Source organism: Stegostoma tigrinum, chromosome X (genome assembly GCF_030684315.1).
Source record: "Stegostoma tigrinum isolate sSteTig4 chromosome X, sSteTig4.hap1, whole genome shotgun sequence".
In the NCBI taxonomy this organism is placed as follows: domain Eukaryota; kingdom Metazoa; phylum Chordata; class Chondrichthyes; order Orectolobiformes; family Stegostomatidae; genus Stegostoma; species Stegostoma tigrinum.
Window position 1 is genome coordinate 7,766,884 of NC_081404.1, and position 144,179 is coordinate 7,911,062.

The 144,179-nt window shown below is 42.4% G+C and overlaps 2 protein-coding genes across 6 annotated transcripts in view; both read right to left on the bottom strand.

The window, feature by feature from the left end:
- Positions 1–22,360: 22,360 nt before the first annotated feature.
- On the bottom strand, positions 22,361–90,319 carry LOC125448323 (zinc finger protein 148-like). Of its 3 annotated transcripts, XM_048523570.2 has the most exons (7): positions 90,201–90,319; positions 67,843–68,184; positions 64,629–64,826; positions 54,657–54,780; positions 39,288–39,371; positions 34,098–34,216; positions 22,361–25,544 (listed from the first exon to the last, which is right to left on the bottom strand). In XM_048523570.2, the coding sequence occupies exons 2-7, from the start codon at positions 68,170–68,172 to the stop codon at positions 23,940–23,942; spliced, it is 2,460 nt and encodes an 819-aa protein (XP_048379527.2). In that variant the 5' UTR covers positions 68,173–68,184; positions 90,201–90,319; the 3' UTR covers positions 22,361–23,939. The 3 variants fall into 3 exon arrangements, with proteins under 3 accessions (XP_048379527.2, XP_048379528.2, XP_059499312.1); XM_048523571.2 differs by lacking the exon at positions 39,288–39,371; XM_059643329.1 differs by lacking the exons at positions 34,098–34,216; positions 39,288–39,371; positions 54,657–54,780.
- A 7,378-nt stretch (positions 90,320–97,697) lies between these two features.
- The window catches only part of csad (cysteine sulfinic acid decarboxylase), a 48,614-nt gene continuing 2,132 nt past the window's right edge, over positions 97,698–144,179 (bottom strand). For 2 of the 3 annotated variants that reach the window (XM_059643336.1, XM_059643335.1), the window contains exons 2-15: positions 137,109–137,266; positions 134,296–134,422; positions 130,704–130,794; positions 127,881–127,987; positions 121,484–121,599; positions 118,332–118,411; positions 116,278–116,332; positions 115,444–115,560; positions 112,062–112,150; positions 108,130–108,211; positions 106,279–106,478; positions 100,297–100,348; positions 99,078–99,167; positions 97,698–98,408 (exon numbers count right to left, since the gene is read on the bottom strand). In XM_059643336.1, the coding sequence (XP_059499319.1) occupies positions 98,226–98,408; positions 99,078–99,167; positions 100,297–100,348; positions 106,279–106,478; positions 108,130–108,211; positions 112,062–112,150; positions 115,444–115,560; positions 116,278–116,332; positions 118,332–118,411; positions 121,484–121,599; positions 127,881–127,987; positions 130,704–130,794; positions 134,296–134,422; positions 137,109–137,266 (1,547 nt within the window). In that variant the 3' untranslated portion in view covers positions 97,698–98,225. The remainder of the gene's footprint in view (positions 98,409–99,077; positions 99,168–100,296; positions 100,349–106,278; positions 106,479–108,129; positions 108,212–112,061; positions 112,151–115,443; positions 115,561–116,277; positions 116,333–118,331; positions 118,412–121,483; positions 121,600–127,880; positions 127,988–130,703; positions 130,795–134,295; positions 134,423–137,108; positions 137,267–144,179) is intronic. The other variant, XM_059643337.1, reaches the window with a different exon arrangement.

Below are 144,179 nucleotides of genomic sequence, written 5' to 3' on the forward strand. Positions count from 1 at the left end.
ATAACCTTGTATTTCCCACAGCTAACCCACCTAGCCTGCAAATCCTGTTCACTATGGGTAATTTCCCACGGCCAATCCACCTTAACCTGCAAATCTTTGGACTGTGGGAGGAAACCGGAACGCCTGGAGGAGACCCACGCAGATATGGGGAGAATGTGCAAACACCACACAGACAGTCGCCCGAAGCTGGATTTGAACCTGGAGAATGGAGAATGACTGCAGAATTCTTAGGAATTGAGGTGCAAGAGTCACACAAAGGCTGGTACAACACAGAATCGGGAAAGCAAATGGATTCAAGCATTTATTACGAGAGGAATTTTCTGTCATACAAGGCATTGGTGAGATGACATCTCAAATATTGTGTGTATTTTAGTTCCCCTTATTTCCGAAAGGGTGCAAATACAGTGGGGGCAGTACAGAGCAGGTTTACTGGATTGATAGCTGAAATAACTGTGCTGTCCTATGAGAATAGGTTGGACAGATTGCACTTTGTTTCCACTGCAGTTTAGATAAGTAAGGGCTCACTTGATTGGAGTGTATAAGATCCTGAATAGTCTTAACAGGGTAGACATAGAAACAATGGTTCTTCTTGTGGGGCAGTCCAGAACAAGGAGGCACAGTTTTAATATTCGGGGTTACCCCTTCAGAGACAGAGATGAGGAGTACTTTTCTTGACTGCGCAGGCTCCAAGTTGAATGTGAAAGCCCACATCACGTTTCACATGCTGGTTTTATGAAGCTGCCTTTGCATGGTACAATAAATCGATAAAAAGCATTTGGAAGCACAAAGAGGGTGTAGAGACTACTTACAAACATAACAGCCGAAATGTGTTGGGTTACCAATCATGAAAGGATTAACAGGATGTACCTGTGTTCTCTCGGAACAGGTAGCTGAGATTCGACCTCATCGTGGGCTTGAAAACGATTAAACACAGTGATTTCAGAGAGAATCTCTCTCCTTGTGGGGAAATGAGAGCATTCAAGAATTCCAGTTGAGCCCTCACAGCCACCGTACCCCCACCCTGCTCATCCCAGGCAGTGATGAGAAAGTGGAATGAAATTGCACAGGGAGTGGTTGAAGTGCATTCAAAGAAAATCTCACTTAGTATGTCATGGAGAAGGGAAGGAATGGTTACAATGGGAGATTAAAATAAGGAAAGATAACAGGGCAGGGAAGTGGATCTTGAATACAAGCTGTTAAAGATAGTGGAATCAAGGGTCATGGGGATATGGCAGGAACGGGATACTGATTGAGTGCATATTCTTGTATGGGCAAAACAAGCTTCCAGAAAGATCCTAAATGGAAGATTTGTAGAGAGAAATTTCTCTCAGGTGAAACAATTTAATACATTATAAAGGTTGATAGATACAGCTTCCATTAAATAATGCTCCTGTTATTACAAAGCAGGTAAACATGGACCAAGATTGGAGTGCCAACACAGCGGTAGCAAGATGTCGGTACTAGCACTGGGGAAGTGCCCACACCTACCTCATGGAGCTGGGTTCAGAATATTATCAGATCTTTGTGGTCATTCCCAATGACTCTTTATGCTGACCTGAGTACATCAGGAGCCAACAAGAAGTGAATTTTCCTGATTGGGACACATTGAAAATCCAACGTTTACACATGTACAGACATGGAAATATGGCCTTTCTGAACATTGGAAGACAGCTCATCAAGATAGCACAACCGTGCAATGTGGATCTATGATCTAGGTTTTTCCCTCTTGAACCAGTCTGTCCACGTCTGACCACTGTATCACCGCTTCCAATCACACATCCTCTAGACTGACTTCCTGTCCTTACCTCAGCTTTCCCACAATCTTGCTTCACTGAGGCTGTAACCTGGTCAAACCCTCAGATTAAAAGCAATAGCATGGGTACTCGACAAGATCAATAAAAATTGACCAAATGAATGACCTAATTGAATATTTTTCACAAGTCAAGCAAATGCGGTTGATCTGTTTAAACACTCCATATCCTCCATCATTAATCTTTAGTCACCGTTCCCATCTCACTCCAGGGTTATCTCCTGGATTTAATCCCCTCATCGCTGTTTGTCCTTGGTCATTGCTGCTTGATTTCTCTTGTGGGCAGTCTCCTGAGACTTACAATCTCACTGACTTTCCCTTGCTCCCACCGTAATCCAAACCATGGTTTCTATTACCTCTCAGTTCTGTCACCTCGTGGGAAATAAATACAAGGAACAGACTATTCAGTATAAACAGTCCATGGTGACATTAAGGTCTATTTCCTGTTTCTATCCATGTTTCTTGATATGACTCTGTCATTGTAACCAGCTATTCCTGTCACCCTCACATTCTTCTAAGTCTCCCTTTAAATGCATCTAAACTGTTTTTTTGAGCCACTACTTGTGCTGGCAAGTCCCATTCTCACTGCACATTGGATGAAGATGTTTCTGTTCAATTTACCAATGGATTTCTTGGTGATCACCTCATCCTGATGGCCTTTAGTTATCACCCTGTATATGATAGCGCTTCTAGCAGTGTCTTTTCTCCAAGAGAAAACAGATCTGTCTGGTTGAAACTTTCATGATCAGTAAATGCAGTTCTGCTGCAATCTTTCTCAATTCCTGTGCCCTTCCAGGGCCTTTACAGGATAGTAGGATTGAAAGACTGTCACAGAGTATGAACGAGAGGGCTCATTAGCAAGGGTGAGCAATTCAGACGTTCCCCTGCGAAATGACTCTCCTCTAATCTGGCCACGCCTTCCAAATGCTGTTTGTATTCTCCCCACTCAAGAACTCTATTGCCCCTTCATCATCCTCCGCGGAGGCTTAAAGAGAGGTCTATGCCTGATCCTGTTCAATGTATTCACTACTTCCCAATTCACCTGAACGTAACCATCCATCAGTGAATACTGTTGTTGAGCTGATGCTCGTATTGTGAACCCGATCATGAAAATTTTATGTTTTGTCTTGCTCACAGTTAATACAGCAGCAATTGCAATCCTGTCTCGGAGAAAATGTGGTCTTTCTAAGTGCATCACATGTTACCTCGTATCCATGGCAGTGACAGATCTACTGGTCGTTATTGTCGATGTCATTTTTGATCAGATTGGTGATTCGTATTTCCCAGACAGTTTCCTGAATATTACTGCCATTTGTAGTCTTCGAGTGGTCCTGCGATATGCTGCTTCAGACAGCTCGGTGTGGTTAACAGACTCCTTCACCTTTGACCGTTTCAATACCATTTGTTGCCAGAAACTGAAAAGAAAACACTGCACTGAGAAAACTGCAGCGATTGTGATCAGCACAATTTGTGTGCTTAGTTGCGTGAAAAACATTCCCTGGTACTTTCAGTATGAACCATATGAAATAATTGACAATATTTCCTGGTATTGCTTCAGGAATAGCATAGAACATTATGTCTCCTCAATGTGGTCGACCTTTGAGTTGCTTCAATGCAGCGTAACCCCACTTATTCCATTTCTTCTTATCTTGACCCTCAACACTCTGACTGTCAGGCATATTTTAGCAGCCAATCGAATCCACAGGGCACTCCAAAACCAGAAGAGCAGTGAGGAGGAGGATGATCCTGAGATGGAGCATCGAAGGAAATCCATCATTTTGCTGTTCAGCATTTCAAGCAGTTTTATCCTGTTGTGGCTGACACATGCTTTACATTCTCTTCTACAGCGCATTTCAATCATGTCTCATTACAGGATTCATGTTGATTCATCAACAGCAGAACAGATTGGAGATGCACTCCGACTACTCAGTTGCTGCACAAACACGTGTATTTATGCTGTAACCCAGACTAAATTCAGAGAGGAGTTAAAGAATGCTTGGAAATATCCATTCAATCTGATTAGCTGCTCATTGATGAAACATGGGACATCCTAGAAGATTCAATTTGGTATCTGGTGCCAACAAGGTGTTGGTATAAGGCTATAAGAGATATCAGATTTCTGCATTCTGCATCAAAAAGAAACTTCAGTCTCAAATGCCAGAAATATTCATCCTTCATCACATCTCAAGCATACGGCAGAATTCACACCTGCTAAATAACTGCTCGATCACGATCCTTCTAATACTGAGATACTCTGTTACTCAGTCGCTATTTGTTCAGCTCCACATTGAATGATTGGGTTGAATAATCTTCATCATATGTAATGGGAAAAATACTTATTTTCAAATCTCAAGCCTCACTTGGAGCTTTCTTCTCTTCTTTAGCACTGGGTCTACATGTTCACTCATTGACTTGGATCATGTCTGGAGTAAGGCTTCTCTCCAAAAGGAAAATAAATTCAACTTTGCTAAACTCTCCTACTTCACCTTCGTTCTTGCTCCTTTGCTGTGATTCTATTTTGACTAACAGCTGCTGTGAAAAGTGGCATTTCACTGCCCATAATATTCTAAATCAGTTTCAGCATTGCAACACTGAGATTGGTCCATCGGAATGATCATGAAATTGCCTACCAGATGCACCTTTGTATCTCATCAGCTCCATCGATAAAAGCTTCAGCATTGATTTGAAAACATTTGGCCAATTAAAAGAAAATTCAGCTCATTTCCCTCCTCCAGTCTGCGAAATGTTCAATGTCCTTTCAACATCCAATCCTGTTTTCTTGTTTTGTTGTTTTATTGAGCATTTATCGATGTTCCAACATCTCTAAGGAAGAGAAAAGAAGGAAAGAAAGGACATTATAAAGAACAGACAGGAAAGCAGTACAGAGTAAACTTAGTGAGATTGTCTGTGACTGCTTTGAGTTTGACACACATTGCTGCAAAAAGTATGGTGAATATGTTTGGTGAAGCTACAAGGGCACACTGTTCCAGGGCTTTGCAATGGACCATCAAAAGAGAACGGCTTTGATTAGAGTAGGATTGGAAGTTGAATATTTCTTGTTCACAAAATAGTCAGGAAGAATCGAACAAAGTGGGAGGGTGGCAGTATCTAACATGGGATCCATTGCAGCTTTGGATCACAGGAATCGTACAAAAGCTAAGCCTTTTGGTTAGAACTGAAGGATAGACTATCACTACATTGGAGATGTCATAAACACCATTGGGAAACAGTTTGAAGAAAGGGTATGAAGGTAAAGTAGTGAAAATGATTAGCAACAACATTTTTGTTTAAAAAACATGTTTGTATAGTAATATAGAAGGCATTTTTTGAAACGTGTTCAGAAGTTAATTCAATGGGAGTTTTTTCTTAAAACAGAACTTGATATTTCAAAAAGGTTGTTTTTGAGTTAGGGAGAAGAAGGCGGGGCACAGGACCAATCAGGAGCTCTTTGAAAGATCTGACCACACCAGGCTGAATGAATCTAAAATTACAGCTCAGGAGAACAATGGTTTTAGAGAGGGATAAAGGTGTTACATGAGGAAAGGAGCTCCTTGCACAAGAAGATAAATGAAAACTTTTGGATATAGAATGAGGGAGCAACAAATCTAGGAATAACAAAACAGAACAAAACAAAAAGTTTAGAAACTGCAACAAACTAAACAGGAAATATAAGGATGGGCAGACAGGAAGCTTAAAGTTTATATACAGAGGCTAGGTTTACTTAAAACAAGGAGCTGGGCGGTGACTTTTATACATCAAGGCATTGACTACAAAAGCGAGGAGACCATGATGCAACAAAAGCCGAAATTGCTCCAGTTCTTTGTTCTATTTTAAAGTTTAACTCACTGCTACACCTCTTCCAACTATGCCCACATTGAAGACATATTGCTCCTCTCTCCGACAGGGATTTCTGTACAAATCTTTTTTCTTATTCACCGTCGTTACTTTGAGTGCTGCTCCTGAAGTTTGACCAAAACCCATTTCCAACAGCCACATCACATTCCTCAGTGACTGTCTCCAGCTCAGAAACACCCCACTTGGATTCCAACTCAAGTTTCACCGTTTGTGTTTTGAATCCACTCAGGATCACAGATATCTCTACCATGTACAACGCCCCTCTGACAATAGTTTTTATCACATCCTGAGATCCCCGGTCAGTGCTATGTGCTGCCACAGACACACTCTCCATCTCTCTCCAACAGCACCACTTCACGCTGGCTCAGAGCTGGCCTCACCCCCAGTTCCACTTCATGCTCCGGCTCATTTGAATTCTAGGAAGAAACGTTTCTTTCAGGCAATAAGGAACATAAGCTGCAACAGCTCACAGATTCCCACTCTGCTCTGTAACCTTCCTCCCCTCCCCTTCCCTCTGACTCCATCTCCTCTACCAACCCCACCTTCTGTTGCATATTTATTCTCCCATCTGACCTCCCTTCTCCCTCTCTAATGCTGAACGTTCTGACTGTGTCCAAAGCAGGATTTGGTGATTTGGTGATTTGGTGATTTGGTGATCTCTCCCCACTGCCTCTAAGCTCCTAGTCTTCTGTACAGCCTGCTTCTCCTTCCTTCCCAAAATCCACAGAGGACTGCCCAGGCACACTCATTGTTTCTGCCTGTTTCTGCCCTACTGAATATATTTCTTTCTAATTCGACTCATTTTTTTCTCTTCTTTTGTCAAATCCCTCCCTGTTGGAGCCCTTGTTGATTTTTCATGAGTTTTATTTTATCCTTTTATCAAGTTCCATTTGGAGATGTGAACTGGGAGCTATGGGCTAAAGATGAGGTTTGGACTGTGAGTAATAGCTCGTGTTAAATGGAAAACCGGCAAAACAAGCTTTTTTCTTATTTGTGAGACCAGGCCTGGAAGTTAATTGCAGGCTCATTCCTGATCAAAAGGCTCTGCTAATGCTTTGTCACTAGCTGACCACCCTGTTATAGGGAGGATAGTGTTATCTTGGTAGGGTTCAGAAGAGATTTACCGGAATGTTGCTGGGTGTGGATGGCTTGACTTATACAGAAAAGCCGGATAGGCCATGACTTTTTTCACTTGAGTACAGGAGGTTGTGAGGTGGCCTTATAAAGGTTTATAAAATCATGCGGGTTATAGACAGGGTTAATGGTGGGTGTCTTTTACTCAGAGGGGGGATTTCAAGACACAGGGGAAATATTTTCAAGGTGAGAGGAGAGAGATTTGAAAAAGACACAAGGAGCAAATTTTGTACACAGAGGGTGGTTCATATGCAGAATGAACCTCATGAGGAAATGGTGGATGTGGGCACAGTTACAATGTTTAAAAGATACTTAGATAAGTACATGAATAGCAAAGGTTTGCAGGCATATGGGCCAGGAGCAGGCAGTTGGAACTAGTTGAGTTTGGGATTATGTTTGGCATGGACTGGTTGGGCCAAAGGGCCTGTTTCAAAGCTGTGTGACTCTATGACGGTATGGTAGAACTTGGTAATTAATGAGGTCAGTGCCTGGGAATTGGTTCCAGCTCCTCTGGAAAAGACTATATAGTCAAGCAGATGGAAGATGTTGAATGGTAACTGGAAACTTATAGAGGAGATAGTCAGTCTGTCAGGGAGTAACCAGATCTGGAATTGGGTTTTGGACTATACTTTCTTGGAGAAGGAATCTGGCTGTTGATGTTACAGCATGAAGATTCGAAAGCTCCTTGACCAACCTCCCATTAGCAGCTTGAGGAAGCTCAGAGCATAGAAAACTAAGTCAGAAGGATTTCTGCCTTCATCTGAGCAAACTGTAAAGTTAAGCCTGATCAACATCCTCAGGCGATCAACCAAGAAACCATCATCTATCACAAGGCACCATGTAATCTGGTCATTTCATTATTTTTCTTTATCCCTTAACTGTGTTCATCTGTCTGTCTTTTGTGTGAATGGGAAAGAAAACTAATGTTTTTGGGGTTATAGAATTGACCAGTTAGATTACTTTGTCGCTTAATTTTGTTCTACTAAAGTTTCTGTATTGTTAATTAATTGCAAAGTCTTTTGTTTAAGATACAAACCAGTGTCTGAAACTGATTTCTCACAGACTCTGGGATTGGTCATTCAAAACGTCTATGTTGTAAATATAGAGATACAAAGCTGATTGCATTCGGCTGTCTGTCGCGTATGTTATCACTTCCCACGCACATCTGGGATGCTTCTGATGTTTTACATTCATTTCAAAGTTTCCAATTTGTAGGCTCCAGCCACCTCCTCTTCACCATGGATGTACACTCCCTTTACATGCCCAACCCCCCATCAGGATGAATCATAGAATTGATGGTCTCAGGGTTTTCCACTGCTTCCTGGAAAAAGGCATGAACTGTCCTCATTCACCACCAGCTTCCTCTGCTTGGCTGAGCGTGTCGTCATCCTCAACAAATTCTCTTTTAGCTCCTCTCATTTTCTTCAGACCAGAGGGGTGGCCATGGGTATCCACATTGGGCCCAGTTATGCCTGTCCCTTTTGTGGGGCACATAGAATATTCCTTGATCTTGTCCTATTCTAGTCCCCCCCCCCCCACACACACAATTCTTTCTCTGATATACCGATGATATCATCAGTGCTGCTTCCCTCTCTCGACTGGAATTGGAAAAGTTCATCAATTTCACTTCCAATTTCCGTCCCACACTCAGCTTTGCCTGGTCCATCTCTAATTCCTCCCTTCCCTTCCTCGGCATCTCTGTTTCTATTTCTGGGGATACAAGCTCACCTCCTCCCACAGTTACCTTGATTATACATTCTCACACTCTGCTTCCTGTAAAGGTTCCATTTCATTCTCACAATTCCTCCATCTTCAACACATCTGCTCTGACAATGCCAAGTTCGATAAGGGGACCTCCAAAATGTGAACCATCTTCCTGAACTAAGGATTCCTCACAACTGTGGTTGACAGGACCCTCAGCAGTGTCCAACCCACCTCCCACACTTCGGCCCTCACACCCCTCCCCTCCCACTATAGGGTCTCCCTTGTCCTCACCTACCATCCCACCAGCATCCACGTCCAGATGATCATTAGCCACCATTTCTACCACCAGCAGCTGGATGCCACCAACATATATTTTCATCCCTTCCCTTGTCAACCTTGATCAGGGACTGTTCCCTCTGGGACACCCTGGTGCACTCTTGCTTCACTCCCAACACTCACCCACAGCCGTACAAAACCTTACCTTGCAATTGCGAAAGGTGTAACACGTACCCATTGACCACCTCCTTCCTTAGTATCTACAGGCCCAAACACACCTTCCAGGTGAAGCAGCACTTCACCCGCACTTCACTCAATCTGGTCTACTGCATTCGCTGCTCACAATGAGGTCTCCTCTACATTGGGCAGATGAAACGCAGGCTGGGTGACCATTTGGCAGAACACCCACATTTTGTTTGTAGAAATGACTCTGTGTTTCCAGTTTTCTGGCACTTTAAAACACCACCCTGCTCCCTGGACAACATCTGTCTCAGGCCTGCTGCAGTGCTTCAGTTCGGCTCAATGCAAGCTGGAAGAACGGCATCTCACCTTCGACCATACCAGCCTTCAGGACTCAATTTTGAGTTTTAACCATTTCAAAACATGATCACCCTCTCCCACATCCCTAATCCTGTCCTATACAGGCTGCTCCCGGCACAGGCAACCCATTCTCAACCATTTACATTTCTTGATAACACCCCACATTGCTGTTCTGGCTCTCTGTCTGACTCAGAGCCCCTGAGTTCCTCCAGCAATTCCTGTTTTTGTTTCAGATTTCCAACATCCACAGTTCTTTGTTTTATTTTAAGTGGTTATCATGGATCTGTATATGACATTAGCGAGATCACATCTGGACCACTGGAGGGGGTGCTGAGGACATTCACCAGGATATTGCCAGGGCTGGAATGATTCAATGCTGAACAGAGACTGGACAGGCTCAAGTTGTTTTCCTTCGAGCAGAGGAGGGTTGGGGGGTGGGGGGTGGGGGTGGCGGTGGGAGGTACTGATTGCAGTGGGACTGCAGCTGACTTTCTTTCTTCAGCTCAGAGATATTCCAGGGGAGTGGAATGCCATTCCATTTTCCCAGCTGTGACAAACTTGAGGGAAATGTAACTTGTACATTTCCTTCAGGAATAATTTGCTTCTGTGACTGGTACATTCCAATGGAACACTTGGGAAACAGTCCAGAGATCAGAACAAGTGTAATTCAGGAATGCATGAAATCTAAATTAAATATACTGTACTATATTATGGTCACCTCCACCAAAGCAGAATGTATGGAAGCCAAAATTATTCCAAACAGCCCAGTGTAAAAAGTAATTAGGGCTCCAGATCCTAATGGCTGTCAATTACTCTTCATAAAAACCATATTGCCCATGAGTGTACAGTGTGCCTCTGCATATCTGTAATGTAGTGCATGTTTATGTACATACAAAAAACATGTGAATGTATTGTTTGTCTACATATATGTGAAAAATACAAGTGCGAATGCATTGTGTGTCTGAGAGGCTGCTGGTATCTTCAAGATGCTAAATGCACTCCAACTCAAGGCCTGCACCTTCACAAGAATAGTGTCTCTGGGAGGGAGAGGGGTGGGGGCAGGGGCAGAGATAAAACTGCTCTGCATGTTCTCTGCATCACGCATGAACAAGAATATAGTCCTGCTCCTCAGAGATGGCTTGAAGTCTCTATCACAGGGCAATGCTAGTCTGCACATATCTCGTGGAGAACAGCTGAATCTGAAACCTGAAATTTCAACCCTGCAATGCAGTGAATACAGCTGTTAACAAAAATCGCACTTTACTAGTCGCTTCACCTGTTTTTAATAGAATTCTTTTTACAATTTCAAAGAGAATATGCAGGGAATCTACACAATGTACAAGATGGGAACAGTGTACTGCAGCTTAAGGCAACAAACGGGATGATATCAACAACAGTGGAATAACATTCAGCCTAACAATGAAATCAAATTGAAAACCCCGGAAAATGGAAATGTATACTGTGTAAAAGAAAGTGAAATCTGAAACAGAAATCCCAGAATCTTTACATTTTGTTGCCAAAAGAAACTGGCCGATTGGAAAATATCACAGGTTCAACAGATACTGTGTGAACCACAGCTGTCATTTGACACACAACATACAGTGCACTAATGTGTGAAACACAGTGGGAAACAAGAGAAATTTGAACATTGTAGCTACCAAAACAGGTCTACATTGTAAATGCAGTTCTGCAATCAGGCTTGGGTTTTATCCCTGATTAAAGAAAGGCTAACTAATATGAAATGCTACACCTAACTGCATGATGCACAGATGAAATGGAAATCAGTATTTTCTGTAGAATACTTTTAAAATAAGAACCAACATTTGGGCATTGATGCTCATTCACATTCCCAACGTACAAGCCACAGTTATTTCATTTCCCTTTGTATGATGCTCACCTCCAACCCATTCATTTTTCAAAGCCAATACAACTATACTGAATTGAAGTTGTTTTGGTGATCTAAAAGCAAAAGATGGTGGCAGCTGGAAATCTAAAGCAGAGAAAGCTGGAATAACTCAGCAAGTTTGGCAGCATTTGTGAAGAGAGAAGCACAGTTAACGTTTCAAGTGCAGTTCTGACGCAGATGAAGCGCAGTGCAGGTCACTGGACCCGAAATATTAACTCAGTTTCTCTGTCCACAGACGCTGACAGACCTGTTGAGTTTCTCCAGTATTTGCTGTGCTGTTTTCAGTGTACTATCTGCTGCACCTTTGGACCGATGTATTACCTTACAGCAACAGAAGCACAACATGAAAGTACCTCAAAACTGGACATAGCTTAAATAGGATGCTCTCACTGTCTTTGAAATTGCCAAGTGCCTCCTTTGAGACTTGCCCCAGCCCTTCCCCTTATTGTTACAATTTCAGAAGACAGTCTGTGCATTCCTTTTCACCAAGTAGTTAAAAACAATTGAGCACAATTGTGCAAATGAGAGATTTTCTGTCCAGTACACATGCTTACAAAGGTGTTGTTATCTCTTTTTCAAATCAGTAAATCACAGAAATGTTGGTGGGCAAGGTGATCCGATGCTGACTCATTTGTTACTGGACAGTTGTTGGAATTCACTTACTCCAAGTGATGACTGAGCAATGTGTAACATGCAAACATACATTAATACAGTATCTGTCATCTCACATGGTATACATTCTTTCATATAAAAAAGTCAAATATTTCTCTCCAGTCAATAGGATAAAATGATGAGGCCCATACTCTCTTTGTGAGGACCGACAATGCTGTTCAGGATCTGGCACCCTCAGCAGTGAAGTAGTCAGTCAGTGGTCAACCTCACTCCTACTTGTGGCTTTGCATAAAACATTGGTGCTCAAAGAGGTTGCGAACATAGAACATGTAATCACTCACAAGTGAGTATGTTGAAGCAGAACAGGCTTGCAAACAATGTGATTAAGCAGAATCAGCATGGCTCATTGAAGATGAAATCATCCCTGACAAATTTATTAGAATTATTTGTGGAAGTAACAAGCAGGACAGATAAAGAGGAAGGTGTGGGTGTAATGTATTCAGATTTTCAGCAGGCCTTTGACAAGACCATGAATCATCTCATAATCCTCAATGCCAATTTCCTGCCATTTCCCCATAACTTTTGATTCCCCAACTGATTAAAAAAATGTCTATCTCAGCCTTGGATATCCCTCAGATTCCGTACTCTCAGAGGAAAGAAATCCCTCATAATCTCTGATGTAATTGGGTGACTCCTTACTCTAAGATTAGGCACTCTGGTCCTAGACTCTATCCCACAAGGGGAAACAACCTCTCCACATCTATCCTGACAAGTCCCCTAAGAACCTTGTATGTTTTAATAGGATCACCTCTCATTCTTCTGAACTCCAGGTACAGGCCATAAGACAGTCCCTGCATACTCGGGATCAGCCAAATGAACCTTCTCTGGACAGCCTCCAATGCCAGTCCATCTTTCCTTAGATAACAGGCTGCAAAAACTGCTCATAGTATTCCAGCTGTGGGCTGACCAGTGCCTTGTATAGTTTTTGAAAAACCTCCTGATTTTTATACTCCATTTCCTTTAGAATAAACACCAGCATTCCATTTTCCTTCCCCAATTCCGACTTGAATGCTAGCTTTTTGTGATCATGAGGACACCAAATCCTACTGGTCTGTAGATTTCTGCAGTCTTTCCCCATTTAAGAGAGTCTAGACCAGGGGTGTAATCTCAGAGTAAGGAATAGCTCATTAAAGACAGAGATGAGGAGGAATTTCTTCTCTGAGGGTACCGATTCTATGGAATTATTTACCACAGAGGACTGTAGAGACTGGGTCATTGATGTATATACAAGGCTGAGATTGATTTTTTAATTAGTTAGGGGATCCAGGGTTGTGGCAAAAAGAAAGGAAAATGGAATTGAGGACAATTTTATTGAATGGCAGAGCACTTGATGGGCTGAATGGCTTACTTCTGCTTTTACATCTTATGATCTTATTAACTAAATAGCTTGCATCTCTCTTTACTACAAAAGAAAGGCTTACCAAGTTCATGAGGAAACAGGGCAGAAATGAGTCATTTGATGACTTTCGCTTTGATGAGGAGGAGGTGCTAGATAGGTTAGTAGTGCTTGCAGCTGATAAGTCACCCGAACCAGACACGACGTATTCAAATACATTGATATACTAGTAGAGATTGTGCAGGCATAGGTTGTAATTTTCCAATCATCCCTAGATACAGAGCTGGTGCAATATCATTGGAGATCAAATGTTAAAAGCTTGTTCAAAGAAAGGATACAATGATAAGCTCAGTCAAGCTCAAAATATACAAGACAGGCTGGTGAATCCATCCCCAAAACACACTGAAAAATGTAATCACGTAGATGACAATCACAGGAATATTTCCCGCAGACTGTTCCAGTCAGAGGGTGGTAGTTGTACTTGTTGCTGATAGGTTCACAACTGGGCCAGCATCAGCAAATGCAGCATAGAAGCAATTGCAATTGGAGGAGCAGTAAGCAGTTGGGAAAAGAACTAGTGGCAATGAGGGAGTCACCAAGGCACCCTTTTGTTAGGAGTTCTGCCCCTTTGCTGGGAATCATGCCTTTTTCTGGGGGTGGGGGAGTGGAAAAAGGGCAGCTCTTAGGGGAGGGAGTACATGGCCATAAAAGGGATGGTGTGGAAGAAGAAGATTGCAAGAGTGAGATGGAGAGAAACAGGAGGCTGCAGAAGAATGGGGGAAGGAGGAAGCTGGGGGAGAGTTGAAGAGGAGAGAGAAACAGATTTAACTTCAGCCAGGGTAGGAATTGAACCTGTGCTAATGACATCACTCTGGATTGCTAACAAGCCCCTTGCACTTTCTTAAGACCCTTGTGGCTAATTACTGATCACTTAAGTGCTTCATTCCAACCACCCCAGCCCTCGCCACTATTTTACCTGCAGTAGAGGGTAGCCTAGGCAAAGTGTTTAGCTCAGCAGCTTTCACTGGCCAAACCGGCACTGGGCAGGGGGTGTGGGAAGGCATCTTTTGCCTTTGATGGACTGCATGCAATGTGGAGGTATCTACCTCCCAAGGTCATGCCCACTTTTCAACCTCCCTCACTGGCTTCTCAAACACAGGTGCCATATTGCTGCTCAAATTGCCAGTGCCCAACAGGCTGGCCCTGCTGAAATCCTGGACCTACCTCGAGTCCTGATTCCATAACATCCTGTTCAGGCTCTATTTGGTCTCCCAGAAGCAGCAACCCACTTGGAACTGCACTACTGAGATTAGAGAGTTGCTGGCTGATTAAAGTGGGATTTCTTCCCCTGCTGGGGGTGGGAATCTTGCCCTGAGTCAATGAACAGCCTGGTAAATGTAAAGCAACTATGAGGCAGCAGTCTTTCCCAAACTACATGAGGCTGAGGTTGGGGATGTTACCCTATAAAATTCAGCTCGACTTTCATGCAAGGGGCTCAATTTGTGGATGACTCGAAAGTCAGAAATAGTTTGATCCATGAGGGAGATAGCTGGTGGAACGTGCAGAGAACTGGCAGACAAAATTTAATGCAGACAATCATGAAGTGATTCATTCTGGTCAGAATAACAGGGAGAGGCAATATCAAAAAATGGCTACAATTCTAAAGTGGGTGTAAAAGTAGTATGATTGTGGAATATATGCACACAAATCACAGAAGGTGTCAGGACAGGCCGAGTGTGTAGTAAGAAACCAAATCGGGGCAAGGAAGTCACGTTAAACACATTTTTTAAAAAAAACTAGCTCAGCCTTAATCAACTAATTGGGTCAAGTTCTGGGTAACACATTTCAGGAAAGATGTGAAGGCATTGGAGAGAGTGCAGAAAATAACTCTCAAAAATAGTTTTGGGGTGAGGGACTTAAATAAATAAACTGGAGAAGCTGGAGCTGTTGTCCTTCAGTAAGGATGAGAGGAGACTTGATCAAGGGATTCAAAATCATGATGGCTATGCACAGAATGGATAAGGAGATGGCGGAAGAGTCAAAAGCCAAAGCACAAGGATTGGCAAAAGAAGCAATAGTGACATGAGGAAAGAATATTTTACATAGCGAGTGGTTAGAATCTGGAACGCGCACTGCCTGAGAGCGTGGGAGTAGCAGATTCAATTGCATCTTTCAAACAAGAGCTAGATCATTACCCAAAGAGGAAAGAATTTCAAGATTGTGTGGAATCGAAGGGATATCAATGCTGATAATGACTGGAGCTGGAACAATGGAAGAGTGAGGGTAATGAATGGAATGGCGTGAATACCAGTATCGGGGTAAGTAATGTATGGCATCAGTGTTGTTATCAGGGCAATCACTGGAGGGAAGTCAGTGTTAAAATTCAAGTTAGTAAGTATGAGAAAGTAGTATCAGGGCAATCACTAGGGGGATTTCTATGACAATATCAAGGTAAATTCATGGAGAAGATTTGAAGTGAGCATCAAAGCAATGTTAGATGGTGCATAAATGGCATGAAAATCAATGTCAATGTCTGGATTAATATCACAGGAGGCTCAATATCAACATTAGGGTTAATATCACAAGTGCATAAGTATCAATATAAGGGTCAATATGCCAATACAAAGAAAATCAAACAACAAGGTTATTATTGTAGGAGGATCAATGTTGATATCAGGGTTACTAACACAAGAGGATCAATGTGATAGTATATTGGCATGGATAGAGAACTGGCTAATGGGCAGGAAACAGCAAGTGGAGATAACTGGTTCTTTTTCAGGTGAGTGACCTGTTGCCAGTATTGTTCCAGAGATCAGTGCTGCAGCCATAAATGTTCGCAATATATATTAATGACTTGGAAAAAGGAAATGAATGTACTGTAGCCAAATTTGCAGATGACACAAAAATAGGTGTAAAGGCAGGTGGTGGGAGGGATACAAACAGTCTACAAAAGATATATTGACAAGTTAAGCAAGTGGGCAAAAAGTTGGCAAATGAAGTATAATGTAGGAAAACATGAAGTTGTTCATTTTGGAAGAAAGAACAAAAGAAGAGAGTATTATTTATTAGAGAAAAACTGCAGAAAGCTGAAACACAGAGGGACTTAGGGGGTACTCGTGTACATAACGTAGAAAGCAAACACGTGGATTTAGCAGGTAATCAGGAAGGGTCATGGAATGTTGGCCCTTATTTCAAGGGGATTGGAGTATAAGAGCAAGGAGGTCTTACTGCAACTGTAGAGACCAGATAAGAAGTACTGTGTGCAGTTTTGATCCCCTTATTGAACGGAAGGTATCATTTCATTGGTAGCAGCTCAGGGAAGATTTACGAGGATGATCCTGGTATGGTGGAATTGTCTTATGAGCAAAGGTTAAACAGATAGGCACTTTACTCAGTAGAGTTTAGAAGAATGAGAGGTGATCTCATTAAGAATCCGACATGTTTCAATGGACTTGATATGGTAAATGCGGAGAGGATATTTTCCCCTCAAAAGAGAGTCTAAGATCACAGGACATAGTCTCAGAAGAAAGACGCATGAACTTAAGACTGAGATGAGAAGGAATTTCTTCTTTCAGAGGGTTGTGAACCTTTGGAACTCTCTGCCACACAGATGTGGGGGCAGAGTCCTTGTGTTGATTTAAGGCTGTGATAGATAGATTCTTGATCAGTCAGGGAATCAAGGATTATGAAGAAGGGGCAGGAACGTGGATGTGAGGAAAAATGGGTCAACCATGACCCTATTCAATGATGGACCACGCTCGAGGGGCCAAACAGTCTACTCCTATTCCTGTTTTTGATGGTTTTATGCCGACATCAGGCTAATACTAAAGAAGGATCAATGGTGACTTCAGGATTACTGTTGCAGGAGGATCAATGCTGATAACAGGGTTACTAGCAGAGGAGGATCAATATCAACATCAGGATTAATAACATAAGATTGAAGTCGATATCAGCTTTAATATCACGAGGATCAATGCCAATAACAGGAGTGCTATCAGAAGATTATCAACACCAACATCACAGTTAATATTAGAGAATCAATGGTAATGTCAGGGTTATTTTCGGAGGAGTATCAATATCAGAATTAACATCACAGGAGAATAAAAGTCACCATTAGGAGTAACATCAGAAGATGATCAGTGTCAGTGTTAATTGCAGATTATCGTTATCAATGGCAGAGTTAATATCACAGAGGAATCAATGTCACCAACAAGGATTAATATCAGAGTAGGATCAATGCCAACGTCAGGATTAATATCAGGGGTCATATAGGAGGTGGATCAGCGTCAATATAAGGGTTAACATCAGAAGGTGATCAATGTCGACATCAGGGCTGATGACATTCGGGTTAATTCTGGAGAAGGATTAATGCCAATCTCAGGGTCAATATTATGGTTCAAATCACAAGAGGATCAATGCTGGTATCAGGGTTAATACTGAAAGGTCAATATCAATATCAGTGTTGAAATCACTACAGGATCAATATGATACCAGTGCTAATAATAACAAGAGGACCAATGTCGATACCAGGGCTAATATCACCAGGATCAAAGTCAATTCAAGGATTTGCATTGCAAAATGATGTTCTATGTCAATATTAGGGGTATGCCTATATCACATTTACCATTAGAAGTGGATTAACGTTGATCACAGAGTTAATATTAGGAGGACTGATATAAGAACATAAGATAGTGATTACAGAGTTAAGAACAGGGTAAATATCAGAAGATCAAAGTTGGTATCAGGTTTGATATTGCAGGAGGACCAATGTCAATGTCAAGGTTAATATTGGAGCATGATCAAGGTCGATATCAGGGTTAATAAAACTGTAAGACATAGGAGTGGAAGGCCAATCGGCCCATCGAGTCCACTTTGATGGGCATTTCAACTCCACTTCCCTGCACTCTCCCTGTAGCCCTCGATTCCTTGAGATCAAGAATTTATCAATCTCCGCCTTGAAGTATATCAGAAGAAAATCATCATCATCAGGGTTCATAATGCAGGAACATCAATGTCGAAAGCACAGAAAATTTCAGCACAGGATCAAGATCAACATCAGGCTTAATATCAGAGGAAGATTATGTCAATACAAGGGCTAATTCCAGAGGAGAAATAATGTCGATATCACAGTTCAAATCATGAGAGGATCAACGCTGGCATCAGGGTTAACATCAGAAGATGGTCAATATCAACATCTGGGTTAATATCAGAAGATCAATGTCAATATCAGGGCTCATATCAGACAAGATGATCAATGTTGATATCAGGGTTAATTTCACAGGATGATTACTGTCATCATCAGCATTAATTCTGAATTAGTATTAATGTCTATATCAGGGTTAATTTCAGAGGATTAATATGGATACTTAGGGTCAAATCACAAAAATATTCATGTCAATATTAGGATTAATATTGGAGGAGAATCAATGTCAATACCAGGATTAACATCTGAGAAGGATCAATACTGATATTTGATTTAGTATTTCAAGTGGTTAAATGTCAAAAATCACAATATCACAAGAGGATCAACATCAATACCTGGGTTAAGATCAGAATAACAATGTTAATAGCGGGGTTAACTTCAGAGGAGGAATTATTGTCAATATCAGGAATCGCAAATCACAAGAAGATTGATTTCAATGTCGGGGTAATATCGGAGGTGGATCAATGTTGAGATCAGGGTTACTATTGGATGTGAATCAATGCTAATATTAGTGTTAACTTCAGAAAATAAATGTCAATATCAGGGTTAATACTGGAGGAAGATCAATATCAATATCAAGGCTAATAAGGCTAAAGGATTTATGCTGACATCAGGATTACTATCACTAGAAACACTGATGTCAACATTGATAATATCAGAACAGTATCAATGTTGATATCAGGATTAACATCATAGAAGGATCAATATCAGCATCAAGGTTAATTTTAGAGGATTATCAAAGGTGATATCTGGGATAATATCAGAGCAGCATCAATGTCAATCACAGAATTACTATTGCAGGAGTATCAATGTTGATTTCAGAATTATTGTTGGCGTAGAACAATTATTCCTGATATTAACCCTGACATTGACATTAATCCTCCTGCAATATTAACCAAGATTGATTTTGACTGAGCACCATTAACAACAAAAGGTATTGAAATTGATTCTGCAACCAGTAATATCAGCTTTAATGATTAATACTATCAGTGGGTCAATATTGACATCAGGGCTATTCTTGGAGCTGCGTGAATAACAATTCCGAAGAGTTCTGAAGAAGGGTCACTGGACCCAAAATGTTATCTCTGCTTTCTCTCCACAGATGCTGCCAAACCTGCTGAGTTTCTCAAACCATTTCTGTTTGTGTCAATGGCAATTATAAGTATCAATGTCAATTTCAGGGTTATCATGGGTGAAGGATCAATGTCAATCACAGGGTTACTATCACAAGAGGATCATCGTGAATAGGTGGGTTAACAACGGAGGAGAATCAACATTGATATAAGGAATTATATCACAACAGCATTAATATGGGTATCAGGGTTAGTGTTAAGAAGACGCAGAGACTATATCTGGGTTTAAACTAGAATAGAATCAAAATCAATCTCAAGGTTAAAATTGCCGGTGGATTAATGTTGATACCAATTTCTTTTTCTCCTTGGAGGAGGATCAAAATCAATCTCAGGGTTAATACTCCTGCAGAATTAATACTTATATTAACGTTGTTATCATCGCAGCATGATCAATATCATTATCAGGGTTAAGATCAGAGGAGGATCAAAGCTGATATCAGGGTTAATATCAAAGGAGGATCAATATCGACATCAAAGGCACTGTCATGAGGATCAATGCTGACATCAGGTATAATATTGGAGGAGGATCAATGTCAATAACAGGGTTACAATTGGAGGAGGATCAACGTCAATAACAGGGTTACCATCAGAACAGTTTCAATATCAAAACTGGATCAATTTTGATATCAGCATTATTAACACAAGAGGATCATTGTGTTCAGGGTTAATATCAGAAGAAGATCAATATCAACATTAGGGCTAATTCCAGAGGAGGATGAATCTCAATATCAGAGTTCAATCACAAGAGAACCAATGTTGACATCAGGCTTAATATCTGGAGAATCAATGTCAATATCAGGGTTAATACTGAAGGAGGATCATTATTGATATCAGGGTTACTACCACAACAGTATCAATATCAATTACAGGATTAAATTTCAGAAGATGATCAATGTTGCCACTGAGGTAATATCATTGAGGATCATGGACGACATTGGGGTTAATTCCAGGGAGGTATTAATGCGGTTCAATCACAAGAGGATCAACATCAAAATCAGAGCTAATATTGAAGCAGAATCATTGTTAACCATGGAGTTAATACTGCAGGATTATCAATATCTATTTCAGGAGTTTTGTTGGTGAAGGATCAAAGTCAATCACAGGGATTGATATCAAAGGAGGATCACTGTCGACATCAGGGTTACTGTCAGAGGGGTCTTAATGTTTACATTTGGGTTATTGTTGCAGCAGTGTCAATATCAATTTCTGGTTTAAAATTGCAGCAGCATCAATGTGGAGATCGTGGTTAATATCAAAGGAGGATCAATGTGGATATCAGGATTAATATTGGAGAACAGTCAAACTGAATTTCAGGGTTAATACTGCAACAGAATTAATATCAATATCTCGGTTAATATCAGAGAAGGATCAATGTTGATATTTGGATTACTTCCGGACTAGGCTCAGTGACCATATTGGATTAAATGATGGAGAAGAGTCAAAATTAATTTCTGAGTTAATATTGCACCAGTATCAATTTTGACATAAAATTAAAGAAATGTAGTTGCTGGAAATCAGAAACATAAACAGAAATTGTTGGAAAAACTCAAGAGGTCTGGCATCTGTGGAGAGAAAGCAGAGTTAAACTCTCAGGTCCAGTGATCCTTCTCCAGAACACTACTTCAATTTTGCAGAAGGATCAATATTTATATGAGGGGTAATATCGGAGCTGTGTCAATATCAATCATAGGGTTAATATCACTGTAGGTGCTAACATCACAAGAACACCAACGTCAATATAAGGAGTAATATCAAAGGAGGATCAATGTTAGTACCAGGGTTATTATTGCGCAGGATCATTGTCAAAATTAGGGTTATTACTGCACCTATTTATGGGAACATTAGTATTATTTATGACAAAGAAATATAGTTAAGGAAGTAATGTAATTTTAAAAGATGGTGAAGGAATCAGGAAAGTGCAATGCTTGCATTCTGGAATACTCCTCACATCAGGAGGAATTGGCAGAGACTCTAACAATTTTCTGGTCATCTTAGGGTCTAAATCTAATGCCTAAGGACTCATTTTTTTAGGGATAAAAATGATTTGAAAGCGATCAGTTGGATAATATAGACCAAACATTTGTTATGGGTTTGCTGCTGGATTTCATAATACATGATAAAAATTAAGACTCACCTGGAAATATCCGGGATTATTTAGACTGTATGAATGTTTAAAAGACGTCATGTTGGAGAGTTCAAGACAGGGTGAAGGGAATTGATAAAGGGCATACAGTATCTGTTTGGTGCACTGATATCAAACACACAAACAATAAAATGTCACATGGGAAGCTTGTTGACTAAATTAAGAATACTGGGAGACGGGGTGGATTAAACCATAACATTGTAAATCAGACACTTATCACTGATCTGCGACGTCAGCACAGGGTAGCAAGTTGAAAATTACCTCAATGGTATAATTTGGGAGTGAGGCAGCATGGATTAAAAAAAAATTGGCTCAAGGACAGAAAACAGATTATTATTAAGAATATTTTACTGAACTGAAGGCATGCCTTGGTGTCCACTAGTGGTCAGTGTAGTATGGGTTCCTCTCAGTACACATATATGACTTGGATTTAGAGGGACACAATGATAAAGTGCATACACAACACAAAAACTGGCAGCATACAAATTAATTGTGAAGGTTGGCAGTTATTGACTCCACGAGGATGTACACTGGTTTGTAGATTTGATAAAATTTAGATGTCAGAAAATGAATATTTGCACATATTGGATAGAATAATACAGAAATAATTTATGCTAACTGGTAACATTTTAAGGGAGTCGAGACTGATTTCAAGTACATAAATGTAAAATTTTATAAATGGGCCATGGAGTACAAAGAGATCATTCTATATCTATACAGATCACTGATTAGGCCATGAGAATATGTAGTTTTGGAGATGCAATGTTCAGAAGGATGTCAAGTCCACAGGCACAGTGCAGAAGAAATTCATGAAGATGATAACGAGATTGAAAGCCTTTAGCCATTAGGACAGACTAAAAATTTAGGGCTGTTTTCACTGGAACAGATGAAACTACAAACAAGTTTGATAAAGGCAGTTGATAAGGTAAAGTAGAAAAAAAAACTATTTCAACTGGCAATTGCATTAGTTATGAGAGGGCAAAAAATTAAGCTACTCACCAAAACAGTAAGGGAGAGATCATGAAATTTAGAAGTACTGGCAGAGACCAGATGGGTTAATTGGCCTCCTACAATTTTACAATTTATTTTTCTATTTCTGGATGATATTAGTACCAGCATAAACATTGACTTTTTTTAAAAATCAATTTTCAAGACAGCTCATGGCCACCTTCTCCAGTGCACTTCAACAGATGCTGACCTGGTCAGTGACACCCACATCCCATGAACAAATAAAAATAAGAATTTCAGGATAATGGATAAATGTTCATATTACTAAAGAGGGTATAGTAGCATAAAGGTTATGTTACTGGAGAGCTTGATTGATTAAATAAAATCTGGAACAAAAGTCCAGTATCAGCAATGATGACTACACAACAATTGGATTGTTGCAAAAACCCACCTGGTTTATTAACATCTTTGGAAAAAGGAATCTGCTGTCTTTATCCAGTCCAGTCCATATGCAGCTCCAGGTCCACAGCTACGTGGTTGCCACTCAACTGCCCTCTGCAATGGCATCACAATCCATTCAGATGGATTCAGAAAGGAGTCTCATCATCACCATCGCATTAGCAAACAGTGACAGGCAATGAATGCTAGCTTTACCAGGATGCCTACACCTCATGAGTGAAGTAATAAAAGAGGGCAATTATTCCATCTACATCAATGCCAGTTCTTTACTGGAAATGCACAACATGAATTTCTGTGTAGTTAACATGTGATTAAAAATAGCATTGTCATAATTGTTAGATTTGCATTAATTCCAATGCCAGGGCATTATTTGAACTGTACACATACAGTACTGAGGTAATTATTGGATCTGTACTAGTGCCAGTATTGGAGTAACTATTTGATCAGCTGAAATGCAATTATCCAGGTATTTACTGCAACTGAATAAATGCCAGTTTTGTTATAATTACTGAACCTGTATCAATGCCAGTCTCAGAGTTATTTTCTATCAGCTCTGTTTACTGGCAGACAAATGTTTCTGATAAAGCAGAAATACAGAGGGCTTGGAGAAAGTCATACACAGACAAGATCAATATCCCCTTTCTGTGTTAGCAGTGAAGGGAAATACACAGCGGTACTGGACTTTAAAATGCCTTCCTGATAAAATCACTAATAGTTTTTCTCTCTAAAAATTAAAAAAAATTGATAAGTTTTTCTTTGTTGAGCAATTCAAAAACAGTAATGCATGTATTCTGATCCCAAGTTTTATGACCAAATCATTTCACCTAAAGGCTTGGCCCCCTGTGACATCCGATGAGGCACTCATTTGATCCCTGGCCTCTGGCACGTTTACCAAAGAAAACTCCGAGAAGTCTGAGCTGCCTTGTCGGATTCTTAAGTTCACCTGTCCACCAGTACTGTTGCTAAACGATGGAGTCATTTCTCCTCCAACAGCCGAGAACCTAGAGTCTTGACCAAATGTGTCCATTTGGTGATTGTGGTGTGCTGGCGGTTCCTCTCGCTTCTTCTGTGTATTAACCTGCTCTATGAAATCAGGAGGTGCAGAGATGCTGTTGCTGCTTGTTACAGTTGGTATGAAAGCAAAAGGATGCTGGGATTCACCAGTTAATAAACTGTACTGAGCCTTTTGTGATGGTATCCTCAAAGGGGCACCCACTTCAGGTCTGAAGCCATGCTGAGTAACCATGGTTGCAAAAACCTGTCGTTCTAGAGTAGAAAACAGAGGCTGCACTGGAAGGCTTCCAGTTAGGGGGTGAGTTTCAGTCTCATATGCAAGTCCTTGCTCAGCCGAGTAGCTATCATTGTGGCAAGTCCTTTCCAAAGCTTGTTGGAGGAACTTTGAATACTCATGGAGCATGTTACAGTTGTCTGTGACTGCTGGCTGGGAACTCTCATTGACTCGCTCAGATGGTGGCACATTAGTAATGTCCGTAGAGCTCACAGTTATATTTGAGGCGGCTTGGGCATCGACAGAAAACGCAACCTGCCCATTTGCCTTGTTGGTGTAGTGATCCAACAGCGTCTGCAAAACTTCGTCAGGAATCCCACTTTTGTCCTGACTGCTTTTTGGATCAGTGTTATTGGGTTGCACCAGCATAGGTGCGCTACCACTGGTGTCCCCAACAGGTGTGTTAGCTGCCTGTGTTGCAGCTGGCTGGATTGGGATCTGGCCTACAGTTAAGGCATACTCTCTACTGGTGCTGCTAGTCCCTTGCAAAAATCGCTTCTTCTTTACAAACTGCATTGCATCATCATAGTTGCTGTTGCCTCCTGGTTTGCGTGAAGCATCTTGGCCCTGATCAGCACCAGGCCCCTCCATTGTCAGAAGATCAGGGTTGTCTACCATAGCATAGGTATATTTGTTGACTTTTGTGGCATCAAAATTGCCAGAAACAGGCAAGGTCTGAGCCAATTCTTCCGTTGTCTTTTGATTTTTCTTCAGGCTTACCTTCTTCAGAATAAGCTTTGTTGGCAGCAGGTTCATTTGATTCTGATATGCTTCCCCAAGGTGATCATTATTCTGTGAAGAATGTGCAACCACAAGCGAGCACTGCTCCACTTTATATTCATCCTTCACTTTCAAGTTGCTGGTGTAATATTCTACACATTCACCCTTATCCATCTTACCCTCTGCTGGGTTACCAGTCTCCTCTTTATCAAGGGTTGCCAATGCTGACTTCTCTGCAGTTTTGACTTTTTTCCTTGGATTAATGATGTCCTTTACAGGTGACAGGAAACTATTTTCTGCATTGATTGCGAGTATAATTGGCTCGGTTTTCATAGCTGGGTTTTTGCCAGGAGCTTTCCCTTGATTTTCGTGGCACATTCTTCTGTGTTTAAGCAAACGATCAGTTCTAGAAAAATACTGCAAGGAAACGCATTAGAGAGAATTAATAAGTCATTATTGCTTACTAGTTTATGATTAAAGCAACAATGGACAAGAAGGTTTGTTTTGATTTTGGCTGGTTAGAACGCTAAAGACAGATTTGACATGAGGCAAAGTGAAAAACTGCAACATGTCCTATAATGTTTCACACTTTTAAACAATGATATTGATTGTGGTATGGGGCACTTTTGAATATATTGTCAACTGTTTATGATTCCACTTTATAGCGATGTGAAACAATGAAATTCTGAAATGAAATAAAACGATGGGCTGAATTGAATGTTCCTGAGTGGGAGAGGTGGCAGTAATGGATAGGATGCCTGTTTTACGCCCCACCCAGTTCTTTTAAAACTAGACAATTTTCTTCTTACAAATCAATCACTGTAACCTTTTGACTTTCAGCTTCCAGCACAGTCTCATCCATCATCAAACTTGAACACGTGTGGCAAAAAACAGCCAAATAATGGTAAATCAAATGCACCTGAAATTGACTTAATTTAGAAATTTCCTTTCTGATAACACAGTGTTGAAAAACCTTAACTAGTGTGAATCACATCATGCTAGAAAACTGGGGGTGGAATTTTATTCCTTACTGTGGTGAGTTTGGAAGTGGTAGGGGGGAGGCATTATATTAGATTGGAGGGAAGTGGGCGGGAGCGCTGCCATCTTTCCATTTTACACCTTGAATTTAGTCCAAACTAGCAAAGTCCATGGAGGGCTTTCCTGCCCCACTGCCAACCGAACACCTTAAGTGGGTAATTAGTGCCACTGGTTGTTGTGGGTATTCCCTCATTCAAAGGTTTTCAGTGCCTAATTGAAGGTCCCTGTATTAGGATGTTGTCAGGAACTTTTGAGCGAGCATTGTCTCATTGACAGGCACCCACCTCTATCAATGCTGCACAAGAGCCCTCCCACCATCACTCACCTATGTATCAGAGTCCAGCCGAGGTCTTGGATGAGTGTAGTACCAGCAACAGCCCACACTGGCACTGTTGTGCAAAACAGATGACCGCCTTTGACAAGTTATTGTGAGGGGCCTTGATTCCAGGACATACCATTGGCCTCTCAAGTGCTTGAGCAGGATTTAGTTTGGCAGATGTTCCCAAAAAAAAGGCTATGCAGGGCTCACATTGGCACTCAAGGTGGCAGGTAATACAACCAATGCCACACGTGTTGCTAAGAGGGTTTTGTAGGTAACTGCATCATATAGATCACAAGATTCTATGGTCTACTCTCAATTCTGTAATCAGTTACCTGGTTTGAGCTCTTGCACAGGCGATACAATGACTTGTGTTGACCTCAGTCCCACTTGATTGGGGTGGTAAGAGGAAAAAAAATGATTCTCAATTCTAATCTTGTTATGTCTCCAGTAACTGCTGCTGGAAACTACAGACGAATATCAATTTTATTTCACTGATTGACATCACCTTGGAATCAAAGCCCCATGCATCACAAATGTACCAGGTGCAAATCACATCCAAATAGCCCGACATACTTTCAAGTAAAATGTCTATTTTCAAGTCATGCAAATACAAAGTTGGCTATATCATGGTATTACACAGAACACTGTGTACAACACATATTGCATTGTGGCAGAGTATGGAGCATTAAACAGCCTCCAAAGGTTGTCCTTGTACAATGGGTTCCAATGTTATACATATGCTCTCTTTGCCTTAAGACCATACTTGAATATTGGGCTTTGTTTAAAATTAGACATGTACTGAAGAAAAGATATTCTTGTTATTTTTGAAATACATAACATTTAAGAAAAATCAAATTACTACAAAGGTCGGAAACAAACAGAAAACGGCAGAAAAACTCAGCAGGTCTGGCAGCATCTGTGGAGAGAGAAACAGAGTTGATGTTTCAAGTCCAGTATGTCTATTCTTTACAGCTCTTTCTTATTCACCCTGCCTGGAGCAAGAATCAGCAGTTGCTGCGGACCGGAGTGCATTCAAGTTTGGAAAATGAGAAAAACAATTCAGACTGTGACATTACAGGAATGCCAAGAGTTGATTGGCTGGTGATTACTGTAGCTTTGCTCTACCATCTCTAAAGTTAGGGAACTAGCCCAAAGAGCAGAGAAATTAAACGTTTCAATTTGTTTAAAATAAGGGTCAAATAAAATATTCAATTAACTTACCCATATTTAAAGTGACATCAATGGAATGGAACTGATAATCTGATGAGTGTTTCCTTCTTTAAAAGAAAGGTATGAAGACTTATTACCTAATAGAGTAACAGCAGGGTAACTCCAACCTCTCCAGTATACAATGTGCAATGTGGGAATTCCAAGAACGTTCCAGTGACCTGGATAGCCAGATGTGCAGGAAGTGTCATCAAATGGGTAGGTGGTGGTATAGTGATAATGCTACTGGGCTAGTAATCCAGAACATTAGGCTACCATTCTGTAGACATGGGTTTGAATCCCACCACTCCAGATGGTAGGATCTGAATTCTATAAAATCCAATGGTGACCATATATGAACTGCTGTAAAAACCCACCTGATTTATTGATGCTCTTTAGGGAGGAAAATCTGCCTGATCTGGCCTAGACATGACTGCTCACTACAGTAATAGAGTTAACTCTTAACAGTTAGGAATAGGCAATAAATGCTGGCCTTGCCAATGATGCCCACATCCAATGAACTATTATAAGATTTAGCAGTTTATGCATTAGTCAATGTCAGTTAAGCACATCCATAATGAGGAAAGCATCATGGCTAGCATGTTTATGGACGTGGTGACCCCACAGCTACAGGTAGTGCCTGAGGATTGAAGAAATACAAATGCTACACTTTTGTTCAAAAAAGGTTGTACGGATAAGCCCAGCAACTACATGTCAGTCAGTTTAACCTCTCAGTGGTAAAGTACTTAGAAACAATAATTTGGGACAAAAATTAACAGTCACTTGGGAAAATATGGGTTAATTAAGGAAGCCCGGCAGAGATTTAAGGGGACATCATAACCAACTAACTTGCTCGAGTTTTTTAATGAGGTGACAGAGAAGGTTGATCAGGGCAATCATGGTGTAATGGCGTATATGGACTTTCAGAAGGCCACACACAAACATGTAAGCAAAGTCAGTGCTCAAGGAATAGAAGAAGTGACAATAGTAACACGGATACAAAATTGATTGAGTGTAAGGAAACAGAAGATGATGGTAAGTGGTTGTTTTTCAGACTGTGGAAAGCTTTATAGCGGAGATCACCAAGGGTCATTGTAGGGTCCCTTAATCATCTTGATACATATGAATAACCCAGGTCTTAGTGTACAGGATACATTTAATAAATTATGGAAGTATTTTGAACCAAGAGGAGGTCACTATTGAAGTTCAAAGGGGCACTGGAAAGTTAGCAGAATAGGCAGACAAGTACCAAACAGAGCGAGGAAAGTACAAAGTGATTCACTTTGGTAGGAATAATGTAGTGACAATAGAAAACACACGTTACAATTCTAAAGGGGTACAGAAGCACTACAGACGGCGCAGAAAAGATTCATTGGAATGAGGAACTTCAGTTACACTGACAGACTGGGGAAGTTGGGGCTGTTCTCCTTGGAGAAGGCTGAGAGCAGATTTGATTTTGAAGTATTCAATGTCATGAGGGATCTGGACAGAGCGGATAGGAAGAAACTGTTCCAATTGGTAGAAGGATTGAGAGCCAAGCATGTACTATTAAGTTAATTGACAAAAAAAAAGATACGGAGACTTGAGGAAAAACTTTTTCTTCAGCAAGTGGGCAAGAGCTAGCTGCACTACCTGAGCATGTGTTGGATGCAAGTTTAACTGAAGCATTCAAGAGGAAATTCAAAATTTCAATGTGTGAAGAATGTGTAGGACTATGGGGAGGAGGCTGGGGAGTGGCTCTGGATGAATTACACAGAAACTATGGGCTGAACGGCCTCATTCTGTGCTGTAATCATTCCATAATTTAATCATTCTATAATTTGACACACCATCTCTCCAACACATGCTTACGGGTTCAAACAGTTCAGGTACATTACTGTTCGTATGTTCAATACAGCTAGGACATAATTATTCACCAAAAGCCTTTGGTTTGAGTGCCACATAACAGAACTACATTTAACAGTGCTCCCCAATTGCTATTTTGATCATAGCCATGCAGTAAGGAAGGCCAGTGGCAACCCTACCTGAGAAATGTGGGGCTAAACAGCGAAAGTAAAATGAATGGGGAAGCTCAATGAACCTGTTTGTATCCTTGAAAGTGACTGAAGTGATGAATAAGTCAATTATATTTAACACGGTCAACTTTCAGAGATAATACTTCATAAAATGCAAGCATTATCATCATTGTAATAGAATTCTGCAGGTTCATGTCACACTTCTCATGTTAAAGCAACTATAAGGTTGTATTCTTATTGTTAGTATAGTGAAATACCTGTGGGCAGCATTCATTTTGTTCCTGTAATACAGGAGATACAGGCACAGTCACAATGTATTTTAATACATTCTGCAGTTTTAGCAATACTCCTTTGATACAATAACTGTAGGAAAATTTACCATGATTCTGTGACACAGTACTGCAAAGACTGTTCAGACTACCTCTGCAATAAAGGGACTTGTAGGTAGTATTCACTCTGCTCCCATTTTCTGGTACTACAAGATTATTCACACAGCTCCAATAATAGAGGGCATACAGACAGCAGACACATTGCTTCTTTAATATAACACCAAGTGCATCATTCATTTTGTTGTGGAATATGTTATCCTTAGAAAATATTCTCAACGTAATTGAAATAAAGTGTTAATAGAGTATTTACATTGCTCCTTTAATGAAGGACGTAGAGGCATTATTCGCATTGCTGTTGTATGTTCGGAAGTGGTAGGGAGTATTTGTACAGTTTCTGTAATACAGGCCCTTTAGGTAATACTTGCAATGTGTCGATGATGTTGTAATGTCATGCAAAATAGAAAAAAAATTCAGATTGAACTGCAAAGGCAGTACTTGAATCTGCACTGTTGATCTATAGGACCTTTGGGCAATAGTTGCTATGCTGCTGTCAGTCATTTGATAAAACTTGCATTGCTGCTGTTACACAGAATTGTTCAGCAACGTAAGCATTACTGCTGTAATACTGTACCTTCAGGCAAGAGATGCTTTACTGCTGCAACACTGGAGATTAAGGCAAAATTTGCATTGCTGCTGTAGTTCTGCAGCTTTGGGTAACCCCGGACCTTTAAGGAACATTTACTTCACTGCTATACCGTAGGATATTTGGGCATTACTTGCACTGCTGTTGTAATGCTGCACCTCTGGACAATGTTTACATTGGTGTTTTAACACAGAAGCTTGTGGCAGTAATTATAATGCTGTTGCAAAGCAGTACCTCTGGACGGTATATTCACATTGCGGTGAAACTGTTCCTTGGAACAATATTTACATTTCTGCTGCAATACGGTAGCATTTAGCAATATTTGCAGTGCTGCCAAAAATCTATACCTTTGGTGATACTTGCATTACAACTGCAGTACAGAACCATGTTGCAATATTTTAGTTGCTGCTGCTGTACAGGAGCTTTGGACAATATTTAGATTGCTGCTATAATACTGTACCACATGGCAATACTGCCATTGCTGCTATACTACTGTCCCATTTGTCACAGTTTTCATTTCAGCTGTAATGCAGAACTAATTTGTAATATTTTCGTTGCTGCTGAATATAGGAGATTTGGATAATATTTGCATTGCTGCAGGAGGATTATACTTTTTGGTACTGTATGCATTGCTGATGTAACACCTTTTGCAATATTTGCATTACTGGTATAATAAAAGCCCTTTCAGTAATATATGCATTTTTACTGTAATGCAGAACTTTCTGGCAATATTTGCATTGCTGTTGGAATATAAAACCATTTGACAATATTTGCACTAATGCTACAAATCAATATTTTCATTGCTGCAGTTATATTGTACCTTTGAGTAATTTGCTTTGATGCGGTAATACAAGTTTGCACTGCTGCTGTAATATGAGAACTTATGGCAATAATTGCATTGATGTTGTGAGAAAGGACCTTGTTTTTGCATTGCTGCAGCATTATAGACCCATTCAGCAATATTTGCATTGTTGCTACTGTAAGGCACATGTGGGCAATATTTGCACGGCTGCTGTTAAACAGAACCATTTGTAAATATTTATTTTAGCAATATTTGCATTACTACTGTATTACTGGAAAATATTTGCATTGCTGCTATAATGTTATATTGTTAGATAATATTTGCATTGTTGCTCCAATACGGAACCTTTCTGCAATTTTTGTATTGCTGCTGTAAAACAGAATCTTTTAGCAATATTTGCATTTCTGTTCTGATGCATGATTTTTGGACAACAGTTACATTGCTGTCGTAAGACAGAACGCTTGGACATTTTTGCTGCTGTATTTCCTTCAGGAAATGTGTGCATTGCAGATGCAATACTGAACACTTTTCATTGTTGTTTTATTACAAGCTCCACAGGCAACATTTGCATTGTTACTGAAGTACAGATCCCAGAAGCTATATGTGCACTGCTCCTGTAATACAGACGCATTAGGCATCTTTCATACTGTTTCTGTTGTAGTTTATGAACATAGTGTGCATATGACATCTCTAATACAAGCTCCGTGGGTGCCATTTCATTGCTCATGATACAGGACCTGTTGGTGATGTTTATGTTGCTCTTGTAAAATAGGACCTGTGCATGCTATTTGCATTGCTCCTGCAGTGCAGGATCTGTGCATTCTATTTGCATTGCTCCTACAATGCAAGGCTCATTGGTGCTATCCAAAATGCATGTAATACTATATTTGAGTAGTTCTGATATTTTTGTCTTGCAATACAATTTGTTCAGGCAGCTTTCATCTCCCTCTTCTAATGCAACGTTGTTAGGCTGTACTCCGAGCTCCTGTAATACAACACTATAAGCTGCTCCTATATAATAGGAGCCATGTTAGTGTAACACATAAACCTTTTGCAACATGAAGACTGCACCATAGCCTAGTAGCTTCAGGCAGTACTCATACTGCTCACTGATTGTACACTAAATTGCTACTGCTCTTGTAATGAAGTATGTTTGTAAAGAAGTACACTGATCCTTAAAGGCAGTATTCACATTGCTGCAATAATGCGAGGCCGACAGGCATTATTTAGACCTATTAGTCATTGCCTAATGTATTGTTTACAACTTCTGCAACAGAACAGATGGCAGCAGTACTTTCTTTGCAGCTGCAGTTACGACAGGAACTCCATTCAGTTACCCATTTACCATCCCCTCAGGATAGCCCAAACACTCCAGAAATTAATACTGAGGTTCAATAACTGTTACGATGACAAAAAATGGAAGCTTATTATAGCACAGCAGGGCTGCATGGACAACAAATGAAATAACTGATTAATGAATCTGCTGTTGGTGGGGTTGATTGAGGGAGAAATACATACAATGGGAGAACCTCCACACACCCTTCATGAAGTACACCACTGAATTTTCTACTGTTCACCTGGGAAAGCAGGCATTTAGTGTTGCATCAGAAAGTACCACCAGTTGATAACGTAACAAAGCCTTAGTGCTACATTGAAGAGGCAGTCCAGGTTAAGAAACTGACTTCCTAGACTCTCAAATTTCTCACAAAAACAACAGCATTACTAACTAAATCCTGCTCACTATAGGGTTAGGCAGCATTAATGCTGCATCCTGCTCCTGCAATTTCCTCTGGTGACCCCATGATCTACAATCTATTCATGGCCCTCTCTTATTTTGCACCCACATGCTGCCCGAGTGAGGGCATCTGAAGGCACAGCATTAGTTTGCACATGCATGCTGACAACACCAAGCTCTAACTTACCATTATCACAACTCTTTACTGTTGCTCATTTATTAGACTGCTTATCAGACACTCAGTACTGCATGAGCAGAAATATCTTTCAATTAAATATTAGGAAGATTGAAGCCATTGTTTTCAGCCCTCACTCCAAACCCTGTTCCTGAGCTCCCAACTCCATCCCTCTTCTTAGCAATAGTCCGAGATTAAGCCAGTCTGTTCACAATCTTGGTGCCATATTTGGTCCCAACCTCCACTGCTGAGTTGGGAGTGACTTTGGGCCATATCCCCATCATGTTAGTTAATGCAAAAGCACCTTTCTTAAGTGTGACGTATAGGTTACCTGTTGATTAACATTTAATCTACATCAGTTTTAGTTTGTGTTATGACAAAAGCCTTAAAAGTTTAAGAAAAAAAGTCTCTCAGTTTATTTCCATTGGCTATGATGGGGAAATTCATCTAACAAAGGTACCGATCTCTATGATTCTATGGGGGCCTCAACAACGAACATGTCCCGATAGCAGAGTCCCTTGTAATCAGTATTAACACTTCCTGTAATACAGCAATTTGTACTCAGTATTAACACAGTTCCTGTAACACAAGCCTATAATCAATATTAGCACTGTTTTTGCAAATCTAATGGTTATGGTCTGTATTCAGGTTGCTCCTGAAATAGTTATTGCAGTTGGCAGTAATGCTGCTCCTGTAATACAGTACCTGTAGGCAGTATTCACACTGGTATGGTTTCTCCCCACTGTGTGTCCGTTTGTGTCGTTCCATGTGGTACTTCTGAATAAACCTCATGTCACACTCATCACAATGGAATGGCTTCTCACCTGTGAAATCAAAGAAAGAACCTTCTAATAAAATGCTTCTTTGTGATGTACAAGAGCTTGTGATCTAAAATATCTTCTGACATAAGCTAAGAATCTCTGTTCCAACTTTGCTTCTCTTCGATTGTTTTAACAATCACAAATGGCTGGGAACATGCCCAACTTTGCAGCACATCAAATGGTAAACTTCTCTGCCCCTTTCTGGACATGATCACTCTTGCAGGGGTGCAGTTGCCAAGGCAGTATGTGCCTTTCAATATTAGCAGCAATTCTGCATGGGTGAGCCTGGGCTGAGACTGCTAGCAAAACATTCATTTACGTGTGCCATTGCAACAGAGCCCAATGCATACATTGCATTAACCTCATCATGGCCAGGAGCTGTAGTTGATTGCCAATCTGAGAATTCAAAGCCAACTGCAGCTCTTAAATGTTGTGCCGGTCGAGATCATTTTTGAGGTAGAGATGGATAGGTTCCTGATAAGCAAGGGGCTGAAAGATTATAAGGGAAGGTGGAAGTAATCAGGTCAGTTATAATCTTATTGAATGGTGCAGCAGGCACACGAGATTGAGTGGCCAACTCTTGCTCTTTATGTATGTATCAGTTTGTTTAGAACAGACCAAAAATCAAACCTTGGACCTTCTTGATCTGTGTAGCTAGCCCAGTTATAGTTATTTTTAAATCAACATGTTCACGCACGTAATGACACACTTCTGGGGCTGGTGGGACTTGAGCCCAAGCCTTGTGGCCCAGAGTTAGGGACGCTATCACTGAACCACAAGAGGCCCCTCATAAGCTCAATTATATATCAATTTTACAGATTTGACTACTGAAAGCTCACAAAATAGACATTACAGAAAGGGTCAAAACTCCAGATTCTGGGTATATTACATTGTGCTATGCCAAGTCATTCACTGAGGCAACGTCATACTAAACAGTAAAGAAGTTACAATACCACAGTGAGTATTTGATCTATATTATATAGCAGAAGGGAGAGATCGACAGTGAGGGCACCAGTAATATCACATTAAGGCTGACACATTAGTAGGATCATAGTGATTCATGAGGAAGATGGTTGTCAAAGTAAGTGTCCCAGTATCACAGTACTTGGCTTGGTATGGTACAATGTAAAAGGGAGGTGTCAGTACATTACATTCAGTGGCCTGGTATACTGAACTATCACAGTGAGGAAATCGTGATATTAGCGAAGTAATGAGGAACAAATATATTTCCGTCTAAGAACTTGGTACACTACAGCAACACAATGCAATGTCTAGTTGATTAGCATCACCAAGGGGCTAATATGTTGTTACAATATCACAATAAGAATCCCTGGATATTGCAATGTCTGTTCCTTGTAAGAATCAATGCCACAGTATTTCATAGATGAACAGCAGGGAAATGGCATGCAAATTTGTCACAGAAAGGGCCCAGTGTATTAGCGTTGTAATAAAAATCTGGTACATTACAGTGGCCTACTGAAAGGATGACATACTGAGATTACCAATTTGTTCTCAGTGGAGTGAAGGTCCTTCTATACTGATGTGTAGGCAAGGAAATATAGCAAAACTTATATAAAACAGTGGCTAGGCTTCAGGTGAAGCACTGTGTCCAATTCTGGGCAGCACACTTTATGGCAAGATGTTGAAGAGGGCATAGTGATAACGATCTTCAGTTGTGTGGAGAAGCTGGGGTAGAACATAGAACATAGAACATAGAACATAGAACATAGAACAGTACAGCACAGAACAGGCCCTTCAGCCCACGATGTTGTGCCGACCATTGATCCTCATGCATGCACCCTCAAATTTCTGTGACCATATGCATGTCCAGCAGTCTCTTAAATGACCCCAATGACCTTGCTTCCACAACTGCTGCTGGCAACGCATTCCATGCTCTCACAACTCTCTGTGTAAAGAACCCGCCTCTGACATCCCCTCTATACTTTCCACCAACCAGCTTAAAACTATGACCCCTCGTGCTAGCCATTTCTGCCCTGGGAAATAGTCTCTGGCTATCAACTCTATCTATGCCTCTCATTATCTTGTATACCTCAATTAGGTCCCCTCTCCTCCTCCTTTTCTCCAATGAAAAGAGACCGAGCTCAGTCAACCTCTCTTCATAAGATAAGCCCTCCAGTCCAGGCAGCATCCTGGTAAACCTCCTCTGAACCCTCTCCAAAGCATCCACATCTTTCCTATGATAGGGCGACCAGAACTGGACGCTGTATTCCAAGTGCAGTCTAACCAAAGTTTTATAGAGTTGCAACAAGATCTCACGAATCTTAAACTCAATCCCCCTGTTAATGAAAGCCAAAACACCATATGCTTTCTTAACAACCCTGTCCACTTGGGTGGCCATTTTAAGTGTTCCAGGAAGACCATAAGATATAGGAGCAGAAGTAGGCCATTGAGCTCATCGAGTCTGAGTCTACCCTGGCATTCGATAAGATCATAACTAATCTGAAAATCTTCAATTCCACTTTCCTGGCCTTTCTCTATAGCCTTGATTCCCTTACAGATTAAAAAAAGTCTATCTCAGCCTTGAATATACTTAATGACCCAGCCTCTACATCACTCTGCGGTAAAGAATTCCAAAGGTTCCTCCTCATCACTGTTTTAAATGAACAATCTCTTATTCTGAGATTTTGCCCTCTGGTCCTGGACTCTTCCGCAAGGGGAAGTAACCTTTCTTCACCTACCCAAGAATCTTATATATTTCAATCAGGTCACCTCTCATTCTTCTAAACTCCAATGGTTACTGGCCCAATCTAAGCAACCTCTCCTTATAAGACAGTCCCTCCATAACTGGTACCAGCCTAGTGAACCATCTCTGGATTCAGAGATGGCCTCTGCTACTTTCAAAAGTGAGCATCACGCTGAGAGGCCCTGTGTATTAAAATCAACAAGTGGACATTGCATTTTACACAGACATTTGATGAAAGATTGTTTGTCACAACTTGCATTTATATAACATTTTTAACATAGAAAAATGTCTCAAAGCATTTACAGTGACATAATCAGACAAAAAATAGACACCAAAACACTGGAGAACTTCTTGAGAAGGGTGACAAAATGCAACCTTTTACACCAACGTTTTCAACTACATTCTTAAAAATATAAGGGGGATAGGAAAAGGTGGAGAGACTGAGGGAGAAAATTCCAGAGCGGAAGTCAAGATGGAGCAAAGTGGCTAGAATGCACTGGAGGAGGATAAATACAAAATTTAGGTAGTGGTAGCTTGTGGGGATGGAGGGAAGAGCAGGGATTATAGCAATAGGGAGGAATATGGTCACACAGATATTTCAACATGATAGTGTGTATTTTAAATTGGTTGAGTTAGCCAGTTTAGGTTAATGGGTGAATGGAACTTACTATAAGTCAGGATAATGGATAGCTGAATTTTGAATGAGTTGAAGTTTATGAAGGTCAGAGGCAAGGAGGCTGGTCAGGAGACAATTAGAACAGTTCAAAGTCTACAGGTGACAAATGAATGGATGATGGTTTTAGCAGTAGGCTTGGACAAGGCAATATTTCATGTGTGAAAGTAGATGTCCTTTGTAATATCGAGGATATGGGATTGAAAATGAGTGTTGTGAACAGTCAGATTGAACCGGAGATAATTCCCAGGGCAAGGAATGGAAGTGGTGCCTAGGGAATGGGGTCATGATCATTTGATTGACTAGCAGAGGAAATTCAAGGGGCATAATGATCTTTTCCTGTTCAAAAATAACTAGAAACAAGATACACTAATTTATTCCACAAACTTGCAAGTGTTCTTTGAAACTGAGAACTTAGTAATGGTGAATAGGGAAATGCTGTGGATGGGAAGTATGTGGAATTTCAGAAAACTTTAACAAAATACTGCTCTACAAACTACTGGAGAAGGTTAGGAGGCATAGAATTAGGGGAGGAATTAAAAACAGGTGGAAAGGAAGAAAAATGGTGAGCAAGACTAAGAGCAATTTCTCACAGGAATTGTAAAAGCACAGTGGCACCCCACAGGGACTGGGTCCACATTGGCTTACTGCGTATTTCCATTGTATGGAAGAGAGAAAGCCATGTTCCTAAAATAGGAGGCAAAGTAAGTAACTGAGGCCAAGCTGCGAGGATATCCGAGTACACAATGGAAAGGGCAGAGCTGACAAATGGATTTTGATGTCATTATGTGTAGGATAGTATTCCAGTGAACACAGTAAATATCCATGATGCAGTACGGCACAGCGACCGCCTATGGGAGATACTGCACTGTGTCCTGGGAATTATTACAATATCACAATGAGTGTCCCCAGGGAGTATAACAGGGTTATAATATATCATAAGTAACAGATACTCTTTAAATTCAACAGTCTTCATTTTAATACGTCATGGAATACAGCAATAGAACAATTTGTGGCTAGAGGTGAAAACTAAAGAGACAGTATCCCTCTTTCTTCGCTTACCTAGGCTGCAGGATAAAACTCTGAAATGGTATCTCTTCAGTGATCCCATTTAGTAAGCTGCATGCTATTTTTGGTAAAAATAAACTTTGACAGAAAATCCAGAAATATGCATGATGGCTGTGACAGAATAATGTAATTTATCAAACCTTTTAATGATTACCAGAGGAATTCTGCAGCAAGACCAAAATTAGTTTTTTTTTGATATGTTCAATGAATAATGTCAAGATTTTTAGTTCTGTACAGTTCTCCAAATCCATTCCATAATACACCTGTGCAGAAAATAAACTTTGTGCACCTTGTGAGACAGAAAAGAGGCACGTGTTTGAAGCTGAATGCGCCTTCATTACTCAAAAGAATTTCAAATGACCCGATATTTTGCAAGAACTGAGATCTGAACAGAGAACAACCAAAACCTTATTTAAGAATTCACCCTACTGCAGATTGGCCAACCGAGATGCACTACTTTGCCTTGCACCTTGTATTCATGAACAAGGAGCAGATAACACAAATACTGCGTTCAGTTTTGAATGCTTTTGTCGCTTTTAGGTCAACAAAAGGGATAATGTCTCTTTAAGGAGTTTCACAGACTGCTTTTATCTCGTGTCACCAACACAAACTCCTGGTATTTCACTTACCAGTGTGTATCTTCTCATGTCTCTGTAGTAGGTACTTCTGGATAAATCGCATGCTACATTGGCTGCACTGAAATGGCTTTTCACCTAAAAGCAAAACAAAATCCAAATTTCTCCTCAGCTCACTCAGGATGCAAATGCCTAAAATTATTCTTCTCGACCTAGCGTTCTAAGATACTTGACTAAGAATTGCAAATGTTGGATTTGTTTCAGAGGTGCCCTGCAAGCGACCCGAGATACTTTCTTACCATGAAGCTCCTGAGCTGAACTTAGCTCAACTGTCTTCTTTTAAAAAATATAAACAAATAGAGAGACAATATCCCTTTTTGTTGCTCTGATAAAACTGGTCTTTAAAATCATTACTAGCAATACGAACAGCATTCACAAACATCTCCTCCCAGCTGTGAAAGATGTTGATGGAAAGGCTGTTCAAATTATTCTAAAATAGGTCAGATATAAACAACGGATGGCACCAAAAACAGGGATTAATCACTGATATTTACTGGTCTAAAATTCTCTCTTATCAGTTGGCTCTCTATCATTGGTAACTCAAGTCAAATGACTGCGTTAAAGTTCCAGACACTCCTGCTTATATCAGAAGCCAGAGACATAATAAAGGTGCTGGTGCCTATAGATGGCTTGATTGCAAGTGCTTTGGGTTGATAATGCCATACATTTAGCTTTGAAAGTTATTGACAATGAGGCAGTATTTAAGCATGCAGGGATAACGTCTTTTAATCTCTTTGAACTTTTAACATTGGATTGAAATGAGAAAAGAACTGTTTTAAAACCAAGGACTGCTGCAAGTTTTGAAAGCAAATAACCAGAGATTCATTGTAAACACTGTTCACATAGCTGCTTGTTCCAGCAGTAGCTGAAGTGCACTTTGAAGACGAGCTGGAGCCAATGGATTGTGTACAAACGGACCCTTGGTTGACATCAATTAACTGGTGGTCTGTGAACCAGTGACCAGTTATCAATGATGAAAGCCTTCAGCTTACTAACAACTACTTTAAGCCTAAAGAAAAACAGTTTCTTCTTCCTCCAGCACTTGTTGTAAACTGTAACTTTTCATTAATGTCTGTAACCTTTCAAGTAGGGAAAGGAGCTTATATAATTATTCACTCACAGGATGAGGGCATCGCTGGCTGGCATTTATTGCTCATCCCTAATTGCCCAGAGGGCAGTTAAGAGTCAACACATTGTCGTGTCTTATGTAGGCCAGACCAGGTAAGGATGACAGTTTCCTTCCCTAAAGAACATTAGTGAACCAGATGGGTTTTTCTGACAATCGACAATAGATTCATGGTCATCATTAGATTCTTAATTCCAGATTTTTGAAGTGAATTCAAGTTCTGCTGCGGCAGGATTCGAACTCGGGTCTCCAGAACATTACACGAGGTCTCTGAATTAACATTCGAGTGATAATACCACTGTGCCATCGCCTCCCCTTATAGATGGACTAGAGTTTTAACTGGTAGAGTTACATAGAACATTACAGCGCAGCACAGGCCCTTCGGCCCTCGATGTTGCGTCAACCTGTGAAACCAATCTGAAGCCCATCTAACCTACACTTTGCAGGCAGGCCAATGTTTCATAATAGCTTGCCTGCAGTTAGAGTCTAATCATTTGTAATAAGTCATCATTCTTAAGTAAAAGACAGGTAAATTAGGGAACTGTGCATATTTCTACAGAATCTTTAACTTTTGTTACCACTCTGGGGAATAGCAGGGCTTGATTTCCAGTGCACTATCTCAGTAAGGCATGACAAGCCATACCATCAGTGTAGGCAGTGTTAAAACAAATTTTCAGAAATGAATTAAGAGTTAGTGCTTGATGCACCACCACATGTAGAACTGAGCTACTCAACCAAAGAGACCAAAATCCCTAGTTTATGTTGAGTTCAGTTGATCACACCCACAGTAATAGCTGCAGTGCTGAAACAGACTCCACTGTTATTCCATAATAGAAACAGGGAGAGAAAGAATTGGAATAATCAGCCAGGAATCCCATTCATAATCACAGCTCAAGGAAATGCGAATAGGTGAATGCAGGATCAAGTTCAACTGTGATACTTTCCAGGGTTAAATACCCAGTCAATATTCAACGTTGAGACTCACACAAGAGGGACCATTGGAAAAGGTAATGGAGGGCACACCTTGCTGAAGGCTGGATTCCAAGCAAAAGGTAGCAATCCTTGGGAAATGTGGAGAGGAAATTGAACAACAAAACTGAGGTCTTTAACAAGTGCCAATTACCCAGGAGATTCTGGCTATGCCGATGCAGTCTGGATGAATCTGCAAAACCTAAAGTTAAAGTCTTTTCATTTCATTCTTCCAGTTGTAGCCTTGGAGGTTTTGATTACAAAGAAAAACAGGCACCACGTGTCAGCTGTGCCCACCTCATCGGCATTCTCTCATTTAAACCTGGTCACAGTGCTCAATTCACTTAGGAACAAAGGCAAAATTTAAGCAAGACAAAAAAATACAAGTGGATTATAGCAGATTATGAACTGACTGAGATTGAAAATACTGTTCCATGGCTCAGGAGAGGGGCAGCGGGCAAGGTGACAAATGGGATGCACAGACTGTGTGGAAGACATAAGCAGAGAATAGGAAGACTGGGGATGGAGGCAGCACGTGGGAAGGACAGCAGATGAAAGAAGCGCACATACAGCAAGTGCACTCAAGTGACGCTTCTATTTAAGTTTTAGCAAATTTCCCTAATTTACAAACTGTGCAAAATTGAGCTTTACATAGGGGATTACCTCTACTTGTAATTACAATCAGTGAACAATCAAATCTGGAAAATAAAGTTATAATTAAATAACAAAAGGATGGTATGGTAACACTAAAGTGTCCTGAGTTTTTCAGTAAATTAAAATCCAAAGTTTTCAGATACTGAGTTAAGGAAAAATAAACAACTAATTTCAGTATAAAGTAACAACACAGGCAGTACAGAAAGCAGTTGATTGGTGAGCTGCTGTTGAGCCTTTATCTAATTAGTAAATTTTATTGTTTAACATGCTGGGCTTCACTTCTATGTCGGAGATAAAAGGGATAAAAATTTCAAGTTGGTTTTTAAAAATCTGATAAAGAAAATGGTTTTCAAAATAACCAGCTGAGATATTTACCCTTAGAAATACGGACTGAACACTCTACAGGTGTCATTCAAAAACTCAATTAATGACCACCTTTCACCCAATTAGTTTAACTTACAATTTTAATCCCACAAATATGAAACAACCTCTAATTTAAAAAATGACTATACTCAAAAATATTATTTGACAGAAAATATTTTTCCACAGCAAATTTGACTTTCATTTCCTTTATTTTGCTTGGCTTGACTCATTTAATTAGACTTCAAATTTTTACTATAATGATTTCACTAATCATTTTCTACATCCTCCGTGTCACTCTCAAAATCATCAGGATCAAAACCTACAAATACGTGTTTCCTCAATTTGATTCTCTGAATATTTCACCGTCAGCATCAAACAGTAACAGCTGTAGTATCACTCTACGTTTTAAGTGTCACTACTTGCATTTTCAACATTTGTTGAAAATTTCACAACAACCACATTTGAAGGCTGTTTGATTACAAATAAAAACAGGCATTACATATCAGCTGTGCCCACTTTTCCAGTATTCTCTCATTTAAACCAGGTCACAGTGCTCAATCCACCTAAGAACAAAGACAAAATTTTAGTTTGTCAGAAAGGAAAGTGGATTAATGAACTGGCTGAGACTGAGAGAACTGGTCAGTGGTTCAGGAGAGGGGTGACGAGCAAGGCGACAAATGGGATGTACCTTCCTTCTCCAGCCAAAAAAGATCATTTTTTTGGCAATCCAACTCAACTGTTATATTTTCTGTGAGGCTGGATGAACACAGCAGGCCAAGCAGCATCTCAGGAGCACAAAAGCTGACGTTTCGGGCCTAGACCCTTCATCAGAGAGGGGGATGGGGGGAGGGAACTGGAATAAATAGGGAGAGAGGGGGAGGCGGACCGAAGATGGAGAGTAAAGAAGATAGGTGGAGAGGGTGTAGGTGGGGAGGTAGGGAGGGGATAGGTCAGTCCAGGGAAGACGGACAGGTCAAGGAGGTGGGATGAGGTTAGTAGGTAGCTGGGGGTGCGGCTTGGGGTGGGAGGAAGGGATGGGTGAGAGGAAGAACCGGTTAGGGAGGCAGAGACAGGTTGGACTGGTTTTGGGATGCAGTGGGTGGGGGGGAAGAGCTGGGCTGGTTGTGTGGTGCAGTGGGGGGAGGGGATGAACTGGGCTGGTTTAGGGATGCAGTGGGGGAAGGGGAGATTTTGAAACTGGTGAAGTCCACATTGATACCATATGGCTGCAGGGTTCCCAGGCGGAATATGAGTTGCTGTTCCTGCAACCTTCGGGTGGCATCATTGTGGCAGTGCAGGAGGCCCATGATGGACATGTCATCAAGAGAATGGGAGGGGGAGTGGAAATGGTTTGCGACTGGGAGGTGCAGTTGTTTGTTGCGAACTGAGCGGAGGTGTTCTGCAAAGCGGTCCCCAAGCCTCCGCTTGGTTTCCCCAATGTAGAGAAAGCCGCACCGGGTACAGCGGATGCAGTATACCACATTGGCAGATGTGCAGGTGAACCTCTGCTTAATGTGGAATGTCATCTTGGGGCCTGGGATGGGGGTGAGGGAGGAGGTGTGGGGACAAGTGTAGCATTTCCTGCGGTTGCAGGGGAAGGTGCCGGGTGTGGTGGGGTTGGAGGGCAGTGTGGAGCGAACAAGGGAGTCACGGAGAGAGTGGTCTCTCCGGAAAGCAGACAGGGGTGGGGATGGAAAAATGTCTTGGGTGGTGGGGTCGGATTGTAAATGGCGGAAGTGTCGGAGGATAATGCGTTGTATCCGGAGGTTGGTAGGGTGGTGTGTGAGAACGAGGGGGATCCTCTTGGGGCGGTTGTGGCGGGGGCGGGGTGTGAGGGATGTGTCGCGGGAAATGCGGGAGACGCGGTCAAGGGCGTTCTCAATCACCGTGGGGGGGAAGTTGCGGTCCTTAAAGAACTTGGACATCTGGGATGTGCGGGAGTGGAATGTCTTATCGTGGGAGCAGATGCGGCGGAGGCGGAGGAATTGGGAATAGGGGATGGAATTTTTGCAGGAGGGTGGGTGGGAGGAGGTGTATTCTAGGTAGCTGTGGGAGTCGGTGGGCTTGAAATGGACATCAGTTACAAGCTGGTTGCCTGAGATGGAGACTGAGAGGTCCAGGAAGGTGAGGGATGTGCTGGAGATGGCCCAGGTGAACTGAAGGTTGGGGTGGAAGGTGTTGGTGAAGTGGATGAACTGTTCGAGCTCCTCTGGGGAGCAAGAGGCGGCGCCGATACAGTCATCAATGTACCGGAGGAAGAGGTGGGGTTTGGGGCCTGTGTAGGTGCGGAAGATGGACTGTTCCATGGACCAGCCCAGCTCTTCCCCCCCACCCACTGCATCCCAAAACCAGTCCAACCTGTCTCTGCCTCCCTAACCGGTTCTTCCTCTCACCCATCCCTTCCTCCCACCCCAAGCCGCACCCCCAGCTACCTACTAACCTCATCCCACCTCCTTGACCTGTCCGTCTTCCCTGGACTGACCTATCCCCTCCCTACCTCCCCACCTACACCCTCTCCACCTATCTTCTTTACTCTCCATCTTCGGTCCGCCTCCCCCTCTCTCCCTATTTATTCCAGTTCCCTCCCCCCATCCCCCTCTCTGATGAAGGGTCTAGGCCCGAAACGTCAGCTTTTGTGCTCCTGAGATGCTGCTGGGCCTGCTGTGTTCATCCAGCCTCACATTTTATTATCTTGGAATCTCCAGCATCTGCAGTTCCCATTATCTCTGTTATATTTTCTGACTTTTTTCAACAAGTGACAATGTTGATGTGACTCTTCCTTCCACTCTTTGTCCATAATATTCAGATACCTCTGGTCTACCACCAATATCATATTCTGGGTCTCACTCGTAACTATGCAAGTTATAGGTGCATACTTCCTCAAGAGTCTTGCTCTCCTACTTGCAGCACTTGCTCTTCTTGCTGCCTGTTGCTTTCTGTCAACTTTTTGCTTTAATGTCTTTGTATGCTATCTGTTCCTTGCTAAGTAACAACATGTAGTATCTCAAAACATAACTTCCATTGTACAAATAAAATTAGAAAAATAATAAAATATGAACAGGTTAGAGATTGAATACATTTTTTCCTGGAATGTACCATCAAGGTCAGTTAAAGCATGTCTTGGTTACAATGTCAGTGGGAACACCCACTGCTAAGAGGCTAAAACCCACTCTCTGCCACCCGGGGAACGTACTTAAATGTTAACTCTCCCATAACCTTCCCCTTAGTCCGAGATATTATCCCACCAAGTTTGGCTGAGGTTGGCCAAACAACATAGACAAATGTTTTGCTTTTGTTCATATTCAGATACGGATAAAAGAGAGCTATCGCAGACCTGCTCAGTGTGCATCCTGTGCCACATGGGAACTTAATCCACATGTGCAGGAAGGGCAGTCAACTGCAGCAGCTGGTACTCTGACTTTCAGCTTCAGCAGCAACTATCATTACTGCAGCACATCTGTGAAGTGGAGTGATACATGGCTAGCATGTTTATAATGTCAGCACCTTGCAGCTTAAGAGCAAGTAGGAAGATAAGTAACGAGCACCACCAAGCGGTCCAGAATAGGCACTGTAGGAGTCACCTCAGTTATCTCATATTCCAACCAGTATTCAGTTCGGATACTGAAGGCAGTGGTTCACCTGGGGTACGTAGCCCGAGCCAAGTCCATGGTAACATGGATACCGTAAAATACATTTTGCATGGCCAGTGGCGGAGGATATTTGAAAGCAAAAGTGATAAGGGACTTGGTAAGTGAACATACAGACACTTTTGACAGCAGATATAAATCCAGATGGTTTGTTGTCTTCCATATGCTAGTGTAAAGGATAAGACCATAAGCTGTATGAGCAGAAGTAAGCCAATCAGTCCATCAAATCTGCTCTGCCATTCAATGACATTATGGCTGATCTGATAATCCTCACCCCCACTTTCCTGTCTTTTCCCTTGATTCCCTTACTGCTAGACATTTAATCAATTAACTCGGGTGGGGGGGGGGGGGGGGGGGGGGGGAGAGAAACAGCTAGCTGTCATGATTCACATCAGTGCCACCAATATAGTTAGCAGAAGTGAGATGGTCCAAGAGTCAGTTCAGCGAACTAGGAAACTAGTAAGCAATACCTCAAGGTTAAATTCTACAGATTACTCCTGGTACCAACCACAGTGCAGTATAGAAATGGGAGACAAGAGCAGATTAATCCTGGCTGAGTAACAGTGCAACACAGATAGTTTTAGATTCCTGGAAAATTGGGAGCAATTCTGGGAGAAACTGAACCTATATAGGATACAGTGGTTGTACCGAAATACAGCCAGGACTGATGTTCTCTTCAACAATTAGCTGACACTTTTTAAAAATGTTCAAATGATATTGGCAGGGGTATGTGAGCCAGAGGACAACGTTGGAGGGAAACACATAGGTGCACAGAGAATTAAATGGGGCCTTCAGCAATAAACTAGAAATAGTAAAGCATAAGGCAGGGTCAGAGAATGAGGGAATGTAATGAAATTTAAATTAGGGTTATTATGCACGTACATAAATTCACAGAGAGTGATAAAGAAAAACCAGTGAGCTTCAGGTACATATTATCATCATATGTGCTCTGCCCAAAGACAGGTCCTTCCGTTACAGTTTTCTCCAGACAGTCACAGAGAAATATAAAGTTGTAGGGGCAACAGCAGCCTGCTTCAAAAGGAGGCCAGGACTGTGTACCAAATATTCCTGGATAAAAGGGCTTCAGGCAAGATTGGGGAATGAATGAAAAGAGAAGGGATAAGTAGTATCAATTAAGTAAAACAGCACAGTGCTGGAGGCAAAGGATGTTCCAGTTGGGTTATCCATTTAGAATCTATTTAGCTGGAGGTTAAAAAAAACAAAGCACAATTGTATTGCTTGCTGTATTATGTAGTTTATCAGCTGGTGGAAAGATGTACAGGACCAGATTTTCAAGGAAGTGCAAAATTATTCAATAGTTATAATTATATGATATTGCTGCTGATAAATTGATAGCAACAAGCAACAGGATGTCCAACTAGGCAACAGCTTGCTAGGATATTATGAACTAGAAGCAGAATGCACAACTTTCAAATTTCAATTAATTGGCAAATAAGGTTGGTGGAGAGTTATTTAATTCCCTACGTGTCATTATCTTAATTCCTTCGCAGACTAAAAAGAAACTGTCTCAACTGAAGCTTATGAAAGAGTATTAACATTTCTTGACTTCAGAAGTTACGGAAAAATCAGCAGCTTCGTCTATAGTCTCTGTTCCAAATTTACCCTGCTAACTACAAAAAAAAATCAGAATCAAGTCCATAATGGTATCTCAGGGGCTAACCTACACATACTATATTTACTGGTTGGGTTCCCGCGACTGCCTACTGCACAACGCCAATACATTCCACTCAAACGGAGTCGGGACATATCTCCACAATCCAAATATTCAGACCAAAAACAAAATTGCTGGAAAAGCTCAGCAGTCTGGCAGCATCTGTGCAGGAAAAAACAGAGTTAACATTTCTGGTCCAGACCCTTCCTCAGAACTTCTGAGGGTGGGTCACTGGGCCCGAAATGTTAACTCGGTTTCTTTTTCCAGATGTCGCCAGGCCTGCTAGCTTTACCAGCAACTTTGCTTCTTTTTCCCCCCGATTTACCGCATCCACAGTTCTTTTGGTTTTTACTGCATATTCAGACATTTGTCCCCTTGAATGAAGCAAGAGACAATCATCCTTTATACAAAACCTCCTTTCTTCTTCTCCTTTAAACATTGCATGAATACAGAACCCAATTACCTAGGTCAGCTTCATCCGGTATTAAGCCTGAGCAAGATGGCACAAGGATTTGTTTTTTTTTAATTTGTTCACAGGATGTGGGAGTCACTGGTGATGCCAGCATTTACTGCCCATTCTAAATGCAAAGGGAAGGTAGTGATGAGTCACTGCAGTCCATGTAATGTAGGCAGACCTCATGCTGTTAGGCAAGATGCACTAGGATGCAACAGGGAAGGATATCACCAACTGCATGTTCGTTATGTGTCAGCTGGTCTTGTTCGAGGTGGCAGTAGATGTCACAGGTTTGGAACATACAGTCAAAAGGAGCTTTAGCAAATTTTGAGTGTATTCTACAGATAGTACGGGCTGCTGCTACTGTGTATTGGTGATGGAGGGGGTGAATGTTTTGGGTTGCAGATAGAGAGATTGACAATAGATGGTGTTTGTCTCCTGCAGCTCAGAAGCCTGTCAGCTTGGCACTCGTGTGGCATGAAAATTGCCCAACCTTTATCAGCCCAAGCCTGGGCATTGTTCAGGTATTACTTCATTGGGCATAAGCTATTTCAGTATCCGAGTTGAGAATGGATCCAAACATTGCAATAATTAGAGAGCATTCCATTTTTGCCTTAATGATGGTGGGAAGGTCATTGATGAAGCAGTTTAAGATGGCTAGACTGAGGCCACTGTCCAAAGGAAATCCAGCAAAGAAGTCCTGATGCAGACAAACATCATCTTCTGTGCTAGGTATAACTCCAGCCATTGGAGTTTTCTGATTCCCACTGACTTCAATTTTGCAATGGCTCCTTGATCTTTCCCCAAGTGCTATATTATCACCATTACATCTTTATGAGGTGATGCAGTCATGTAGTAATATTGCCTCGAAGTCTGTTTTGATTTTTTTTAAAGGCTTTCTTCTTTAAAGATAGCACAAATATCAAACGCTGTGTACATATTTTGTTAAATATTTAAACCTGTATTATGAAGATAATTCTATTTTTGAGGACTCGTGCCTAAACAATTAGGGACAGTGGTTCCTTTGGAATGCTGAGAAGATAGCTTCCATTAATAAAAAAGGGACATTTCTTTAACTTGAAAACATTGAAAGAAGGGTAGGGTGCCTTTTTATACCCCCTAAGCTACAGTTGACAGCTGCTGGATTTATTGAAAGTCACCTATGTCCGTGTCTGGGGAGATCAAGAGATTTTGACATTGCTTGGATTTCAGGTGGGGTAGAGGTGTGTGTGTGTGTGTGTGTGTGTGTGTGTGTGTGTGTGTGTGTGTGTGTGTGTGTGTGTGTGTGTGTGTGTGGGGGGGGGGGGAGTACAGTCTGACAACTGAAACACTGATTCAGCCACTCTCCTGAAAAGCCTCAAAAGACCTCTTCTCGACGCAGTTTATTCAAGAAGCATCGGCAAAGGACCCAGTGACAACCGCTTGTATTTAATGGAAGATATCTACATGTGCCAGGATGCTGCCTAAAAGCCACCTTTCATACCTTATCCTCTTTTCCTCCAATGACTAATTATTAAATAGTTCTGATGAGTCAGGCTGGATTTGACTTATTAAGTGATTTCTCTCCACAGATGCTGTTAGGCCTACTGAGTTTCTGAAGCACTTTCTATGTTAGTTTTTAATTATCAACTGGTGTGTTTCCCCCCAACAACCCACAAGTTAATCACTGCTTAGAAAGATTTTTTTTCTTATAATTGATGCTTATGAATGTATGTTAGGTTATCTAGAACAGTACATTTTTATATATTTATTAATTATTGTTAATTTAATTGCAAATCAATTTCCCAAAATTTATCTTTCCATGCATTCACCAAAGTAATAATTAAATGCGTACCTTATGTAAAAATGTTGCAACATTAATACCATTTTCCAGGAACTATTTGTAGTGTGCAAAAATGCAATATATAAACAGCTTCCTGAAAACCCTCATAAAAATTGAGTGCAAGGTGTTGATCCTTAAGTAGGTATACAACTTGTAGATTATCGACAGCTGTAGCTCTATAGATTAAAAAAAATTAAGACCTCAACTACCCTAATTGTCTCACCTTTACATAAAGTGCTCCAGTTTGCCATTCAATACCATGAGTGGCTGTAAGCTCCAATAAACTTGCTTAGTAATGCATAAAGCCACATGATGTACAAAGTTTGTGTACCTGCCCAATCCTTAGTGGATCAATCAAACTAGGCCTGACGTTCAGCTGACACTCAGGCTCTCCGTTCTCCCCAGTCCAGCTGAAATTCAGGCTCTAATCCCTCACCAACCTTAGCCCATACTTGGATTTTGCTCCTCCTACCAAACCTACCTGAACACTCTGGTCCAGATACATTATTACTCACCTCTCTGAACAGCCTACTGCCCCTCTGCTCTTTGGTGACCAGCTAGAGTAAGTCCTCCAGGTCATTTAATTGCAAGATCCCCCCATTTTGAAACACCCTTCCCCCCTACAAACCTTTGCTGTTCCTCAACTCAGAGATTCTGTCTATAGAGGAGCACCAAGAGTTTAGTTATGGAGTAAGAGAAGGAAAATAAAGAAACTGGAGCAGGAACATTAAAAAAAAAGAGATAGAATCTGTGATTGGGGGAGCAGCTGCTCCAAGATTCTGTCTCCCCCACAGAATTTAGACCAGATATATTCACCCCTGCATCCCAGGAAACAATCTAGTGAACCTTTGCTGTATTGCCTCCAAAACAAGTATATTCAAAGCAAGAGACCAATATGGCACATTGTATTCCAGGCACTGTCTCACTGAAGCCTTTTACAATTGTAGTAAAACCTCCTCATTCTTGCAATCCAAGTCCTTGAAAAGAAAGATCAACAAACCATTTTGCTTTTGCATTCACACTACCATAGGTGAATAACCTCATATTTCCTCCACCATACTAAATATGCAAAAACGTGACAGACTCTTTTAACCTGCCTATATCTTTCTGCATCATAGAACATAGAATAGTACAGTACAGGCCCTTCGACCCACGATATTGCACCAACCTACTATCCTAAGATCAATCTACACTGCATACCCTACATTTTACTATCCTCCATGTGCTTATCCAAGAGTCACTTAAATGTGTCTGACATATCTGACTCCACTGCCGGCAGCACATTCCACACGCCCATCACTCTCTGTGTAAAGAACCTACCTCTGACATCTCCCCTACACCTTCCTCCAGTCACCTTAAAATTATGCCCACTCGTAATAATCATTTCTGCACTGGGAAAAGTCTCTGGCTATCTACTCTAACTATGCCTCTCATCATCTTGTACACCTCTATCAAGTCACTTCTCATCCTTCTTCGCTCCACTGAAAAAAACCCTAGCTCCCTTAGCCTTTCCTCATAAGACCTGCCCTCCAGGCCAGGCAGCATCGTGGTAGATCTCCTCTGTACCCTCTCTAAAGCTTCCACATCTTTCCTGTAACGAGGTGACCAGAACTGAACACAATATTCCAAGTGTGGTCTAACCAGAGTTTCATTGAGCTGCAGCACAACCTCACGGCTCTTAAATTCAATTCCCCTGCCAATGAAAGCCAACACACTATACACCTTCTTTACAACCCTATCAACTTGGGTCGCAACTTTGAGGGATCTATGGATGTGGACCCCAAGATCCCGCTGTTCCTCCACACTGCTGAGAATCCTGTCATTAACCCTGCATTCTGCATTCAAATTCGACCTTCCAAAATGAATCACTTCACACTTTTAAAGTTCTACTTAAAAGAACGAATGTGAATGCCTGCCTCCTAGAAACAAAATGTCCAGGCAATCCCTGTCCCAAAACATTTGCAGCTCAGACCTCAGCTCAACCAAAATTCCTCAAGCTACAGACACTTTCTATAGATAGGTTAGATAAGAGATCACAACAGTCTTGACATATTTCCTTATGTTTGGTTACAGCAAACCATCTGTTCTGCCATGTCTGTTGAAACTTATTTATTTTGTTAGTTAAGTTGTTACTAATTTAATAATAATAGAAAGTAACAGCAATTTACAGTTCCCTCCCTTAAAGATAAAAGAACACTCACCAGCTACCGCTGGGAAATGAAAAATAAAATGCAGCATCTGCTTCCCTCTCTTCACACTTGCATCAAAAGCCCAACCTCAGGCTCTCCTCTACGAAGCACTTAGTTGTGATCATGGTAGATTCTTATGCCCTCAATGCAAGTAAAAATGTGCATTAAAATGCTGCATTACTCACAACCAGTGAACAAATCAAAAAGGTCACCAATACTTAAATTGGTAAATATCACACGATGGCCACATTTCAGAAAGGAACAAATTAAATGGCACTTTATAAAAGTAAGTTGATGGTAAAGCGCTTCTGAAGATGGTACCTCATAAGAATCATCTTTTGCCCTTTGCAACACTGCTCAACTCTTCAACATAATTAACGTCTGGTTTTCCATTTCTGCCCAAGGCTTAATGGTATCTTATTTTTATGAATTCTCATATACTGTGTTATATTTGGTAGGAATGCACATTAGATCAGTGTTATTGAAAAATTACACATATTTTATGATAAAATGCAAGCTGTTGGATGTTCACTAAAATTAACTATTTGTTGTTCCTTTTTGGTTTGCCATGCTGCATAAACCTAGCATTTCCATCTTCTTTAAAAGGCAATTGGCACACTTGTAAATCAGCAGAATACACCTCAGTACAAGGAATTAATCACGGACTACTTTGCTTTTACAAAGCTAAAAGGCAAGGTTACTGGAAAGAAATAAAGGCCTGATTTGAATCCAACTTAGTCAAACCTTGTTACAACAGAACCAGTCAGTACAAAACTACTTGGTGCACTGAACTTGGCCTGTTCATAACTGCATTTAATTTGAGGTTTGTTTTTGACAGGTTGCAGGACAAGAAAAACAATGAGCTCTAGTTTATCATGTGCTGTTTAGGTATGTAGCAAGGAGTGAATCAGATATGAGTAGATAAAATTGCGATGGCAAAAGCTGTTGCGGAAAACTTTTGATAATCTTATGCTCCAAATCTGAAGCAAAAGGCAGGTTACACTTTGCATCACTGTGTTCAGCATTTAGTTTTTTGAAGTTGAACATAGCATTCAAAGGGACTTATTGATTCAGGGTCTAGTTGAATAAGTAGGGTCAATTCCATAAATTGATCAGAGAAACAGAAACAGGAAGAGGCCATTCAGCCCCTCCGGCATAATCAACTGGCAATTTTGCTGTTCAACACACCAAAGCCAAACAGGTAAGGAAAGACCAGGTTCAAAGTTTCATATCTGTGCCAAGTCAGCTGATCTTAGTTGGAGCGACTACAAGAGCTGTAGCTAGGTTTGGGGGAGGGAAAAAGGGAACTGCCACAGGTCCCTCTCCTCATCACAGCACATTAACATATACTGAAGACAATGGGCTTCAAATGAGGGCAATATCAGGCTGAGCTGTGAGATTCCACATCCCCCTCCCCTATAACCTGACCCCACCCTCAGCACCCAAAATAAACAGTCCACTGGCATAGACTGTCTACACGTACACCAGAGGACTGAAGGGCGGTTGACATCTGCCGACCTGAACTTCTAACAAGAGGCAGCATGTTCAGAGGGAAGAAAGAAAGGCATGGTCGTCTGTTTACTTCCTGCATTTGAAAGTGCTTTTGAAGTTTGAATACAGAACACCAACACTTATGGAAATCAGAAAGGAACCAAACAGTTTACGGAACGGGACTGTAAAAGTCAGTGTACTGGGTGCAGCAATCACAAACAACTGTAATGCAAACAAACCATATATATTCATCGTACATGTGTAAGAGTGAGCCCAGATTCCCAGCTCACAGAAATCTGTACCTAGGCACAACATACACAAGGGATGGACTTCATGTAACGTGTAGCCACTCCCAAGAAAATCAGTTCAAAAATGTTAGAACATTTACAATAAGAGACACTCGCTGATGTTTTTTATAAATCTTCCACTGATGGCTCCACTGCTAAGTACACCACGTAGATTTGGCTCCTATGTTACGTTTACTGATCTCCGCTAGGGTAGCAGTTGGAGTACTACTACTCCTTCTAGTGTCCCTGGGTAAAGGCATCATTGGCCAGGTTTCTCAATTTTAATCATGACCAAAAGACCCCTGCGAGAAATTATGTATACGTTGTAATGTACACTAAAGACAGGATCAGGCTTAGCCATGCTAAAATTATTTAAGGATAATGACTGGTTCACACAAGACCAATGGCCACTTGGATGGGGGAACTCAAGGAACTACAACGCTTTCTTGTGAGAAAGTGAGCAGAAAATAGGAGACAGGAAAGTTTAAATGTACTCATTGCAGGATCAAAAGAAAATAATTTTATGACTTCTCAAATTTTAAAAGAGCTCTTATTAAATAGGACAAGGTGTTAATAGCCTTCTGGCACCTGTAACAGGAGTTTAGCTGCAGTGGCATTTTCTTCTGAAAGCGTACACATTCTTTAGCTTACTGAGAGCTCTGTACACACCCATGGTTCTTGCATTCTACCTGTGTGGATGAGGATGTGCCTCTGCAGATGGTAGTTAGTCCGGAAGGCAGCACTGCACTGCTCGCAGATGTGAGTCTTGGGAGACTTAACCAGGAAGGAGCCATCTTCACCGACTACCAGAATCTGAAAGGCAGAATATTCACACACAATGCTCGACATGCTTACTGCCAAGACATCGGACAAGCCTTCAGATGTCCATGCTAGGAAACTCAAAAAACAATGAAAATATGTGACCACTTTGTATAAACATCCATATTCTGATAATCACAAATGATTTCAACTGTACTCCCAGCTAAAGTAGTTGTTGCAGGAAATATCTAGAAAGAACAAACTTTCATCATATATATTTCAGAGCAAAAAAAACAGAATTAATCATCCATAACATTATGATTATCTATTTAGGTATATTTTCTCTCTTCTCTTCTTTTGATCCTTTTTTTTACATCTTCTACTCCCCTCAATGCATCATTTTAAAGCTTTCCATGAGTTCCTGATTGAAATGTGGACAAGCATGAGTTCTTAGGCTGTTGCTAATGCTGTCGTTGAGGCAGCACTCAGCAACAGGCTGATATGCTCTTTGGTCATTACTTCCTGTGTTGCACTAAGCATTTGTCCTATAAGACATGGGCAGTGGAGGAAACCAAGCTCATCCAGCTGGCATATCATGAGCAATACAGCAATCGAGCCACACTGAGGAACAACAAATAAAAAAAATTAAATTCATTTACACTGAACAAGAAAGAAAATACAAATCCATGGAGGTGAGGAACAAGATTTAAGTCTCAAAGTAATTCAATGGCCAAAGAAAACATATGCCTTCTGCCCCAATCAATATTTCAGATCAGGATCAGAGGCATCAAAAAGCAGAAACCACACTTCAGCAAGTAATTTGTCATAAGACCAGAAAGCAAGAGAACATAAAAGAGTAAAATCAAAAGCAGCAAACAGTAAGGAAGCAGAATGGGGACAGATATTAACATTCAATTCACCAAATTCAGACTGAGTCCAGAAGGCTGTAAAGTGGCTAATTGAAAATAAGATGTTGTTCCTCAAGCTTGTGTTAAGCATCGCTGGAATACTGCAGATACAGTGATCAGTCAGATGATGGTGGGAGCAAGGTAAAGAACAAAAAATGATGGCTAACTGCAACTTCAGGGTCACACTTGCGGACTAAACAAACATTCTACAGAACAGTCACCCAGCTTGTGTTTGGTCTCCCATGTTGAGGAGACCACATTGTGAGTAGTGAATATAGTGTACAAAATTGAAGGAAGTACAAATTCATATAGGAAGATTATAGATATGGGGAGATTAGACAGCCATGGTTAGAACCAGGAAACCTGAAACAAAGTAATGGAGAGCATCAGAAGAGTCATGGGATGTAGGAGTAACTTGCTATGGGTTAACTCCTACATTACAAAATGGCACTACCTTAACCATTCACACAGTTCACTCCCCTGCATAGAATTCCATCAGGCAAAGCCATTCATTCCCTTTTTACAAAACTCCAGTGTAGCAAACTACTTCTCATTAACTTGCACTATTAAAAAAAAGTCCAATCATTTCTCACTAATTCCCAACATCAAGAATTTGAAAAAAAACAAATCTGTCATCGTTTCTCAACATTTAGATGGTATTCTTAAACAAATAAACCATCTACAAATGGTTGACACAGACACGGTAAACAGAACTGATACTGAGCTAATAAGGTGGACATGGAGAAAAAGATTGTTTCAGAGGATGAATTTCAACAAGTTTTATTTTGAAACAAAAGGTGCAGGAGGAGACAGACAGAGGGACCTAAATGACAGGCAGGGAGGGAGGATGCAGAGTTGGGGGACAGGAGCTTTCTGAAAGGGCACTAAGCCCATAAACATGGCAAAACACAGAAGACAACACATCCATCCTAAGACAAGCCAAACAGAGTTCCAACCGGAACTCCATCAACAAACACATTGATTTGGAGCCCATCTACCACCCTCTGAGAAAAAGAACAGGAAATGACATCACCAACACAGGGCATGACATCACCAACCCAAGAAAACCTAAACAGATAAATGGAAAGTGGGACATAACACCAGCGCTTCATCGGAGGCTCACTGATGATGTTACCTAGAATGATGACGAAACGTCTGAAAACTAACCTTCCAGCTCAGCGAGCAAACTCACATCCAGAACCTCAACCTGAGCTACAAATCTTCTCAAAACTCACAAACACAGAAGAAGCAAGGAAAGAATTTCATTACAAAGACAGATATGAAACTAGTTACGTGGGGATAAGGCAATGTTAGCAACCTAAGTTGCTGGGGATCAACATGAATCTTTGGCAGAGATAATGGGAACTGCAGATGCTGGAGATTCCAAGATAATAAAATGTGAGGCTGGATGAACACAGCAGGCCAAGCAGCATCTCAGGAGCTCCTGAGATGCTGCTTGGCCTGCTGTGTTCATCCAGCCTCACATTTTATTACCATGAATCTTTGGCAGTCCCTTTCGATCAAGGAATGATTTGCTGAAACTCTATCTGATTGGCACCGAGATGACTGATAAACTCAATCTACAAATTCTGCCACATAATCTCAGAGACCCTCCTAGCATTACAGCAGGGACTGAACTGTAAAAATGAACAGGATTTTTTCATGTCATAGCCTCAGGGCCTCCTGGACAAAGCCCTCAGGGAGGAACTGTTTTGTAAAAAAGCCTTTAAAAATTGTGAGAGTGTGGGTGGTGTGCATGCTTCGGGTACATGAGTGTGAGTGTACGTGGGGCCCCGAGTACTTTGATGCCTAGGATTCAGGTACAGAGTTCTTTGAAGTAGACAGGGTGGTGAAAGCAGCATCTGACATGCCTGCCTTCATTGCTCAGACCACTGAGTATATGAGTTGGGACATTGCATTGAGGTTGTACAGGGCATTGGTGAGGCCATTTTTACCATACTGTGTCCAGTTCTGGTCACACTGTTAATAGGAAGGACACTACTAAACTGGAAAACAAAGAGTTCAGAAAATATTTACCAGCATGTTGCCCAAGACTGCAGGGTTTGAGTTATAAAAATAGGCTGGGAGTTTTTTCACTAGAGCATAGGACGTTGAGGGGTGACCTTATAGATGTTTATAAAATCATGAGGGGCTTAGATGAGGTGAATAGCAATGGTATTTTCCCTATTTTTTTTTGGCAGTGGGGGGAGAAAGAGAGTTCAAAACTAGGCACCATATTTTTAAAGGCAAGAGGAGAAAGATTTCAAAGGGACCTGAGGAGCAACTTTGGAGGGTGGCTTGTAAGTGGAATAAACTGCCAGAGGAAGTGATAGATGCAGGAACACAGGCAAATTGGACTGGTATAGTTTGGGATTATGGTTAGCATGGGCGAGTTGGGCCAAAGGGTCTGTTTCTGTGCTGAATGACTGTGTGTGGCTGGTGGTGCTTTAAGTTGAGTAGTGGGTTGTTGGAAGGTCTTTCAGATACCTTGATTTCATCTGTGCTCTTAAAAAAGTCTCGCAATGTACTCAGTAGCTTTCAGCATCAGGTGGAAGTCAGTGCTAGCTAGTGCCAAAGGAAACTATGTGCCAGTGAACGTCAGTGCAGGGGAAATTCTATCCTAGTGAGACAGCGCACAGAAATTGGACACCAATGAGGGACAAAGCCACAGCTGTATGTTCCTTCAAGTCAACTCCATTGGAGCCATACATTCCCGCAAGTCAGCAGCAGAGGAACTGCACTCCAATGAGTCAGTGCCGGGTGAAGTGCAACCAAAACAACAAACAGGTGTCAAGCAACTGCACCTAGAAACCATGGGTGCCTGAAGAACTCAAACACCATTTGTCAAGAAATAGTAGCCCACTAAGAGTCAAGCAGTTAGGGGAAGAGGGAAGAAAACAGAAAGGAAAATGCATGGTCATGCCAATTCCAGTGACTGATGAGAATTTTGCAGCATGCAGTCACATCTGCTCCCCTTTAGTGTGAAAGGGTAAAAATATGCACTATAAAGGGAAGTAACAGGAATGCAAGACAATGATTAATTTTCTGGGAGGAAGGGAGAAGGGAGCAAAGGGGCCAGGCCAGTGGAGGGGGGATAGAAACAAGAAAGTTAGGAGTTTGAGAATGTGACTGCATTCGTAGAGAAGCTCTAGAAGATTTTATTCCGTAGACTGCTGGGGATGGTAATGGGATTGGAGATAGCAGGAAAATCTGAATAGAAAGAGAGTCATGGAAGTAATGACGTAAATGATAAAAGGCAATCCAGACTTCAGACAGAAAGACTGCAACAGCTGGGGTGATGGGAAGGGTCATCTATATAAAATGTACAGGTGACGAAGGGCACTAGGGCAGTAAAGTCACTGAGGTGGTGGGCACTGAGGATAAAGCAGTTTCTTGGTGCAGAGATAGGAACGAGAAGATCTTAAGAAGGAAATGGGTAGAGTTTCCACCACAGTGAATTCTAATGAACTCAACCACTCTCTCCAGAACTCCAATGCATGAAAATCATTCTCATTACAGGAATGTTTTTGATACTTCATTTCAATTCCCAAAAGATACTTTAAGCTCTACACACAAATGATCTTGTTGTGTAATCCAGTGGTTATTACATGCACTGGACAGAATTCTAAACAGACCCATCCGTTTCTGTTTATTTGCTACATAATATCAACAAAGCCAATTATTTCCCATTCACTCTCATCGTAGTGAAATGTAATGAATCAAATCGACCAAGCTTCCCACTCTGGATTGTTATACAGTGGCTTTGCTAGGAAGGGAGTTTGTGTCAACGTTGCTAAGATACATGCTTCAGTCCAATAAGCTTGCCGAGTGCTCACTCTATAAATTTATACAGTCATTAGTCACATTAGCAAAATACCAAAAGGACTGCTGGCAACTCTAGAACAGTAATCCTTGAGACTCAGTGCCTCCAAGACAGAAAAGGCTGATTTGGTGCTAATAGGGGGCACATTCAGCTCATGCGGTCAGAGTGCCTGTGACATCACTATAAGCAGTGCTGCAAGATGTATGCAATAGCTTCATATTTAAAGTTTATTTCATGCAGTAGCCTGGCACCCCTGAAATGAATTACTAAATGGTTGACTCAAAAATTCAGAGCCGCCTCCCTCCAGGCAGTAAGGGAGGCAGCCAGCAACAAGGGCAAGGTCAGCAAGCAACAGAGTAGCAAAGAATACAGCTGACAGCGAGGAGGGTAGCCAGTGGGACAAGGGACAGACAGCAACAATGGATACAATGCTTCTGCTTCCAGGGAGGTGTGGGCACATAACAGTGACATCAATAGCACAGACTTCCTGTTCAAGTGTCTTGATGAAAGATATATCAAGAAAACTGGGGTCAGGGTATGAGATTTCCCCAGAAGTGCACATCCTTTCCTTCCCTCAGAAATAACCCACAATACAGAATTCAATATATAACAGAATTAACAGAGGCCTCGTGCGATTTGTCATGAATTTAGATAACAGCACAATGCAAATTTCCAATATGAAGGTTTCATCTGCTGACAATTTGTTTGGGGCATCGTCTCCCAATGAGACGGTAAGCCTGCAGAAAACCAAGCATGTGCAACTACTCAGTAATGTGGTGCAGCAGTCAAAACGCCAAGTGTGGTAGAAAACAGCAAAAGTGGCTATTTAATGCTTGACAGGATGCTGTAAAGATGTTGAAAATAGAAACTCAATCTTGCTTACTGCAATGACTCTCCAAACTTCGAGTCATGATGCTGCACCCTTGTAATAGATTAAAACAGAGACTTAAGAGGTTTAGAAAATGTTTGCAAACCAGTAGTTCCTACTTCAATTTGGAGGAATTTGTGTTGATATAAATGATACATAGGACTCAGTTAAAAATCAAGTTTACAAGAAAAAACAATCATATAATTGCTGATTGCTACTGAGTGTGTCTGCTGGTGGGTTTGACACACGCAGTACTGAATGAGTGGAAATTTGCACGAACTAAGTCAAGTCATTCGCATCACTTTGTGCTGCAAACATTAGTCCCACCCTGTCCACTCTATCCCTATGTATCTATGAACTGAGGTTAATCCACACTCCTCCTCGCAACCTGAGCATCATATCAGACTCTAAACTGAAACTGCTACTCCACATCTTTTCCGGCAACAGGCTGCCTAGTTGCACTTTCAGAATGTTGTCCAACAGAGAAATGTAAAACTAATAGGATAACGACAGTCGGGGATTTTCACTTCCCAACGTTAATTGGACCAGTCATAATGTGAAAGTGATGTGGAGGTGCCAGTGTTGGACAGGGAGGGACAAGGTCAAAAGACACATGACACCAGCTTATAGTCCAACAGGTTTATTTGAAAATGCTGGTTTTCAGAGTGTTGCTCCTTCATCAGGTGTATTGAGAGAGGCATCAAGACACAGAATTTATAAGTTTAAAAAAAAGGAGGTGCAGTGACATGGAAGAAATTCTGGGATTTGCATTTTAATCAGTCGATGCCTGCATCTCCTTTCTAACTGATTAAAGATTTAACAGGAGGGAGTCAGCCAGACATTTTAGGTTTATCCAATACATTCACATCAGTTGTATGATCTTTTACTTATAAATTCTGTGTCTGGATGCCTCTCAATACACTTGATGAAGGAGCAACGCTGGATATCGCACTTGGGACTAAAGGGATCAAAGGATAGACAGAAAAAGCAGGACAGGCTATTGGGTCATCAGTCATAATCATAATGAATAGTGGAGCAGGCTTGAAGGAAGGAATGGCCTACTCCTGCTCCTATTTCCTATGCTTTTATGTTAATATGGCTTCAGACCCAGTTGGTTCCATAATATAACGTTCCAGGAAACTGGTACAAGAGCATTCTACATTCATCTCCCAGGCGATCTTTGCCAATTTGATTTGTCCAGTCTACAAGAATAACGAAGGTCCCCACAATTATTTTATCATTTTTGTTATAAATTCCAATTATTTCTTGCTTAACACCCTGTCCAACAATATAACTTAATAAGGTTTATAAACTACTTTCACCAACATTTTCTGGCTTTTGCATTCCTAATCTCTTCTTCCTGAGCCTGAACCAAGATCCTTTCTCACTGATGTTCATATGTTACCCTTTACTACTATTACGAATACAGAACTGGATATTTTACAAAAGGATATGTATTAAATGCCTTTTTGTAGCTTCAGGTAAAACAAATATTCTACAGAGACAGAGGTAGTGGTCAGGCTAAACTTCCATGCAGAGACAGGTCCAACTGATCTACGTGTCATAGGAACTGGGACTGAAAACAGTGGCTCAGTCTTCCCAATATTTAATTTTACTGGATATCGAATAAGTAGTGTCACAATTTTTGCAACAGTTTAGTCAAGAGAGATGGTGGTGAGCTGGAACACACCCAATACTATCAGCGTAACTTTATCAGAATGCAACAGAAACTCCAATCAGAAACATGTATGAGGAAATTCCCAACATCCAGTTCCTGACATACAGAAATAGTCTGGTCTGCAGTCACAATACTAGATAATTAGCAAATGACAAAAGGTGTGCATAAACTCAGAAGATGCAGCCATGATTTTACGAAGAGAACTTGACGGGCTTTGAACTCGAGATGCTCAACTGCAAATGCAGTTCAATGTAAAAGGCATGGATATCCCATGCACAGTATAGAAGTTATCAAGGGGAAGGTTAAAAGCCATCTAGAGGGGTTATTGGGCTCACTCTTCACCTTTCCAAACATTAAGCTGGGCACGAGGAAAAGACGAAATAGAAACAATTGAGATTTACACGACTGGAGGCTGTTCAGTACTTCATGTTTGCAGTAGCTCCTTTGATACAGCAATCCAAGATGAATTCCAGTGCACCATTCTCATCTTGTTGTCCTGTTCGTTTCCTGACTAACATTTTTTTTCACTTTTCCCTGATGCTGGTTTACACTGTTAAAACAAAACTATGTTTAACTCCCCAGAACAACAGAGTAATACCGCATTTGTTGTCACTGTGACATTATGGAACCATCCAGGCCTTTGTGTGGTATCTACTTTATGTAGTACGTTAACATGTAGACACTAAGTGCCCACCAAACTATTAGAAAAACCCTTCAAAACAGTGATTTGTATTATCAATTAAATAGTTCTCATGTGAACAAACATACGTTCCCACTTTGAGCACAAAAAATCAAATTTCAGGCCTGGAGTTCCCATCAGGATAACAGCACAATCTTGGTCAAACAATGCAAAATAACAGGGGATTTTAAATAGAGTTGTACTGATAATGGATACTTGGATGTGAATGTATTTTGGGCTGAAGCAAGGTTTGTAATGCAGTTGCACGGGGTCAGAATTGGAACTCCTGCTTTTCCTGATGTACATTAATGACCTGGATCTTGGTGTGCAGGAGACCATTTCCAAGTTTGCAGATGACACTAAACATGGAAGAATTGTTAACTGTGAGAAGGATGGTGCAGAACTCCAGCTGGACATCAACAGGTTGGTAGAGTGATTAGACAGATGGCATATGAAGTTCAATGCAGAGAACTACGAGGTAATGCAGTTTGGAAGAACAGTGAAAGACAATATAAAGTAGGGGTACAATTCTAAAGGGGGTGCGGAAGCAGAGAGATCTCAGTGTATATGTGTGCATAGATCACGGAAGGTAACAGGACAGGTGAAGAGTGAAATAAATAAAGTATAGAGTGTGCTCCTAAGATGCTACTTGGCCTGCTGTATTCATCCAGCTCCACACTTTGTTATCTCAAAGTATAGAGTGTCCTTGGCTTTATTAATAGGGACACAGAGTACAAGAACAAGGAGGTGATGTTGAATTTATACAAGACACTTTTTAGACCTCAGCTGAAAGACTAAGTACAGTTATAGGCCCCCACCAAAAGAAAGATGCGAATGCAGTGGAGAGAGTGCAAAAGTGACTTACAAGAATAGTTCCACATATGAGAAACTATAAGGATGAGGATAGATTGAAGAAATGGACTGATCTTCGCGGACAGAAGACAGCCAAGATGAGTTTGATTGAGATTTTTAAACACATGAGTGGAGTGAACAGAGTAGATAGGGTGAAACTGTTTCTCCTCGTAAAAGAAACAAGATCAGGAAGCATAAATTTAAAGTCATTGGAAAAAGAAGGATGATATGAAAAGAAACATTTTCGCACAGCAAGTTGTTAGGATATGGAATGCACTGCCCGGAAACATGGCGGAGGCAGGTTCAATTGAGGCATTCAAAAAGGCATTGGATGGCTTTTTGGATAGTAATGATGTGCAGGGATATGGGAGAAAAGGCAGAAGACTGGCACTAGATGATGGAGCTAGAATAGTTAATAGGGCCATTGCAGCCACAAATGAGATAAATGAGATGCACCTTAAAAATTCAGCAAAGGCCACTTAATGCCATCATTTCCATGGCCTTTGACTCAGTCTCAAAAGTCTGCAAAACTGGCCAGGCCCCCCAATCAGCACAGCAGGTTTCCTCCAACTGTGCCTGTCCCAGGATGGCTCATCACACTGCACCTAGAATCATAGGCACAAGGGCCGCGGACCTCACAAACTGTTGCTACTGGCTTGATCTGCACTCTCCAGCAATCAACACTAACTTCACTCATGTCAGTTTCTCATCATGCTGTTGCCACTATAACACGATTAAATTAATCTGAATTCAAATTCAGTCTACTGATTAGCCCTTGGAACCCAAGATCTGTGACCAACAGCGAGTGAAATTCTTGACTGGCCTAGCTGTAGTGATGCTTTGGCCAACTTTTCTCATTAAAGTGAGCTGAATTCAGTAATATTGAGGCTACAACAATTATGCTCAATATTGCTGCTGGATTGTGCTAGTTCATGTAGTGAGAGTTTACATTTGGTCCTATGCAAGCGAGCCTTATGCAAAAAGGACCTACATGCAGTTTCTCCTCCCCAAGACCATTTCAGTGCATTGTCTAGATTACACCCCTAACAGAAACTCCAGACCACAACTTTTACAAAAAAGCATTGAAAACTTACTTTGGAAGGAGTACGAATTTTTTTACTCTTTTGTTTCTTCATCAATTCTTCATGCTGTCTGAACTTCAGCAATTCTTCATTCTCTCCGAGCTTCAAAAGATTTTCATTTCCTCTCAATTTTACTAGGTCTTCTTGTTCGCTCTGCTTCTTTCCATCAAACTGTTCAACTCCTTCAAGCACCCTGCTTTTACCCAGTACCTTTCATGAGAAGAAATAACGCATAAGGAAGGCTTCACATAAAACAACAGATTGGCCATTCTGTGGCTCTCTATTACTGAGACCGCTATGTCCTTGGTGTAGAATGCCAGCCATGGCTCACTGATAGCACCAAGCGAAAAGGTTATGAATCCAAGCTCCACTCCAGCAACTTAGTAACCTATGCAACACCAGCGTCACACTGAAGGAGTGTTGCATTCTCATGGTAGACAACTTTCAGATGAGATGTTAAACTGAAGTCCCAACTTCCCTCTCAGGCAGAAGTAAAACATCCAATGGAATTATTTAAACAGCAAGGAAGTTCCCCTAGCGAAATAACCAATGATGATGTTGTGCCTAACATCTTGTCAAATTAAACTAATCCTTTCTGCCTGTCCATGGTTTATATCCCTCCAATCCTTGCTTATTCATATGCCTATCTACCTCCTCCACTACTCCCGGTATGTGTTCCAAGCACCTGCTACTTCCAGACACCTACCAAAAAACCTTGCGCCTCACATCTCCTGTGAACTTCTTTTCCACCCCGCATCCCCGCTCACCAACGCCACCCGCCCCCCCCCACCAAGTGTGGCCTACCAAAGTTTATAAAGCTGCAACATCACTTTCCAACTCTTGTACTCAATGCCCCAACCAATAAATGCAGACCAATGAGGTTTGCTTTGTTCATCTAGTTTAAGGCTCTAGTTTGAAAACTTAACTGATTAGGCATTTTGCATGATGACAAATATATTACTTTAAGATTATTACCTCAATTATATTGCCCCAAAGCCATCATTCCCTTCTGTATGGTAATAAAAATCTTGCCTACCTACAGACTTTACTTCCTAAGCTCCATGACTTTGAGCCATGCTACATTTAATGTTTAAAATGTGCCTATGTAAACATTTGTACAGTAGAGTCTGCCAGCCCTAAAATTGGAACATGTTGCCCTTTGTGATAAGCAAACTGCAAAGTGACATTCACAATTTTATCATTTATGCAACCAATCAAATCACTTAAAATGTTTTACAGAAAAAGAAAATCAACTGGCAGTTGGCTAACTAAGTTTAAATTAAAATCTTTTGAGATTTACCGGCATAGTTTGAAAGTGGGATATTTCAGTTACACAGTTAGATTAGAAAGGGGAGGGCTATTCTCCTTAGCGAACGAGGGCACATTTGATAAATGGATAAAGTGCAGGCCTCCTAAGCCAGGGATTGTGGGCTCGTGTCCCATCTGGAGTGAAAGTATGTTCGGGGCAGCACAGTAGCTAGCACTGCTGTCTCAGAGCACCAGGGACCCAGGTTCGATTTCGCCCCTCGGGTGGCTGTCTGTGTGGAGTTTTCACATTCTCCCCACGTCTGCGTGGGTTTCCTCCGGGTGCTCCGGTTTCTCTCCACAGTCCGAAGATGTGCAGGCTAGGTGGATTGGCCATGCTGAATTGCCCATAGTGTTCAGGGATGTGTAGATTGGGGGTGGGGGAGGGGGTGTATCTGGGTGGGTTCCTCTGTGGATCGGTGTGGACTTGTTGGGCTGAAGGGCCTGTTTCCACACTGTAGGGATTCGCTGATCTTCTACAAAATATGTACAAGATCATGGCATGCTAAGGTAAGGTAGGAAAAATCTTTCCTATTAGCTGATGGTGCTGTGACCTGAGCAACACAGATTTAAGATCATTATTACAGAGACCAATGTTTTTAACTCCAGAACTATAAATTAATTGAATTTAACATTCTCCTTACTACTATGGAGAGATCTGAACTCATCCCCAGAGCATCAGCCTAGCTGCCTGGATTACTAGTCCAGTAACATTACTTCTAATGCTACCATCTATCCAATCAGTAAAAGTCTGAATGCCTTCCAGGTGTCGTGGGCACAGACTGCATCAGAACGAGGAACCAGAAATGGAACTACACATTACGCAGGCATCAATAACATCCCCACTACTGACCTATCAATTTAGGGAAGATGATCATGAATGTAAGAGGAAGAGACTGGACAATGAAAGGGGGTAAAATAAGGTCAAGGTAGGAAGAAAAAGTTCAGCGAGGCAGGAACAAGCTAAAGCAATGGGTCTGCCAGGGCAGTCCCGTTTGTGGATTTTGAGAAGGACGAGACGCAGGCTCGGCAGGGTTGGTGGACTGAGAGACAGAAAGCTGTGCAGGTAGGATCGCCATTAGGGACGAGGTCCACGGCAGTCCTGGAAACAACAGCTTGGTGTTCAGTGATGGGGTCATGACCCAGGAGGAAGTATCCGAGAGTTGGCACTCAGCCTCTGCCAGGTAGAGGTCTGCACGCCAAAAGACGATCGCATCCTCCCTTATCAGCAGTTTCATAGCAAGATAGGGGTTGGACCTGAGAGAACAGAGTGCAGCAAGCTCATAGGGAGACAGGTTCAAGTGAGAGAGGTTGGGGGGGGGGGGGGGGGGGGGGCGCAGAGAAACTAAGGCAGCCAACGTCACACCAGCAGTTCTTAAAGAAGAGATAAAATGCCAGGAAACAGCCAGAGAGGGGGGGTCAGGTGGAGCAGGAGTACTGAGACAGGTGAAAGGCTCTATGTGGTGGGGGGGAATAGGATTCTTGTCCGAAGAAACAAGCATGGAAGCAACGATAATGGAAGAGAAGGTTGTGACAGTATCTAACTTATAGAATCTTTTAACATTTTAACATTTCAATATTCTATACTCAAGAGAATACAATCCAGGTTTATGAAATCTGTCCTCACAATTTAACTCTGTTAAATCTAGTACCATTTTGGTAAATGTGTGCTACAACCGCTCTAAGGCCAATAGATCCATCCTGAAGGGTGCTGAACGGAACCTAGTATTCCAGACGGGGTCTCATCAAGACACTATATAACTCAAGCATAACTTCCTCCTTTTTGTATTCTTGCATTCAAGATAAAGGTCAGCACTCCATTGGCCTTTTTGACGGGCTCACAAACCAATCGACTAGCTTTTCGTGTTTGCATACTTGGGATGCCCAAGGCTCTTTAGAGCTTTTGAGAATAGGTACTTACTTGGGTTGCACAGGGTAAACTCTGTGTCACAGTAACAGCAGCATGGCTGTCTGGTCCATCTGCATTTCTCAAGGTGGTCTGAGTCAATGCGTCATTGCCAGTTATCATTCCTTGATGGCTAATTGCTCCACTCTGCAGGAGGCGGTGAGAACCCACCATCTCGTGACTTACAGAGCTATCCTGCAAGATTCCAACTTCATTGGTGTTGTCTTGTAACATGGCATTGTCAACAAGAGATGCCTGTTGAGGAGTTCTCCCATACTCGAGGAGGGGCTGTTGTCCTTCTACTGGGACACTGGGAAGATCAGAAATTCCATCCACCCTGCTCATCTGGCCAAAATACTGCAAAAGAAGTACAATTGTTAGAGATCACTTTGGGAAGAAACTAAAACGAGCATAGAGAGTGTTAAATAGTCAAGTGAAGGACCAGTTCAACCGACAGCAAGATGAATGCAGAGAAATACAGCAAAATGTAAAGCACTTACTGTCTGTTCCTCACATCTGGTGCTGAAACAGCACATGGACTGCGGCAGTTTAAGGCAGCAGTCAACCACCTTCTCGAGGGCGACTGGAGATGGGTAACAAATGCTGGCCTAGCCAGCAATGCCCACATCCTATGATTTTTATTAAAACCGTACACAGCTCTCTTTGATTTTTTTTACTGTAAGAGATGGAGGCATGCTCAGATATGGTTTTATAGTTGACAGCATCCTTGCTTCCTCAAAGTCATATTGTGTTCTTTGGCTATGGCATCGCAGGCAAGGTGTGGCTGTGTCTGTTGGTCTTTGTGTGCCTGCATGTGTGTTAGTGCTGGTGAGAGAGCAAAAGCAGGGAGAGCCAAGAATCCTCCAGTGAGCAACTCACCTCTTGACACCTGAAGGTTTGTCCAGCAATCAAGACAGAACTCAAGGAGAAAGAATGCCACAGACCCAGAATTAAAAGGCAGGGAGTCAGTCAAGACCGACAGCAAGCCTGAGGGAGTCAGCAGGAGACAGAAAAAGCACTGAAAATTAAGAAGACTGATGAGAGAGCACTGCAAGAACATGAAGGCAGAGGGGCAATGGGTGACTACTACGCCATGCGGGAATCCCCCAAGTGCACCTCATTCTCCAATCAGTATGCAGCTCGAAATGACACTGCAGAACGGTTTGTGGTGCTGCTTGGAGGTAGATATGAACATAAGTCACAAAAAAAATGTGTTCACTGCCTCCACTTTGTAAGCACTTTAAATTAATAACAATGCAAATTTGGAAACCACATCACAAAAATCAACATTCCTGTCTTGAAAAGTGTGAGAAAATATGACAGAAGCATACAGAAATCACACAAAAATCTACAGTGTTGATATAACTGATTGCAAATTTTATTACCAAACACAACTGATGCATTTGGCAGTTTTGCAAAAGTTAGGCAATAATATCTGTACTACAAAACAATCTGAAAACAAACTATTGCTGTTGCTGGAAATCTGAAATAAAAGCAGAAAATGCTGGAAACAAGCAGCATCTGTAAAGACAGAAAGAGAGGTAACGTCCGAGGTCCAGCCTTTTCTGTTCCTATTGCTCCTGAGAAATGGCTTGTTGCAAGTATGTTGTCATCGATGCCAAAGGATCAATTCCGTTCTCAGATTGTAGCTGGACAACATTCTCACCAGTGTTCAATAATTTCACTGGAACAAGAGAAGTAAAGGCTGAAAAGGCAAATGAAAGTTTAGATTTGGTGCTGATTATTGCACCAAATTTGCAGTCATCCAAAATGTGATTGAATATGGCCTGCATTGCTACATTGCTACAAAAATGCCAAAAGTGACATAGCCAAAAAGCTAGAAAGAAAAGAAATTCAGAACTGTGAAGGCAAGACATGTAATTTTATAATATTTCATCAGGAATTATTTTAATATATGCATGGTTATATTAATATTCCTCTCACCATCTGACTTAGCCATACTGTGGGCCTGCTTTAATCCCACGTGCTTATGTCACTCACTCCAAACACTCAGCAGTTGGGATTTCTCAAGCTTATACTGGTCAAGTTAATCAAAAAATTAAAAATGATATTTTGGGCGCATCATTAATAACATCTATCACATTCATTTTACATTTTCTTTCTGATGCTTTAACTCCTCATGCACTTCATTTCTTGACTTTTTAAGAACTTAACTTTTCATTTTTGTTTGGCTGAAGCAGAACCAGAGCAGACAGGAGTGAAGTCATCACTAAGGTTCAACAGCTTTGCTCAAACATGACCAAAACCAAGGGAAAACCCGCAAGGCATTCTTGGCAAGAAAGACAAGAATATTGTGGAGATACACAACTGGATGAGACAAAAAGACAGAACGTGAGATGCTGATACAATGTGAGACCACAATGGCAGGTATGCTGCTCCTCACAGGGGCAGCACAGTGACTCAGTGGTTAGCACTGCTGCCTCACAGTACCAGGGACGCAGGTTCGATTCCAGCCTCCGGTGACTGTCTGCGTGGAGTATGCACATTCTCCCCGTGTCTGCATGGGTTTCCTCCCACAGTCCGAAGATGTGTAGGTTAGGTGGATTGGCCATGCTAAATTGCCCATAGTGCTCAGGGAGTGTAGATTTGGTGAGTTATAGGGGGATGGGTCTGGGTGGGATGCTCTAAGGCTTGGTGTGGACTTGTTGGGCCGAAGGGCCTGTTTCCACACTGTAGGGATTCTATCACAGTATTGAGATGCAATCTTGTTACTCATCTGTGGACAAGATCTTGGCACTTCTGAACAGATATCATCTCAGCCATTGTCTGAGATACACAAATGTTTACTATCAAAAAAAAACCAAGACCATACTGCAAAAAGCAACCTCCACCAGACAGGATATCTGCACTTGTGATGTGGTTATCGAGGGAAAAATTGTAAAGAACTGGAGGCTCTTAGAATGACAAAACCAAACAATTTGTTTTAAAAATGCATCTTTCAGAAAAAGAGGGTATCAAAGCTTCCTTGTACAAAACCTAAAATCTCAAACAAAGAGTAGCATAATAAGCCCAGTTTGGAGAATAATGGACAAGCTAGCTATTTGTTATGATCTGACTTCATAGTCCATAATCTTTTAAAAAATAGAATGTGTAGAAGAACCAAAGGTAAGACAATAAAGTGACAGGGTTCCCAAGGGTGAATTGAAACACCAAAAAGATATCATCTTTATTGTATAAAACAAACAACAGCAGTAATAACTAACCTGGTATACCAAACAGGTAAGATAATGATTCTAAACCACAAACTATATATAAAACTTAGATATTCATGATTAACAAGGTAAACGAGTTAACAGACAAACTGTGGTCAAAGATCCCACAGGCTACACTTTAAATGATTGAGGCAGTCAGGGCAGAAATCACCAGATGTTAGTGACAACATAGTTCACCAAATCCCATGAAAGCTCTAGCACCTTTGCAAGGGATTCTAATTCTTCACTTCTGAAGATCTAGCTTTGGAACTCCTTCAAAGCCTCCCAGACAGTGACTTCCTCAATGACCGCTCATGTTTTAGTAGTTCAATCTCTTCACCCGAGATAAAATTCTCCAGAGCTTTTGACTGCTCCTAAGTATTTAATCACTGACACAATTTCAGTTTTTAAATCAAACAGTTAACTTTACCAAGCTGCCACTGAATTTCTCCAAGCTCTTTTTCTCAACTGTATCAAGCAAACACTGTCTGTGGGCAGACATTGAAAGTTGTACCCTTTCCTGACAACTCAAATAGCATAATAATTCAAAGGGATGAGTCAGCCAGAGTAAAGCAACGAAAAGTACCCAAGAAAATTATATGAAGTAAATTCATACAACCACTCGACATCACTGCGAATATTGATTTGTATAGTGGAGAATAAACAACAAGTGCACAGGTTCTGAGAAGACAGTACAGATAGGGCTTAATAATCTTATGTATGTCCAAGATGATGAACACAGCTTATTTCCTCAGTTTTCATAAATGAATACAATGCTTTGCCTGAATAAACTGGCATCAATACCCTGCTTCACAGAACTTCAATCCCACAGAAACTAAACACCGGATACCTCCCAGTCCGACTGAGCTCAATAACACTGAACACAACCTTGCAGCAAAGATCTGATATTGCAAACAAATGTAGGCTGGTTGAGAGTACTGTAGTAACGTGCTAAGCAAACTACGCAAAGGCTCACGGTATTTCATTACAACAATGTCCTCTGCTTGTAAGGAACTAATCTTCAGATGGGGAATGTTTCACACTGCAATGGTATTTATACCTGTATTAGGAAAAGAGTTTGCAGATGCCAGTCTACAGGCCATCATCAAATTCTGATAATATCATTTTTTGAAACAAATGAGAGGAATGCAACAAACTGAAAACAATCAATGCTGGCGATCACAGCAGGTCAGACAGCATCCATGGAGAGACAGCACGTTAACATTTCTAGTCTCGATAATCTTCAGAGGAATGCCACAGTCATCATTCAAAATATGGTTAATTCTGAGAAAAAAACTGCACCAAGTTGGTGACGGCGAGCACGAGGGGGCATAGCTTTAAATTGAGGGGTGAAAGATATAGGACAGATGTCAGAGGTAGTTTCTTTACTCAGTAGTGAGGGAATGGAACGCTTTGCCTGCAACGGTAGTAGATTCGCCAACTTTAGGTACATTTAAGTCGTCATTGGATAAGCATATGGACGTACATGGAACACTGTAGGTTAGATGGGCTTGAGATCGGTATGACAGGTCGGCACAACATCGAGGGCTGAAGGGCCTGTACTGTGCTGTAATGTTCTATGTTCTATGTTAAGTTGCATTAGCATTAAAGTCAGGGATCTTAAGATGGTCAAGAAAAAGGGAAAGAAGGTATTCATGACATTTTGTCAGAAGTAACAACAACACTAAGAGTATCAGCTCTCAGGATCCTGTCAAGATGATGAAACTGAAGACTTTCAAGGACACAGGAAAATGTACAGTAACTGAAGGGCAGGGAAATTGCACTAAAAACTGATCATAACTTATTTTCTCAACTATTAGTTGTTGAAGCAGTGAGGAAATTGGATAATAAGATGTTGGTACATATATTGGGATTGTAACCCTTACCTCTAACCCATCATGATGGATTAATCCCTCATCAATTCAAACAAAGAAAAGCGTTCACATTTTCTTCAGGAGGTCAGTTGTCCCCTCAAGTGATTCAATATAAGTATGGGTTGCTATAGTATTGATTGAAGTTACTAAACCAGAATTAACATTTCAACAGTCTAATAACCAAATGCTAAGAGTTCTTATCAGACAACCCAAAATGGACAAGTCAAGAGTGGTCCACTGTGTCCCAGACAAATGCAAACAAGATCAACAGCATCAGGAATGTCGAAAGGATTAAATGTCAGCTGGAGGAATGCATGTCTTAAACGTTTTGGCTCCTGACCATAAAATCTCAAAACTGAAGATAAAAATTTCTTTCAGTTTTCTAGAAGGACAAGCTACTTAAGTTACTTTATCAAAGATGATGCATGGCTGCATGCCTGCAAAAGAGAGATCATCAAAGTCATAAACTTTCTTTGTTGGACACAGAAGTGAGTGTCATGCTTTTCATCAGAATGTTAGTAACACTGCTGTGCAGGTAGTACCAATCCCAGCATTGTTCTCCAACTAGAAGCAGCCAAGCCAACATACATCTACTGCTTTACAGTACATTTGCAGGATTTCTCATGAGCATGTCATCATAAACAGTCCTGACACTGATTCCTTTTACGGTACGTTTGGCATTTTGCAAGAACATTGATACCCAAACCTTAATTTTATTCAGGAAGACGGATCAGCATGCACGCAATTAATGTTCATCACATCTCTGATCATAAGTAGAGTGCGCGTGCTGCTCTCATTGGGTTACCATTTGTCAGGATGTGATTCAGTTTGCGCACTGTAAGGAATGGGAAAGGTCCTGATCACAAGCAAAAAGCACTGTGCAACAATAAAGTAGGGATATAATTTTTTGTTTTGCAATCTCTCTGTGAAATAGAGGCAACACCCACATTCCAGGGAAGATTAAAAATAGTCAAAGTGACAAATACCCATACTGTAATGGTAAGAGAGATGATGAGAGGGTGGAAGGCAGAACAGGAGAGGGGGTTAACTCAACACGCAGGTTAGATGACAAGATCTAAACCAAGCCAGATGTCAAACAGACAGAGCTGGAAGTTGTGCAGAGAAGCACTTGCCAAAGATTTGTTGCACAAATGCACACAGTCTGCCAAATCTCACGCTGCAAGGCACAAACAATGCTTTCAGAATATGCCAGAAATCTTATCTTCAAAAGACAATGCATGGAAATTAGAAAATGTAGAAGTTGACATAGTCTGGGTGACACTTCCTCCAACATCAGCAACTGAAATAGAGCTAGCACGTTGTTCATTTGAAAAGACACAGCATACACGACAACACTGCTTATTTTCTCAAAGTACCTTACACCAACTTCTGCTCCAGTGGAAATTGTAAGAATATAACCTATTTGCCTGACACTGCTAAAGGTTTAAACTAACGAAATGGGGTTGGAAACCAGGGTGCAGTTTAAGGAAAGATATTCAAGGTACACCAGAATTGAGGCATAAATAGCTTGGGAATGAAATGTGCTAATGTACAACAGATTACAATAAGGTCTCAATTAGATCTCCTGTGGATAGACTTGAACCCAGAGATCATAGCAAAGGCGAGCAGTGAGATTCAGCCACAACACGGTAGCTCAGTGGTTAGCACTGTTGCCTCACAGTGCCAGGGACGCGGGTTCAATTCCACCCTCGGGCGACTGTCTGTGTGGAGTTTGCACGCTCTCTGTGTCCGTGTGGGTTTCCTCCGGGTGCTCCAGTTTCCTCCCACAGTCCAAAGATGTGCAGGTTAGGTGGACTGGCCATGCTAAATCGCCGCTTGGCGTCCAGGGATATTTAGGTTAGGTGGGTTAGACGTGGAAAATGTAGGGGTAGGGGAACTGATCTGGGTGGGATGCACTTTGGAGGGGTGGTGTGGACTTGTTGGGCCAAATGGCCTTTTCCACACTGTGGGGACTGTATGGCAAAATGGGCATGTGAATGGAGAACTGGCTCAACAAAGGGCAGCACTGGATACTAAATATTCCTTTATACAAAAAGTGCTTGGGAAAAACATCAGGAAAAAGGCAACATGAAGTTGGTTTAAAGATAGGAATTGAATATGGTGAAATGATTGTTTTTCAGCCTGAAGGTAGGTTATATAATATAGGATTCCCAAAAGCTAGGTCCCCGGAACTCAGTTCCTTTGACATCTATTAATGACTTGAATGTGGTGTGCAGTCTATCATGCAAAACAGTTTCTTACAAATAGCCAGCAGGCACACAACTAAATGGCCTCCTGTGCTGTAACCCTTTCTGTAACTATCTATTGATACACAAATTAGGACTGTGGTGGCATACAGCTTGACTGACCAGATTGGTGCAGTCCCAACAACATACAAGAAGTTCAACAGGATCCAGGACAAAGCAGCCTACTTGATTAGCACCTTATCCATCACCTTCAATATTAACTCTCTCCACTACCAACGCACACAGTGGCAAGTGTTTTTTTTTTCTATTCATGTTTTGTGGGACACAGGCGCGACTGGCTGACCAGCATTTCTTGTCCATCCCTAGTTGTCCTTGAGAAGGTGGTGGTGAGCTGTTTTCTTGAACTGCTGCGGTCCTCCGGCTGTGGGTTGATCCACAATGCTATTAGGGAGGGGATTCCAGGATTTTGACCCAGTGATAATGAAGGAACGGCGATATACTTCCAAGTCAGGATGGTGAGTGACTTGGAGGGGAACCTGGAGGTAGTGGTGTTCCCATGTATCTGCTGCTCTTGTCCTTTAGATGAAAGTGGTTGTAGGTTTGGAAGGTGCTGTCTGAGGATCTTTGGTGAATTCCTGCAGTGCATCCTGTAGATAGTACACACTGCTGCTGCGCGTCAGTGGTGGAGGGAGTGGATGTCATGCCAATCAAGCTGCTGCTTTGTCCTGAATGGCGTGAAGCTTCGAGTGTTGTTGGTGCTGCACTCATCCAGGCAAGTGGGGAGTACTCCATCACACTCCTGACTTGTGCCTTGTAGAGGACGGACAGTCTTTGAGGAGTCAGGAGGTGAATTACTCGCCAATGTATTCCTAGGTTCTGGCCTGCTCTTGTAGCCACTGTGCGAATGTGGTGCATCCAGTCGAGTCTCTGGTCAATGGTAAACCCCCAGGATCTTGATAGTGGGGGATTCCGTGATGGTAACACCACCGAATGTCGAGGCACAGTGGTTAGATTGTCTCTTATTGGTGATGGTCATAGCCTGGCATTTGTGTGGCACGAATGTCACTTGACAGCCCAATCCTGGATATTGTCCAGATATTGTTACATGTGAACACAGACTGATTCAGTACCTGAGGATACTGAGGATGAGCAGTGTGCAAAATCTACAAGATGCACTGCAGCAAATTGCCAAAACTCCTAAAATTGCAACTTCTAAACCCACTGCCAAGGCCACCTAGTAGGACAGGGCAGCAGATACATGGAACCATGTTTCCCTCCAAACCACCTCTCCACTTAGATTTAGAAACATATCACCATTCCTTCAATGTCACTAGGTCAAAACCCTGGAACTCCCTCCTTAATGGCTTTGTCACTCTGCCTATACCACACAATTACCGCAGTTCAAGAATGTGGTTTACCACCTTCTCTCGGGCAATTGGGGTTGGTGAATAAAGGTGGTTTTGACTGCAATGCTCACATCCCAGGAAAGAATAAAAATATTCAAAGTAACAAATGCTCATACTGTAATGGTAAGAGAGATGATGAGGGGCTGAAGGGCATAACAGGAGAGGGGGTTTACATGGGGAAGTCAACCAGTAAGGCAAGTCAGATGTTCAAACACAGGATGAACAGCAATGAATGCCAGCCGAGGAAAGTTCCAACATTCCATGCTGATGGAAACATAGCTGGATAAAGCACGAGGATATGGCAGCATTAGGCGGCAGATGCTTGGATAACCAGAGTGGGGTAGGAAGGGACAACAGCAAATAAGGTCACAATGGGAAAAATGGTCAAAAGACAAAATTAGTGGCTCCCTATTTAAATGCACATATTTGGAATAACAAATGAATTAACAGCACAACAGATCAAAGCTGGGAACTACAGTTTCAGGCTTGTGGCTTTTTGAAAGGACAGGCAGGAAAGAGAGGGTGGTGGGGTAACATTATTGGTACAGAATGGAATAAGATTGATAGCAAGATTGGAAGCTATAGAATCACTATGGGTGAAGTTAAGAAATAAAAAGGGAAAGACAACACCAGTAGGAGTAGCCCATAGGCCCCACCCCAACAATAGCTTATATGATGGAATTGAGAATAAACGAGGTCACAAGGGCATGTAACAAAGGCAGATTATGGGTGATTTTAATCCTCATGTAGATTCAGACAGTCAGATGGGCAGAGGTAGCCACAAGGAAGAATTCACTAAATGTATTTGGGACAGCTTCCTCAAACAATATGTAGTGGATCCAACCAGGGATCAGGCTATTTTAGATCTGGTGATGTTTAACGAGGCAAGCTCAAATGGCAGAGTAAAAAAAGATGCGTAGGAAACAGTGACCATAGCATGATAAAATTTAGAATTCCAGAACAAAAGCAGCCCACTTGGTTGAGGAACCAATGTTCAGCAACAGCAATGCGTACGATCCCCAAGAGGCACTGCAGAAATTCACCAATGCTCCTGAGACAGAAACTTCCAAACCCACAAATAGTACCAGCTAGAAGGACAAGGGTAGCAGATACATGGGAACACCACCCGCCTGCAAGTTCCCCTCCAAGTCACTCACCATCCTGACTTGGAAACATACTGCCATTCCTGGATCAAAATCCTGGAATTCACTCCCTAATGGCACTGTGGGTCAACCTACAGCACTTGGACTTCAGTGGTTCAAGAAAGCAGCCCACCACCTTCTCAAGGGCAAGTAGGGATGGGTAATAAATGCTGAGGGATGAACATGGGTGGGAAACAACTGCGCTAAGCTTAAATAAGGGTAATCACAAAGGAATAGACAATAGACAATAAGTGCAGGAATAGGCCATTCAGCCCTTCGAGCCAGCACCACCATTCATTATGATCATGGGTGATCATCCACAATCAGTATCCTGTTCCTGCCTTATCCCCATAACCCTTGATTCCACTATCTTTAAGAGCTCTATCCATCCCTTTCTTGAAAGTATCCAGAGAGTTGGCCTCCACTGCCTTCTGGGGCAGAGTATTCCATATATCCACCACTCTCGGGGTGAAGAAATTTTTCCTCAACTCTGTTCTAAATGGCCTACCCCTTATTTTTAAACTGTGTCCTCTAGTTCTGGACTCACCCATCAGCAGAAACATGCTTCCTGCCTCCAGAGTGTCCAATCCCTTGATAATCTTATACGTCTCAATCACATCCCCTCTCATCCTTCTAAACTCAAGTGTATACAAGCCCAGTCGCTCCAATCTTTCAACATATGATAGTTCCACTGTTCCAGGAATTGACCTCGTGAACCTACGCTGCACTCCCTCAATAGCAAGAATGTCCTTCCTCAAATTTGGAGACCAAAACTGCACACAATACTCCAGGTGCGGTCTCACCAGGGCCCTGTACAGCTGCAGAAGGACCTCTTTGCTCTTATACTCAATTCCTCTTGTGATGAAGGCCAGCATGCCATTAGCTTTCTTCACTGCCTGCTGTACCTGCATGCTTGTTTTCATTGACTGATGTACAAGAACACCTAGATCTCGCTGTACTTCCCCTTTACCTAACTTGACGCCATTTAGATAGTAATCTGCCTTCCTGTTCTTGCCACCAAAGGGGAGAACCACATATTTATCCACATTAAAGTGCATCTGCCATGCATCTGTCCACTCTCCTAGCCTGTCCAAGTCACCCTGTATTCTCATAACATCCTCCTCACATTTCACACTGCCACCCAGCTTGTGTCATCAGCAAATTTGCTAATATTACTTTTAATGCCTTCATCTATATCATTAATGTATATTGTAAATAGCTGCGGTCCCAGCACCGAACCTTGTGGAACGCCACTGGTCACTGCCTGCCATTCCGAAAGGGACCCGTTTATCACTACTCTTTGCTTCCTGTCAGACAGCCAATTTTCAATCCAAGTCAGTATTTTGCTCCCAATACCAGTGCCTAATTTTGCTCACCAATCTCCTATGTGTGATTTTATCAAAGGCTTTCTGCAAGTCCAGGTACACTACATCCACTGGTTCTCCCTTGTCCATCTTCACGGTTACATTCTCAAAAAATTCCAGAAGATTAGTCAAGTACGGTTTCCCCTTCACAAATCCATGGAGACTCTGGCCTATCTTATTACTGCTATCCAAATGAGTCGTGATTTCATCTTTTATAATTGACTCTAGCATCTCTCCCACCACTGACGTCAGGCTAACTGGTCTATAATTCCCTGTTTTCTCTCTCCCTCCTTTCTTGAAAAGTCAGACAACATTAGCCACCGTCCAATCTGCAGGAACTGATCCTGAATCTATAGAACATTGGAAAATGATTACCAATGCGTCCACGATTTCTAGAGCCACCTCCTTAAGTACCCTGGGATGCAGACCATCAGGTTCCAGGGACTTATCAGCCTTCAGACCTAACAGTCTATCCAACACCATTTCCTGCCTAATATAAATTCCCTTCAGTTCATTCATTACCCTAAGTCCTTCAGCCACTATTGCATCTGGGAGATTGCTTGTGTCTTCCCTAGTGAAGACAGATCCAAAGTACCTTTTCAACTCTTCTGCCATTTCCTTGTTCCCCATAATAAATTAACCCATTTCTGTCTTCAAGGGCCCAATTTTAGTCTAAACCATTTTTTTTTCTTTCCACATACCTAAAAAAGCTTTTACTATCCTCCTTTATATTTTTGGCCAGTTTTCCTTCGTACCTCAATTTTTCTCTGCATATTGACTTTTTAGTTATCTTCTGTTGCTCTTTAAAAGCTTCCCAGTCCTCCAGCTTCCCGCTCATCTTTGCGATGTTATACTTCTCTTTTACCTTTATACAGTCCTTAACTGCCCTCGTCAGCCACGGCCGCCCCTGCCTCCCCTTAGGATCTTTCTTCCTCTTTGGAATGAACTGATCCTGCACCTTTTGCATTATATCCAGAAATACCTGCCATTGTTGTTCCACTGCCATCCCTGATAGGGTACTGAACCACTGAACTCTGGCCAGCTCCTCCCTCATAGCTCCATAGTTCCCTTTGTTCAGCTGCAATACTGACACTTCCGATTCTCCCTTCCCCCTCTCAAATTGCTGATTAAAACTTATCATATTATGGTCACTACCTCCTAATGGCTCCTTTACTTCGAGGTGCCTGATCAAATCCGGTTCGTTGCACAACACCAGGTCCAGAAGTGCCTCCTCCCTGGTAGGGTCCAGTACAAGCTGTTCTAAGAATCCATCTCGGAGGCACTCCACAAACTCCCTTTCTTGGGATCCAGTACCATCCTGAATCTCCCAATCTACCAGCATGTTGAAATCCCCCATAACAACTGTGGTAATACCTTTGCGACAGGCCAATTTCAACTGATTCAATTTACACCCTACATCCTGACTAATGTTTGGGGGCCTGTGGATAACTCCTATTAGGGTCCTTCTACCCTTAGAATTTCTCAGCTCTATCCATACTGACTCTACATCTCCTGATTCTATGTTCCCCGCTTGCAAGGGACTGAATATCATTCCTCGCCAACAGGGCCACCCCACCCCCTCTGCCCATCTGTCTGTCCTTTCGATAGCACGTACAGCCTTGAATATTCATTTCCAAGGCCCTGTCCACTTGAAGCCACATCTCAGTTATCCCCACAACATCATACTTGCCCATTTCCAACTGAGCCTCAAGCTCATCCACCTTATTTCTTATGCTTCGTGCATTCATTTATAATATTTTAAATTTGTTACTCCCCTCGCCCTTCCTATCAATCCCTATTTCACTTGGCCATACTGTATGATCCCTTCTCGAGTTTTCTGCTCCGTTGATTCTGCTGTCTTTCTTAACTTCTCTTATTCTCACTTTCCCTTTAACGTCACTTAAATTTCCAGTTTGTCCCCTCGCCCCTACTACTTAGTTTAAACACACCTGTATTGCAGTGGCAAACCTGCCTGCCAGAATGCTGCAGAATGCACGGAACGAGGGCAGAGCTGGCTGAAGCGGACTGGAAAAGGAGTTTAGCAGCAAAGATAGTTGAGGAACAATGGTAGACATTTTAAGAAATTAGCTCACAGCACACAGTAAAAATATTTCCCAGTGAGAAAAAAGGATTCTAGCAAGAGGATAAATCAATCATGGTAAACCAGGTCAGAAATCACATGTCCAACAGGTTTATTTGAAAACACAAGCTTTCGGAGCCTCATGCCTTCTTCGGGCGTTAGTGAGAGAGGTAGTATCAGACACCGAATTTGTAAATAAAAGATCAAAGGATCACACCATTGGTGAGGATGTACTAAACAAACCTGAGATGCTGTTAAATCTTTAATCAGTTAGAAGGTTTTAATTGATTTAACATGTATTTGTAAATCCCCAAATTCCTTTCAGGTCACTGCCCTAAGAAAGCTAAAGGTTTTATCAGTGTAAAGAAGAGGTGACATTTTAGGGCAGATGATGCATGTTAAGTGTGAGGTCTTGTTTGAAATCTGTTTGTGTTTTAGCTTGGAGTCAGACTGGTTTTATTTCTAAGGTAGGAATGTATAAAACGCCACATTGACTGACTGTCTGTAAAATTGTGTGTTTTTTTAACAAAATAAGATTTATCTGTAAAAACAAAGTGTATGTGAGGGCAAGATCACTGAAACAACTACATAGTGATATCAGCAGGATTCATCCCACCAGACTTAGCATGGACTATTCTTTAGAATCAGTCTTGTTCTTGGACACATGTATCTCCATCAAAATGGACACCTCAGTACATCACTCTATCACAGGCCTACCGATAACCTCAAGGTGCTGAACCTCTCTTGCTTCCAAAGCATGCCAAAACAGCCAACCCCTACAGACAAGCCCTCGGCATACACAGAATCTGTTCTGGTTAGGAGGAATGAGACGGACACACTGAAGGTGTTGTAGAACACCTTCATAAGAACAGGATATGATGGTCAACTCATCAGTTGCCAGTTCCAACATTATAACACACACACACACACACACACACACACACACACACACACACACACACACACAGTAGATTCATATCTGCAGATACATCTTATTTTGTTCAAAAAGCACACAATTTTTAGACAGTCAATGTGGCATCTTACAAATTCCTACTTTAGAAATAAAACCAGTCTGAGTCCAAGCTAAAACACAAATAGATTCTAAATGTCATCTCGTCTTTATCCTGATGAAATCCTTAGTTCTCTCAGGACTGTGACTTGAAAGGAATTCAGGGATTTACACATACATACTAATCAATTAAAACAATCTAACTGATTAAAGATTTAACAGCATCTCAGGTTTGGTTACTACATCCTCAAAGGTGTGTGCCTTTGATCATTTCCTTACAAGTTCTGAGTCTGATGCCTCTCTCACTAAAACCTGGAGGAGGAATGAGGCTCCAAAAGCTGGTGTTTTCAAATAAACCTGTTGGACGTGTCATGTGATTTCTGACCTGGTTAACACCAGCACCTCCACATCACAGTTAACCAAGCAAGTTAAGGACAGCATCAAACTGAAAGAAAACACAATCTTGGTAAAGATTAGCAGTAAACCAGAGGTTTGGGCAAGTTTTAAAAACAAACTAAAAATGACTTTGAAAAAGAACGAGGAAGATAAATTGTAAGGGTAAACTTACAAGTCATATCAAGACGGACAGAGAGAGCCTCTTTAAGGAGGAAGAGAAAGGGCAAAATGTACATAGACCCTTTCGAGGCCGGGGAACTGTTAATGGGGAAACAGGAACTAGCGGAGGAGTCAAATAAATACTTTGCATCAGTCTTCACAGTCGAAGGCACTAACAGCATCCCAAAAAATACTAAATAATCAAAGAGGCAAAAGGAGGTAAGAAAACAAATTCTATCATTAGAGAGAAAAAGTACAAGGGAAACTCACAGAGCTGAAGACTGACAAGTTTCTGGGCTACAGGATATTAAAGCTAGCAGCTATCAAGGATCCTTAGACTCCGGAAAAGTCACAGATGGTTAGAAACCTGTCAGCATAACAAATTTACTTAAAAAGGGAAGATGAAGAAAAACACATGTAACTACGGGCCAATTAAGCATCTGTTCTTAGGAAAATGAGATCATCTATTATAAAGGATGTAACAGCAGGCCATTTAGAACAGAACATGTGGCATACCACTCATGACTTAAGAACAACTGAATTTGTAGGCAAGAGTGGGCAATTCAGCCATTTGCTCATGTTGCACCACTTAATACGATCCAGAATGATGTCAGCTCAGCCTCAACTCCACTTTTCTGCATCCATACATAACCCTTTAACCTATTACTAATTAAAAACCTGTCTCCTCAAATTTATCCAGTGTCCTGGTGTCCACCACACTCTGACAGTGAATTCCACAGGTTCACAACTCAGAACATTGGGGGATATAGGCTAAACACAGGCAAGTGGGGCTATTTTGGTTCGGGAACATGGTCAGTGTGGACTAGTTGGACCAAAGGATCGGTTTCTATGCTGTATGACTTCATAGCTAATTCCTCCTCATCATGGTTTTAAATCTGCAGCCTCTTCGCCTCAAATTATGACCTTTCATTCTAGATTTCCCCTTGTAGGGCAACAACCACTCAATTACACTCCTTTGTCAACCCCCTTTAGTGTCTTACGTACTTCAGTTAGCTTATCTCATCATTCTAAACTTGACTGAGTACAGGCCTAAACTGCTAATCTCCTTTCATCAAGCAAGCCTTTCATCGCTGTAATTAATGCAGTGGGCCTTCTCTTAAGTGCCTCCAATATACAGAAACATACAAAATGGGAGGAGTCAATCACTCAGCTCTTCAAGCTTGCTCCACCAACTCAGTACTCAACTCCCACTTTCTTCCCATGCCCTTTTGTAATGATTGGAACCAGGGTCAAGTAGATCTCATTGACTATGAGATCCTTGATTGAGGCTGTTAACCCGGTACAATCAGGGAGCTCTGGCCAATAGATATTCACTGGAGATTTAGAAGGTCTCCTCAGTCTAGGGACTGGCTCTGAGCTGGCTGGTCACAACCCATCTAAGCAAAAGGGTGGCTCTGTGACAGGATACCAGCCTCTGTGCAGTTATTTCACCTTTGATCCCTTTCATCCAAATAGCTATATCTACACCTCTCTTGAAAGTCTTCTACGTTTTCGCCTCAACAGTTTCCTGTAGCAGAGAATTCCACAGACTCACCACTTTGATTGGAGAAATTTCCCCTTTCAGTCCTAAATTACTTACCCTGCATCTTTAGACTGTTAAGCTTGGCTCTGGAACCCCTGGTCATCAGGAACATCCTTCCTTGGGCATGGAGACCAAAACTGCACACAATACTCCACGTTTGATCTCACCAAGGTCCTGTACAAGACATCCTTGCTTTTGTAGTTAATTCCTCTCACTATGAAGACCAACATACCATTTGCCTTCTTCACCTCCTGCTGCACAAGCATGCCTGTTTTCAGTAACTGGTCTACAAGGTCTCCCAGGGCTTATTACATCTCCCCCTTTCCCAATCTATCACTATTCAGATAATAATCTGCCTTCCTGTTTTTGGTACCAAAAAGTGGATAAACCCATATTTATCCACATTACACTGGCACTCACTCAACTTGTCCACATCATACTGAAGTATCCCTGCATTCTCCTCACAGCGTACCAGCCCTCCAAGCTTTGTTTTGTACACAAACTTGTATTATTATTCATGTTGCATTTAATTCCCTCATTGAAATGAGGGCAGGGCAGTTGATGTAGTTGACATGGATTTCAGCAAGGCCATTAACAAGGTCCCAAATGGGAAACTGATAAAGAAGGTAAAAGCTCATGGGATCCAGTGTAACTTGGCAAGATGGATCCAAAATTGGCTTAGTGATAAGCAACAGAGGGTGGTAGCTGAAGGCTGTTTGTGTGACTGGAGCCTGGTGCTGACCCACAGTGCTAGGTCCTATTACTGTTTGTGATATTCAGAAGTGGTCTAGGTGAGAATGCAGGAGGGATGATAAGTAGGTTTGCAGATGATTGTCAACCACCTGGCCAATGTCTACGAGGGAGGTGCTAGGTTAGAGGAAGATATAAAAGGAGTGGTCAGTTGGGCAGATAGTATTTAACCTTGATAAATGTGGGGTGATGCATTTTGGAAGAAGGAGCAAAACAAGGGAGAACTCAATGAAATGGCAACGTGCTAGGAAGCTAAGAGGAACAGAGCGATCTTGAGGTGCGTGCCCACAGATCTCCACAAGGTGTCAGGACAGGCAAGTAAGGTAGTTAAGAAGGCATATGGGGCACCTACCTTTGTCATGGAATAGATTATAAGAGCCAGGGAGTTATGTTGGAGCTGTACAGAACTTTAGTTAGGCCACAGCTGGAGTACTATGTGCAGCTCTGGTCACTGCAATATAGGAATGATGTGATTACACTGGACAGGATGCAGAGGAGATTCACCAGGATATTGTTTGGGCTGCAGTATTTCAGTTAGAGACTGGATAAGCTCGGATTGTTGTCTTTGGAGAAGAGAAGATTGAGGGACGACTTCAATGATGTATAGATGTATATAAGATCATGAGGGATGCTGTTAGGATGAATTGAAAACAACTGTTCCCTTTGGTTGAGAGTCAACAACAAGGGGGCATAATTTTAAAGTGAAAGACAGAAGGTTTAAAAGGGGATTTTAGGTAAAATATTTTCATCAGCGGGGGGAGGTGGGGGGAAGAGGAGTCTGGAATGCACTGCCTAAAAGGATAGTTGGGGGGTTGGGGGGGGAAGCCTCACAACCTTTAGATACTTGGTTGAGCACTTGAAATGTCATCATATTTAAGGCCATGGGACTAGTGCAGGAAAGTGGGACTCGTTATAGGTAGTCATACATTTTTGGCAGTACGGACTTGATGGGCCAGAGGGCCCTCTCTGTACTGTACAATTCTATAAATCATTAATATATCGTGAATAGCTGGGTCCAAGTTACTGCCTGCCACTCAGAAAACCAGTGTATTCCTACTCTTTCCTGTGTCCCAAACAGTTCTGGCAGTACACTACTCCCAATCCCCCGCACTCTAATTTTACACATTATTCTCATATGTGGAACCTCATGAAACGCCTTTAAAGTTCAAGTAAACCACATCCACCAGTTCTTCCTAATCAACTCTACTAATTACATCAAAAAAATTCCACTAGATTTGTCAAGTACAATTTCCTTTTCATAAATCCATGCTGAGTTTGTCTGATCCCATCACTATTTTCCAAGTGCATTTTCCCCACTAGCAATGTCAGGCTGACTGGTCGATAATTTCCTGTTTTTTTTTCAAGAAAGAATAGTGGGGTTGCATTAGCTACCCTCAATCCACAGGAACTGCTTCAGAGTCTATAGAATATTGAAAAGATGACCACCAATGCATCCATCACTTCTAGGGTCCCCTCCTTAAATACTCAGGGATGTAGATTTTCTGGTCCTGGGAATTTAATCGGTCTTTAATTCAACCAATCCTCCAACATTTTTGGAATGCATCCTCCTTTGTGAAGACAAACCAAAATATGTATTTAATTTGTCTGCCATCTCTTTGTTCACTACTATAATTCCCCTGTTTCTTACTATAAGGGACCTACATTTGTCTTCACTTCCTTTTCTTGTCACATACCTATAGAAGCTCTTACAATCAGTTTGTACATCCCTCACAAGCTTACTCTCATACTTTGATTTACCTCCTCTTAAAAGTCAAACCTTTTGCCCTCCTTGGCTGAAATCTAAACTGCTCCCAATCTGTTACTTTATTTGTCCAATTTGTATGCCCCTTCTTTGGATCAAACCCTATCCCCAAATGTCCCTCATGAGCCATGGGCAGGCCATCTTTCCTATTTTGTTTTATGCCAGACAGGAATAAACAATTGTTTCAGTTCTTCCATGCACTTTTTAAAATGCTTGCCATCACCTATCAATCATCACCCTTTTAATAACCATTCCCCAATTTATCACAGCCATCCTGCCAGCCTGTAGAAGGCCCATTTATTCCTACTGTCTGCTTCCTGTTAACCAACCGATCTTCTATCCATACCAATATATTACCCCCAACACCAGGAGCTTTCATTTTCCTCAATAACCTTTGATGTGACACTTTATAAAATGCCTTCTAGAAGTCTCAATACAATACATCCACTGGTTCCCCTTTATCCACAGCACAAGTAATTTCTTTAAAGAACTTCAACAAATGAGTTAAACCTTTAATAAGCTAAGCTAACTGGGTTATAGTTTCCTGCTTTTGGTCTCTCTCCCCTTTTGAATGAATGAGTTACATTACCTATTTACAACCTAAAAGGAACCTCCTTGAAACTACTGGGTTTTAGAAAATTAAAACCAACACATCAACTATCTCACTGGCTACTTCATTTAAGACTCTGGAAATCCGTCAGGACCTGGGGACTTGTCAACTCGCAGCAGTACTTAAAACTAATTCCCTGGCAATTGTAATTTTCTTGAGCTCTTCTCTTCCTTTCAATTCCTGACTTGCATCTATTTCTAGGATGCTACTTGTATCCTATCTATTGAAGGCTAACAAAATGTCTGTTCAATTTGTCTGCCATCTCTTGATCCTCCACTATGAACTCCGCACACCCATTTTCTGAAGGGCCAACAGTTACATTAACCTTTTTTTAAAATATCTAAAGAAACCTTTCCAATCTGCTTTGATAATTTTAGCTAACTTTCTCTCAAACTCTAATTTCTCCTTCATTCATCCTTTAGTTTTTTTTTATTTTTTGTAAATATGCTGTTCAATCTTCTAACCTGCCACCTGTCCTTACACAATTATAATGTCTTTTCTTGGAGTTTGATACTATCTTTGACTTTTTTTTAAAAAAAAAGTTAACCATGAATGCAGTCCCTTAGAATTTTTCTTATTTGTTGGAATGGGTCTGTTCTGTGCTTTCTAGAATATCTCCTTAAATGTTTGCCACTGCATTTGTATTGACCAATAACCTTAACCTAAATTGCTATTTCATAGTCACTAACTCTTATTTCATGCCCTCACAATTCAAAATAGGGAGTCTGGACCCACACTTCTCTGCCTTAACCTGTACGCAACATTCAGTCGTATTATAATCAATGCTATCCAGGGCACTTTGACTATTAGTTTAGGAAGTAAGTCTATCACGTTGGTAAAAACCAAGTCTAGTTCAGGTAGCTCTCTGGTTGGTGCTATAACTTGCTGATCTAAAAAAAAGTTGCAAAAATATTCAATAAATTCCTCAACTAGACTATTTTCACCCTATCTGATTTTTCCAGTTGAAATATACCTTGATAATTAACGTACCCTTTCGATAAGCAGCCATTATTTCTTCCTTGATACCTGGTCCCACCGTGCTTGCTAGGTTTACAGGGACTGTCTTCTAGAGGATGGGTCAAGTAGGGTAGGCCTGTACTCACTGATTGAAGCTTAGAAAAATGAGAAGGGACCTTAACTAAATTTACACTATTCTCGGGGGAATTATTTACCACAAAAAGGTGTCAAGGCTGCATCGTTACATATATTTAAGACTGAGATAGACATTTTATATCAATCAAGGATTATGGGGTAAAGGCAGAAAAGTGCGTTTGAGGATTATGGGCCACGATCTCATTGAATGGTGGAGCGGTCATAATAGGCTGAGTGACCAACTTATACTCCTGTTTTATGGAGAGGTGTTGGAATGGTGTAGTAAGCAGCTTTGACATAGTGAAAGGTCAAAAAGGATAAGGAGGAACATTTACCTTTGTTACAGGCACAGAGGATGTCCTGTGACTTTGATAGAAGCTGTTTCTGGACTATGGCAAGGCTCTTTAATATCAGAGGAATTCAAAATATGGAATTCTAGGAAAGATGGAGGTGACAACACATTCATGGACTTAAGAAAGGGAGGTTGGAGATAGGGCAGTAGCTTGCAATTGGCAACTGATTAAACATTGTTAGGAGATAGGTGATGATTGGATGCCTTTGTCAGATGCTTTTGAATGATTCTACGCATATACTGATGGTATTTTAATCGCTGAAGAAAGAAAAAATGCAGAACAGCCTCCAGTTTCATACATCAATGGCCACAGAACCAGTTCAGCTGTAGATGATGACCCAAAGCAAATTGGCACCAAAATGTCAGTGAAGATCTCCAAATGATCAACAGTGATGCAATATTGTGGACAGAAGGCTGGGGTGTTTAGGCTGCTTCAGTATATCTCACATCTGGAAATGTGCAGGTATCAGCAAGTCTGAGGCGATGACAAGAGATTTAAAGGAGAGATAACACCTGAAGAGGCAGTAAACCAAAATCTTAGAAGTTCTGATGAGAAGTTCGTGACCTGAAACGTTAGCTTTGTTCTTCATTCCACAGATGCTACCTGACCTGCCGAGTATCTCCAGCCTTTTCTGTTTCTATACCGAAAGGGGCGGGGGTCCACAACATCAGCTAACACGGGATGTAGGTAGGGAAGATAAAGTGTGGGGCTAGATGAACACAGCAGGCCAAGCAGCATCTTAGGTAGGGAAACTGGGTGATCCAATGTGAAATGCAGATTTGACGTTTATTTTGTTTTTTTTTAAACTCTGTAGATTGCCGTAAATAAAGGGGAACATCACGGAGCACAGGCAAAGTGTTAAGTAACGCACAGTGCCTATTACCCGGGAATAGTTCTGAGAAGTAGGTACATTTTTTAAGAACAGAAATCACAAGGCTGCCGAGACTGCATGAAGGCGAACACTAGCACTTATATTGGTGGAGTGAGGGGAAACGAGGAGGCGTGGTTATGTGTGGAATGATTAAATAAAATGCGACCCTGTCATCAAAACTTCAGGTCTTAGAACAGATCCGCAAGAAAGAAATACCTTAGGCCTATAGAAAGCGTTAAAAAGGCCCGAGCACCATCTCCGCTTCAGACACAACACAGAAGCGGTTAAGCCAAAGTCCAACTTGGATTTTCTACTTAATATAAACCAGGAGTACTAGCTCGACTGTTACTTTTAAATGGGATTTTCTCCCCTGTTCCCCGCGCTTGAGAGCTTATTCTTGAACAAAGTCGCCCTAGAACCCAGACTGGGGCCTGGCCGAGTTACACGGCCTAAAAACCCAGGCCACCCTCCCGATTCCATACAACCCGAGCTCCCAGCACCTGCTTCCCCAGCTCGGGTGAGCGGTTGCATCGAGTGACTCACCGGGAGACACGCTCCTCACAGCATCCGCTCTACATCAGCCTCAGGCGGCAAATTTACAAAACAAAACCCCGACCGCAGCGCAAATGAGGGGGAGGAAAAAAAACCCTGCCGAGTCCACCAACAGCACGCCGGGAAATACCGCATCTGTCCCACAGCGGGATCTGAAGCCAGTGCCGCCATGACCCTTGTTGGCAACTAGCGTCCGCACTAAGTGCTCACGGCTGCCATCTTAATTATTGGCAAGTTCCAAACAACGTATCCTCTACAAAACCTGTCCCGTCTCACTCATTTCCCTCTTTAAAAAGTCTGGAAATATTAAACCTATTTTGTATTTTAGAAAATACTTGTTAACGCTCCCCTCCTCCTTATTCTCTGCGTCACTAGAGACCCTACTTTCCTGCTAACTCTGGAAGTTGCGCTCAAAATATCCCCACAGATTCGAAACTTCCAATTCAAACAACGCCTGAATTTCGCCCTACGAACTAGAACTCGACAGAACTGTCAATGGGATGCTGTATTTTTAATTTAGTAATCTGCAAGCCTGCCTGTGATGTGTTGACGAATGCCATAGCAGGTACAGTGGAAGATGTTCCTGCAAGCACTAATGCCAGGATGAACTGATACTGCTGTTCATACCTATACTAATCTTAGATCAGAATCTTCACCCAGGAAAAGGACTGCAGAAGATGAAAACAATTTACAGCTTGGATATAAATTACTTCTTGTATAAGGAAGGAGGTAGGAGCACTTCAGAAAAGGTTGACAGCTGTAATCATTCCAGCTTTCCTGCTCCTGAGCCTGCTGTGTTCATCCAGCCTCACATTTTATTATCTTGGTATGGCAGTTTGTTTTATGAGGAAAGGTCAGGTAGGCTAGGTGGGTGTCCTGTGGAGCAAAGAGTAAGAAGCAACTCGATTACAATATAAAAGATCCTGAGAAGGCCTAGAAGGGTAGGTATGGAAAAGAAATTTCCTATGAGGAGACGAATCTAGAAACAGGAGTCATGATTTAAAACTAAAAGAAGCAGCGTTCATTTAAAGCAGACCAGGTTTTAAAAAAAATCTGCATAGGGCATAAAGCCTTTGGAATTCTGCTTCTACACTATTTTCAGGAAGTGTGTCTTGGCTTTTTTTTGAAAAGTGGCATAATTAGATTTTAGGTCAGCAAATGAAAAGTTAGATAGATTAGAGGTGACAATTAGATCAACCATGGCACAACAGACATAAGGGCCTATTCCTGTAACTGGTATGTACCATAGGTGTTGTTTATGATTTAATCTTGTGTAAATTACCACAAGCTACCTTTAAATCAGCTACTTATGCAAAATTGTATAAATACTGAATATAATTATTGGAATTCTATTACATGTACCAACCACATAAGCAAGTTGAGCCTCACTGTCCAACTTCGCTATTGTGACCAGCTTAAATGATGGAATTTTGCTACAATTTTGACAAACAGCAGCTGGCACTGGCAGTGTCCCAGCTTTGATTTTTGTGCTGTTCTTCAAAGTTCTCCCACTGAGGAGTCCAGGAATTGAATTTTTTTTAATCCAGTTTATTTTGTCCTTCTAAATTATGGTGTAACATTATTGATGATCCTTTAGATGTTTTCATCTACAATAGTGCAAGTCTGCAGCTTGCCTTTTTATCACATTTGTCCTTTGTTACATTTAGCATTGACCATCTGTTTAAAGACAGCCTTCCTATGATTATTTCCTTAAATTCTACTGCAAGCCCATCATTTGTTCTTGTGACATAAGGCAGCTTGTTATCAAGCAATGTTAAAAACAGTTTTATACATGTAACTTTGACCCCTTTTTCCTAGCATGGCTAATTGTTGTACAGGAATGGAAAGCAATTTATCCTTGCTCCTTAATGGTTTATTCCAGATTCTTTCAGTCTGCAGTGATTTACGTAGTCAACATTATCACAGGTTAAAAGTTATTGCTTTGCAGAGCACCTCTGTTCAGTCCATAAGCATGAACCCCAAGCTTCCTGGTGCTGGTCATTTCAATCCTCCATCTTACTTACATGGTGAACTTTCTGTCCTCAGTCTGCTACATTGTTCCTATGAAGCCCAGCAGAAGTTTGAGAAAGAGCACCTCACCTTTCATCTCAGCCCAAATTTAGATCATAATCCCATTTCCATTTTGTTTCCAGATATAACAATGATGTAGAGCTGGATGAACACAGCAGGCCAAGCAGCATCAGGAGCAGGCAAGCTGACATTTCAGGTCTGGACCCTTCTTCAGAAATGGGGGCTTTCCTGCTCGGCCTGCTATGTTCATCCAGCTCTACACCTTGTTGTCTCATTCTCCAGCATCAGTAGTTCCTACTATCTCTTAATCCATTTTGTTTCCTGTTGCTTTTGTTGGTTCACTTTTTTTCATTTCTTCCTCAATTCTTTTACCTTGTATTCGGACAGTTGCTAGCCACTTTACGAAGGCGGTGGAATCTCTGGTCAAGGGGAAGAAGGCAGCTTATGTTAGGATGAGATGTGAAGGCTCAGTTAGGGCGCTTGAGGGCTACGAGGTAGTCAGGAAAGACCTAAAAAGAGAGAGCTCAGAAGAGCCAGGAGGAGACATGAGAAGTTCTTGGCAGATAAGATCAGGGTAAACCCTAAGGCTTTCTATAGGTATTTAAAGGAATAAAAGAATGACAAAAGTAAGATTAGGGCCAATCAAGAATAGTAGTGGGAAATTGTGTGTGGAGTCAGAGGATATAAGGGAGGCACTAAATGAATATTTTTCCAACAGTATTCACTCTAGAAAATGACAATGTTGTCAAGGAGAATACAGAGATACAGGCTACGAGACTAGGTGGGATCGAGGTTCACAAGGAAGAGGTATTAGCTATCTTCGCCCTCTGTCGGATTTCTAAGTCCCCTGGGCCGGCTGGGATTGATCCGAGGATCCTCTGGGAAGCCAGGGAGGAGATTGCCGAGCCTTTGGCATTGATCTTTAACTCGTCATTGTCTACAGGAATAGTGCCAGATGACTGGGGGATAGCAAATGTGGTTCCCCTGTCCAAGAAGGGGAGTAGAGACAACCCTGGTAATTATAGACCAGTGAGCTTTACCTCAGTTGTTGGTAAAGTGTTGGAAAAGGTTATAAAGGGATAAGATTTATAATCATCTAGAAGAGAATAAATTGATTAGGGATAGTCAGCACGGTTTTGTGAGGAGAAGATCGTGCCTCTCAAACTTTGAGTTCTTTGAGAAGGTGACCAAACAGGTAGAGGAGTGTAAACCGGTTGATGTGGTGTATGTGGATTTCACCAAGGCGTTAGATAAAGGTTCCCCACAGTAGGCTATTGTACAAAATGCAGAGGAATGGAATTGTGGGAGATGGAGCAGTTTGGATCGGAAATTGGCTTGCTGAAAGAAGACAGAGGATGGTAGTTGATGGGAAATGTTTATCCTGGAGACTAGTTACTATTGGTGTGTTGCAAGGGTCAATGTTGGGTCCACTGCTGTTTGTCATTTTTATAAATGACCTGGATGAGGGCAAAGAAGGATGGGTTAGTAAATTTGCAGACGACACTAAGGTCAGTGGAGTTGTGGATAGTGACAAAGGATGCTGTAGGTTGCACAGAGACACAGATAAGCTGCAGAGCTGGGCTGAGAGGTGGCAAATGGAGTTTAATGCAGACAAGCGTGAGGTGGTACACTTTGGTAGGAGGAACCGGAAGGCAGAGTACTGGGCTAACGGTAAGATTCTTAGTAGTGTAGATGAGCAGAGAGATCTGTGTCCATGTACACAGATCCTTGAAAGTTGCCACCCAGGTTGACAGGGCTGTTAAGGCAGCACAGTGTTTTAGCTTTTATTAACAGAGGGATTGAGTTCTGGAACCAAGAGGTTACGCTACAGCTGTACAAAAAACTCTAGTGTGGCCACACTTGGAGTATTGCGTGCAGTTCTAGTCACCGCATTATAAAAGGAGGATGTGGAAGCTTTGGAAAGGATGCAGAGGAGATTTACTAGGATGGTGCCTCGTCTGGAGGGAAGGTCTTACGAGAAAGGTTTTCATTAGAGAAGGTGGTTGAGAGGTGACTTAATTGAAACATAAAATAATCAGACGGTTAGATAGGGAGAGCCTTTTTCCTAGGATGGTGACAGCGAGCATGAAGGGGCATAGCTTTAAATTGAGGGGTGAAAGATATTAGGACAGATGTCAGAGGTAGTTTCTTTACTCAGTAGTGAGGGAATGGAATGCTTTGCCTGCAACGGTAATAGATTTGCCAACTTTAGGTACATTTAAGTCATCATTGGATAAGCATATGGACGTACATGGAATAGTGTAGGTTAGATAGGCTTCAGAGTGGTATGACAGGTTGGCACAGAAGGCCCAAGGGCCTGTACTGTTATGTTCTATGTTCACTTATTCACCCTACTTCTGGTCACGTCATTTCTTTCCTGGGTTTAAAAGTGAAAGGCATGGAGTAGGAGAAGTAAAGTTTGTTGTTTTGTTTCACCTTTTCCTCCAGCCCTATGATAGGACTTCCCTTCTGTTCTGCCTCCATCCCCCACCTTCCCTTTCACAGGACTGATTCAAATTTCAATGTTTCATCTTTCTTCTCATGAAGAGTTAATTTTACTTTTAATTTATTAATGCATAGGACATAGGCATCATGGGCAGGATCAATGTCTGTTGCTAATCCAGAGTCAGCCTCAAGGTGGCATTGGTAAGCCACTTTCTTTAACCACACTGACTGTTGTGGTTAAAGTACTTTGACAGTGCTGTGATGACACTATTGGAGCAACAACACATTTCCAAGTCAGGGTGGTGACTGGCTTAGGAGGAGAACTTGCCATTGGTGGAGTTCCCACATATCTGGTACCCTCAACCCACGTTCTGCTTGGGCCATTCAGCTCCCGAGTGCATTACAGCCTTGGTCCAAACATGGCCAAAAACCTCTAGAGGGGAGGTGAGAGTGACAGCATTTAAAACAGTGCTCCATAGAGGAGTCCTAGCAAAACTGGAATAATTGGAAATTGGGGAAAATACTATGTTGGTTGAAGTCATACCTGGCCCAGAAAGACAAGGGTTATGGTTGTTGGGAGGTCAGTCATCTCAGCTTCAGGACATCTCTGCAGAAATTCCTAAGGGTAGTGTTCCAAACCTAACCATCTTCAGCTGCTTTATGAAAGACTTTCTCTCCATCATAAAAGGTCAGAAACATATTCAGAACCATTCTTGACTTCTGAAACTGAAGCAGTGTGTTGAAATGTAGCAAAACCTGGACTGATAAGTGGCAAGTAACATTCACAGTACAGAAAATCACTAAACAATGATCACCCCCAACAAGATAGAATCTAACTATTCATCTTGATGTTCAATGACATTTACCATCACAGAATTCCCCCCTTTGATCAGAAACTGAACTGGTCTAACTTTAAATATAAAGAGAGGGGGAAAGCTCCTGGGGTGCAATAGTGTCCCTATCTCTGAGTCCGAAGACCTGGGCTCAAGTCCCAACTACTCTAGGTGATGCGTATTATCATCTGAACAGTGACTGGGAAACATCTATGAACACTGGTTACCAGGGCCAGCCAAACTTTGGGAACATTTACTCACCATTTCCTCATGTAATGCCTTGTAAATGGTAGGCAGATGTTAGGAAACTGATGGAATACTCTCAACTGCCCAGACATCTGCTCCAAGAACATTCAAGAGGCCAGGCAGACCATTTGATCAGCACTCCATCCACTACTTATTCCCTACACGACTGACAGTAGTACTGAATTGCTTCTTGAGCTGCTTCATTTCACTCAAGTACACTTAGTGGTCGGGTTTCAGCATTTCAACTAAACAAAAAGAATTAGATTCCACACTGGCACGGATTTGTTTTCCCTGTCAGAGGTTGTTCAGCAGTAAATTTAACTATTTTCAAGTCTGAATAGTATACCTACACTATTAATGACAAGACGCAGCTTGTCACAGCAAGGTTTTGTTCAAATCTACCAAACATGCCCTCACACCATTTGATATTTTCAAATGCCAAGGCCAAAAAAAAGGATAATGTCATTTTTGAAGGTTACAGTTCACGTGGAGAGGCTTCACATCATGACTGTTTTATATCTGAAAGCAGAGACTGAATCCTCTTTCCCAGAAAGAAAGAGACTATACATTTCCAGCATTTTCTGGTTATTACTTAGACACCTCACAAAAATGAAAGAGGGGTTTAACTTGGCATCAAGTTGAAGGGAGAGTCAAGTCACTTTAATGATTTCCAGTAATTTCAAAATCAGTGACTGGCACAAAACTATAGAAGTGATGTTGACTGGCACAATAAAGACTAAAAGACAAAATCTTTTTGCTAAACTAATTACATGGTTTGACCCAATACCTGTAATAGGAAACTGCCAAAGGTCTTTGTACTAAATATGGTATGTTGTAATAGCTAACCGAAGCTCATTTTAAAAAGGATTTTCCTTTTTTAACCAAAAGGGGACAGCACTTCATCAGTAACCAATCCCAGATTTGAACACCCACAACCATTATACAGATGGCATGAGAAAATATACATTGTTAACAGGCTCTCAGTTTTAACAGTTATAAAAGAATTTGTTCACAAGTTCAGATATGTAAAATGTAACTGAACTGAACACATCTCTGGCATATCACATTGAAGTTACATGGCCCACGTGGAAAGCTGCATTCAGTCCCAAAGTCCAACATTGATCCCTGTGAAGTTACAAATTGAGAGCCAACTACATTAAAAACAGCAGGCATCCAACCGGTTCTCTCCCCCCCACCAGTTCTACACAAGATGATAAAAGGAAGTTAATACCAGTGCATCAGATAAAATTAATGTAGTGTGTTGGGCTCGTGCATCAACCACAGTGACAGCATCTGAGCAAGATGGCATTGACTACTGAAGGAAGTTGAAAGTGTCACAGATTAGGATCAAATACTCTTCTGAAAATACCATGAAAAGCCATTAAATGGCACAAAGTAGTTACAGCTCTCTATTAGATGCAAGCTAGGCCAGACTGCATGATGGTCTACAGTCCCAAGGCAAAGAATCAGCTTCCATGCTTCTGCATCATCCATATGGAAGTTAGGGGGTATTTACTGAAAAAGAACACCAAGCATCATGGGGCATGACCAGAGGAACCATGGCAATTGCTTTATTGAACAAGTTACTTTGTTGAGGAATCCTGCAATCACTGGTAGCAAATCATTTCATTGCCCTGAGGTTGCAGGCAGCAAGAGAGAGATTTTGAGTTCTGAGTTCTTGGAGAGAACAAAGCAATCAGGAGATAAATCTCTGCATGGATTGTATGCTGAGGGGTGGAGGCCGAGAAAGGAGGGTTAGAAAATCACGTTTACTCTCTTCAAACAAATCATCCCTTTAATAGTCACTCCTGCCAACACCACCACCACCCCCGCCCCCCCACCCCACCATTAACAAGATATATCCTTGTTTGCAAATAGTCATCATTCAGGTACACACAAACATTTCCAAGATGCCCCCACCAGCTCAAGTGTCAGATTTTTACCAAACAATTTATTTTTCATTCGATATGAGCATTACATCATTAAAACATGTTTGTCCCATCAAACACTCAAGTCAGGTACATAGTGTTAGATACTGAGTAAAGCAGCCTCTACACCATCCCCAAACACTCCCAGGACAGGGACAGCCAAGGGATTAAATACAAGTCAGTCAATGTTGCTTCTGAATTGTTCAGAGTACATCAGCTGACACTCCAGATGGGTTTCCTGCACCGTAACAAGCCAATGTCATCTAAATGGGACAAGCCAGGTAAGGGACAGATTGCATCTGGGTTCACGGTCTCCAGAAACTGGCAAAATATCTAAATGTGGGACACAGTCAGCCAGCAGAAAGGTCTGAAAAGACAGTTTTAATCAAAATCTTGAAATTGTTATGCTCCCATCAACTGAAAATTGTTCAAGCAAGAATTTCCTGAAGAAACAGAGGAGAACAAGATCGTTTAAACTGAGCTCAATTTAAAACTTGAAGACTGGATCACCAATGGACTATAGAGAACTGATATTACTCCAGCTGGAAATCACTTCCCAGATGTTCAATTTCATCCAGAACAAAGTCCACATCCTCCTGGCTGACCTGTGGACTAATCAGGACCTGTCGGAAGAAGTTTACTTTGGTTCCATGGTGCTGATAACCCACCATCATGCTGCCTCGCTTCATCATTCGCTCCTTGATAAATGGAGCAACCTGAAAAACACATTGATCAAAAGGTGAATGAGAAACAGGCACAGCCACCTTTTAAGAAATCTTTCCTTTTACCCAACGCTATGTTTGCATCTTTGGGTGGTAAGTTCCAGGGAGGTCATGCTTCCAAGTAGTCACCATCCAACTGTAAGTGGTTTGGCACAGGGAGTCTTCAACAGTGGTCTTTTGCCACTGTGTCTTATACTACAGCAGTCACTAGAGAATAGGAGGTGCAATGTCAAGTTAAATTTTGCTTTTAAGCGAAGAGATAAATTGACTGTGCACAGGGTTGGTCAGGTCTCTTACTTCAGCTGAAACTAGGCCAAATGCCCATTCTAACTTTTGTCAATTTGTTCATGGGGACTGCAAGACAGATTAGCCATCTGCATCCTGGATTTGTGACTCAACTGTGTTGTCAAAGTGATGACCAATTATAGTGGCTGAGTATTGTGGGAATGATAGCAATTCCAGGGGTAGGATTATGGTGAGTGAGTGTGTCAGGGCTGTGGTGGGTTGTGCTCCTGATTTTTTTCTCCCCCCCCCCCCGCCCTCTTCAGAAAAGCCACTCTTTTTAACTCTCCTCCAATGGCTATACCAAAACAATCCCATCACTCATTGATCAGGATGGCTAGATTACAATTAGCTGCAAAAGACAATCCAGTACATCCTTACCTTTCCTAGGTTCTGCCAAAAGTTAGAACTCTGTTCTTTCCCTCGCAAGCTGGGTGGGATGTACCAGAAGCAAACATTGACATACTGAGGCTGCAAGAAAAGAGAAAAAAGTTATTACTATTAAAAGACTCCAACTTTCCCACCCTTAAAGCTGATCTTTTAAAATCAGATACTTCAAGATCAGCCACAAAAAAAAGCCAACAGACCCATTGTCCATGCAAAAATAGGAACAAAAAGTCTGAATACAAGCCTATGACATGGATAAACAAGCTGCTACACTGAAAGCACTGGGAAAGCAGTCTGACATGGAAGCTGTAGGGAAATTAGAGGGGAATGCTCCCACTGAGCCCAGAAAATCAGAGGTAAAAGGCAGGCATGAGTAATGCCAGGGGTTGGAGAGACCATTTGGGGTGATGGAATATGGGCCAAATAAGGCACGACGGTAGTAAACAGCACAGTGACTAGGGAAAGGCAAGGGAGAAGAATCTCTGATGTAGCTAGGGCCACCAATAAATAAAACCTCTGGTCATTTTGAAAATAAGCCCGAAGAAATAACAGTTCATTGGATGAGTAGTCTGACAGCAGAATGTTGGGAATCACACTGGACAGACATTACAGGTGACCTAAACATAAGCAGCACCTAGGTTTTGGAACAAAGTCAGACTTAGCATATCCAAGTTGGACTGTAAATATACTGCCTCCACAATCCCAACACGCTAAAGAATGGAGCATTTTCTGAAGGGTCTAGGCCCGAAACGTCAGCCTTCCTGCTCGGCCTGCTGTATTCATCCAGCTCTACAGCTGGTTATCTCAGATTCTCCAGCATCTGCAGTTCCTACTAACACTAAAAGAATGCTTTATTTCTGCTATCCTCAGCATCACACCATGTGACTACTTCCTATCATGATGTCAGAGGTCATTCCATCCCCACTACTAAACACAGAAATCCTGCCAGTCGCCAACCCAACCATGAGCACCTTTCCCCACCACCCTCCATAAGCAACAGCAGGTGGTCAGAGGCCTGGAGCCAGTTCCATAGGAAGAGAGATTACCAGAAGACAGAGGAGTTTAGCATCGATGGGAGAAGCAAGTATTTTCACTTTTTAAAGATGGGGATTATTCCATTTTACAACTAAAATTATATTGAGATAAAATCTGGAGACTAAAGTTTCAGACATGGGTGGGAGAACTTTGAAGTTTAGTGGAAGTGGCATTTTACCTCCATCAGTAGTCTAAAACCTTCTCTTTTCTTCATCTCATTCACAAAATATCTGTAAAATATAATTCCATAACAATGTTATTAATACACAAAAACCCTCAATTACATCCAAAAGCCATCAAATAAAAATAAATATAGTCTGATGCAAAGGACAGGTGAAAGCAAAAGAAGAAAAAACCTCATATCCAGTGGTAGGAGTGGGGAATGGGCATGTAACCTCCTCATACCAACACCCACTCATGGCTATGGGAGCATACAGGTGATACAGAGATGTGCACTAATGGCCCAGAAAAGACTCCTCAATCTCCACTGTGCATTTGAAGCTAATTAAACAAACATTTTTTAAAAAGATAGGAACACGGTGGTGACAACAAAAGGCATTGAAATATTAAAACTGGTTCACATATGCCCTTTTAGGCAAGAATCCTTCCACATCTGGGCTCAACAAATCCAGGCCTACAATATGGCCCTAGTGTACCATTACTATCAAGCCAAGTGACCAACACTCAAACTAACAAAGAGCATTCCAGGAGCAGCAACAGGGATTCTTGAGAAGTGGGGATGACAACCTGGCACAGCAACAACATAGGTCTCCTCTCACGTAAAACAGGGAAACTGTACAGTGAACAGAGCAGACTGAAGCTTTTCAGCCATCACGTACAGGAGGAAAAGTGACAGTATGTCCATATGATTTTTTCCTAATGACAGCTGACTGCAACTAAGTGCAACCGACAAAAATAAAGCATTTGCTTCAGGCAGAGGTGCTAAATGACTACTAATCCTCCAGAGTTTCCAGTCTTCAACCAATTCAGTTCACTTCATATCATAAGAAATGTCTGAAGGTACTGAACAGTTAAAAGGCTACAAGTGCCCACATTATCCTAGCAGTCATGCTGCAAGGTTGAGTGCCAAAACTAGTCACACCCCTGAACAAGTTGTTCTAGTAGAGTTGCTATGAGCATCTACCCAGTAACATGGAAAATTACTCAAGTACATATTGTTGGGGGAAAAAAATCCATCAGTAGTGAGGGGAAGAGGTCCTCAGCTTTAAGACCATGTCTGTCTTTATCTTTCTACAATTTTGGTTATGGACTGAATTAGGAAAATACTGGTTTTTCTAACAAAAGGATTGTTCAAGGAGTGTCTAGAAAGGAACTTGACACTCACCTGTAAACACTGTTTACACAGCTGCTGTTCAAGCAGTAGTTGAAGTGTTATTTGCAGATGAGCTGGAGGCAAGGGTTGTGTATGAATGGAGATCCAACCAGCAACAAATAGCTGATTGTTATCAATAACTGGTCTGTGGACTACTGACTAAAAAAGGTCTTCTACCCTGCCAACAACTGTTTGGTTCCCAGGTGGCTAACTACTTGGGTCTACAAAGAAGATAGCTTGTCTCTATCAGAGCTCCACAAACTAAGCTACTGTCTCTGCAATTAAAAAAACTTGCAAGCCTGGAAAACAGCCAGTTTATTTTTCCTACAATAGCTACTGTAAACTGTGACTTTTAATTAATAAAAAGTCAGAGATATTTAAGTGCGGAGCAAACAGAAGAAAGCATCTGCAGAAAGATGACCAAGAAGCAGCATTCTGATGAGTACAGGAATCATCTCAGCTACTCACGTGAACAAACACCACCGAAGTGCTTTCATAGAGTCAGAGTCACAGTACAGAAACAGACGCTTTGGTCCAACTAGTCCATGCTGAACATAATCCCAAACTAAAACTAGTCCCACTGCCTAGCCTAGCCCATATCCCTCCAAACCTTTCCTATTCATGTACTTGGGGATAATAGGAACTGCAGATGCTGGAGAATCCGAGGTAACAAGGTGTAGAACTGGATGAACACAGCAGGCCAAGCAGCAGAGGAGCAGGAAGGCTGACATTTTGGGCCTAGACCGTTCTTCAGAAATAGGGGAGGGGGAAGAGGGATCTGAAATAAATAGGGAGGCAGGGGGAGGCAGATCAGAGATGGATTAAGAAGATGGGTAGGGAGGAAACAAACAAGTTAAAGAGGCGGGGATGGAGCCAGTAAAAGACAGAGGAGCGAGAGCAGGGGGTTAGGGAGGGGATGGGATGGGTCGGTCCAGGGAGGACAGACAGGTTGGTGGGGTGAGAATGGGAGTGCAGCTTGAGGTGGGGAGGGGGGGGGGGGGGGGGGAGGAGGAGGAGATAGGTGAGAGGAAGAACAGGTCAGGGAAGCAGGGATGGGATGAGCTGGGCTGGTTTTGGGATGTCATAGGGGGAAGGGAGATTTTGACAAGGGAGGCGCAATCGTAGTATGGCACACTGACCTCTATATCACCGAGGCCAGGCACCAACACTCTGGCACCTCCCAACGCCCCCTGGATCATGAACCCACCCCGAGCACCAAATGATCATCTCCTAAATCATCCACAACCTCATCACCCCAGGTGACCTCCCACCCACAGCCTTCCCAAAATCCAAACTTGACTGCCCTGGTCGACCCATTGTCTCCACCTGCTCCTGCCCCACCGAACCCATCTCCAGCTATGTCGACACCATTTTCTCCCCCTTGGTCCAGGAACTCCCGACCTACGTCCGCGACACCACCCAAGCCCTCCACCTCCTCCAGAACTTCCAATTCCCCAGTCCCCCACACCACATTTTTACTATGGACGTCCAGTCCCTATACATCAGTATTCCCCATACAGATGGCTTAATGGCCCTCCACTTCTTCCTGTCCTGTAGGCCTGACCAGTTCCCCCTCCACTGACCCTCATCCGCCTAGCCGGACTCGTCCTCACCCTCAACTTCTTTCAATTCCTCCCACTTTCGACAGACAAATGGGTGGCCATGGCTACCTGTGGGCCCAAGCTATGCCTGCCTCTTTGTAGGTCACGTGGAACAATCCCTCTTCCATACCTACACTGGCCCTAAACCCTACCTCTTCCTCCATTACATTGATGACTATCAGCGCCACCTTGTGCTCCCATGAGGAGCTTGAACAGTTCATCCACTTCAATGATCTTCCACCCCACCCTCAAGTTCACCTGGACCATCTCTAATACCTCTCTCTCCTTCCTGGACTTCTGTCTCCGTCTCGTGCAACCACCTAGAAACAGATGTCCGTGTCAAGCCCGACTCCCACAGCTACCTAGAATACACATCCTCCCACCCACCTTCCTGCAAAAATGCCATCCACTATTCCCAATTCCTTCGCCTCCACCACATCTGCTCCCAGGAGGCATTCCACTCCTACATTCTCAGATGTCCTCATTTTTCAAAGGACCACAAATCTCTGTCTCCCCCCCCCCCCCCACAAACCATGTCTCCCACAACTCATTCCTCAGACTTTGTCCCAACAAGAAATCCCCCTCATCCTCACATACCACCCCACCAGCCTCCGGATACAACACATCATCCTGACGCTTCCACCATCTGCAATCTGACCCCACCACAAAAGACATTTTTCCCCTTCCCACCCTTGTCTGCTTTCCAAAGACACCACTCTCTCAGTGACTCCCTTTTCAGCTCCACACTCCCCTCCAGCCCTACCACACCTGGCACTTTTCCCTGCAACAGCAGGAACTGCTTTAACTGCCCCCACACCACCTCCCCTCCCCCCCGACCCACCCCTCACCCCCATCCTAGGCCCCAACAAGACTTTCCACATCAAGGTGTTCACCTGCACATCTGCTAATGTGGTATACTGCATCCACTGTAGCCTCCTCCACGTCGGGGAAACCAAGCAGAGGCTTGAGAGAAGGGGAGAAAAAAAAAAGGTGCTTTGCGGAACACCTACACTTAGTTTGCACTAAACAACTGCACCTCCCAGTCGTGAACCATTTCAACTCCCCCTCCTATTCCTCAGACGACATGTCCATCCTGGGGCTCCTGCAGTGCCACAACAATGCCACCCACAGGTTGCAACTCATTCCACGTGGGAACCCTGCAGCCCAATGGTATCAATGTGGATTTCACAAGCTTCGAAATCTCCCCTCCCCCTACCACAACCCAAAACCAGCCCAGCTCGTCCCTACCTCCCTAACCTGTTCTTCCTCTCACCTATCCCCTCCTTCCGCCGCATCCCCATCTGCCACCTAACCTCATCCTGCCCCCTTGACATGTCCATCCTCCCGGGACTGACCAATCCCCACCTACACTCACCTTTACTGGCTCCATCCCCACCTGACTTGACTGGCTCCTCTCCACCCAACTTTGCTCCTAGGATGCTGCTTGGCCTGCTGTGTTCATCCAGCTCCACACTTTGTTGTCTTGGATTCTCCTCTATCCATCTTTGATCCGCCTCCCCCTCTCTCCCTATTTATTCAGAACCCCCTTCCCCTCCCCAATTTCTGATGAAAGATCTAGGCCCAAAACATCAGCTTTCCTGCTTAAGATGCATCACCTAGTCATGTACTTACCCAAATGTCTTTTAAAGATTGTATCTGCATCCACCACTTAGGAAGTTCATTTCACACACAATCTTTCCATAACACTCATGTTTCTGTCCCTCCTCTCTATGTGTGCACGCAATGATGGTTTAAGGGAGTTAGCATTTTATCTAGTAAAGTTATGTGCTAAATTTTTATAATTATTTATCTGCAGTTAGAATCAATAGTCATTCTGGTTAAATACAGAAACTTGGGCTGTCCTGTCTATCAGAGTCCAAAAGACAGAAATTGGTAAATTGTGTACTTTTTGAAATCTTTAATTTTTGTGACAATTACAGAAATAACAGGGCTTGATTTTTTAAAGCATGCTACTCCAGTGAGGTGTAACAAATAGCATTTGCTGAGCAATAACCTGTTCACTGATTTGGGGTTTGGGTTCCACCAGGGTCACTCAGTTCCTGATCTTATTGGTTCAAACATTGGAGGGCTGACATTCCAAGAGTGCAGCGGCATTAGACCACAACCAAAAGGCAGCATCTTCATGGGCAAACAGAAGCTAAACTATCAATTTCTAACATTAGAGTTGGCAGCCAGTGAGCTACTCTTAGTTGACCTTAGTTTGCCAGCCATTAGAATTCAGGTAGCTAATAGTTTGTTTTCTCATAGCATTTGGAAGTTCCAATCAGTGCCCACAATCCTAAGCCTATGTACAACGGTGGACAGCCAAATGAGCTCTAACCAAAACCAAGTGACAACTTATATTTACATAGCAATGTTGAACTGTAGAAATTTATAGATCAGGGAGCAATTTAGTCCATTGCATCCTGACTGATTAGATGGCTTTGGACCAAGAGCTAGAAGATTGATAGCTGGACAACTAGAGTGATGGTATCTCAAGAACATATCTAAGTCTTGTCTTTAACAGATTAAGGGTTTCTGACATGGTTATCTTCCAACCTCCAATCACCCCTCATTCTAACACAGTTAAATATAATAAAGTACCCAAGTCTCTTTATAATAGCATCAAGCCAAGTTTGACACCAGAGATACTAGGACTGGTATTCAAAAGCTCATTTAAACAGCGAAGTCAGTTTCGGTGGATAGTTTCAGGGTTTTGGGCCTCAGCACCAGGAGGCACAGCCATCAAATGGCAGAGCAACAGAAATCAGAGACATTCAAAAAACAGAGGTCTGAATTGGAGGAGCACAGATAATCACAAAGAATCAAAAGGCAGGAGGAAATACAGGGGGTGGGGGCAAGAGGCCATGGAGGGTTTTGAAAACAAAAAGGATAGAGAACATTTGTCAAGTTTGGACATGTAAAAACATAACAGTTAGGAGGAGTAAGCTACTTAGTCCCTCAAGCCTGTTCTTCTAGTCAAGCAGATCATGGCTGATCAGATTACTTCCCATTCCCTGCCAACTACAACTTTCCACTTGCTCATTTGTCAAGGATCAAAATCGACTGATGCCCGACAAAGGTATGCAAGGACTCTGCTTTCGCAGCCTTTTAAAAGGAAGGCAGCACCCTCAGAAACATTCTGATGTCTTTAACATGTGGTCCCCTTATTTTGAAAGGGTGATGCCAAATTCTAGGTGGGCAAGGTCGTAGTCCTAATACAAACCTAGTGCAGGCAAAGGCACGGTCAACCCTTTTCTCCAGGCCTAGAGTACCAATAGCTTTCCACATCAGCCATAGCTTGAGGCAATCCACTTTCCGGCCACACTGCAGCGACTGGTCACCTGTATCATAACAGACATTGTAGAACTTGTCTTGCTGGAAAAGATAGCTGGCATTGGCTGAGTGACAAGTCTTCAGGAGACCCTGGAAAAGAGACAGACAGACAATTCACAAAAAGTTGGGCAAAAAGGGTACAGCCACAGCACACAGTTCTCTTCTAGAAATAAGAGTATTAGGTTATTGACCAATTAAATTGTTAATTGTTTTTCCTTCAACATTCCTTCAAAAAAAATTAGCGAACAGTTCCAATTCCACCTACTGGTCTTGATCCCATATTCCAAGCAGCAGCACTCCACACAACCAAAAAGCACATTACAGGGGAGGTAACAGCTTAAAATACTCCTTCACATAGGAGGCCCAGGGGTCATCTTGAACTGAAATGCAAAGGTCCCCTAATTTGGTCACTTGTATGGAGACCCATGCAAAAGCCATCTTGGGGCCATTAAAAAAAGCACAAATATCAAATGTGATAAGGAGCGAGAGCAGCAAACCCTACAGAAAGCCTCAAAAGAAACTGGATGCATGGTAACATTGCAAAGGACGTATCTCACCCCATGCTGTCCCTGACAGTGTTTAAAGGGGATAGTGTAGAGATTTACTTTGTATCTAACCCCATGCTGTCTATATCCTGGGAGTATAGAGGAGGCTTTACTCCAAGTATCCAGTACGTAATATGGCAGCACAAGGAGTTTGAAAATAATTTCCCTTCATGGAGTCTCAGTTCAGTGCAACACTGTATTGCAATAATCACAAATGGATGATTAGCCTTTAAACTAAAAAAAAAGGAAGATGACAAAAAAACAAACCAGAAAATGTTAGATTCTAGAATGGTCTCAGGAGACTGGAAGTTGACATTATTTTTTCTGAGAATGTAACTGGCTGGCTAGGTAAGAGAGGAATTAGCAGTTGTCACATACTTCCTTTTCCAAAAGCATTTGGCATGGTGGCAAAACAAAAATTGATATACAAGCTAAAGACTCAGGATAGATAATTGGTTAACAAATAGGAAGTAGAGAGTAAGGATAAATGGGGTATTTTAAAGAGAGTCAGTGCTGGTGCCTCAATTAATTGTAATCTTATACAAGATGACCTAAATGAAGAGTCAGACCGTAATGTACTGTATCTAGATTTAGCAATAGAAAGTGACGGAGAAGGCAAACCAAGGAGAAGAGGCACAGGCAGGTTAACTGAGGTGAGCTACAGAGGTGATGGTTGGAGTATATAGTGACTAGAGGTTTGTATACCACCTTTCATGCGATCCTGCAATGCTTTACAGTCAAAAGTCTGTTTGAAGTGTCAACACCATTATAACTAGAGAAACATGACAAAGGTAATTTGCACACAGCAAGCTCATCACAAGGTGCTTGAGACAGTGGCTAACTGCCTAAATGGGTGCTATATTGAAACCACAGCCGCAGGTATGATGTGTAAGCTGTGCTGCAACTGAAATCCAGTTATGATTCCTGGAACATGCACAACTTCAAAAATCACTGAAAACATGAGTGGCTCAACATTGCACTATCCACTGCTCGAACAGCCTGCCAAATGTTCATGGTTTGGAGGCAAACAAGCATCAAGAAGGACCACAAAAATTGGTAAGGTGGGGGAGGGGATGGGGGGGGCAAACCAGTGCCCCTAGAACTGGAGCCCAAGTGCCATCAGCACCAATGGGAGCTGGTCATGTCAAAAAACAACAACCTTTTTGTGCCCAGATAATTCCATTATTTCCACTCACAGTGTTGTCTTTGAGCAGAAAGGCAGAGCACTGCAGCCCTGCCATCAGCATCTTGTGAGGGTTCCAGGCAACAGAGTCAGCCCTAAGTGGGGGGAGAAAGAGAAGAAAAGCAAGCGGTTGATTAAAAGGTCAGCACATTGGTGGGTCCTCAGCTTGGAATCCATTAAAAACAGGTGTTGGAAGTGCACTAAAAATAGTACCCAAATGTTTAAAAAAGGGGCATGGTGTAAGGAAGGGGTAGGATCACTCTCCAGTGATAATGGGATCATCCACTTCAACACCTTCCACCCCAACCTTCAGTTCACCTGGGCCATCTCCAGCACATCCCTCACCTTCCTGGACGCCTCAGTCTCCATCTCAGGCAACCAGCTTGTAACTGATGTCCATTTCAAGCCCACCGACTCCCACAGCAACCTAGAATACACCTCCTCCCACCCTCCTGCAAAAATTCAATCCCCTATTCCCAATTCCTCCGCCTCCACGATGAGGCATTCCACTCCCACACATCCCAGATGTCCAAGTTCTTCAAGGACCGCAACTCACCCCACCCCCCAGAGTGGTCGAGAACGCCCTTGACCACATCTCCCGCAACACATCCCTCACACCCTGCCCCCACCACATCCACCCAAAGAGGATCCCCTTGTTCTCACACACCACCCCACGAACCTCCAGATACAACGCATCATCCTCCGAAACTTCCACCATCTACAATCCGACCCCACCACCCAAGACATTTTTCCATCCACACCCTTGTTTGCCTTCGGGAGAGACCACTCTCTCCGTGACTCCCTTGTCCGCACTACATTCCCCTCCAACCCCACCACAACTGGCACCTTCCCCTGCAACCACAGGGAGTGCTACACTTGCCCCCACACCTCCTCCCTCACCCCATTCCAGGCCCCAAGATGACTTGCCACATTAAGCAGATGTTCACCTGCACATCTGCCAACGTGGTATACTGTATCCATTGTACCCGTTGTGGCTTCCTCGATATTGGGGAAACCAAGCGGAGGCTTGGGGACCGCTTTGCAGAACACCTACACTCGGTTCGCAATAAACAACTGCACCTCCCAGTCGCGAACCATTTCCACTCCCCCCTCCCATTCTCTAGATGACATGTCCATCATGGGCCTCCTGCAGTGCCACAATGATGCCACCTGAAGGTTGCAGGAACAGCAACTCATATTCTGCTTGGGAACCCTGCAGCCCAATGGAATCAATGTGGACTTGACCAGCTCTAAAGTCTCCCCTTCCCCCACCGCATCCCAAAACCAGCCCAGTTCATCCCCTCCCCCACCGCATCCCAAAACCAGTCCAGCCTGTCTCTGCCTCCCTAACTTGTTCCCCCTCTCACCCATCCCTTCCTCCCACCCCAAGCCACACCTCCATCTCCTACCTACTAACCTCATCCCACCTCCTTGACCTGTTGGTCTTCCCTGGACCGACCTATCCCCCTCCCTACCTATACTCTCTTCTCCATCTTCGGTCCACCTCCCCCCGTCTCCCTATTTATTCCAGTTCCCCCTCCCCATCCCCATCCCCCTCTGATGAAGGGTCTAGGCCCAAAATGTCAGCTTTTCTGCTCCTGAGATGCTGCGGGGCCTGCTGTGTTCATCCAGCCTCATTTTATTATCTAGGATCACTCTCCATCCTGGTGAAACAGGCACCATTCAAGCTAACACTCCCCTCATGTTACCTCCAAGTAGGGACTTAACTGCTCAAATTGGAGTTTTATTTCAGTATCCCCACCATTCACAGGCCCTTTAAAGCCAAGTATTAGAGAAAAAAATGTTAACTCCCCTTCATTTTTCACAAAACAACACCACTTTGTAGCCAAGGTGGCAGATAGTAACATAGGCCAGGCCTCTCATTCAGAAGCAGCACCCTTGTTACTACTGACTACAGAATACAACCCTAGGTTAGGCCACAGACAATAAAGAATGGCAAAGAGACACAGATCTCGGGAAGTAGAACACAGGAACGATTATTTGGCACAACAGGTCAAATGTCACTTTGAAGACAGAAACCAAATCCTCATGACTTCAATGCAAACGCAATGTCAGGTATCTAAGCTGTACATCCTCAAGTGGCAGATTGCATTCAACACAGTTTGATTGTTTAGTTGTTCGTAACTTTATGACCACACTCAACCTGCACATGCAAAACCCAAAAAAAACAAACAAGGCTGTATCACTAGATAGGACTGTGATTGGGAAACAGTTGAACAATCCTGACTGCACCATCAGCTACACTAACAACCAATTTAAGATAGCCAGTCAAGCTTGTAATGTGGCCCATTAATGCTCATTCAAGAGGAATATGCTAGAGTCCTGCACTTTCTGCAAATTACCAGACTGTTTGGGGAGGCACTGTTGTACCCATGGCAATGCCTCAGCCAAAGTCAACTATCCAGTTAGCATGCTTCCCAAGTGGTATACATTTTTTAGTGTTTCCTTTGTTATTTCCACACCATTCTTGGAATTTACATTGCTCATTTTCTTTGCTCTGTCCAACACCTGAACACTAAATTTCTACCCCCTCCCCCAATAATGCCAAAAAGCAGACCTAACCACAGTTTACTTACAAACCTAGGCACTTCTGCAGTAAAGTGTCTGAGTATTCACACACATGCCAAATATCCTTCTAATTGCAGTCTCAAGAAATTGGAGCATAACATAACATAAGTGGCACACTTAACATCTGTTTAAAAAGTAACATTAAAGTTTTTAAGAGATAATGGGAACTGCAGATGCTGGAGAATTCCAAGATAATAAAATGTGAGGCTGGATGAACACAGCAGGCCAAGCAGCATCTCAGGAGCACAAAAGCTGACATTTCGGGCCTAGACCCTTCATCAGAAGATAGGTGGAGAGAGTATAGGTAGGGAGGGGATAGGTCAGTCCAGGGAAGACGGACAGGTCAAGGAGGTGGGATGAGGTTAGTAGGTAGCTGGGGGTGCGGCTTGGTGTGGGAGGAAGGGATGGGTGAGAGGAAGAACCGGTTAGGGAGGCAGAGACAGGTTGGACTGGTTTTGGGATGCAGTGGGTGGGTGGGTGGGTGGGTGGGTGGGGGGGGGGGGGGGGGGGGGGGGGGGGGGGGGCGGCGAAGAGCTGGGCTGGTTGTGTGGTGCAGTGGGGGGAGGGGACAAACTAGGGCTGGGTCTTTAGGGATCTCCCCTTCCCTACTGCATCCCTAAACCAGCCTAGTTTGCCCCCTCCCCCCACTGCACCACACAACCAGCCCAGCTCTTTCCCCCCCCCACCCCACCCACTGCATCCCAAAAACCAGTCCAACCTGTTCTGCCTCCCTAACCGGTTCTTCCTCTCACCCATCCCTTCCTCCCACACCAAGCCGCACCCCCAGCTACCTACTAACCTCATCCCACCTCCTTGACCTGTCCATCTTCCTGGACTGACCTATCCCCTCCCTACCTATACTCTCTCCACCTATCTTCTTTACTCTCCATCTTCAGTCCGCCTCCCCCTCTCTCCCTATTTATTCCAGCTCCCTCTCCCCATCCCCCTCTCTGATGAAGGGTCTAGGCCCGAAACGTCAGCTTTTGTGCTCCTGAGATGCTGCTTGGCCTGCTGTGTTCATTAAAGTTTTTAAACTGTATTTTAGCCATGTGTCCAACCTATCTGACAATAAACACTAATTATCACTGTGACCACAAGTTTAGTTCAGCGTCTACATACATTCAGCAGAAATCATTGCTATCTTAAAAATGCTTTAGCAGCAAACAGTACGAGAATGTGATCGCTCATTAAGTGGTTAGCCTTGCCCACAAACTGCTGGCAGAGGAAAAGCATTTTCCACTTAAGAACAGACTACAACAAAATGAAAAGTCTTGGACATAGATGCAACCACATCATACATGTCTTGTAATAAAATGTACCCTCTAGAAAACAGAGAAAGCGTAGAAAGCATCCTACTGATCATTGAATTGCAGTTCGCACCTCTCGATTCCAGTCAGCAAATCACAGTGTTTCCTGGAGATGAGGGCACTTCCGCCCCAGGCTGCCTATTAGATGGAGAGAGGAGAGTGAGTGAGTGAAACTGCAAAAGGCAAGAGCCTTCAAAAAGGCATTCACACCCTTGACAGCTGAACAGGGGACAGCATCAAACCGTAACTTCCAAAAGGTGACCAGTGACATAATTAAGATTTAAAAAAGAGAACTGCGGATGCTGTAAATCTGAAACCAAAAAAGCAAAATGCTGGAGAACTCAGCAAGTCTGGCAGCATCTATAGAGAAGAACACAGTTAAAATGCTGAGTTCAGTCACTGTCAGAATTAACATGTTGTGCACACACCTATGTATGTAGACGATGTAAGTCAATGACTAGCACCAACTGCTTTCAACCAAAGCTCCCCCAGTCATGAAGTGTTGATCCTGGGAATTGGTTTACTCCAACACCACAGATTATGACACAACAAGTTGGCCCCATTCTGTAAGAGGTTGCTTGCCTTTTCTCTCAAGCGTTTGGCAGCTTCACATTTCAGCTCCGTCTTCGGGGCAAAAGTGGGGTAGGTGTGCAAGGGTTACCTCGAGGAGGATGGGAGATGGCTGGCATGGAACCAAAACCAAAGCTTAACCCAGCAGTTTCTGTTTTCATTTCAGATTTCCAGCATCCACAGTTTTTCATTTTATGGTGATGTGGTGACTTATTGTCTGTAAAAGTATGATGTAACTGTGTCAGGCTGTTGCTAGACTAGTCTGAGACAGCTGTCCCAATGAGGCACTAATCCCTAGAGGTTAGTAAGGAGCACTTTACACAGTCAAGAAGACTAGTTTACCTAAAACTAGATCTTTAAACAGCACCTTTCAAACCCACAATAGACCACCATGTAGAAGGTGGAGGGCAGCAGATAAACGGAAAACACTGCAATCTGCAAGTTCCCCTTGAAGCCACTCATCATCCTGCCTTGGAAATATATTGGTGTTCCTGTTGCTGGGTCAAAAATCTTAGAATTCCTTCCCTAGAGGCATTGTGGATCCAGCTACCGAACGTGGACTGTAGTTCAAGGTAGCATCACTCCATCCCTTCCCAAATGCAGCCAGGGTAATAAATGTTGGCCAAGCCAGCAACACCCACATCCCATGAACGAATTTCAACAAAAGACAGACAAAAATTCCTTCCAAGTCACTGGGTCAAAAATCTTGACACTCCCTCCCTAACAGTGTTGTGGTCATATCTAAAGACAGCTCAGCACTACCTTCTGAAGAACAAAGGATGGGCCCAGCCAGTGACACTGACATTCTCCAAAGTTTTAAATATTCAAATCTAAACAGAGCCTTTGGTTCTGCGGAGGCTCGGGGACCGCTTTGCAGAACACCTCCGCTCGGTTCGCAACAAACAACTGCACCTCCCAGTCGCAAACCATTTCCACTCCCCCTCCCATTCTCTAGATGACATGTCCATCATGGGCCTCCTGCAGTGCCACAATGATGCCACCCGAAGGTTGCAGGAACAGTAACTCATATTCCGCCTGGGAACCCTGCAGCCTAATGGTATCAACGTGGACTTCGAGCTTCAAAATCTCCCCTTCCCCCACCGCATCCCTAACCAGCCCAGTTCGTCCCCTCCCCCCACTGCACCACACAACCAGCCCAGCTCTTGCCCCCACCACCCACTGCATCCCAAAACCAGTCCAACCTGTCTCTGCCTCCCTAACCTGTTCTTCCTCCTACCCACCCCTTCCTCCCACCTACCTCATCCCACCTCCTTGACCTGTCCGTCTTCCTTGGACTGACCTATCCCCTCCCCACCTATCTTTTGTCTCCGTCTTCGGTCCGCCTCCCCCTCTCTTCCCATTTATTCCAGAACCCTCACCCCATCCCCCTCTCTGAAGGGTCTAGGCCCGAAACGTCAGCTTTTGTGCTCCTGAGATGCTGCTTGGCCTGCTGTGTTCATCCAGCCTCACGTTTTATTACCTTTGGCTCATGTTGCCTATACCTCTTGATCAAGCAGGCACAGACTAAAACTGTTGGGGGGGGGGGGGGGGGGGGGGTTCAGTTAGGTTTAAGTACAGGAGAGTACCTGCACTTCAACTCATTGAGGCTGCAGAACAGATTGTTCAGAGTATTCCCTTTGTTCACCACATAGTATGGATCAATGCAAGATCATTATGAAAAGAGTAAAAATAAAGCAGGTAGTAATAACTAGTTGTAATTCCATATGAAGAGGCACACTGCAGCTTACAAAGTACACACAGTCAGTTTCAATGCTACAAGTAAACCTTTTATGAAATAAGCAAAAACAAAGTTTAAACAGTGATCATAATAAAGGAAAGGCTCCCGCAGCAAAGTGGTCATTTTACCTCTGGACCAGAAGGTCTGAGTTCAAAAATCTCGTGTCAAAAGTGACGCATCAAGAGATTGGATCAGAAATATTTTGAGCATGAGGCAAAATTTTGTGTTGGGGGGGGGGGGGGGGCGCTCAGAAGGGGGCGCACAAAAAGATCAGTGGATCTTCAGTGTTACCATATTGCGTTCCCCAACACCCCCATCCCAAACTAAACCAGACGTTGCTTCAGAAAATTTACAACAAAAAAATTCAGTGTTAGCCAAGTATTGTATTATTGGCAGAGGATAACAATTGGAGAGAAATAAAAATAAACCATCTTCAAGTTGCAGAGATAATTTGCTCACTTCGGTATTCCGCACAAAAGATGCGGGTGAAGTACTGAGTGCATACAAAGTCAACGGAGATTAGCAACAAGGGTGAAATATGTAGAGCCTTAGAATGTGATGTCCTCTATTTTAAGACTTGCATTGAAAAAAGACTTCACTGGAGGCAGTTGTAATGCATCTAAAATGCACACGCAAAGAAATATTGGGGGCAGGGGGAGGTGGATTTGCACTTATTGCTATCATTCTTGCGTTGGGCAAAATCAACTAGTTAACCTGTGAATGCCTGCCACATCCTAAAACTACTGCACCCTATTGCAACACTAGATGGCTAGGAATGCATGGACACTACTTGTGCCCAATGTTCCTTCAATGACAAATAAATAGTACATTATCCCAGAATCCACTCATGTCTCATTTTGAGAGAGACTTCATTTTCCCACCACTTTCATCCAAAAAATCCACAAATGGAATTTGCTGGCAAGATCTGTGGAACATAACCCATCAACTGCTCTCTCCATTCACCCAGGAGATTTGGTCTAAGACCCCTGACAAAATACAACTGGTCAAAATCAGGTTGGTCATACAGGGAACGTTCCCAACTCACTTAAAATACCAGAAATAGTGAATAAATGAATATGTTTCAGAATCCAGCAGTAAACACTGGTTCAGTCATCCTACTTACATCAACATGAAGCCAGATTCCATACTTTTCACAGATATCTGCAATTTCTGGCAGAGGATCGAACGCTCCAAAGACAGTTGTTCCAGCTGTAGCACTCACAAGGAACGGAACCACTCCCTGAAATCAAGAGAAAAAAGGATGGGGGTTGGGGGGGGGTGTCGGTCAAGAATACCAAACAAGCTACAGCAAAAATTACCTTGGAGTAGCAGTGACTTGTCAAAACTATTGGGGTCCCTGCTACTGTAGTGTGTGTGCGCACCTCACTAACAGCTGGTGAATTTCACAATACCAGAGAAACATGAACACTGTACACATGAGACTGCCCCCACACAGTTCAAATCGGTGTTTTAATGTCACTGTAGGAGCCCTAATCATTGATGTCAATCCCACATTGCTAGACTCAGCACTCCAAACATCTGGGAGTATTTAATTACCACAAAACACTCACTGGACATTAAAGAAACATGGATTGTAGGCAAGAGAATAAAAATGCCACTGAAAAAGGGAATTTGTTCAATTGTTTGACAAGGAAAGAGGATAGAACTCAGCAACTCAAAACATCAGTATATTTGCCACATTTCACTGGCTTCTTTCTTTTCAGAATACCACCACCCCCACCTCCCCATCTGTGCTGATTTCAGAAGTAGTCACCAGTGGCTTCAGTACTCACGGGTACATCAGAAATCCCTCTACACTCATACCAGGGAGATGGACAAAAATCGGGCAAGACATGTAGAACCCAGATGTCAGGAAACAAGGGAAATGGGGTGGGAAGAGATCAGACACAAAAACAAAATAAACCACCATGGCCCATTTAATGCAAGTGGAACCTACCTTAGACTTTGCTGCACAAATTTGCTTTTCTAGTTCTTCTGAAATCATCCTGCCCCTATTCAAATGTTAACACAAAACAAAAAGTGGTCATTTTAAGAATTGTTCAGATATCCCACTGTCAACTGCTAAGCTTGTTGATGTGAGCCAGAAGCTCACTCATGCACTGCCTTCAAATCACCTCTTACCAGAGTCCAATTTCCGATCAACAAGACTCTCCTCTCAAACAGTATAAACATTCTTCCCATTCACATTGGCATTGTGGCATTGTTGCAAATACCTCGAGACATGCGAGACAAAAAAATGTGGTCTCGCATCTCCCACCCCAACTCCCCCCAAAATCAACTCAAGTATTGTACTACCAAGTGACTACACAAAAAAAGTACTGTTTTAACTATTGCATAATACACCATTTCCTTAAGCGAAAGGGTTGGTGGACATAAAAGACAAGACTCAGTGGATAGCACATGCCCTCAAAAGTCATTGGGTTTAAGAACCATTTCAGAGTCTGACGCATACAATCTATGCTGTTGTTCTACCACAGCACTGTCAGATTCTGTTGTTCACACAGGACAAACCAAGATCCCATTTGGCCCTCAAAAGGGAGAAAGGAGAACAAATAATTGCATTTAGACAGGGACCAGATAATATATGTATGCTGTTGATTGAGGGATAAACATTGCCCAGAATATCATGCACCCTCCCCACTCAAAACAGTAATCTTCTACATAAATCACAAAGAACTGGAGGCTGCAACTTACTTCTGATCCAAAAGATGGCACCTCTGGAAATAAGACATGCCCTCACCAAGCTGCAGGTTTTGATGCTCGAACTGTTGCAAGTGAACATGCTTCCCCTCACACAGCATTTATTGCTTGTCCCCAAAAGCCTTCAAACGGAATGGCTTGGTAGAGCATTTCAGAGGGCAGTTAACAGTCAACCACATTGCTGTGGGACGGCATCACATGTCAGCCAGACCAGGCAAGGATGGAAAATTTCCTTCCCAAAAGGACAAAAAAAGTGACTAAGCTGGGTTTTCACAATAATCAGTGATAGTTGTCACCAGCTATCAGAGTAACATTTAAATTGTAGAGCTTCATTAATTTAAAATCCATCAGCAGTCATAAGATTTGAAGTCACGTATGCAGAGTATTAGTCTGGGCCTCTGGACTACTAAATAAAACCAAAAAGAACTGCAGATGCTGTAAATCAGGAACAAAAACAGAGCTGCTAGAAAAGCTCAGGTCTGACAGCATCTGTGAAGAGAAAAACAAAAAAAAAGTGTTAAAATGTTTCAGGTCCAGTTCTGAGGATCACCAGACCTGAAACATTAACTCATTTTTCTTCACAGATGTTGCCAGACCTACTGAGCTTTTGCAGCAACTTCTGTTTTTGTTCCCTCTGGATTACTAGTCCAGCAAAAATCATCATTACTCCACTGTCTCCCACCTTCCAATTGATGATTCCTCAATGTTCAGACGTGAAATCACTTGGAAAAGGGATACATAATCTCCCCATAGTACAGCATAGGAGACTTCAGAACAAACTTAAATTTGTAGTGAACATTATGGTTAAGCGCACGCACACACACCACTTCAGCAGGTTATGAAAGACACTGAAGCCTAGAACTTGAGGCACAACTCCACAAAATCAAAACGCTGAGGTTGGGATAGCACAGCAGTGCAGGAGAACACGAAGGTTGGAAAGCATAGCATGGAAGAAAAGCAAGCGTAACCAACTTTTGGTTTTAAAGCGTCTGTAAAACATACAGACGGAGCTCCACAATTGGAGATCCTCAGAGAAGTGAATTCTAAAAAGGAGTGGCTTCTCTTTGAAGAAGCTGCAAGTCACTTGTCCCAATATCCTTTCTTCTCATAGGGATAGGACTTGTGAAATGCTTTAGGACATTTCTCAGTGTTAAAAAGTACAAGTTCTTGTTTCAATTCTGTGGTGGAAGGACAGCTTGTAAAGTGGGAGGTTTGAAACAGAATACTTATGTTCCTCCACGTACGAGGGAGGCAGTTACTTAGGAGCTAACGCCACACCCCGTGACTTACCGTTCATCAGCTTTTACCAAATAGACATTGTCTGTGCCCAGACCCTGGAACGCAGCTCCTTTAGTCACAGAATAATGGCACTGTGAATGAAGATAGTGCAGTTCATTATTTTATGCAATTTTATGGCATGATAGCATTAAAAAGGTGGTCTTCTAAAGCACTATTAATAGAAAACAAAACTAAGACCTACTGTTGAAGGAAGGCTTGGCAGTGTCACTGAGGTAGCAGGCACTTTGCTAAAGAGATGATAAACAAGGAAGAGCTATCCTTCAAATTCAGAAGGCAAAAGTACTGATTAAGAGAGCTTTGTGGCGGGGGGGGGGGGGGGGGGGGAAGGAGGAGGAGGAGTCAGGAATTTGATGCAAATGGAAATTTGATACAAGGAGAGAAGAAACGACAGGTTGCTTTGTATTCTCTCTCAAAACTCTCGTAGCAGCCAAGAGGGCTTATCATTTGTGCAGGAAATGAACTGGATATTACAGTAAACATTGTTATCCAGTACCTACAGGGCCAGGACTGTACCAGTTGATCAAATATTCCAGATTATGGAGGTCCACATAAAGAAGGTAAATAAACACACTAAGTAACAAACTAATGCAGGGAGTATACACACACTTTATTATAGCATAAAATCACAAATAATAACGCAACCTTGTCTTAAAATAAAACTTACTGGCATGGTGGCTTCTCACTCACACCCTCAACTAGCTACCTTGATATTGCAATATTTGAGGAGAGATTGACAAAACTGTTGATATTTTGTGTGGCCATTCAATTGATCAACCAGAAAGCTTACATTGAGGTTAGGTTTAGATTTATCATAAGTGGACAGAAAATAATACAGTACACTTCAGGGTATTTGAGATATATAATTTTTTGCTAGTTTATCAAGTGAGCTAGTTCATAAGGTGCCTGGTGAAAAACAAGTTTTGCTGTACTTCACTGAATTATAAATTTTAAAAAAACAAAAAAGTAATTAATTGATACACAGGTGATGTGCCATTAAATGAAACATTGAAATTTGTTAAAAGCATCCCACTCCTCTCCTCTCTCCTCTCCCCCCCCCCCCCCCCCGACAAAATCTATTGAGGTGGTCTGTAGCTAGGAGGAATTTGGGCTCAGTTGCTGAGCTAGAATCCAAATTTCAGACACATTGTAGGGCATTGGGCAAGATGTTGATGGATGACATACCTAACAGTTGGGTTTTTTTTTAAAACGGCAATTGCATCCCTTGGGTGCAGTAGAAAATTTACTGCTGGGCTGTGGTCAGGGACAAACAGGGAGACAGAGTCAGGCAGTTACAAGGGTCAGGGTCATTCATCAGGGAGACAGGTATTGTTGCCTGAAGCAAAAAAAATGTCAGGAGCTCCAAGCCAAAAAAATTGCTATTTGCCTGCTACCAGTGCAAAGAAGCTCTCTGCTGAACTCAAGCAAGCTTGGAACAGATCCTGCTGTCATGATCCAAGTAGGAACAGATGACATGAGGTGGTACTCAATGGCATTTGTTGGAGAAACTCTAGTCCTAAAAGTATAAATGTAAAACTGGATTGTTACTGGAGCCACATATCAGAACAAAAAGGACAATACAGCACAGGAACAGGACCCTCAGCCCTCCTGCACAGACACACTTTACCCACCCATACTAAAACTCTCTTCACTGACAGGATCCCTATCCCTCTATTTCCTTCCTATTCAAGGATTTATCCAGGTGCTTCTTGAATGCTGATATTGTATCTGCTTTCACACCTCCTTTGGCAGGATGTTCCAGGCACTCACCACCATTTTTGTGAAAAGCATGCCTCGCACATCCCTTTCAGGCATCCCCTCCACACCACCATCTGTACTCACCCCTTCTCCACACCCCCCCCCCCCCCCCCCCAAACCTGTGTTCCTAGTAATTGATCCCTCCACACTGAAAAAAATGTCTCATACTTTCCATGCTACCCACGTCATTTGCAATCTTCTAAACTTCTACCAGGTTGCCCATCAACCTCTTGCATTCCACAGAAAACAAACCCACAGTCTGTGCAACTTTTCTTCCTAGCTAATTTCCCCCCCCCATACCAGGCAACATCTTGATAAAGATTTTCTGTACCCTCTCCAAAGTATCCACAACCTTCTGGTGGTTATGGTGACCAAACTTGCACATTAATTAGGCCATGTTCAGAACATGAAGTTCTATAAAACTGCAGTATAACTTGCCTATTGTTATACTCACTGTGCCTCCCAATGAAGGCAACCATGCCATAGGCCTTCTTTACTACCTCATCTACCTGCACTGCCACTTTCAGTAAAAATCAGTGGACCTGCACACCCAACTCTCTGCATATTAATACTCCCATATATGCCCTTCATTCCAAAAAGTAATTGTCCTCATGATAAATGCATGCTGAAGGGGTGACAAGGGAAGTAGCCTCACCTGCTCCAGAGGCAGGTAATGACATCTCTGAACAGGCTAAGAAAAGGAGCTCTTTGGAGAACTGAGATGAAAGCAAATATCTTCACTTAAAAGGGTCAAGGATATTTGGATTTGTCTGTCCCTGGGATTGCAAATGCTCCATTATTCAACACATTCACTCAGGAAATCTAAAGATTTGAAGAGAAGGCAACACAGTGGAGCTGCTCATACTGCGCGAGAAGGGGCACCACGATGGTGTTTTATCATCTAATGATTACAAAGACAGAAGATAAGTGAGGCAAGGAACTCTTGGCCAAGGATAAATATAGAGTTGGAATCAATAAGGAGCCTGGATTGTAAGCACACTGAAACGTAGGTTCAGAGAAACAAATAATTGGAGTTTGGACAAAGAGGCAAAAAAGTTCAAAAAAAAAATCACATTATCACAAAAACAAGAAAGATAGAGAGAAAGACAAAGACTTCCATCTTGAGTGCTCAATCATCCCTTAAATGAACTAAATATTTGCCTTTTTATCCTGCCCGCGAGTGAGCGCGCTTTAAGGGAAGCTCTTTTCAGCAGTGGAACAGTATGAGAGTCCTGGATAGGTTTAGGTTTTATACGGAGAGCAGAAGAAATATTAAAAAAGAGAGAAAACAAAGCTTTGAGGCTAATCAAATGACAGTCATTTTATATCAAAAAAAAAAGGGCCATAGAAACAGACCAAGCTATGAGACAAATTTCCAAAGAACTCACTTCTTCAGAGGTGAAGACAGCCAGTCTCGGCATATCCCATAGACCACGTTTTTTAATTTCAGGGAAGAGCTTGTACCGGGCCACATTCATAGCATACATATTGGACACAGAGCCTCCTGTAGATATAAGTTATTATTCCCAAGTTAAAAAGCCAACTCATGCATTCATTGCTACCAATTTCCTGGAATCAAAATATACATGTTAACAGTAATACATTACTTTTCCCTCAAGGTGGTGATGTGATTTGTTATAAACTAGGCCACCTAACATATACCACAGTCAGGCTTCGAATCAGATATTTGGACTTTTTTCCACCAAATGTGCACTAATGTGACAGATCTAGATTATAATCTTCTTGTTCTACTGTTATATTCCATACAACTGACTGACAGTAACCACCTACAGATTCATTTAGTAACAAAGTCAATATACAGAGAGGAAGACACTGACAGCATCTGCTGAGATCCGTACCATAACATGACGGGATTACGATACAAGGTTGGTGGTGGTACTATTTTTTTCATGCAAAAAAAAAGTTAGGGCTCCAAAATCTAAATAATCACTACATGCCAAATAGCACGTGGATTCAGAAAAAAAAAATGGGAAAAACTGCAGATGCTGGAGAATCCAGAGATAAAGCGTAGAGCTGGATGAACACAGCAGCATCAGAGGAGCACAAAAGCTGACGTTTGGGCCTAGACCCTTCAGAGAGGGGGATGGGGAGAGGGTTCTGAAATAAATAGGGAAGCGGGGGGGGGGGGGGGGGGGGGGGAGGAGAGAAAGAGGCAGACCGAAGATGGATAGGGGAGAAGATAGGTGGCGAGGAGGGTATAGGTGGAGGAGGTAGGGAGGGGATAGGTCAGTCCTGGGAGGATGAACAGGTCAAAAGGAGGCAGAATGAGGTTAGTAGGTAGGAAGTGGAGGTGGGAGGAGGGGATAGGTGAGACAAAGAACAGGTTAGGGAGGTGGGGAAGATAGAGATTTTGAAGCTTATGAACATTGATACCATTGGGCTGCAGGGTTCCCAAGCAGAATGAGTTGCTGTTCCTGCAGCCTTCTGGTGGCATCATTGTGGCACTGCAAGAGGCCCAGGATGGACATGTCATCTAAAGAATGAGAGGGGAGTTGAAATGGTTTGCGACTGGAGGTGCAGTTGTTTATTGTGGGTTTCCCCCATGTAGAGGAAGTCACAACGGGTAAAGCGGATCCAGTATACCACATTAGCAGATGTGCAGGTGAACATCTGCTTGATGTGGAAAGTCATCTTGGTGCCTGGGATGGGGGTGAGGGAGGTGGTGTTGCAGATGGTGGAAGTGTCGGAGGATGATGCGTTGGATCCGGAAGTTGGTGGGGTGGTAGGTGAGGACAAGGGGGGATTCTGTTTTGGTGGTTAGTACAGGGACAGGGTGTGAGGGATGAGTTGCGGGAAACATGGTAGAGGGCATTCTCGACCACTGCGGGGGGAGGAGTTGGAGTCCTTGAAGTCTCCTGCATTTCCCGCAACTCATCCCTCGCACCCTGTCCCTGTACTAACCACCAAAACAGAATCCCCCCTTGTCCTCACCTACCACCCCACCAACTTCCGGATCCAACGCATCATCCTCCGATACTTCCACCATCTGCAATCCGACCCCAAAGAAGTTTTTCCCTCCCCACCCTTGTCTGCCTTCCGGAGAGACCACTCTGTGGCTCCCTTGTCCGCTTCACACTCCACTCCAACCCCACCACACCCAGCACTTTCCCCTGCAAGTGCAGAAGTATACACTTAACACCCACCACCCCCCCCCCCCCCCCCCCCCACACCTCCTCCCTCACCCCCATCCCAGGCCCCAAGATGACTTTACACCTCAAGCAGATGTTCACCTGCACATCTGCCAATGTAGTATCATGGATCCACTGTTCCCGTTGTGGCTTCCTCTACATGGGGGAAACCAAGTGGAGACTTGGGTACTGCTTTGCAGAACACCTACGCTCTGTTTGCAATAAACAACTGTACCTCCCATTACTCAGATGACATGTCCATCCTGGGCCTCCTGCAGAGCCACAGTGCTACCCAAAGGTTGCAGGAACAGCAACTCATTCCACGTGGGAACCCTGCAGCCCAATGGTATCAATGTGGATTTCACAAGCTTCAAAAATCTCCCCTCCCACCTACTGCATTCCAAAACCAGTCCATCTCATCCCTGCCTCCCTAACCTGTTCTTCCTCTCACCTATCCCCTCCTCCCACCTCAAGCCACAGCTTCATTTCCTACCTACTAACCTCATTCCCACCCCCTTGATCTGTCCATCCTCCCCAGACTGACCCATCTCCTCCCTACCTATACTCTCCTTTATCCAGCTTTGGTCTGCCTCCCCCTCTCTCCCTATTTATTTCAGAACCCTCTCCCCAACCCCCTTTTCTGATGAAGGGTGTAGGCCCAAAACGTCAGCTTTTGTGCTCAGAGATGCTGCTTGGCCTGTGTTCATCCAGCTCCACACTGTTAGCATTCGGATTCAGACAAGGTTTAAAAAAGAAAAAAAGGAATGATTGTGCACAACACTAAGGGCTCAACATATTGTCCTCCAGGCTTTCTGCAAAGTGTAGAGATGAAAGCAATAAAAGAAACTAAGAGGAAAGACAGGGCAGGAATAAAGATTGGCAAAATGGAAGAGAAAAAAGGAAAACTCAAATTGGTTTGATTACGTAAAAGTGCAAGACCATATCTTTTTATTTTTCTGTATTTTTGATTGTGAACTGAAATGGAAAAGTCTTTAAAACCAAGGATTGCTGCACATTTTAGAAGTAACTTGATAAACAGCACATGTGCTGTTTACACAGCTGCTTGCTCCAGCAGTAGAGAAAGACTATTCTGCAAACAACCTGGAGCCAAACGATGTGTATGAATGGAGCCTTAGCCTGCAACATGTAATTGCTTGCATATATTGACTAGTGATCAGTTATTGATGACAAAGGCCTTCTGTCTACCAATAACTAATATGATTGCCTGGACAGCTTGTAGGTGTTAATCTTTTGGCAGAAACCATTAGACTTGTGGAAGAGTTTTTTTTGGGGAAAAGAAAAACACATCCTCATGCCTGCAGATGGCCAATTTCTTTCCTTTTTCCAATTGCTGTAAAGCTGTAATTTTTATTTGGTGTAAAGATCTTTACAAGTGGGAAGTAGTCATCTTGTGCCTCCTACAAATAGATCAAAAGTATCTGGAGAAGGAAGATCAAGAAGCAATGTTCTGACCAGCACAAGAACCACCTCAGCAAATCCTGTGGACAGGGAGCACTGAACTGCTTTCCCAGTCTTTCCCTCTGCCCATACACACGTTTTTGTGGATGTACATATAATTCTGCATACTTTCTAAAAATCTTTAGTGACAATTCCAGAAATTGCAAGGCTCACCTTCCAATGCATTACCCCAGTGAGGTGTAACAAAAGTTCAAGCAGGTAACTCAAGACAATGGTAGGGCCCATTAGGAACCAAAAAGCACTTGCATGGAGGAAGATAATGTGAGCAAGGTTCTTCATGAATATTGTGCAAGAGTTTATGATGGGGGGGGGGGGGGGGTGGAGAAAGGAAAACAGACTTTGTTAATGAGCAATGCAAAATAAAAGAGGATAGCATAAACATAGCAAGATGGGACGCAAAAGGTTCTGGATCTTTGAAAGTGGATAAACCTCTAGTCCCACATTTAAATACATCTAAAAACTATACAAAAGGGGAGGAAGTGACAAAAGCTTTGACCACCATTTTCCAACATGCCACAGTTGGAGAGAGGACTGTGACACAAGGGAGGAAGTCACAGACTTACTCACCAAGCCAGTGCATTTGATAGCAGGGTGATGAAACATCTGCCAAGTAACATCGTCAGTGTACCTCCGATGAAGCATCGGTGTTCTGTCCCACTTGCTATTTATATGCCTCAGTTTGCTGGGGTGGTCAGTATTGCTTCCAGTTCTGTTTTTCAGTGGTTTGTACATCAGGTCCAGTTTCATGTTTGTTGATGGTGTTGTCCCAGTCAAATTCGTGTCCTTCTTTGTCTGTGTGTATTGTGACCAGTGAGAATGGCATGTGTCTTTTGGTGGCTACTTGGTGCTTGTGAATCCTTTAGTCCATTTTCTTCCAATTTGGCCTATGCACTGTTTCTCAGTGTCGCATGGTGTTTTGTACATACATTAGTTTTATTGGCTGTGGGTATGGGGTCCTTTATGTTCATCAGATGTGAAAATTGGTAATACAGATACATGAACACCAACTAGCCACCAAAAGACATGACCAATTCTCACTGTCTGTGTATTGAGACACAAAGAATGACACTAAATTCAATGTGACAACACATCCATAATAGCACAAGCCAAGCTGAGACACGCCAGGGAATTCCTGGAGGCCTGGCGTTCCAACTGGAACTCCATTAACACACACATTGAACAGGACCCTACACACAAACCACTGAGAAACAGAACTGGAAGTAATACCAGCCACCCCAGCAAACAAAGGCAGATAAATAACAAGCAGGACAGAACACCAATGTCCATTTGCCTCCGGTGAAACAATATTACCTTGCAGGGTGGGGGAAAAAAAACCATGTCTGGAACCAAACACACCAGCTCGGCAAGCAAGTCAACAACCTCATCCACAAGCCAAGCTACAAATCTTCTCAAACTTCAAAACATGAGGAAGGAATCACAGGCCAGTCAACCTAAACACAGCAGCAGGCAGCATTGGGAAAGGGACATTCAACATGGATTTATCAAGGGAAGGTGGTGTCTGACTAATTTGATTTGACATTGAGAGACAGAAACAAGGGCGGTTGATAAGGTTAGCATGTTGTGTGTCATCTGTACGGACTTTACCAAGGTTTTTGACAAGGACATACATGGCAGAAAGTTCAATAAATGAATAGCCCAGGGATCCCAGTGAAAGTTAAATTCAAAAATGGGCAAAGAGAACTAGAGTAAGTTGGTCACTTGCTGTTCACATCCCTTAGATTTAAATGTGTAATTTAAATATGTAGACATGTTTCCAAATGCAACAAAAATTAACTGTATGGTTGATAGCAAGGGAGAAAGCTACAGATCGGAGGAAGATATCAACGGAATTATCAGGCAAGTAGAAAAGAGGTAAGTGGAATTCAATCCGGAGGAGTCAAAGGTAATGCCATTGGGGAGGGAAAACAAGGCAAGGGAATGCACAATAAGTGGGGAGATACTGAGCAGTAAAAGGAGGAAGCTGAGAAATACTGGACCTTATCCTCCGGAGTCTTGACAGGGTGAATGTAGAGAGGATGTTTCCTCTTGTGGGGGGGGAAGCTATAACTAAGGTATCATAGGGTTAAAATAAGGGTTTGCCCATTGAAGACATTTAAGTACATTCTTTCTTCTTCAAAAGTCGTAGGCTTGGCTCTCTATTTCCACCAACTTTACAGGAAGAGGATCTTTGAATATTCTGAAAGGCAGAAATGGATGGGTTCTTGGTAGTGTGTGAGAATGTGGATTGATCAGATCGGCCATGGCCTGAGCAATAGTGGAGCAGGTTCGAATGGCCTACTCTTGTTTCTTGTTTGTACAGAAGCACTCGTTATGACTTCCTAAAAATTTCCTGGACTCAAAAAAAAAAGAAAGAAAACAGAATTGCAGGCCAGTTAATATTACAGGAAGGACGTAATCCACTAGAGGTTAGAGGGGGATTTCAGAAGGTAGCCAGGCTAGAGAATTTGAAGTCATTAGGAAGGATTGTGGTTGATTCTTTTGGAACAGATGAGGCGGAGGGATCTAACTGAGTGTATATAAAAACCAAGGGGTCTGGACAGAGTGGATAGGAAGAACTTAATTTCCTCAGTGGTTAGAAGCGATTGGACACAGATTTAAAATAATTGACAAAGACAGTCAGAATTCCTTTCCACCTTCAGTAACTTCTACTAAACTCCTATCTTGGAGGACTCTGTGGACATACAAAGTGCTTTGGAATGGTTTTGCTGGTTCAAAACAAGCTACAAATCTTGTCTAAGTGTCTGTTTGATTTCAGGTTCTCACTGAGAAGCTTGAGGGAGAAGGTGGAGGGAAAAAATTCTTCACACAGCAAGGGGTGAATTTTTGGAATCCTTTGCCTCAGGACTGTGGGAGCTCAGTCATTTGATAGATTTTTACATATTGAAGATGTCCATGCTTATGGTGACAGCATAGGAAAATGGCACTGAGGTAGATGATAACCATGATCATGTGGAATGCTGTTGCCAAATTAAGTGGCCAGATGGCCTACTCCTATTTCCAGTATTCCACAGATTGGTGCATAGAACTTTGGACAAGGATGGCATATTATCCATATGGAGAAAAAGGTTGAAAGATTGATTTGGGAGTCTGTGTTTTAAATCTGACTATGTCACATTCCTAGCATTGCGGCACTAACCTGGGCAAAAAATTCCATCGCCACACTTCCATCCAACAAACGTACGAAGCTTCCTCAATACCACTTCCTCCATCAGTACAAAAACTGGTGCAATCTCATAGGTATATCTGGGACAGGATTTTTTTTTTTTGGGGGGGGGGGGGGTGGGTAAAAACATAAGACAAAAAAGGAAAAAAGAAGCATGAAATGAGTGCATGACATTCCAGTGAAAGAATAGAGGCAGCAAGGCAAGGGAAAAGCATGGAGAAGGCAGGCAACAGTATTCTAGGGAGTAGGGAAGAAAGGAGAAAACAAAAAAAAAAGGAATACAGAAGCAACACAAGGCATGGGATGGGAAGAAGGTGGTAGAATGTGAGAAAGAACACAAATCTATATCCAGTAGACCCAAAGAAGAATGAACTGCTGCTGCCTGAAATCTGAAACAAAAAACAGAACTTGTTGGAAAATCTCAACAGGTCTGGCAGCATCTGTGGAGAGAAATCAGAGTAAACTTTTGGGTCCAATGACCCTTCTTCAGAATAAAGGCCCTTCGTTCTGAAGGGTCAACAAACCCAAAACATTAATTCTGATTATTCTGAAGTTGGAACAGAGCACGAGAGATAAAAAAGGTAGAACACAGAGGAGGGAGCGTCACTCTATATCTAACCCTGTGCTGTACTTGTCTGGGGAGCGTTGATAGGGACCATAGACAGGAAGCATTTATTTCAGTTTAAAAATTTTAAAAAAAAAAAGAGTAGAGGGGGCACGACCCTGCATCTGATCCAGTACAGAAGTTGTCCTGCTGGGATCCTAATATGGCTGTTGGAACTGCTATTCGTTTCTTAACACTGATAATTGGTCAGAACCAAGAGCAGAAAACATCAGACTAGGCCCCTCCAAACCCCAAAGAATGCTTGAACATGTCGTCAGGTGGCTCAGGGCTTCCTGTGTAGCAGGAGGGAGGAATTGGAGTTAGTTATATTACTGGAGAACAGTAAAAGCAGAAGACAATTTTTTTCGGGGGGGGGGGGGGGGGGGGGGAGTAGTGGTGGTGAGGGGAGGCAAACAGGGATAGAAACTGCACAAGGGCAATAAGTAGCGGGTCTAAGGAAAGATTAGAATTGGCACAGACTTAGTGGGCCAAAGGGCCTGTTCATATGCCGAATTGTACAGTAAAACCAGGATCTCACTGAGTGCCCCACTCTATCGAAAGGTTCAATTTCAAGCATGTGCAATTTTAAGTGAGGGAAACATGGCATGGAGACCTGCCAAACAAGAACTCTGTACAGCAGAAACCCTCCTACAGCAGAGTCTTGTCCTCATGGTGCCATTTGACCATGCTGTGCCAAGAGGGCACAAGTATAGATGTTATAAGCACAAGATGTTCTTAAAATGCATAGGCATAAAAAAAGTTTGTCTTTGAACAGAGAATCAAGTGAACACGGGTGTGTGGGATGTCTGCAGTGTCATAAACAACTCAAGACAAAAAGGCCTGCACAACAAACGGTTTAAAAACCTCAGCAGCAACGGTCGTGGAGGTCAATAGTACACAGGGCGGTATACATTGTTGCTTCTATGTAATGCCATATTATAGGCAGAATGCACTGGAAAGCTTGGGAAACCTTCATATAGCCCTGGGGAGATGAAACAGACATCTGGAGTCCTTGGAAGTGTGGTCATTGTAAATGCAGGAAGCTCAGAATTTGCACTCCACAAATTCCCACAACACAATGACCAAACCATTCTGTGTTACTTGTTCAGGGATAAATATCAGCCAGGATAGCTCCACTGCTTTCTCTCAACATTGCACTCCTTCAGCACTAAAGCGTCAGCCCAGGTTTTTGTAAAGTGAGAGTCCCAAGGTTTCCCAAGGACTTGTGTCCACACAGTCTTGCACTTCTAAAGACAGTAGACTGAGATGGGAAAAAAAGCATTGTGGAAAGAATTGCTACATTTTTGAAAAATGAACAGCTAGAACTTAATGTAAGCACTATTTACACTAGTGAGGGGAAGATTAGTTGCAGACAACTGGCACCAAGGGATGTATACAAAATGAGATTTGGCCAGCAACAGACAACTGATTGGGCTGTGGAGTGGTGACCACTTGTCAGCAAAGGTCTTCTGCCTGTCAACAGTGATTGGCTCCCCAGAAGTTGAACAGCTTGTGGATACAAATGAGACAGCCAGAAGCCTTCTGACTATGGAAGGTCTCTGCATTATCATCAAGATGCCTGAAGAAAGCCAATTTATTTTCCTCTATTCACTGCTGTAAGCTCCTGCTTTCAACCAGAAAGTCAGAATGCACAGTTTGAAACAAGAGACTAAAGAAAGATTTAAGTGGTAGAGTGTTTGTTTCAAATAAATTGGTGATAGTCACAAGTAAAACAGTTATTGTTAAGTACAGACTTTGAACTGTGCTGTTAACCTGGGTCTTAAAAATACAGGAAAATTGGGGAATCTTGCATATTTTCAGAAAATCTTGAACTTTTGGGACAACTCCATGAATAGCACAGCATGATTCCCAGCACACTACCCTAAGTAGTAACAGAGTGTTATCAACTGAACTATGGTTGACAATATTCTACAATACCACTAGTATATAGGGAAAAAGAGAGGGATACATGACCAGTATCTGTATGAAAGCAATTGGAAAAGCAGCCAATAGGCACCCTAACTTTTGACAAACATGTCGACACCTCATCTGAAGAAAGAGGTGGTAGGAAAGAGACAAGGAACAGGGAAACCAGGAAAGGGGCTTTATGTTCTCCAATTTCTAAATCAACGGTACTGTTTATAATACCCACTACAAGTGTTTGGATGGGACCATCAGTAAATGTTGCTTACTGGCTTGTGTTCAGGGTTTCTGTTATATAACGTCCAACCAAGGAATGATGATCCAGTCCTGCAAACAGCTGGTTGTAAAATCGAGGATGAGCTGAAGGGAGTAAACAAAGACATATCTCAGTTGTAGTGGGAGTCTAGGCCCAAAACATTAGCTTTCCTGCTCGACCTGCTGTGCTCATCCACCTCTACACCTTGTTATCACACATCTCAGTTGAATTGGAAAGTAGAAAATGCAAAGAAAGCTATTGCACTCAAGCTTCAGCCCACTTCAGTTGCACTAAACCCTCGCTCTTCCTTTCAGAGGCTTCTGACAATTTACCTCTACCAAGATTTTGGACACCTGTCTGAATATATCCTAATGTGGTGTTGTGTCAAAGTGTGTCCAATAATGCTCCTGTGAAGCATTTACAACACTAAAGGCACAGTCATTTTACCAGATGAGTTGCAGTCCTGAGTAACAGCAGATTCAACATGGATATTTCATCTCAGACAACTGGTTGTACGTGTTGGCTAAGTCAGACTTAATCTAGCCACCAGTAGTGATGTGACATGTTTAATAACTGAATCTGAGACCTCTCTAGATCTAATGTTTTGCCCATTCTCATCAAAATCTACAAGGATTGCTCTGGCACTATCAACATTGCAACAAACCGAGGCAAGTGTGGTGCCAACACATGGCAAATGCCACGGTCAAGTGCTCTCAATAAAGCGAGGAAGTTCGCACGTCTATTTAGAAGGACAAGAGGGCGAGCGAGATCCTTCCCCAAGTCCCACATCTCTCAGCCAGTGAAGTGGAGTACGTGCAATGAGTTCAGTCCTATCTAAAGGGGATGAGCTGAAAAGGTTGGCAGTCATCCAATAAAAGATCCAGTTAAGATGTGTCCCATAGTTACTGAGGGAAGCAAAGGTGGAAATTGGAGAGGTTGTGGCCACAAGCCTCTGACCATAGGTGGCAAAGGCAATGGTGCCAGAGGACTATAAAATGTTTGAAACTGGGCTCAGGGAAGAAAGAAGGGGGGGGGGCAAAAGAAAGAAAAAAGGGAGAGAGACAAAAATCAATATCTGCAGATTGCAGGCCAGTTAGGTGAAGGTTAGTAACTGTGGTGTCATTAATAACTGGGCCTTGTGTACTCAATACAGAATTTTAATATCTGTGTATGACAGAACTCAATCATAGTAAATAATAAAAGGAGAATAACAATCTTGAAGAAAACACAGACAGGCTTGTTAAGATAGACAGGTGAAAAATGAAATGCAATGCTGAGATGGTGTGCAAAGTGATACATCTAAATAGGATTAAAAGGATGCATAAAAATAGGCCCAATTCTTAAAGCAAGGAAAGAAAATCTCCAACAGGTTTGTCAATCCATAAATCCACATGAATGCTGCCAACATTTTGTTTTAAATTATGCAGTTATTGCATTTTAAAATCTATTATAAACACTACCCCCCCCCCACCCACTTCCTGATATCAGGAAAGTGATTCTATTGTCCTGCTTTCTCTCTCCCTCACTTCTTAAATAGTGGGGTACAATAGTGGGAACCTTTCCAGAAATGAAGGAGTTTTGAAAGATAACTAGATCTATCAACTCTAAAGCCATGTCCTTCAACAGAGTTGTGACTTAACTGATTCAGGAGGATTAACATCAGCCTTCAATCCAACTACCACCCCCGTCCCGGACACCCCAGTACTACCTCTTGACTAATATTGGTTCCTTTGAGGAACTCAATTACACAAGTCCTTTGGTTATCTAATGTTCCTAGAAAAGAGTGTCCACATAGACAGATACAAAGCAATTGTTCAGTTTTTCCGCTATTTTCCAGAGCTCCACAGGACATTGTCTTATCACAACCTAGACTGGACCTACCATTAATCTGAAGTCACTTTTTCCTTCTCTTTCCCCCACATACCTAAAGAAACCTTTACAGTTCACCTTCGTTTCTCATCAGCTTGCAATCATATTCGGATTTCCCCTTTCAGAAGTTTCATCATTTGCCAAGCTCTAAATTACTCCCCATTCTCAGGCTTCCCTACTTTTTCTGGCATCCTTCTAGGCCACAGGTTTTGCACTAATGCAATCTATCTTGTTTCAATAGCCACCATCGGTCACCATTCCTATTCAATGTTTTGGGGAAAAACCCCAAAAGGTAAAGTTTAATTAGCTCTTATGTAATACTATACCTAAAAGACTCCAATCCCCCATTGATTCTTCAGCATATTGCTCAAGAAAGCCATTTTGACACACTCCAGGAATTCATCATCAATAGCAGGTGCTGATTTGGTTTATCTCACATGTACAACTTGAAGTTACCCATTACTGTTATATAAACCAATTATTACTTGAAAATCAAGAGATAAGCTCCGCCATTAGGGTATAAGTGGATGACCCCTAGGATGAACTAACTTGTTGTAGTTTGGCTCCAGCTCAGTGTTAAGTCTGCATACCCAACAGTAATGTACACATACGCAAGTATCACTCAGAGTCCTTTGTAAGGCCTCAGGTTACTTAGACTAATACCAGATATCTTGATGGCACAACAAGAGATCCCATGTCAGGATTAGGACAAGAGTGAACAGCCAGAGGCTGTGGTCCATGTTGGAACCCAATAACTTGAGTGTGTGGGGGGGGGGTGGTGGTAATTAAAAAATGCCCTTTAAAAAATAAATAATCAGAATTTAGAGCTCCAAGTTCACAAGCAGGACAAAGATGTAGTAATCTTCAGATTACTCCCAGTACAGAAATAGGACGATAAAACAGATGAATTGCTCGGCTGGAAAGATAGCGCAAGAGGGAAGGCTTTAAAATTTCTGGAACTGGACATGGTCTGGAGAAGATGGCACTCGTAGAAACCATCTAGGTTGTACCTAAAACAGAGCTGGGACTGGGACCATTGTGCAGCATTTGGCTAGTGCCATTGGGTAGAGGTTTAAACTAATTTGGCAGAGGGTGGAAATCATGAGATTATGTTAGAAGTGAACATCAGGGCTCACACACACACACACGAAAAAAAACGCAAGGATACAGCTGGCACTAGCATAGAAAAGAGTCAGTAATAGGTCAGATCAGAGTAGGACAAAAAGGAAAGAAAGTCCAAAAGAGAGTTAATGTGAATGTTTGTAAATACAGGAAGTATGCAAAATAAAAGGTTGGAGTTACATACCCATATTGCAGCATGGAATTATGATGCTGTAGCAGTGACAGAGTCCTGGCTGAATTAAGGGCAAGATTGGGTGAAAAATATTCCTTTTAGCAAAGTTTTTCAGGACAGGGGAGGTAGTAAAGCCAAGAGAAACAATGAGATGAGATGAGGCAGCAACTAGAGAAATCCCAAAGTCTTCAAGAGGCATATATAGACAGTTGAAGATTAAATTAGAAAAGGGAGGAACAGAGCCAAATCAGAGACCAAAAAAAGCAATTTATAAGGTGGGTGCAGAGACATGTGACAGCCAACAGGGATTTAAGGAATTTGAAACAAACTTTGAAGACATACAGTTTTGACAAATTAGGATGCTGCACGTGTATTTTGACATGCACAATAAGAGATAGGTACTTGAAACCCTCAAAATAAAAAAGACAAGGAAATTACTGACCAGTTTTGACACTATATCGAATTATGACTCGGCATCGCTCCAGCAGTTTCTCATGGGGCTCACCAGCATCAACTAGCTCAAGGTCAAGAAGATCCTGTAGCTCATCTGGTTCACTCCATTCACATACCTACAGATAAAAGTAGGAATAGAGGTTGCCACATTGTAAAATTAAGTGCCACGTTTGAAGGAATCCTTTCATGGATTATGGGTTTTGCTGGGGAGGCCAGCATTTCTCACCCATTCCTAATTACCCTTGAACAGAGTGACTTACTAGGCCACTCCACAGGGTAGTGGAGTGTCAACCACATAATTGTGGATCTAGAGTCACGTGCAAGAAAATTCCAACACTAAGCAACAAATTCCAAACAGGAGTTGCATACAGGTCTGTCTCTTGTAAAGTTTGGGAGACAGGGCTGGTGGAAGTAGATACAACTCTACCAGATGAATAAGATCAGACAGAAGGAATATCATTTATTTTTACAAAATTTGAACACAAAGGCTGTTGACAGTTATAAAAGCACAGTCAAGCAGTGTTTTGTAAGTGACCTCTTAAATGAGGTCTCAGTTCCATGTGAGCAGATCTCATGACATCATTCCTTCAGCACATGCTTTATAGAGATGTACAGCAAGGAAACAGGCCCCTCAGTCCAACCTGTCCATGCTGACCACATATCCTAAATTAATTTAGCCCCGTTTGCCAGGATTTGGCCTATTCCCCTCAAAACCCTTCCTGTCCATGTACCCATCCAGATGCCTTTTAAATGTTGTAATTGTACCAGCCTCCACCACTTCCTCTGGCAGATCATTCCATACATGCTCTACCCTGTGTGAAAAAGCAGCCTCTTGATCCCCTTTATATATCTTTCCCCCTTCACCTTAAACCTATGCCCTCTTGTTTTGGACACCCCTACCCAGGCAAAGAGGGCCCTGACTATTTACCCCATCCATGCTCATCATTTTAAGCTTCTATGAAGTTCACCTCCTCAGCCTCCAACACTCCAGGAAAGGAGAGCCCCAGCCTATTCAGCTTGTCTCTATAGCTCAAACTCTTCAATCCCAGAAACATGCTTATAAATCTTTTCTAAACCCTTTCCAATTTAACAAGATCTTTCTTTTAGCAGGGAATTCAGAATTGAATGGTGTATTCCAAAAAATGGCCAAACCAGTGTCTTGTACAGTCACAACATGACAACCCAACTCCTATATTCAATGGACTGACAAAATGAAGGCAACCATACCAAGTTACTCCCTTCCCGGCTACACGGCAGCACTTTCAAGTAACTATGCACCTGCACCCCTCAGTCTCTGTTCAGCAACACTCCTCAGGACCGTACCATTAACTAAGTCCTGCACTGGTTTGCCTTACTAAAGCAACACCTCACACTTCACTCCATTTGCCACTTCTCAGCCCATTGGATCAAAGCCCTAGGCATTAATCAGGAGTAGGGGTACAGTTGACCCTTTACAGTGACATGTGTTTAGTCTTAAGTGCCATTTTATTGTTTGCAAATTAGTATAAAAGGTGAACTATCAGGGTTCCCCAGAATCTGGGGCAATGCTTCACTGAATCCCTCACTAACATCATCCTTGGATTTACAACTCAAAAGAAACTGAACTGTACATACCATATAAAATGCAATGGCTAGGAATACTGCAGTGAGTAACTCATGTCCTGACTCCCCAAAGCTTGTCTATCATCTACAAGACAGGAATGTAATGGAATACTCCCTACTTGTCTGGATGATACAGCTCCCAACAACGCAACAAGCTTGACACCATCCAGAACAAAATGGCCTGCTGATTGGCACCACCTCCAACTTTTGTTTCCTCCATGATTACACAGTAGCAGCAGTGCACAGCAGCTACAAGATGCAGCACAGTAACTTGTCAAAACTCCTCAGACAGCACCTTCCAAACCCATGTCTATTATCAGTATCATTGGTTCAAAATCCTGGAACTCCCTCCCTCACTGCATCGTTGGTGTTCCTATGCTTACACAGCTAGGCAACTACTCAGCTCCTTTATCTCAGGCAATCAAGGACATATATACCAGCAATAATAAAAAAAGCCCACAAATGGAAGAATTTTAAAAACTCAGTTGGAAGCAGAACTCTTCCTCATCACCAGGCCAGACAGTACCAGTAAACAGAGTGCTTCATAACTCCATAGTGGTGATCTCAGCAGGACTAGTAATCCAGAGGTCCAGACTAATGTTCTGGAGGCAGGGGTGTGAATTCCAAAGGTATTTAAATCCAAAAGGAGTGAAATCTGAAAGCTTTTCTCAATAACAGTGACCATGAAATTGTCAAAAAGACCCATCTGGTTCATAAAATGTCCTTTAGAGAAGAAAATCTGCTGTCCTTACCTGGTCTGGCCCACACGTGACTCTAAACTCAACTGTTGAGACTTGGTAGGCTATTTCACTCCAGTCAAAGAAAGTTAGGGATGGACACCAAACTTGTCTTGACAGCAACACCACAACCCATAAAAGGGTACTTTTAAAAAAAGAATTGGGTTGATGTTCAGCAGGGGTACTTGTGTTTGACATTGTAGAGAGCAGACAGGCCCCATTAGCATGGTTTTTAAGCTTCATGTGAAAGATGCTTCACTTTTTTTTTGCTTGAAACTCTGGAGTAAGTAGCAAGCAACCTCAATACTCTTCCCTAGACTACAGAATTACATGGGATTCTCAAGCCTGGATGTGTCATGGGACCAAAACAAATGCAGACAATAACCACACCAAAATGGCCAGCATGCAAGTGATCTGATGGCTACTCACTGAACATGCAATGATTAGTTGAGATTATTCTTACCTTCTCATTGACACTTGTTCCCTTCTTGATGGCCTCCTCCAAAATGATCTGAAACGCATCTTGCACAAATTGTTCTCCAGCTTCAGGGTCAGTCAGGGGTCCATCCAGTAAAACACTGTCGACAGTGCTGGGATGCTTCCTTGATAGTCCATTGAGCTCTTCCAAAAGAAGAGAGAAAACACAATCCAAACAGATACTCAGATCATGGAACAATGAAAATAGAAGCTGCCAAGTCACAAAAACTCTGCATTGCATTGTAACTGTTACCCTTCAGATCATTTTGTTTGTGGTGCTGGTTTTTGCAGAAATGGATAAGGTTGGAGGAAAGGCAATGGAGTGCCTAGACTTGTGTAGGCAACTGATGTGTTTCACTTGTAAAGAAATGGTGAACTACAAGAGGAGAAAGAAAGACAAAAAAGGGTGAAAATAAATTAAAAGTGGAGAGAGAAATAGAAACATGTTTAAGAGTGTATTCACAGGTTGTGAGCATCACGACTAGGTCAGCAATGATTGCCCATCTGCAACAGCCTTCATGAAGATGAGCTGACTTCTTTTCATAGGATCCCTATAGTGTGGAAGCAGGTCATTCGGCCTATCAAATCTACACAGACCATCCAAAAAGAGCATTCCATCCAGATGCATCCCCTACGATGCCCCTGCAACCCTGCATTTCCCATAGCTAATCCACCTAGCCAGCACATCCTTGGACACTATGGGTAATTTAAGATGGGGTTTTGGAATGAATTCCAGTATCCAGGCTCAGCTTATACACAGAAGACCAGTCAGTCAACACACTGATCTGGTATATAAAGCCAAGACATCTAAAATGTCACAAATTTTCTCCCCCTACCCTAATCACCCAGAACCCCGTGATCCAACTGAGTCAGCTTCCGCCACACTTGGGTTAGTGGGCTCCTGATCCCAACAACTCTGTATAAATATTTTCCTCCTTTCACCATTGCTTCTCCTGCCAATTACTGTAAAATTGATGCATTCTCATTGGTGCGTATGGTCAATGGGAACAGCTTCTCCCTATTTCCGCCATCTACACCCCTCAAAATCCCCTTTCAGCCTTCACTTTTGAGAACAACCAAAGCTTCCCCAATCTGACCGTGTAACTGCAGCACCTAATCCCTAGAACCATTGTCTGGAATAGTGTCAGCACCCTTCTGATGCTTCACATCCTAAGATGTGGTGCCTGGAACTGGACACAATACTCCAGCTGAAGCTGAACTGGTAGGTTATTGGACTTATCAGAACTGTGTTTCTTTTTGTGCTTTATACCCACAGGGATCATTTATGCTTGGTGCCCGCTCCCTCAAAGTATCCTTGCACATTCAAGTGAGGTATTCACAGGTATCCCAGGTCCCTCTGCTCCTGCATAAGGAAGGAGGACAGAGGAGAAAGAGAGGTGCAGGAAGTTCTCATTCCCCCTTCCACTTCACAAGCAGCTTTTTGAGCTGAAGGATCAGGCACCATAATTAAAGGCCACCTGGACTGCACTTCACTCGCTGTGAACCTGCAGCATCACTGAAGCCTGTATCAGGTGCCCCCACACACTAAGGATTACTCAGACTTGTCAGACAGAAATACAGCACTTCCTGGAGGGTCTGGCCCAGGCCATCCAGGAAGTTTAAGGAGCTTATCTTCCTTGGAAGGCAAAAATCCTCCCACTCTATTGGACAGTCTGAAGCGAGGTCAGAGTATGGGTCAGCATCTCTAGCCTGCACAAAAGAGCCTGCATCCAATGCAGGAAGAGAATAAACACTCCTCCACCCCAAATTGCAAATGGCACCATCTACTCAACTATTTGACACTCTTGGGGTATACCTCTAGTGTAACTGTGCCACATCTGTCAGACAGGGTGATCACCTGCACCTCATACACAATGTATTCTGGCTGACAGTCACCACATTCTGTCAAAATTCTACCAGGTCCAGGGCAGTGCTCTTCCTAATCACCTGCTGGTAAGGGTCAGGACCTGGCATGGCTACATCTGCTCATACACTTGCTTAATCCTTTATCTTTCCATTCTTACAGGATAAAAGGTGATATTTGGACGGACCTTCAGCCCTCAACCATTACAAAGCAACACAAATGGACGTGAATAAAAAAGGTCCTCACACAAATAGCATCAGGATTATTTTACAAGTCCCAAATAAAGTATATCACCATAGGAATTAAGTGAGGTAACATATTTACATGTAGACCAACACAGGCTGATATCATGCCTGTAAATATGTAACTATCCTACTGATAAAGGTACAAGAGTCAAATTGCTTTGTTTTCATTTCAAATTCATTTAACAATTGCTGAAACATTGGTGTTCTCTTGTTTGCTGTACTATCTTATCTCAAAACTTGAATGCCTTAGCCCCATGAGAGCTGTAGCAAAAGTTAATAAGTAGCCCCAGCCCTGGTTTACTCTTCCTTGCTCCCCAATGGGTGCCAGGCTCCTAACTGCACCTCAACCAGGTAGCCATTCATTATGACCAGCGATGGGCTATTCAGCAACAAACTCCCATCTTTTCTGCCCTATGAAGCCACTATCACTGACAGTTGCAGGGTGGCAGCTAGAGAAATTGAGCATCAAATTGAAATTGCTCCTGGTGACCCCTGTTGCTGACTTCATTATATTAGCCATTTTAAACCTATTTCACATCCAGCAGAAAAAGCAACACCCTAGTTCTATGACCCTCTTGAGAACTACTGCTGACAAAGGCCCTATTGCATATCAGTGCAGATGAGATACCTGTACTCTGCCATTAGCAAAGACAGGAAGGGAAATGCACTGCTTGAGATTTGTGGTGGAGGCAGATTTTGAAAAGTGAAACTGATTGTTAGCTGAAGAGAAGATTGCAGGATAATGGGATTGGATGAGTGGAGTTAGAGTTGGCACAGACTTTATGGACTGAATGACCTCCTCCCCCTGTTTTCTAGCCATTATGTAATTAGTGCTATGAAATCTTTACTGAGGGACATGGTGGAAAAGGCAAGAAAAAAAATCTTCCTCTGAACTAATGGATTAGTTCATATTCATTTCTGCGAAATGGGTGTTGCTGGCAAGGGCAGCATTTATTGGCCATCCATAATGGACCTCAGTAACCCACTAGGCCATAGAGCAATTAAGAGCAAATAAAAAGCTTCCTTATTCTGTACAAGTTTCATGCACATGTCTGGCTTTTTAAGTGAACAAAGACAAAACACTTGATGCCAAAAATCTGAAGTGAAAACAAAATTCTGGAAGTCTGTAGAGACACACAGAATCTGCTGGGTGACCTTTCATCAGGTCTGTAAGATGAAAGGTCACAGGATTTAAGTATGTGAAGAGGGTGGGTTTGGAAGACAAAGCTTGGTCTGTGATAAAGGTGGAGTGTAGAAGAGATTAAGTGACAAAAAAAGTTCACTGTGCAAGGTTAAAAGCCTTAAATGAAACAAACAGTCAAAAGATGGATTTTGAGACTGGAAGTGGAAAAGCAGAATCGTGTGTAGCTGTCATGCAAAAATACAAAATGGACAGATTAAGAGGAAAATTGATGTTTTAAAGAATGAAGGAAATGCTGTGTTTAATGTCATGGATGCATTTCCATTGACCCTTTGTTTTGGGGTCATTGGACAATGATCTTTGAACCTTCCTTGATTAAATGGCATTTTTATTTCTGCAACAGAGGTTGATGCAGGACAGCAAGTCTGTCTATTCCCTATTCCTGCAAAGTCAAGCCTCTCCATTGGCTGTGTTCCTGCAGCTGTCATTTTAATGATGCAATGTGGAAGGCTCGGTTGGAGGAGCAGTCACTAAAAATGGATTTATGGTCCTAGGCCTCATTTGGATTCTCAGAATGAACTAGGTGCTGAAGGGAGCAACCTTGAGCCCAGCTCCTAAGTGCAGTAGGTTTAAAGTGGTTAGTATAATGAAGTCAGCAACAGGGGTCACCAGGAACAATTTCAATTTGATGCTCAATAAATTTCTCTGGCTGCCACCCTGCAACTGTCAGTGATAGTGGCTTCATAGGGCAGAAAAGATGGGAGTTTGTTGTTGAATAGCCCATCGCTGGTCATAAGGAATGGCTACCTGGTTGAGGTGCAGTTAGGAGCCTGGCACCCATTGGTGAGAAGGGAAGAGTAAACCAGGGCTGGGGCTACTTTTGACTCTTGCTACAGCTCTCATGGGGCCAAGGCATTCATGTATGAAATAAGACAATACAGCAAACAAGAGAACACCAAATGTTTCAGCAATTGTTAAATGAATTTGAAATAAAACAAAGCAATTTGACTCTTGTACCTTATCAGCAGGATAGTTACATATTTACAGGTGTGAAATCAGCCTATTTAAAAAAAAATGAAAGAACTGCCGATGCAAAAACAGAAGTAGCTGGAAAATCTCAGGAGGTCTGGAAGCAACTGAAGAAAAACAAATAATGTTACTGTTTCAGGCCCAGTTTGGAGGAAGGGTCACTGGACCTGAAACATTATCTGATATTTTTTAAATCCCCCTTCACAGATGCTGCCAGACCTGCTGAGCTTTAGTAACTTCTGTTGAAGTCAGCCTGTGTTGGTCTACATGTAAATAAGTTGCCTGATTTAATTCCTATGTTGATATATTTTATATGGCACTTGTAAAATAATCCTGATGCTATTTATGTGAGGACCTTTATCAATGTCCCATTTTCATTGCTTTATAACGGTTGGGGGCTCGAGGTATAACAAAATATGTCTTAAAGTGTAAGGAGAAAAGTGGAAAATAAAAGGATTAAGCAATTGTAATTTAAATGGGTGTGTGAGCACCACCTCCATCGAGAGCAACAATGGCAGCAGATGCCTAGGAACACCTGACCTGCAAACTCCCCTCCACCCCCTTACCATCCCGACTTGGATCTATTTTGCCATACTCCTGAGATCATAGGATCAAAATACTGGAACACTCTTAAAACAGCCCTTGTGGATATACCTAAGGTCCAGGAAGAGGACATCAGGGCCAAATAATCATGGCTGTAAAACCTCACCGAAATGCACTTTAACAAAAACAGACCTCCACGTAGGGTTGTGGTGACTAACCAAAGCTCACAAACGAACCTCAGTGATTCACCAGGTCTTCCCCTTCCTAATACACCAAGTAAGGTTACACATTGCTCATAATGCCTTGTTACCACTGGTGAATCAGGGACCTTCTGCATATAAAACAAACACCAAAATACCACCCATTCCCAGGGCCATGGTATCAGACATCTCCATGTGCTGCTGAAATCCTCCTCTCTGCCTTTGTCATCTCCAGGTGTTCTCTTAGCAGGTTGCCCATGCAACACCATCTAAAGCTTTAATTCAATTCATTCATTCCAAAAAAAAAAATTCCCTTCTACGGCTGCAAGATCTGTTAACCTGTCGCTATGTTTTACTGGCCTAAAAACCTTAGCTGTCAAAAGCATGCACACAAGATAAATATCATATCCAGGATCAGTACATCTTTATTGTATCCTAAATGGATACAGAAAGTAAGAGGAAAACAAAATACACCCACCTCCTCTCCAAGTTTGGGGTGGAGGACAACAGGAAAGGCATCAGTAGGATGAAATAACGTACAGCAACACATTAGAAAAGCAAACACAGGGATAGTGGCCCACAAGGAAAAAGCACACCATCAGTAGGCAAGAGAATAGTTCAGAATCTGTTTCCATATCACAAGTTAGCACTCAATCTCAGCTGAGATTGAACAACTGTTCAGCAATGTAAGAGGTTTAAAAAAACACTGAATTATTATTGCTTTCAATCAGGTGATTTGAACAACACTCCCCTCACAGATAAGCCAGATATGAGATGGGAGTGCTGGGCATTTAAAACCAGATTAACACCAGACTGTTGAGGCATCGAGACAGAGGAGATTAGAGAGATATTCACACAGTCACTGGACAATAGCAAGGGGGCACACAACGATGCTGTTCTGCAGGAGTGGAGGTCATGCAACATTTGGTCACTGTTGGAAAGAAACCAATGTGGTGTTCAGATCCAAAAGGGGAGCAGATAGAGGGCGGGGGGGGGGGGGGGGGGTGGAGAGCGCGCACGCGAGAGAGAGACACACATTAACAGAAGGAACTTCTGCCCTTGGTGGAGGCTCAAATAATCAGGGGACATAGATTTAAGAAATTTTTCTTCCAACCCAGAGAGAGTGATGGAAATATGGAACTCACTGTCTGTTTAAGAAACAAACAGGATGTTTGAGGCAGAAACCCTCAAAACAGATGCACACTTGCAATACCAAAGCATACAAGGCTATGGACCAGTGCTGGAAAATGGGAGGAGAATAGGCCAATGCTTGTTTGGACTGGTGCAGACTCCTGCTATTAGTCTGTGACTCTAAACAAGAACAACTATGTATCAATTAGTCTCTTTTACAATTAGTATGGATGAACAAAAATCATCTGGAGAAACCCCAAGGATAAACCACAGAACAGTAAACGATGGGACAGTCATTTAGTAGCAAAGAGCAAATACTGTTGAATAAGATACCTATTTTAAGACCATATAATCACTTGTCAAAAGATTAAGAATGAGAAAAACAAACCACATTTGACCAGTGTCCTCAAATCCTTCAAAGGAAGGTGACAATCCAAGTTGACTGTGGAAAGCCCTGTGCGGCCAGGCAGCTTTAGACAAAGCAGCATGTGAAAGGGTCATCACCCTGAAACAGGAATTCTGACACTCTCCACAAAAGGCTGGTATTTCCAGCCTAGTGATAATGGGAACTGCAGCTGCTGGAGAATCCAAGATAATAAAGCATGAAGCTGGATGAACACAGCAGGCCAAGCAGCATTGCAGGAGCACAAAAGCTGACATTTCAGGCCTAGACCCTTCTTCAGAGGGTCTGATGAAGGGTCTAAACCCGAAATGTCAGCTTTTGTGCTCCTGAGATGCTGCTTGGCCTGCTGGGTTCATCCAGCTGCACACTATCTGGTATTTCCAGCCTACTTTGTTTTTATTTCACACGAAAGGCTGTTACTTAAAATTAAAAAAAGTGTGGGAATTCTGGGCTTTTAAAAAAAGGGGATAAACGTAGAGAGTCGGACTCCCCAGAGATTGA

Coding starts and splice junctions, on each gene's coding strand:
- LOC125448323 (XM_048523570.2), bottom strand. CDS start 68,172: ATGAGCAGGGTGGATGGAATTTCTGATCTTCCCAGTGTCCCAGTAGAA. Junction 64,827..67,842: donor GTTTACCCTGTGCAACCCAA/GTAAGTACCTAT, acceptor TTCTCATGAAAG/GTACTGGGTAAAAGCAGGGT. Junction 25,545..34,097: donor AGTGTGAATACTGCCTACAG/GTACTGTATTAC, acceptor GTTTCCTTGCAG/TATTTTTCTAGAACTGATCG.